Raw genomic sequence first — 139,849 nt, 5'->3', positions numbered from 1 at the left:
CCAGCTCCGGCAAGGCGCTCGGCAGGATCAGAGAGCAGGAATTCTTCTCGCCCCCTGGAGGGCTGGGGTCCGCCAGTCCTTGAGAGAGGCACTTCAGCGACACAAGATGCGATCGTCCGCCGGAACACATGCCGCCTGTGAAAGAGAGAGAGGAGCGGTGAGACAGGGGGGTCGGAGGGGACAAGGCTGCAAGCCCTTCCCCAGGGGACACTTTGAGAGCGCGCTTTTTCCGATCTCCTTGGGCATCCTTGCACAGCCAGGTGCCCGAAAAGATGGGACGGACGTAGAGCCAAATACCTACCACCCCCCGCCTCCCCCTGGGCCTTAGTTTACCCATCTGTAAAAAGAAAATGCTCTCGTGCTCCAGTTCGGATCTCACCTCGGCCGCCAGGGCGCTGATCTCGCCGTTGAGGGTGCTGAGCGGAGCCCGGGCAGGGAGCCCCCGGCCTCCGGGGGTCCCGACTTGGGATTCCGAGTTCAGCTCCAACTCCAGGTCCCAGATGTAGTCTATGACGTGCTGGAGGATCTCCACCCGGCTCACCTTGCGGTTTTGGGGCAGGGTGGGGACCAACTCCTTGAGGCGCGAGTAGCAGCCGTTCATGTCGTAGAGTAGCACGTTCACCTGCTGCTCGTCTAGCAGGGCCGGCAGGCGCGCCCCGGCGCCCCCCGCGCAGCGCGAGATGGCCACGCTCTGCTCCGACAGACAGCGCACCACTTCGCCCGCGCCGCCTGCCGTCTTGCCGGCCTTCAGCGCGCAGCTGGGGCCCGCGGCGGCCGCGGCACTGCCACTGGCGACCTTCATAATTCTGGCGTCGGAGTAAGAGGGGGGAGGCTTAGTGCACAGAAGAGGCGGACGCCACGCGAGAGCAAAAACCTCGGAACGGAGAAAAGACGGTTGTAGAATGCGAGGGCCGGACCCCGCAGCCGTTCTTATAGAGACGCCGCGGCTTCCCCCCGCCTCCCACTGCCTCCACCGCCGGAGGCGGGCTCAGAGGTTCAAAAGCAGCCAATGGGCGGTCTAGAGGCGTGGCCTCTAGTGCCTTTGGGTCCCGCCTCCTGCTCTACTAGTGTACCCTCGCGGCCTTGGAAGGGGAACCCGAGTCTCAAGAACAGAGAGTGGGAGGGCACGGGGCGGGGTGGCTAGTGGAGGCCAGTGGAGGCGAAGGCTACCTTGGGCTTCATGCAAAGGAGGCACTGCCGACAACGAAAAGACTTCAAGAATCACTTTTCTCAGGTTCATTTTCTCACCTCTCCAGCTCCATTTTACAGATGAGAGAAACTGAGGCCCGGATGGGGAAGCCGCTAGCTCTGGGTTATCTAGAGAGCCCAGGACTAGAGCCTGGGCTTCTGGGAGCCTGACCTCCCGGCTCTTTGGGCCGAAACTTAAAGGGGGCCCTCCTGTACACTCTGCTCCCTTACCCAATTCCCAGAGAAAGTTGCTGGTTAATGTTCCTGGAACCAGGGAGGCTTTACCCAGGCCCCTCGGGGTGGGAGCAACTAATTCGGGAAAGTCCTTCTCTGGGACTGGGGACGGATCCTCTGGGACATGAACTGGGTAGAAGGCGTCCAGAGAGGGGCTGCATCCCCTGATTCTAACCTAAATTTGCATCCCCTGCAAAAAATTCCCCAAATCTCCATCAACTAGTGATTTTAGAATTTTTCTCCCTTTTTTGGCTGTTTCCTGTCCCCTCCTCCCCCTCCTCCCCCCAAAGACCTCCGATCAGGGTCTCCCTCCCACGGCGCGGCAGCTGCGGAGCTCCAGTCTCCCCCCCCTCCCCACCTCCCGGGCGGGTCTGTGTCAGCGTCTGAACAAGCGGCTCAGACCGTTAGACGCCAGGCCCGTGACGTCACCCATTCATAAAACCGGGACGGGCTGTCAGGCTGGCGCCGCGCGGGCGGTCGCCATGGAGACGGCAAACCCGGCTAGAGCGCTCCCCCACTGCGCCGCGCTCGGCCAGTCACCTGCGGACCTCTGGCGGGAAGCTGGGAATGCGCTCCTCGCGGGCGCGGTCGCTGGGCAAGGGTCACCTTACCTCCCAGGCTCCACACCTGGGAATCGCCCCACCAGGCTCCCACCTCAGACGACTGGGACGTTTCTTCACCTCCTCCTCCGCACCCCTAGCTTCCGCCTCCCGCCGGGGGAGAGTTGTGATCCCAACTCTGCTGCTGGTTGAAGTTAGTTGTCTCCGGCCCTTTTTGATTCCCAGTGCAGTATTTGCCTGAAATTTTGATAATAATGACAGAGGTGGTTTCTTGAATTCTTAGTTCGTGCAAGGCACTGCGCAGCATACTTCACTGTGTGTGAAGCCTTCGCCTTTTTCATCTTCTGTAATCCTGGCCACAACTCTAGAGGGGAGCTCTTTGGTTTCTTTATGCAAAGGAGGAAACTGAGGCTCAAAAAGCCTCCCAAGAGCCATAGCTTTTGTAATGGCTGTATTATTATAACAGGGGAACTGAATTGTAATGCAATCCCTTCCTGCCAGGGTAGGCAGTCTGCCTCCAGAGCCCTAGATGGGCCAGAAGCAAGCGGGGGACACTTAAGTTTAGAATAGCCACCCAAGGGCACACAGCTTTAGCAGGACTAAAATACTGTGCCTACCGAGGAGAGAGTTGATACTCTGTTTATGGTCCCTCCTCCTCCTCTCCACCTCCCAGCAATTAATTCATGGGTATCAGCAGGTTTCCTTTTCCCACAGAAGTCTGGGGGATGGGCCAGTAAACCCGGGCTCTGCCTCCACATGGGGGAACCAGGAAAACTGATCAGTGAGACCAGCTTCAAAGGAGAGAGATGTTATTAATTAATTAACTGGACTCCTCATCCCATTTACCACACCCCCCAAACTCTCCAAACTCCCTAAGCCTTGTTTAGCAATCTTCTGATGACTGGAGAGAACATTTTGCTGTACAAAACAATTGCTAAAGAATTGGAAAGACAATGACCAGCCAGAAAAAATTAGAATATTAATTCATTACCCAGTGTTTATTAATTGACCCAGCAATTCTACTTGCTGGCAACAATTCCAGAGAAACCTACACACATGGACGCAAAGATGTCTGCCCAAGGATGTTCACTGAGGTGCTATTTTCAAGAGGGGAAGTTGAAGTAACCTAAATGTCCATCAACAGGGGCATTATCTGAACTATGAATGAAACATATACACTACGAATGAAACATCAATGCTGTGGAATGTCTACGCAGCTGGTGGGAAGTGGGGCCGAGAGAGATCTAGATTCTACTGTTGGTGGAGAGACCAAGTGTTAGACTGGGGGTCAAGGTAGGACCTCTTGCATGTAGAAAAGCCAACATACTGCTCCCAAGTACAAGTGTACCTGGAAGTGAATTTTTGAAAAGAGAGGCAATCAAGCTGTGGGGAAAAAATTCAAACACAGTACTGTGTAATGTCTCCAATATGAAGTTCTAGAATGAGCACAACTAATCTTTGGTGAAAGAAATCAGAATGGTGGCTGCTTCTGGGAGTGGAGGGTGGGAGTTTCCAGGGAAGGGGCATGAGGGAACTTTCTGGAATGATGGAAATGTTCTAGATGATGATGATGTGTGTGGTACACAGTGCATGAATTAGTCAAAACACACTGGATTGTATACTTTTGCACATTCCATTGTATTTAAATTGTATCTCAACAGGAGTGCCTGGCTGGCTTAGTTGGTGGGGCATGGGACTCTTGATCTGGGGGTTGTGAATTCAAGCCCCACATTGGGGGGAGAGAGTATTTTTAAACAAATTAAAATACATAAATAAATAAATTGCATTCAACAAAAAATATTAGAAAGCAAAAAAAAAAATAGGATAAACAAACATCAAATTCCTGATGTCACTCACCCCTGTGAAGACTGAGGGAAGGAGAACAATACGAAGTAGGACCTTTACTCTTATCTTCACATAGGTATTTCTTTCTTACAGTTTTTCCTGAAAGTGTTATTGACGTGTAATTGACACATGCTAACTGCATATATTTAAGATGTACAATTTGATAGCTTTTGACATGCGTACGTACTCATGAACCATCGCCACGATCAGGAACATGAACGTACACTTCCTTAGCTCTAAAAGTTTTCCTTTGCGCCTCCTAATCCTTCCCTCCCCCTCTTCCACCCAGTGCCCACGCAACCACTCATCCTTCTCTATAGATTAGCTTGCATTTCTAGAATTTTATATGGATCGCAGTATATACTGTATATATACTTTTTCCTACAAAAAAAAAAAAAAAAGGCTTTTCAGCCTCGTTTCTTTAACTCCACATAATTGAGATTCATCCGTGTTCATTCCTTCTTATTGCTGAACAGCGGTGGTATGTGGATATGCCACGATTTGCTTGTCCATTCACCTGTCTTGGACATTGGGTTGTTTGTGGTTTGGGGTTAGTACAAATGAAGCTGCTACCAACATTTGTGTACAAGTGTTTCTATGAATCTATGCTTTTGTTTCTCTTAGGCAAATACTTAGTAGTGAAATGACTGGGTCACAAAGTATTTATGTAACTTTATAAGAAATTGCTAACCTGTTTTCCCAAGTGGCTTTTCCATGTACATTCCTTTTTTTTTTCTTTTTTTAAGATTTTATTTATTTATTTGTCAGGAAGAAAGAGGGAAAGAGAGAGAGAGAGCACAAGCAAGGGGAGGGAAAAGCAGACTCCCCGCTGAGCAAGGAGCCGGATGTGGGACTCGATCCCAGGAATCATGACCCGAGCCGAAGGCAGATGCTGAACCGACTGAGCCACCCAGGGGTCCCTCCATGTCCATGCCTATCAGCAGCGCTGAGAGTCCAGTCCCTCCACATCCTAAGAGTTGGTGCGCTCAGTCTTTTTCAGCCATTCTAATAGATGGGTTGAGGTATCTCACTGTGGCTGTAACTTGCATTTTCCTAATGACTAGAGATGTTGAGCATCTTTTCCTGTGTTAACATGTCATCCATCTATCTTCTTAGGTGAGGGGTCATTTGCTTGCTCATTAAAAAACATTACTTTAGATAATTGTCGACTCACATGTAGTCGTAAGAAGTAATACGGAGAGATCCCTTATAGCCTTCCCTGTATCCCCGATGGTAGCATGACAGTACGACATCTCAACTGCATTTCACCCGCTATGCGCACTCGTGTGTGTGTGTGTGAGTGTAGTTCTACGTAGTTATCACACGTGCAGATCCACGTGAAGACACAGGCCAGTTCCAGCACAGAGGTCCCTCGTGCTACCTGCCAATCTTTTGCCCGTTTCTTTTCATTTGTTCGTCTGTTTTCTTATTGACTTGTAAGAGTTCTTTATATATTTTGAACACAAATCCCCAGACATATGATTTGCAACTATTTTCACCAGTCTGTGTCTGTTTTTTGCATCCTCTTAACAGTGTATTTTGAAGAACAGAAGTTTTATATTTGGTGAAATCCAGTGTATCCATTTTTTATTTATTTCATAGATCATGCTTTTCTTGTCATATCTAAGAAGTCGCTGCCTCGCTCGAGATCATGAAGATTTTCTCCTCCTATATTTTCCAGACATTTCATAGTGTTAGGTTTTACATTTCAGTCTATGATTCATTACACACGGGTATTTCTTGAATATACATATATATATTTTTTATTTTATTTATTTATTTGAGAGAGAAAGCAAGCATGAGCAGTGGGGAGGGTCAGAGGGAGAGGGAGAAACACACTCCCCACTGAGCAGGGAGCCCGATGCGGACTCGGGATCATGACCTGAGACAAAGGCAGACACTTAACCAACTGAGCCACCCAGGTGCCCCTCTTGAATATATTTTTAAACAAAAATGTATTAACTACTTGTGTAATAAAAAGCCAGCTACAAATGTTTAGTGTACCTCCCTCTGGCCTGACTGCTGGTCAGGATGAGATCGAATGTCAATGACACTTTGCAGACAAACAGGAGAGAAAGAAAGTTAAGGGACAATTAGGACCCCTGATCCTTAAGTGCACTTAACATTCATGAACACCCACCTCCTGCCAGGTCTTGTGCTGGCTGCGGGGTCTTAGAAACGAATTATCCTCACATCAAGACTATATTATGAAAATTTCCCGCTAGGTGCCTTAAAAACACAAAGAAAGGAAGAGTTCTATCTTGGAGGAAATCAGGGAGGCTCCCTAGAGGAGGTGACTTATCCTCTGGGCATTCTATGTAGGATAGTCACAAGGAGAAATGACCCGAATGAAGACAGGTACGGGCATTGGTGTCTGGACAAACTGACAATTTGAGGAGAAACAGCCGGCTGTGGGGAAGTGGAAAGGGCTGGCGCTCAGGGTCCAAAAGCTCAGGCTTCAAATCCTTATACTGTGTGACCTGGAGGAACAGCCTTCACCTCTCTGAGCCTCCGCTTCCCCACTGGCAAACTGATGGATGTTCCCAGTTCCCTAGGTTACTGTGAGGAGTCATTGAGATTAGGCTGGTAAAGTGCCTGCTGTGGTCTTGGTACAGAGGAGACGCTCACTGAACAGTGGGTGGGAATAGCAACTGGCCAATTCCAGGCCAGGCCACTGGGACCCATTTGGTTACTTCCAGGGGTTTTTCGGGAGCTCTATGAAATGGGCTTCCGGACCCCCTGAAACGTTCCTCTTCGCTGTGCTCCCTTCAGACTTTCCAACTGAAATAGTGACGCCCTGCTATACTCACACCCACCCCAGGCTCAGGGAGAAAGTTGGCTTCATTCCTTTCCAGAAAATGTTCACTACTCCCAGACATTGGTTATCATCTCTTAACATTTTTAAGGCCTGACAAGAAGTTTAAATAAAGACTGCCTGTTTATCTGGTTGCCAAATGGGCATTTTTCACACCCTCTCCCTGGGGGTGTGCCTCCTAGTCCTACGGACCAGGTCAGCTGAAGAAAACAGACTCCTCTTTTGGTGGCCAGGAAATTTGGAGGACTCATTAAAAGAACCCCCGTGGTCCCAACCCAGGGTTCGTGCCAGTGGTCTCTTTGGAAGCCCTTTGCATATCCCTGGCACCATCTAATTTCCCCAGCTCGTCCCTGGGGCAGGCAGCAGCCGTATTACCGTCACGTGCCATTTCACAGATGGGAATACTGGGGCCAGAGAGAGGTGGGACCCCCGGCCCTCTACACCTTCAAATCCTGGCTCCTCTACCGGGAGCAAGCTGTGCCTGTTTCCTCATCTGCGAAGTGGAGATAATGCTTAGCGCTTTTGGTACAGTGGCTGGGGGAGTGAATAAGCTATGCAAGAGGTGACATTATTTCTCTGTCCCCACATCTCCCTGTCTGCCTCCTGTGGCCTCCAGGGCTCAGGGACTCCTATTTTCTAGGCGCTCATTCCGCATCAGGCATGGTTACAAGTTTTAACCAGAGACACTGAGCTCAGGAGAGCAGGGACCACACTGTCCTCTTCCCCGCCGTACCCCAGGGTCTAGTGCAGTGCCTGGCACACAGGAGGCACCCAGGGGAATATCTGTCGAACGAAGAAAAAATGATCCATGACCTAAGTAGTAATGTTAATGCTCCCTTTACCACTGAGGCCACTGAGGCCCAGAGAAGTTGAGTGGTTTGCTTCAGATCACACAGCTGGGATGTGGCATTGAGTCTAGGGGGTCTGGCTCTGGAGGCAGTGGCTGTGTGGGGCTGAGGGACTTGTGTGCGTGCATGTCTACACTGCAGAGTACATCCTTTCTGACGCGGGTTCATGTCCGGCATGTTCACCACTGCCCCTCCTGGAGTCTTGGCCTTGTAGGCTCCAGGGCGGGCCTGCCTGTGCCACGTGACCTGCTCTGGCCCTGGCCCGGCAGCTGTTCCCCAGATGTGCCCACAGCATGGTCTTCCAGCCGCCACCATGCCTCCGCCAACACTGCCTCTCTGCCCATCACACCAAGAATACAATCCAAACCCCTCTCCAGCCTGCAGCCCCTGCCCACCGCTCAGCCCTCACTGCCTGCCCCGCCCTTTCTCTCCCGGGCCGCAGGCCTGCGCTACTACTGAGCAGGTCCTGCCTCAGGGCCTTTGCCCTTGCTGTTCCCTCTCCCTAGCACACTCACCCCGAACTTCACAAGACTTACCCTTCTTCAAGTCTCAGGTTAAATGTCACCTCCTCAGAGCCTTCCTAGAACCTGCCTTGGGTATTCACTTTCTTGCACATTCTCCTGGTCTTAATTATTCATAGAATTTATCTCCACGTGAAATGATTGTTGTTTTCTTGGATATTGTCCATCATCTTCCACCCCCTGCTCTCCCTGGCTTGTGAGCTCTAGGAGGGCAGGAACCGTGGCTCCTTTGGTCACTACTATGTCCCTAGAGCTAAGCACAGGGCCTGGCCCAGAGAGGGTAAGTGACTTGCTCAAAGTCACACAGCACCGGGGGCGCCTGGCTGGCTCCGTCGGTAGAGCATGCAATTCTTGATCTCAGGGTTGTGAGTTTGAGCCCTGTGTTGGGCAGAGAGACTACTTTAAAAAAAAAAACAAAAAACAGTTGTGAAATTGCACTAATTATCAGTGATGTCAAGGTCACACAGCATGGTACTTAGAGTAATATTTAGAGTAATATCTGTTTAATCAATGAATTGTTACCTGATGGCCTTCGGTTTCCTCATGTACAAAATGGAGACAAAATTTCGACTTAACCTACAGTCATGAAATATCAATCCTCAGCACATGGTAAGCACTCAGAAATGGGAACCAGAACACAGTTGTGTGTCCTTCCAGGGCTTTCATTTCTCTGTGCCCCAAACCCAGCAGGGGCCACGTATGGGCACACGAGGGTGCGGTGGCTTCAAGTTCTCTGTCCTTAACAGCTGTGAAACTTCTGCCAAGTCCCTTTCTCATGCTGGACCTCAGTTTCCCCATCAGCAGAGGGGACTGCTGCTGACCCTCCGCCCTGGGGGTTCTTTGCTGGACTCCCGGGCCATGTCAGGGAGGACAGGGGTCCAGGCTTAGGTCCACCTTTTGCCTCTCATCCTGTTTTCCAGAGAAGCCCCAGAACAATGGACAGGGAGGCTGGAGCCCGCCAGTCTGGGCCCCTCCCTGGGTCCCCTGCAGATGGAGGGAGGCGGGGCCTTCCTGTGGCCTGACAAAGGACCACTGCTGTCCTGGGGTCTCAGGGGCCAAGAGGAAGAGCAGTCAGGGCCCAGGGAGCTCCCATCTTAGGTCACTCAGCACAGGCCAAACTTGCAGGGCTGCACAAACACACGCTACCCACACCCACACGCACGGGGCGACAGAGAGGTGCCCATCTACACAACCTGCACAGCGTATGTGTGTCGACTGCCGTGTCCATCGGCAGCAACACCTCACTGCGCACAACCACCAGAGCAGCCTCCCAATGCACAAGCCCTAGCTACACCCCTGCGCACAACTGACGACGCAGCTGCACCCCTGCGCACAACCAACAACGCAGCTGCACCCCTGCACACAACCGACGCAGCTACACCCCTGCGCACAACCCCACGCTGACCTCGAAGTCAGCATCAAAATGTGCACACCCAACACACGGACGAACACATGGGGACCAAGGAGGTAACACATTAAAACGCCCGACGACCACACCTAACAGAGGCACACTAAAGCAACACACCACAATACCCCCAGCACACACAGCACACAGACGCACACACCCTGCCCTGCAACGTGCCTTGACCACACACACCGCCCGACACTCACCCTCCCCAGCTCAAGCCCCCACACTGCCTCCTCCCACCGCAGGCTTTTTAGGTGTAGACGTCACCCCCCCACACACACACACATACACATACACAATTCAGAATCCTGCAGAAATCCCCAGGACACACCCCATTCAAGCATACCCAGCCAGACCCCGGGAACTCGGGCCGGGAATGCAGGCCTGAGCCCTGCCCAGGCCATTGGTGTGGGACCGGGTCTGACCCCGGCAGCCAGAGGCTGACGCCACCAGCCAGAAGCGTCCCAAGTGGGGGCCTCTGCGGAGCCCCGCGGAGATCACTGCCCCTGCTGCAGGGCTGTGCAGGGCTAGGGGTGGAATGGGGGAAACTGGGCAAGAGGCCTGCAGGGGCTTTCAGTGGCTTCCCCCCGTATGCCCTCTGGGGATGGACAGGAGGCCCCCGAAGCCCCCCTCCCGGAAGCAGCGCCTCTCCTACCTCTCCTGCTTGGTGCCCAGCCAAGCCCTCTCCTGACTCACCTGCCTTCCAGGCCCCTGGCTCCTCCTCCTGCCTGGGGGCCCGGAACCTGGAACCCGCAGTGGGTGCGCCTCTCCCGACCGGCCCTGTTCCCTGCCTACCCAGAAGAGCCTGGAGCAGTCCCCACCCTCCCGGCTCACCCCAACCCTAAGTACCCTGTCACTAGGGGGTGGCACCTCCAGCTGCACCCTTGCCTCAGGTCGCAGGAGTGGCTATACTCCTCAAATACTATGACTCAGGACGATCTCGAAAGTCTTTAAAAAGGCTTATTAATTTTTGCTGATGCAAAAGCAGAACCGTCCGGTGAAAAGGAAGTGACATTTCAGAAACACTCAAGGAAGGAAGGGACCCTTTTCCTGGAAGACTGCAGTGTGAGGTCTCTCAGAGAGCCAGAGAGCCTGGGGTGACATCCTGCCCACCGCTGCTGAGCTGTGGGACCGCAAGTCATGCCCTTCTGTCTCAGTGTTCCTATCTGTGAACGTGAGGGTGCTATGCGCGCCCATATCTATGAGGCTTAAGTGAGTTAAGTCACGCAAAGAGCTTAAACAGTGCCTGGCAAAGTCCAGACTCATTAGATTCTAGTTGTTATTACTGCCCCCCCCCTTTTAAAGTAGGATCCTTGCCCAGCGTGGGGCTTGAACTCATGACCCTGAGGTTAAGAGTCACGTGCTCCACCGACTGCGCCCGCCAGGTGGCCCGACTCCGCTGTTATTAGTGCTGTGACGTTTCCACCTCTCCTCCGGGTAACCCCTGTTAAGCAATTGGGTATATGCTCCACGACGGAATTACAAAACTGGAGAATCATGAAGTGCCAGCCATTCATGCCATAAACCATTAGCGCACGCTACTCTGCGCGAGGCCCGGCAGTGAGAGAACAAGATGTGGGTTCGTGATTTCAGGGAGCTGTGTTCGGCCGGGAGTGACCCAGTGAAAATAAACAGCACTGGCCAGGTGGTTGGTTTCTGGCTGCTGTGTCCACATGCTGGGGACGCGGATGACGCCGGAACGTGGGGTGCTACCATCGCGAGGGGGCACTTTGTAGGAATTAGAAAGAGAAGCCCTTTATTTGGAGCGGATGAAGCCTTCCCGAGGGCGCTCTCTGTAGCCCCTTCGTGCTTCTCGCACGCAGCCTGTGCAGGGGCCCTGCAACCCTGGGCCTGCTGGGCGAGCGCTCAGTCTGGTGGGGGGACGGTCGCTTGCCAATCCCCAGTGCTGTGATGGGGATGCACAAGGGGCTGGGGATGCCTGGCCGGGGAGAGACCTCAGTTCGCCAGCCGAGGGGGGTCAGGGAGGACCTTCTTGGAGAAGGAGGCGGTATCCCTATCCTGGCTGAGAAGAAAAAAGGGGAGGAAGGTTCAGGCAGATGGCCCTGAGTCCCAGCGTTTGCACATCTGGGACGTGCAAGGGACACAGCTGCCACGTCCAACTGCAAAAGCTTCGAAGTCTGATCATATAAGATGTGGTGAGGATGTGGGAAAACTACTCTCGTCCCCATCTCATGAGTGTGTAAACTGGTATGATCACGTCAGAGCTCAGTTTGGCAATATTGAGTAAAAGTGAACACTGGAACACCCTATGACCCAGCAATTCACTCCCACGGACATTCCCCTCCAAGTCCTGCGCACAAGACACCAAAGACACGGGCAAGAACTTGGCGGCTGTGTCTAGAGCCGCAGCAAACGGAAAACTCCCTATGTGTCCCACCAAGAATGGGCAAATAAAAAGGCGGTGACACCGTCCGCACAGTGCGTGGGAATGAATGAGCCCCCAAATCTGATGTTGCTTAGGGAACACGCAGAATGATTCTTTAACGAGCGTAAACACGGAAACACACATGCAACGCTAACACATTTATGTGTAGTAGAAGTGTAAGGAAACATGCCCAGTCGTGGTGCTAGCTGGGGAGGAGGTGGCAAAAAGTCTCGGAGAGAAGGGTAGGGCCCCTGGTTACAGGGTCAGCACGATCTGTGAAGTTTTATTTTGTAAAGAAGATGAAAGGGGAACAAATACAGCGAAGGGCCCACAATCGCCAGCTCTGGGTGCTGGGAACATGGTGTCGGTAACACACACAAAACAAGTTAGACGAGCAATGAGAGACCCGGGCATCTCCAGGCAGCGGGGCCCCGCAGTTACGGGTCTGGGGGCTGGAGGCGGAGGGGCGCGCAGGGGCACCCGGGCGGTCAGGTGCGGGCGGGAGAGGTGGTGGCGACGGCCGGCGGGCAGGTTGGCAAATGGGCCGGGCGGGAAGGGCAGGAGGCGGGGAGGAGCGCCGGCCGCCCTTTGGCCGGGCAGCCCGGGGCGGGGACTGCGGGCCCAGCCGGGCAGGAGAGGCCCCGCACCCCGGGCTTTGTTCGGGGCGCGCACCCGCCTGAAAGGCATTCCTGGGCACGGCGCCCCGCCCCTTGGGGACGCCTGGCTGCTGGACCCGCCGCGCCGGGCAGATGGGCAGCCAGGCTTCCCGCGCTCGGCCCGTGGGAACCAAGCCTGGAGGGCGGGGGCGGGGGCGAGGGCGCCGGGAACCGCCCCGGGGGGGGGGGTGCGTGCAGATGGGGCGGGGGCCGCGGGCGCCGGCAGATGGGTGCTAGGCCGGCCTGGGGCCGGGCGACAAAGGCTCGGGGCAGATGTTCGGGTCCAGATGTTCGCGGGAGGGGGGAGCCTGGGAAAACCCAGCTTGCTCTCCCGCCGCCTTCCCCCTGCGGCGGCCGAGGGCGTGCCGCGAGCAAGGTGCGGCTGCGGTGTCCACCGCCCGGGGCGACCGGGAAGGGGGGAGACGAGGCGCGGTCTGAGGGCTTCTCTGGGGCAAGTAGTTTACTTCTAGCCCCGCCCCCCGCCGTCCCACTGTCCGGCTGTAAAGTGCCAGAGAGGAATCCGGGCTGAGCGCCCTGCCCCTCCGCCCTCCCCCCGCCAGCCTCCGGTATTCCTGCGGCAGCCTGCAGGTGGACAGGTGGAGGTGTCAGGGCGCACCCCCGGGGCTGCACCACCACCGCCGCCGCCGCCACCGTCATCATAACAGCAATGCTGGCGGACATTTATTCAGCATTTATCGGGCTTTAAATAATTTCCTTACTTAAGATGTCACAGCCTCCCCCCCCCCACCACCACCTGTGCAGAAGTTGCCTAACTATCGCTTCCAGCTGAGGGAGGATGAACATGGACTTGGGGAATAGGTGACTTGGGGAAGGGCACAGCAATTCTGTGGCAGGGCTAGGGTGGGAGTTCAGGATTCTCAGAGCATGTGGATTCCTGGATACCACACCTCTCTTCTCTTCTCCTGGGCTCAGTGCTTTAGGAACCTTCTTTCACTCAGTAGACCGGTATCTGCGGGGCACCTACTGCATGCCTGGCTCTAAGCCAGCGCAGGGACATTGTCGTGAACACAACAGACAGAACTCCCTGTCCTGTGGAGTTTGTATTAGGGAGAGGGAGGCACACAGTGGACAGGGTCAGTGCAATATATATGAGCTTATCTGGTGATAAATATTATGAAGAAAAATAAGTCAGGAAAGGAGGGGATCGGGAGGGCTGGGATTTGGGGGGTGGTGTCGGCAAAGTCCTCTCTGAGAAGGAGATATTTCAGTAAGGAACTTGTTCTCTCACATCCTTCAGCTATCAGAGGAAAAACGTTCCAGGCAGAAGCCACAACCAGTGCAAAGGTCCTGAGGCTAACAGTAAGAAGTGTGCCTGCTGTGCTCAAAAAACCAGTGTGACTTCAGCTGAACAAGCAAGGAAGTGGGTGCTAGGAAGTGAGGTCAGGGAGATGTGCGGGAGTGGGTGGAGGGCACAGCTGCATCTGTAGGCCGTGTGAGGACTCCGGCTTTTACGCTGGGTGAGGCAGGAGCCACGGGAAGGTTTTGAGCAGAGACGACTTTGACCTCACTCTGTGCTGAATCTCAGCTTCAGCAACTGCCCACCCGGGGCCTTGTGTTTCTCCATTTGAACGACGACAGCCCATGGTTTAGATCAGAGTTTCTTCACCCTGATGCTTCTGGGTAGGCTTCAAAGTTGGGTGAATTTAATGCCTTTTTTTTTTTTTTTTTCAGTAGCGGGGAAAGACCCACAGCTTCTAACACATTGCCAAAGGGGTCTGGGAGGGATGCATAAAGTGTTCATAGCAGATTTGTTCATAAGAGCAACCAACTGGAAACAGTCTAAGTGTTCATCAAAAGGAGAACGGTTAAATAAACTATGAATGCCATGTGGCCCTGGGAAATCATGAGACAGCACTTCCACTTTCAGGAATTTATACTAAGGACACTCTCCGATGTGGGAAATGATGTATGTACAGGAAGAACAGGCAACTGGAAAAAACCCATATGTTCATCGCTAGGGGACTGCTTAATTAAGGATGTTCTCTCCATATAATGGAATACAAGCAGCTGTAAAAGAGGAGGAGGACGCTGCCTGCTCTCCGGATCTGCTAAGATCTCCAAGGTTCATTATCACGTGGAAATCAACCCCAAATGAAATGAGTTGACAGTAGTATGCATAGACTGCCACCATTTATATTTTAAAAATAAAAAAAAAATTTAAATTAAAAGGGCACCTGGGTGGCCCAGTCGGTTAGTTAAGCGTCTGCCTTGGGCTCAGGTCATGATTCCAGGGGTGGGGGTGTGGTGGGGGGGCTGGGATCACATTGGGCTCCTTGCTCAGTGGGGAGCCTGCTTCTCCCTCTTCCTCTGCCCCTCCCCCTGCTCCTGTGCGCACTCTCTCTCTCAAATAAATAAATAAAATCTTTAAAAAAATAAATAAAAAAATTAAAAATTGAAAGAAGAAAAAGGAAAGAAACAAGATCACATACGTGTTTTGCACTTGCTTGTGTCTCCCTTCAAGACTGATCAGCTCTGCCTCTGAGGAGGAAAAGGGAGATGTTTACACTTTTAAAATGCTGTACTGTGACCATGTATTATCTATTCAAAACTGAAATGAAAATGTCAAGGGGAGAGGTCTAGACCCAGACAAGATGAAGGCAGAGTGCTGTAACCCAGGAGGGACTGTGTGGTTTGGAGACACCTGTGAACGCTGAGTCTGAGAAACACACTTGCTCTTGAGAATCAGAACCACCTGGAGGTGGGACCCAGAAGGGGGTGGCATTTGGAGGTGGTGAACGCCCCGCCCTGTCTCTAGGCTGGAGGCTCAGAGACAAGGGCCTCTCTGGAATTTCCTTTTTTTTTTCTTTAACAGCTTTATTGAGTTACAATTCACATATCATACAATGCACCCATTTAAAGTGTACAACTCGGGGCGCCTGGGTGCCTTAGTTGGTTAAGCGTCTGACTTCGGCCGGGGTCCTGATCTCAGGGTCCTGGGATCGAGCCCCATGTCAGGCTTAGTGGGGAGCCTGCTTCTCCCTCTCCCTCTGTCATCTCTCTCACTTTTGCTCTCTCAAATAAGTAAATAAAATCTTTGATAAATAGGGGCGCCTGGGTAGCGCAGTCGTTAAAGCGTCTGCCTTCGGCTCAGGGCGTGATCCCGGCGTTCTGGGATCGAGTCCCACATCGGGCTCCTCTGCTGGGAGCCTGCTTCTTCCTCTCTCACTCGCCTGCTGTGTTCCCTCTCTCACTGGCTGTCTCTCTGTCACCTAAATGAATAAAATCTTTAAAAAAAAAAAATCTTTGATAAATAAATAAAGTGGACAACTCGGTGGTTCTCAGTCCATCATGGACTTGTACAACCTTCACGACAATTAATTGTAGGACATTTTCATCAAAATGTTCTAAAGAAAAAGAAATACCACTTGTATTAACAATCACGCTCGCTCCGTTTGCCCCGACCTCTCAGCCCCTGGCAGCCACTAACCTACAGTATCTACTCTCTGTCTCTGGGTTTGCCTGGTCTGGATACTTCATACAAGCAGAGGACTTGGATTGAAGGTGGGCCTTCCCTTTTCATTGTATGTACTTCTGTACGGTCTCCTTTCTCATAACAATGTATTCTTTGTATAGAAGCTGGTTAAAATGATAACACATACTCCTTATAGAGAATTTGGAAATACAGATCAACTCGAAACAAAATTAGAATCATCCTTAATCCTATCCCTGCACCCATAAATGCAGAAAGAAAACCTCTGAATATTCAAATGTGTGCGTGGGCTGCCGGATTTGGGCAAGTTGTAGGAAGGCACTTTCTGCGCCAGGGAGCAGCAGGGGTGGTGGGGGCAGAATCTGGCGATTTCCAAGGCTCCGTTTATTTATTATTTATGTATTTGAATAGGTGATACCTTTATTTATTACTTTTTTTTTTTAAGTCAGCTCTACGCCCAGTGTGGGGCTTGAACTCAGGATCCGGAGATCAAGAGTCGCATGCCCTACGGACTGAGCCAGCCAGAGGCCCCCAAGACTCCATGTAAAGAGGCAGTGATTTTGATTTTCTGTTGCTTGCTGTAACTGGTAAACTGTCCCTCCTCCCCGAGACCTGCTGGGAATGCTCTCCCCCTGCACCGCCACCCTCGTCCCTGTTACTTGTTGCAAGGCCGAACTATGCATCCATTTGGGGAATCATTTATTCAGGAGCATTGGGGTTCCTGGGGGCTGTGAACCAAATAGGGACAACACTGCCAGCCTCGCTCAAAGAGCAAGCAAGGCCGAGAGAGTTGGGCAGCAGGCAGGGCGCAGGGCCCGCACTCGGGAGATGCTCGGCAGAGCGTTAGAGATGAGGAAGTGGACTCCGCTACGCAGAGAATAAAGACGTGCGCTTCATTTCTCAGTGACCTCCCCCATTCAGTCCTCAGTTATTAGGCACCTACTGTGTGCCAGGCTCTCTGGCCAAATCCCATGGAGACAGAGACGAGTAACAGGTAGGCCTGCTTCCCTGCCCAGCTTCTTTTAAGGACTTTCTGTGACCTTTTCCAAGATCATTATCTAACTCGGTAATCGTGATGGTAATAATGATGGTGGTGATCTCATGTGGTTAAGACTTCAGGCTCTGAGGTGAGGCAAAAGTGGATTCCAGTCGTGGCTCTGCTGCTTTGGGGGACTGTGGTGCTTGCGGCCCTCCATCCATCTTCCCCGGGCCTCTGTGTCTTCTTCTGCAAATGGGATCCTAATGGTGCCACTCCGTAGGGCTGTGGTGGGGACACACCGTGACAAGGGTGCCGTGATTACTGACAGTTTGTCATCCATTGGGCTCTCTGTTGTCCGCAGTCCATGCTTCCTGGAGCTTGGCGCTTAGCGCCATTCCCCAGAGAATCCTTCCAGCCACACTGGGACCCAGGTGTCATCACCTCCGTTTTGCAGATGAGGAAACAGAGGGTAGACTGCTGAGCGGGGTGGGCAGTCGAGGACACGGGCGCGCTCCCTATCTGACTCCCAGGACCAGGGGCAAATGGGGCTGGGAGCTGGGAAGAAGGGGCTCTTCTCCTCCATCCTCTCCCTCCCTTCCCTGGGAAAGTCCAACAGGTGGCAGGCCGAGGCGCTGGGGGCCATTGTGCAGGGGGCCTGGGAGGGTCGGAGGGCCCAGTGTGTGTCTGGGAGAAGATGGATGCCTTCATTACCATGTGAATCCTGGGAAACTGCCGCCAGGGGCTGGGTGGTGGGTGGGCGTGGGCCCCAGGGCGGGGGGCTTGGCGTTCTCAGGCCTGGACCACACAGCAGCTGGGAAGGGGGTCCCCGTGGAATCCTAAGGGACCCATTAAAAAAAACCTAGATAATGGGATTTCCTCTCGTTTAATATCTTATTTTAGGACATCTCCATCCTGTGGGGCTTGAGAGACACAGACCGAAAACAAAAAGATTTTTTTTTAAAGGACAAAAAGCCCCCTTTTTCCTCCTCTCAGTGGATTGCGTGCACATTTGGGCCTGAAGGGTTGAAGTCCAAGCCTTGCAAGGCCGCGCGGCATCGGTCAGCAGCTCTGTGGGGGCGGTTTCCAGGCTGTTCCCTGAATGGCTCTTTCATTCCAGTAAAGTCTGATCTAGGTAAATCCAGGGGCATCAGCCAATAGCCAGTGAGCAAACTGGGGAAAGCAGGTTTTAGGCGTAAGAAACAAAGATGTCATCAGTTTGGCCAGAGCAGAAAGGACTGGCCGGTGTTGGAAAGGAGGCAGGCGGTGGCCAGAGAAGGGGTGATCAGAACAAAACGATGTCCAGTGACCACGTATCCGCATCTCACGGATGAGAACCGAGGCTGCGGAGTGACCCGCGCAGACGGGAGCAGGGACAGGGAATGAGACCTGGAACACGGACACGCACACGCGTGGGCAGGGAGACGTTTGCAGCAGCTCATTGGCGCGGAGCCCTTCCCCAAACCCTTTTACAAGCCCACTGACCCAGTCACGCACGATCTTGCTCTCTCGCTCACACCAACGTAGTCATTTGCTCACAGATGTCCTCACAGACACACACTCTTAAACACACAAGTACACGTCCGCGCAGCCAGGCACAGGCACATCCACAACACTGTCCCACAGAAGATGTCAGCACTGTCACGCTTCCTGCACACTTGTCCAGAGCCGGGCACACATTCTCCCAAGAACACACCCTGCTTCTCCCTCGAGCGCACACACCCATAGAAGCACGGAGAAGCTCAGAGGAGCTCTCCGGCAGAAACGACCCAGGTCAAGCAGACAGGGGCTCGGCCCCTCCCCCAACTCCACACTTTGGCAGCTGGCTTCCCAGCCTTGGCCCCCGGGGTTTTCGCCTCTCCCCCGCCAACATCTGTGACGCGAGTGTCTCGTGTGCCTCCACCTCCCCTCCCCCATTCCAGGGCCCTCGCTGGACCCTGGGGGAGCCGGAGAAGCCGTGGACACCCAGCTCTTAGCAGCAAGGGTGGGCACCTTGCCTGCGAGGGACAGGCACGTGGAGGACTTGAATGCAGAGCCCAGGGGCTCATGCTTCTCTGGGTTCCCTCCCCCCACCCCCCTCCCCCCGCAGGTCTGCTCGCAGGCGGGCGCAGGGCCGGGCCCCCAACTCCACAGCTCCGGGCCGGCAGGGCGCGGAGGGGAGGAAGGGCTCGGCGCGGAGCGCAGCGGGCCTCATCCGCCGCGCGGGGCTCTGCCTTCACATGCAGATCGCCTGTTTGTCTCACCTGGTCCGCCTTTAAATGACAAAAAGGTGGGAGGCAGGCAGGGTATTAGATGAGAGGACCACTGACCAAAATGGGAAGGGGAAGGTTGTTAACTGTGGAAACAAAATAGATGTCAAAATAGATGCGCAGTAGATATAATTTGCGTTACAAAAAAGGACATAATAAGCATTAAAAAAAAATCTGAAATCCGTGTTCAAGTGTCAACAGCAATCATCTCTGGGTGGCGGGAAGATGCTGCTTTATTTTCCTTTCTTTCTTTCTTTCTTTCTTTCTTTCTTTCTTTCTTTCCTTTCTTTCTTTCTTTCCTTTCTTTCTTTCTTTTTCTTTCTTTTCTTTCTTTCTTTCTTTCTTTCTTTCTTTCTCTCTCTCTCTTTCTTTCTTTCTTTCTTTCTTTCTTTCTTTCTTTCTTTCTTTCTTTCTTTCTTTCTTTCTTTCTTTCTTTCTCCACATATTCTGATTTTCTCCAAGGCATGGATACAGCTTCTGGATAATAAAAGGTTTTTGCAAATGATTATTTAATGACATAAAAAACGACAAGGGGGTGGCGACCTCGTGTAAGTCCGGAGCTCGGGCAGGTTCTCGGCCGCTGTGTGAGCAGGTCCCTTCTCCTCTGGGCCTTTATTCCCTCATCCGCATAACGGGGAATTGCTCCGTGGAGGGTGACGTGAGCTTTAGGGGTGTAACGCACGTAAACACTTGGGGGTGCTTGGCACACAGTAAGAGCTCAACACACGTAGCTGCCTTTTTTTTTCCTTTTTTTTTTTTATTTAAAGATTTTATTTATTTATCTGAGAGAGCAAGAGCATGAGCAGCAGAGGGGCAGAGGGAGAGGGAGAAGCAGGCTCCTCGCTGAGCAGGGAGCCCAACTGGGGGCTTCATCCCAGGACTCCAGGATGGTGACCTGAGTCCAAGCAGACACTTAACCCACTGAGCCACCCAGGTGCGCCAGGGTAGCTGCTCTTCTTCCAGTGCAGGTTTCTGTTCCCACTGCCCAGTAGGGACTGGCCACCTCCTGGGTGCCTGCAGGGCAGGGTGTGCCCGGGTCCCCTAGGCTGACCACACGTGCAGGTTCACTGGCATAAAGCTCCCCCCAAAGCATGGAGCATCAGCTCCATGCACAGGCTCATGCAAACAGGGGCCAGGCCTTTGGCCCAGGGCCTCTTGGTGGGAGATGCTGACACCATCTCAGCTCTTCACCCCGCCCAGCACTCTGGTCCTGGGTCCCTTCAGCTCAAAGCTGCTGGAAATCTAGGCATTTTTTTTTAAATGATTTTATTTATTTATCATTTGAGAGCGAGGGACAGAGAGAGATTGAGAGAATGAGTGGGAGGAGGAGCAGAGGGAGAAGCAGACTCCTCGCTGAGGCCAATGTGGGCCTTGATCCCAGGACCCTGGGATCATGACCTGAGCTGAAGGTAGACACTTAACTGACTGCGCCACCCAGGTGCCTAGAAACCTAGGATTTTTCTGGCACCTCACCAGGCCCAGGGCTGCTTCAAGGGTCTTAGGACATTTTTAAGGGTGAGAGACTGGTGTGGTTTGAATAACCTCCAGGGAAAAGGACATTGATAAGGAGAGTTGGGACACCTGGGTTTGTGGCCATGCCATGCTGTAGAGGCATATCTGGATGGCCATGAGTCTGTCTCTGGCTGGCTCTGAGTTCCCAGTCTCTCTTGTCCATTCACGCCCACAGCCCTTGCCCTTTTATCACTCAGAACATCACTATCTAGGGCCTTGTAGCTCCACTCCCGGCTTCCTGACTTCCATTTCTAATGTTTAGAAAGGACTATGTCACCGTGCTTAGAATCCTTCCTTGGCTCCCCAACACCTCCAAGATAAAGCCTACACTCCTTGGCCTAGCCTATTGGACCTGCTCACCTTTCCTCTTCTCTCTCTCTTTCTCACTCTGCTGGCTTTTACCCTCTACTCAGCCTAGGAGCCCTCCTGGAAGCAGTGATCCCTCCTCCTCTGTGTTTTTAATTTGGAGTCCAACTAATTGCCATTCAATTTGCATCTTTGCCATTTCTTAGCTCTTTGTGACCCTGTGCAGTTTCAGACCCTCTCTGAGTTTTAGATGCCTCCTTTGCCACATGGAAGTAATAGTTAATACGTTTTTCTGCTAGGGCTAGATTTCTTTTTATTCTCAGTTGTATCTGCATTATTTCAATTGTATTTGTTTTTGAAAAATATGTTTACCTGGCTCAAAATTTTAAAAATACAAAACATACAGGGGTGCCTGGGTGGCTCAGTCCATTAAGTGTCTGCTTCTGGCTCAGGTCATGATCTCAGGGTCCTGGGATTGAGTCCTTTGCCGGGCTCCCTGCTCATCGGGGAGCCTGCTTCTCCCTTTCCCTCTCCCCCTGCTTATGCTCTCTCTGTCAAATAAATATGTAAAATATACAAAAGAATACATATACAACAGAAATTTCCTCCCAAGCTGATTCCTTTTTACCTTTCTTGCCCTCAAATTTACCCAAATAGTATCTCTTTTACATATCTGGTAGATGCTTCAGTAAATACCATCTATGGAGGCCCTGCTATGTGTGCTTCCCATGATTGGTTCACTTAGTCCTCACAGCCACCCACGAGGCAGACGGGAAACAGGCTCAGAGACAAGAAGACACTTGCTGGAAGCTATACCTCTCGTGAGCTGTAGACTCAAGATGATGTGTGTCCGTCTATGAAGTGCTTGTTATATGGCAGGTGCCAGGATTGTCCCAGACCTGGGGCAGTCAACAAATACTGAGTGCCCTCATCTTTTGGTCACTGGGCCAGATGCTGGGTTACAACAGTGGGGAGGACGGCTCAGCCCTCCCAGAGCTGGTATTTGCGTGGAGATGGCTCGTCACTGTCACCCCACTTGCTGGCTAAGGAAACCAAGGAACAGAAGGGCAAGAAACTGCTCAGAGTTACAGGGTGGTAAGAAAGTAGGAGGGGTGTCTGCTTGGCTCAGTAAGTTAGGCATGTGACTCTTAGTTTTGGCTCAGGTCATGATCTCAGAGTCCTGGGATGGAGCCCCATATGGGTTCCCTGCCCACTGGGGAGTCTGCTAGTCTCCCTCTGCCCCTCTCCCTGCTCACCCTAAAATAAATGTCTTAAAAAACAAAAAGAGCCAGGATAAGCACACCCGTTTCACTGGTGGGGAAACTGGGGCACAGAGAAGGGGAGGGCCTTGCCCAAGGGAACCCAGCTAGCGGGAGCGGATCTGGGAGTCAGGGCTCTCACAGGCTGGATGTCCCCGCAGGCTCCGCTTGGCCCCTCCCTTCAAGGGGCGGTCCCAGGGCGGTCCCCGCCCCCGGCGCTCGCGGCCGCGTCCCTGGCAGCCCCGGCGGCCGTTTCCTGCCTCCGTCGCTGGGCGGGCGGCCGGCCCATCTGGCGGCCCCCACGGGGCGGCGCGGGGAGGCGGCCCAGACTCGCTGGAGCCAGGCGCCGGCCCGCGCCCCCCGCCCGCCCGGAGAGCCCAGGTGTGGCCGCGGCGGGGGTGGGGGTGGTGCCTTCCTTCCCGCTCGGCCCTTCCTGACGCACCCGGGCAGGATGCAGCCTCCGCCTCCCAAGACCCGGCCTGGAGTCGCGGAGGGAATCCCAGCGGTGGGAAAGCCTGATGGGTCGGAGCAGCCCCGGGTATCCACTCCTTTTGCGACCCCGGGCAAGGTTCGCCCTTTTTTTGGGGGGTGGGGGGGTGCTCAGTCTTCCCATTTGTGCAAGGACAGATCTGGATCTCGCAAGCTTTCGCCTTGCCTCTCGGGGACCCCAGACAAGATTGTGGAAACCAGAGGCACCACTCCTGCCCCAAGTGTTGACATTTTTCACTTAGCCATTTCAAGTCTGTTTCCCCCTCACTGTTTCAGCTCGGGAGAGGGCAGTTGACCTGTGTTCCCTGCTGTGCCCAGCGACTTGACAGGTGCCCAACTCATTCCTGGTGTTGAGGCCTGAAAGGGTACCTCGAGGCTTTACCCCCAGAAGTTGGAGCCGCGCTGGGAGGGTCTTACCCATTTCACAGCTGAGGAAACAGGAGGACAGAGTGGGCAGGCCTCTCCAGTCAGTGTGGCAAGCCAGCCCTGCTCCGCCAGACGCTGACCCTCTTCTCCAGCGCTGCTCCCAAGAAAGGGAACCCGGAATCCAGCAGCCTGATTTATGTCAAACAGCACCTGCGGTGAACATCACGGTCTTGGAAGCCAGGCATCCTGGGTTCAAATCCCCCCCTGGGCACTTAATTCTCTCTGCTGCAGTTTCTTTTATCTGTAAAAACGATGGTACTACCTTATGGGGTGGTTACAACGACTAAATAAATATTTCTGAAATACATGACATATTGCTAGAAACATGTTAAATACCAATGAAATAGTATCAGGGCTCTCCGCAGGGCTGGTCTTCCCCCTTGGAGCCCCCTTCCACCTCCTGTAGTCAGGGGAGAGTGAGGCCAGAGAGAACACCTAACAAATCAGGGGCAGAACTTGGGAATTTTGGAGCAGTTTCCCAAGAATCCACCCCCACCCCGGGGTAAGGCTGGCACTAGGCCCACCCAGAGCCCTGCCCAGTCACCCACCCCCACCTCTCCGGCGTGCAGGCCCAATCCGTGCCCGGCCTGGTGCCATTTTTCCATGGGACTCTGGCGGTGGCGGTTCACATCTGGAGTCTAGACTCCGAGGCTCTGCGGGCCGGGCCTACCGCCCGGGCTGGGCCACCGCTGCCCGCTGTTTGCTCAGCTGAAGCTGGTTAATTGGAATTAGAGTGGCCTCTGCGGTGCCGGCTGGCCGGGCGGGCCCTGGATGGCCGCTGCCGAGGTCTGTGGAACATCTGGCCGGGCCAGGACGGTCATTAGGTGGCAGGCGCCCGGCGCCACTGCCACCTCAGCCTCCGCCGGGGGCCGGCGGTGACTCAATGAGGCCTTTGTGGGCCCTGGGCCGCAGAGCCAACCACGCTGTGTGCCTGGGCTGCCTGCCCCATCTGCTGCCCTCAGAGGGGCCTTGTTCCAGGACCACACGGCCTCCCCTCCGGAGGCGGCAGTCGGCGGAGATCCGAGAAGCCCCTGAAAGGGACCCCCAGGCTGGGAGAAACCTTTGAGATTTCCTACCCTTACTTTCCTTCTCTATAGGCCCAGAGAAGTTGGGTGGTTATATCAAAGGTGTCCAGAACACCAGCCAGTGACTCAGGCCCAGGGGTCTAGAAGGGAGCCGCACAGTCCTTCGGAACTTGGGAATTCAACGTGGATTGCTTGAGGTCAAATCCACACCTGTGGCAACCCACCTCAATTGTCTCATCTGCACAATGGGGCTCATACTAGCACCTGGAGCCGAAGACTGAAGTGAGGTGAAATCCTCTATCGAGGTGCTTGGGAACAATTTAATACCTAGCTTGATTATCACATGGATACTTCCCGTTCTCTGCTCATACTTGTCTTCTGGCCACCTCCAAACTGTCTGGAAACCACTGTTATTTTCAGCCTTTGAACCTGAAGCCTGGGTAGGAGAGAGCCCTGGGTTGGGAGTTGGAGGCCTGAGTCCCAGACTTGTGGTCACCCCCTCCCTCCTGTTTCTCCACCCAGTGGCCCCATACCAGGCAGGTGGATAAGTGCTGTGCCCATGCCTCGCCTGGTCCACTGGGGATTCTCTTGCAGGCCAGGGTTGCTTTCTGTCTTCAGCAAACTTGCACTGGGCCCCATCCCTTCCCACTCCAGCCTCTCAGGGGCCCTGGGCCTTGGGCTGACTGTGGGGAATGGGTGGTTTCTAGCATCAGTATCCTTCTGGCTTTGCATAGTCATTTTGGGAAGAACCCCAGGAATGAGCAGAATAGGAATGAGAGGGCCTTGATCTCCAGGGCAAACTAGAGTCCACATGCTCTCCAGCTGAAGGCATAAAGACCCGGTTCCTGCCAGCCTGGGAATAAAATCTAAACTCTTCCCTGGGATCCATGAGGCCCTGCCCATTTCTCTAGCTTTGCAGATACTGGTCTCCTTGCTGAATCAGGTTAGCTTTGGTACCCACCCCCCCTTATTGTCTCGCTGGCATACGTGGGTGATACATGGAGCACCTAACAGCCTCACTGCCCCCCAAGTGTTGGGAGCAATGTGGTGAAGAAAACGGAGTGGGGAGAAGGGGGAAATGAAGGAGGGCTCGTGGGCTCCCTCTGCTGGCTAGAGGGGTCCCTGAAGTGCTGAGCTAGCCAGGCACTAGGTGGGCATCCAAGAGGATGGAAGGACCTGGAGGTCAGGCCTTCTCCCCGAGGTTTTGAGTTCACAGTCCCCAGAAAGGGGCTTCCAGGGAAACTTCTGAGTGGGAGGGTGAGAGCTAGTAAAGGCAATGCATGATGCCGGGTGCAGAGAACCCCTCCAGGGGCACAGTGGCCTGCCTGAGCAATGGGATAACATTTTTTAAGTGGGCTCCATACTGGGCACAGAGTTCAAGCCCCAACCACGGGGCTTGAACTCACAACTCCGAGATCAAGAGTCGGACACTTAACCGACTGAGCCACCCAGGCGCCCTTGGGATGAATTTTTAATGTAAGGCAAAGTCAGTCCACAGTACAAAAATCTAAAAATCAGACCCACTTTTCCCACCTGGTATCTGGGAGGGTGGGGGAAACTGGGGCTTCTTTTGCCTGCAGGGGTTGGGAAGGGGCGGAGGAAGGCTAGAGAAGGGGGACAAGGGAACAGGCCATGGGAGGCCCTGCTGGAGGGATCCTGTCACCCCCACCCCTCTCCTGGAGCTGCCCAGCCTCCCACACCCTTGGCCTCCGGCGCCCGCTGCCCGCACAGGCCTGTGCTGGCCTGCCCCCGTCTGCCTGGCCTGGCCCTCAGAGGGTCAGGCCCCAGCCGTATCATTTCTCCTTCTTCTCCAGCCCCTTCGATGCCGAGGGCTCTGTTCCCTCTTTGGATCCCTCTGTCACTGCTGCTGCATCCTTAGGATTTGACTCCTCATAACTGACCAAAAAACAAAACAATAAGAACAACACCTTTAGAGGGGAAGAGCAGAACTTCCAGGCCCCGCCTCCCCACCATCCCAGGAAAATCCCTGGGCACACGAGGAACACCAGCCTGGCATTCACGGCCCAGCATCTTCCAGGACTTGGCCCCGGCCCCACAGTATGCCCTTCTCAGACAGGTTGCTCTCCTTTCTCTGTGCCTGGTGGTGCCAAGAGGTGGTAAAGGGCAGAGGCAGATGGAGGAAAGGATGGGCTTGGGTGGATTAACTTTAAGCTTCCTGGACCTTCCACTGGAGAGTGGGGAAAAAAATGGGGCAGCCAGGACGAGGCTATGGGAGAGGGTCTGCTTCCCAGGGCACATGGCAGGAGTCAAAACGATTCGGCCCCAGGGGTGCAGGGAGGCAGGGGGTTGCTCTACTGGCAAGTGGCAAGGTGCCACTCTCGAAGGCCGCCACCTGGCTTAGCTCTTGCTATTGGGCCCCATTTATCAAGCAACTGAGTTCACACCAAGGACAGTACCTATATCTCTTCCCCAGGTCAACTCCAGGAGGCAGGAATGTACCCACTTAGACGAACAGAGAGAGGCTCTGGAAGAGGAAAGTGATCTGCCCAGGGTTTATATGGAGGCCAGCAGTAAGAGAATCTACTCCTGGATGACAAGGGCTGTCGCTACGTGCTGTTTCACAGGAATCCCATACCACCGGTGAGGACAGTGACTTTCTAGAACCCTGCTCCCGGCCCTGAGGGACCGGGACCGCCTGGTGATTGTGGAGGTACCACTTGCTGCCTGCCCCTGGCAATGCTCCCTGCCCCGTCCACTGGAGCTGGGGTGTCTGCCCTACCTTGGGCCCCGGGGCAGTGGGGGGGAGCGGGCAGGTGGGCACCCGCCGGGCATTACATGGCGCTGGGATTCTGCGGGCGCCGGCGGCGAGGGCCAGCTAGCTTCTGCTGCATGGAGTCGGCCAGGCTGGCTGGGGAGCCCGAGACTGTGGGGAAGTGGGTGAGCCTCGGGGTGTGAGGCAGGATTTCCGCCGAGGACTCGTAGCTGTGTGAGAGACAGAGAGAGACAGAAAAGAAGAGATGGAGAGGAAAAGATGGGGTGGGGTGGGGTGGACACAGAGACTTCTCTTGCAAGGTAAGGGAGCAGAGCTGTGTCTTATTTTTACCTTCCTCTGCATTTTCAGACTCAGTGGGAAGCAGCCGGACTTACTAGGTGGATAAAAAAGATGTGCCTCGCCAAAGGGACACCGTACAGCTGTGCAAGAGCAGGACGCTCTAGACGTACGGGTGCTGCAGCAGAAACGTCTCTGAGATCTACCGTTTGTGCGGAAAATCCAGATGCAGACCGCTCTGCCAGCGCCTCCATCTGTGCAGGAACGTGCACGCGCACGGGTGCTGTTAGGAGCAACGCTGTCTCTGAAGGTCTGTGTGACAGGGTCCGGGGTGCGGCTGGGGCGTGAGGGGGTTTTCCCTCTCCTGGCTATGAAATTTTGAGCCATGTGAGTGTGTGAGCTAAGTGAATACAAAAAAGGAGAGCACTTCCCAAGGGAAAAGTAAAACAAAAGGTAAGGTGGAGAATTAGGGAGAGAGATGAAGAAAGAAAGAGACCAACCTGCTTTTTCATCTCGACCCAAGAACCTCCCGGGGGCAGGGGCAGAAAGGGGCGCCAAGTGCCCAAGTGGAAGAACATTTAGCCAAAGCAAGCACCAAGCAGGTGCCCTGGCTCTGGAGGCGCAGAGCGTGACCCAGTGTGGACACAGCAGGACTGGGACTGATGGGGGGCTGGTTACCCCAAGGCAGGGGGGTGGCTGAGAATGGATGAGCCAGAGGGTGAGGGGAGGTGCTGAGTTCCGGGATCAGATAGCACCCCGGTCCCGAGATCTGCCCCAAGTTCATCTTCCAGCCTGGCCTCAGAGTCCACAGGGCTTTGCCAGCCAGGAGATATGGGCAGGCAGCTTGGGAGCCTGGGGCTTCTAGGCAAGACAGGGAGGGCAGAGGCAGGTACGGGGGAGGGGTGAGTCACAGGTTCCCCTGCAGGCAGCCAGGTGCACAGATGGCCTGGCAGGCACTCGAGGGACAACCTGGAGGCCAGGCAGGTGGAGCTGGGTGGAAGGCCCCCGAGTGGGCAGCTTCGATCACAGCTGGCAGCTATTTCTGGGTCCCTGGCAGGCGGGGTCAGTGGTGCCAGGGAGCAGACACCTGTCGGAGTCACGCAGGCCTTGGGGTATGGGTGGGGCTGGGCACAGGGTGTGGCAGCTGTGCATATGGCCACAGGGAAGGGGTATGAGTGCAAGTGAGACACTCGCAGAGGCAGAGCTATGGGTTAGAGCCACTGAGGCGGCTCAACAGGGACTGACACTTGATTTCCAATCTGAGGCACCTCCCACCACACTAGGATCCTCCCTATTACTCACATGGGAAAGCTGAGGCTGGGAAAGGGAAAGACTTGCCTGAAGTCACACGGTGGCACAGTCAGGCTGGGAACCCAGGGCTCCTGACAGTAGGACTGGGGCGGCCTGGGGTGGGAGGGAATTATACCAGCCAGTCCCTTCCGAAGACCCAGAAATCATCTGGATGTGGGGGCTGCCCTCCCCTGGCTCCCAGCCCCGCAGAAAGGTTCCTGCTGGTGCCACAGGCCAGGCACCCACATGCTGGCAGAAAGGACAAGGGGTGGGGCCGGTGGCAGGAACAATGTTCCCCTGGAGACGTGTATAAGTAGCCCCGGCAGGCTCTGTGAGCTGCCCGCAGGTGCGCCTGTGCCTTGCAGATGTCCGCCCCCTGCCCTGCCTTACCTGAACATCTCCGTCACTTCCCCCTTGGCCAGTGCCACCAGGACAGGAAAGCCGATGCAGGCGGGGACCAGGTACAGAAGGGCAGGCTGTGAGAGAACAGAGCTACTGACCAACTGCTGGGCAGCGTACCCGCTCAGGGCCATGCCCATCACTCCAACCCCCTCCAGGGTGTGACTGATGGACAGTGACGGCCCAGGTTCCCAGAGCAAGTCAGTGGGTGCCTGGGCCCACCCCTGGGGCTCCTGACTCCCTGAGCAGGGCTGCTCCTCCCTGGGAGGGAAGGCAAGGAACCCAAAGAAAGTTAAGGGTACCCAGGAGTCTGGCGGGCAGGATCCTAATCACCTGGGACATCAGGTTCAAACAAGGAACCTCCTGGGTCGGTCCTATTCCCAGAGATTCTGCTTCCCTAGTCCAGGGACAGAAGTTTGCATCTTTAACAAACGCTCCAGGAGATGCTGTTAGTTGCCGTTACAAGAAGACGACCTAGGCAGTCTGGCTCTAGAGCCTGGGCGGAGACTCCTGGCGAAGCTGGGTCTGGAGGACAGGACAGCTGCACACGCCACCCTGCGCTCAGCCTGCCAAAGAGCATTTCAGTCCATCTCTCCATCCCCTACGACCATCCTCCTTGTTCACGTGAGGAAAGCTGATGCTCTGGGAGGACAGGGGACAGTGCAGGCCTCAGATATCTAAATGGCCAAGTGGGGACTGGACCTCAGGCATATCAGACTCTAAAGCTATTCCTTTCCCTGCAGCGTCTGAAAGTTGGACATTACTGTTCAACCCTCCATGACCTCCAATGCTCTCAGCAGCCTGCAGTCCTCATGAGATGTGACCCTGCTTCCTTCTCCGAGGTTGACCTGACTTGCCCTACTCTGGCCACAATGACCTTGTTGTGGTCCTCCTTGTCACCTCTAGCCACAGGACCTCTGCATGTGCAGTTTCTGCCGCTCGTGGTGCTCTTCCCACCTCTGCCTAGACGCCTCCTCCTTCGGACCTTCGTTACTGGTGGGGAGCCAGCCCTCCTGTCGCCTACTCTCAGGGCCCCTGCAGCATCTCCGGCAATCCGGAGCGGAACATCACTCCGCCGTTACAGACCTCGATCTCTCGGCTGCTAGGCTGTGAACTTCATGAGGGCAGGGTCCACGGCTGTCTTGGTCACTGTGCTATTCCTGGCATTCAGAAGAGGGCCTGGTAAATACTAAGCAAATGGCTTTCCCATGGGTGCTCACAAAGTTAAGAGGGTGTCTTGGAGACGACTGGGGTAAGGGCGAGGAGACCTCACTCCTAAGGTGAGTAAGGTCACAGAACAGGGCTCCAGAGGCTGCCAAGCCTGACATTCAGACCATTTGTTGGCACCTGCCATGCGTGGCCTGTGAACCATACCACTTCATACGTACTACCCTTGAAGCTAAAAACATAATCTGAGTTCTACTGATGATGCTACTGAGGTTTAGATAGCGGGAAAGGACTCGCCCAAGGTCACATGAGGTGTGTAAAAGGAGCTGAGCTTCTCCCACCGTATCACGTATTTGCTATGAGTTAGGCTTGGGTAAGTCAGGCTTTAGGCCTTTTGGGGGGTGAAAGAAATGACAACAACAAAAGTCTACACCAAAACATGTGAGAGGCAGCCAAGGGAGTACTCAGAGGCAAATTTATAACTAAGTCTAGGTGCATTTATCAGAAAACAAAGTGCATTTATTAGAAAACAAGACTTGAAATAATCTTAGCTTTCAAGTTAAGCAGCCAGAAAAAGAGGGGTGCCTGGGTGGCTCAGTCAGTTAAACATCTGCCTTCGGCTCAGGTCCTGATCCCAGAGTCCTGGGATCAAGCCTCCCATTGGGCTCGCTGCTCAGTGGGGAGCCTGCTTCTCCCTCTGCGTGTGCTCGCTCAAATAAATAAATAAATAAAATCTTAGGAGAAAAAAAGAAGAAGAAGAAGAAAAAAAAAAAAAAGCCAGAAAAGAATAAAACACCAAAAAGTAGAAAGAAAACAATGATGACAAAAGACCAAATTGATGAAACAGAAAATGCAACAAATACAAACTTATTAGAATTTAATTTCTCAACAGGCCTTCTCATACCCACTTTACAGATGAAGACACTGAGGATCAGAAGAGGGAAAGGAATGCCCTCCTCACGCGGTTGGCCAGGATGGGGCTCTAGGTGCCTCCGTCTCAGTCTTCATCAAGGCCAGGCCAGGCAAAGTACAGGGCTTCCCACTGGGGGTGGGGGTGGGGGTGGGGGTGGTGCGGGGAGGAGGGTGGTACAAATTTACCTTCCCTAAGGCCTGCCTTGAGAGCCAGGAGCCACTGAAGGGCTGCTGTGGGAGGTGGCAAGGCTGCTACTCTCAAGGCACCAGGGGACCTCTCCAAGGTCAGTGCTGAGGAGAGGCTGGGATGTCCAGCTCAGGACAGCAAGCTGGGCTTCAGAATCCTGGCTTTCCACCAGCCTCGACTCTGCTGTGTGACCCCAACTAAACTGCTTCCCACTCTGTTACAATGAGGACACCTGATCATCTTGAAGGCCCCTTCTAGGAGGCTGCCGGACCCCCGGCCTGGAGTCTTTTTTTTTTTTTTTTTAAGATTTTATTTATTTATTTGAGGAGAGATACAGCCAGCAAGAGAGGGAACACAAGCAGGGGAAGTGGGAGAGGAAGAAGCAGGCTCCCAGTGGAAGAGTCTGACATGGGGCTCAATCCCAGAACTCCAGGATCACGCCCTGAGCTGAAGGCAGACTCACCCAGGCACCCCATGGAGTCGTTTTTTTTTTTTTTTTTTTAATTTATTTGAGAGAGAGACAGAGAGTGAGAGAGTGCACACGAGCACAAGTGCATGGGAAGGGGCAGAAGAAGAGGGAGAGAGAGTCTTAAGCAGACTCCATGTTGAGCACAGAACCTGATGCAGGGCTCAATCTCACCACCCTAAGACCACGACCTGAGACAAAACCTAGAGCAGGACACTTAACTGACTGTGCCACCCAGTGCCTCTGGAGTTTCTGATAGAGGTTACATGGGTTGAAGACCACATAACCAGTGGTGACTCCCACCTAGGGAACTGCTGGCACTGGGACTGCCTGTGTCTTAGAAAGGAAGAGGGTCCTCAAGAAACAGGTTCCCCTTGTGTCCTGGATCCTCTTTCTAAGATTTCCAAGGAGATGCCGAGGTGGATGATGGACAATGGCTGGGCTGCTGCGAGGGAGGAGCACAGGCCTGGGGCCAGGGGCCGGAAGTCCAGGGCTCCAGCTGGGGCCTAGCTTGACTTGCTGTGTGTCCCAGGAAGGCTTCTTTTCCCTCTGGGCTACACTGTCCCCACAGAGAGGACCACCTTTCCAGCCAGTGTGAGAGCTCCCAATGGGATCCTTGGAGTCTAGCCCAGGCAGAAGGCAAGGCTGCCACCTGGTGGCCTCTGGGGGAATGGCTCTCCATTGGAACACAACGGGGCTGGGACCCCAGAGGCCTCTAAACTAGTCCCTTGGGCCAGGTTCAATCACTCTCGGGGACCTCCCTGTCAAGTGTCACTCTCAGCCAAAACAGCTCCCGAGGCCATCTGGAGTAGAAATGAATGAGAGGTGGTTCCTCCCTGGTTCTTGGTTTCTCCACCTATATGCTAGGGGACCCTGGACCGTGGACCTTCTGTAGAATGAGAAAATACTACTATCTACTTCGTAAGTATCATAGATACCATAGGGACTTAAGTGACTTAATGAGCAGAAGAATCTAGCATAGTGCCTGGCACACAGTAACTGCTCAACAAACAGCTATTGTGATTAATTCAAAGGTGGCTTCTCTGTGGCTGGTGACCGGGGGAGGCGGAAAGAGGGAGACCAGGGGAAGTGGAGGATGGAGGGGACAGTGACAACAATGACAGCTAATACTACCTGGGCCAGGCAAAATTCTGAGCACTCTCCTTATACTAACTCATTTCATCTTCAAAAAGCTCCAAGCTGGCTACTATTACTTATCCCAATTTTTTTTTAATTAATCACTGAGGGAAATCAAGCATAACTTCAGCAATCTGCCCAGAGCCCTGCAGCGAACAGATGGAGGAGCGTGGACTTCCTCCCACCTGCGTCCCCTTAGCCTTCATTCCACCCGGCCTTTCTCACTGCCAGGGGTTCAGAGCCTGGGCTTGGATGCCACGTGACACGGGTTTGGATCCTGGCTCTGCCACACGCTGGCTGTGTGGCACCTGACCTTCAGTCCCCTCAGCTGCTCATGAGGACCCTAATGAAGTCAGCAGAGCCTGGCACATTTGGGAAGTGCTTTGATTTCCAGTAGAGAGTAATCCTGTCTGCTGGCTGTCCCCTCCCAGTCTTACCCTCTTCAGGCCACAATGACATGCTCAGCCTTCATCCCACACCCTGATTCACTCTGGGGCATCTCGGTACCCATCTTAGTGGGAGGAAGAGGCAGAGGCTGGCCTGCTTGGGGAGTCAGAGAAGGCCCCTGACACCTTATCACTCATCTGGGAAGGTAGGCACTGGGCTGAAACACCCAACACCCACTCCAACACTGTTCCATCTGCCCCACTATGGAGGCTCAGAAGCCACAGCCCCTCTATCCTAGACTCCCTGCAGTGGGGGCCACGTGACACTGATACGGCCCATGAGATGTGAGCAGCAATCTGCCGGGAGGGTTCTGGGAAAGGTTTTGTCTTCCTGATGAAGGCCACAAGCACGGCTGGTATCCGTGCTACCCCCCTTGCCACTCCCGCACCTGTGCTACCTGCAACAGCTGCTGACATCCTGTGACGGCCGCAGGTGAAAGGCCAAGGGTCACAGACATGCCCACTCTGACCCTGCTGGGGAGCACCTACCTCTGGGCGGCTCGTGTATGTGACAAGCCCTACGCACGAAGTCCCTGCTACCTGCAGTGGGAGCATTCCCGATACAGGCCCACTCACCTGGGCGTGCTTGAAGATGTGCATGATGAAGATGGTGAGGCCCAGGCCGAAGATGTAGGCTGCGAAGCTGGTGTAGAAGTAGGTGTGGGTGTTCTTCTTTAAGCTTCAGGAAGGTGCGGGGAGAAAGAGGGGGAAGGTTAGCTGCAGCCATGGGAGCAGCACCATCACGGCTGAGGGGGCAGCTGGGGAAGACCCTGGAGGCTGAGAGGCTGGCATTGGGCACGCACTCTGGTACTGTCCCAGCTATAGGTCTTTGGAGAAGTCGCCTTCCTTCCTTATGCCTCAGTTTACTCATCTTGGGAAAACCACGATCCATCTGCTCACTGGTTGTGAATATCAAGTGCCGTCACCTAGAACGGTGGCTTTAGGGCTTTAGCCAGCATTCAGATCACCTAGAAACTTGCAAAAAAACTCCAACACAAAAAATAACAGACTTCCAGGTCCAATTAACCAGGGAGTCTGACTAAATAGTTCTGGGACAAAGTCCAGGAATCTGCATTTTTGAGAAACCACCCAGGGAAAGCTGATCTGGGGGTCAAGCTTTGGGAGACACTGACACGGAAGCTGCGCTCTTCAGCGCAGCGGACGAACAGTTCAGTGACCTGTCGCGCATGCTAACTAGCTGCTGACTACGTGGATAAAGTGCCAGTGGCTTTCTGGAGGCGAGCCATCCGAGAGCAGCCTCAGGACTCAATCACACCGTTACAGGGCTTCCCTTTAGGACCTCTGCACCATGACCTCTGGCTGTCCCCGGCACGCAGCACAGTGCCCAGCACCATCCGCGGACCGGAGTACTCACAGCTCCCTTTCCCCTTGCCCTGGCTGCCGCCGAGCCCAGAGCTGCGAGTGCACTGGGGGCTCTGCTGCCATGGGGCCTGGGGTGAAGCTGACTGCTGTGGGCATGCTGCACAGATTCTGGAACCAGCTCGGAAAGGCTGGCCGATCCTGCCCACCCAGGCTAGGAATGAGATTCTGCCTCTGAGGGTGCTGGCATCCGAATGTGAATCTGTGTCTCCAGCAAGTGGCCCAGGGACGCTCATGGGGTTCTCTCTGTGTCACCTCTGAACAGCCAGGAGTACAGCCTGCTGGCACAGATGTGCCTCTATTACAGACTGGCCAGGTCCCTCCCAAAGGCTGCCTGTAAGCCCATGGATGTGAGGTCTGAGTGGCACTATACAAATACCCCAGATGTGCGTGAGCGGGGGCAAGTTTCACAGGCAAACTCGATTTCAATGACACTGGTACAGTTTCTTGTTACCACTGTCAATACTATTACTGCTTTTGCAATTACTGGGCAGAAGGAGATTAAGAAAATTTCACAAACCATCTTGAAATTCAGTGTGCGTACTGCGAACCTTCCACTGGAAAGACATCGCCACCTGCTGGCAGCACACCCAGCTGCGTTCACAGTGCAACCTCTTCTGTTGGAAGTAGTGACTCAAGTTGGCCCCCTTCCCTCTCCCTGTGCTCACTTTCCACAACGGACTACACAAATCTGAGTGAGGGGAGCGCGGGGAGCAGCCAGAGCAGCTGGGACACAGTGACCTGAGCCTGGGCTGATAATGCACGATGACGACTGGACTGCAGCTGGGTCTCCCTGCGGCCCTGTGCTCAGCGCTCCCTCCAGGTTTTTTCTTGGTAATGCCGAGGTCGGAGCTCTTGTTTACCATGAAGTTAAGAATGAGAAACCTTAGCCCAGAAAGGTCAGATCACTTGCCAAGGTCACACAGTGAGAAAGCACTATGAGTACCACTAGGACCTTCTGGGTTTAAGTCTCTTGGGAGTGTGATCTTTTTTTTTTTTCTTTTTGGCCACAGGGTCTTTGAACACGCAACCTTCAAAGTGCAAATAAATCAGAATTGCACCGTCTACGCAGGTGGAGAGTGGGATGGCAGGTTACCTCCTCTGGGCTCCTGAAAGCCACTGAGAAGCCCCTGGGGTACCCCACCCAGGAAGTCCCCTCACTCATGGAGCTTGAGGGCTGGAGTTTCCAAGCGGCTTACCTGATGTCAAACCGTAGCAGCAAGGCAATGAAGATCCCTGTGGGCGGAGAGCCAGGGTTAGATGGTGGCAGGGAAGCCGGCACCTCAGGAAGGCTTGGGGATGGAGTCCCTGCCCGGGCCAGGGAGGAGCAGGCACCGAACTAACACGCAGGTGGGTCCCCAAGCTGGTGTTCTCAGTCGTGGAGCAGGCACTGGGGGCCAGCACTGCCATGTGCCGGCAGAAAGCCCGTCTCTCTACCGTCAGGCCTCCTTAGAACAATAAGAAGGTCCCAGGAGCTTGCTTTGGTCTGGGACCACGCTGACCTGGCACCTCACAGTACCATACTGTGTCACACTGGGCCCATCCACCCAAGTGTTTATTGAGGCCTTCTAAGTACCAGGCAACAGGAAGCAAAATCACCATACCCACAGAGCTCAACCAAGGTGACAGGAGGTAGACATGCTGATCAAACAGGAACAAAATTCAATACAAGATCCTGTGAAAGGGTGCTTTCTGTGTCATGGGAAGATATATCCGGGGACATGCCAGACTGGGGGGAGTGGAGGGGAAGAAAAAGAAGGGCTTCTGTGAGGAAGTGACACTTGCCAGGGAGAGGGAACAGCACATGCAAAGGTCCTGAGGGAAGAAGGGCTGTGGTGTGGCATGCGTCAAGGAGCCAGGAAGGCTGCAGCCCAGAGAAGGAGACACGGGGGATGGACGGCCACGCAGGGCTGTGGGGCACAAGGAGGAACTGGGTCTCTACTGTAAGGGAACACACAGAAGAATTCCAAGCAGGGGAACAACCTAAACAGATCTGGAAATCAACCCGTGTGGCAACTGTTTGGCTGGAGTGAGAGGCAGGAGCAGGCAGACCATCGGGAGGCTCTGCGGGAGCAGGAGAGGGTGATGAACTCCGTGCACCCGCCGCACTCCTCCTGGCACTGCAGGTCCCAGCCCAGACACGCCGAGAGCCTAAGACTCCCCGAGACCCAGCAGCCAGGCCGGCCTCTGGATGTTGCTCACATACCACAACCATCAGTGACTGTCTCCTTACTGGGCTCTGGGCTCAGGGCAAGGGCTGAATTGCACTGAGCTGATCAGAAGCACTGGCTGGCAGCGTAGGACTAATTTTATTATTTATTTATTTTTAAAGATTCCATCCTTAAGCAATCTCTACACCCAATGTGGAGCTCGAACCTATGACCCAGAGATCAAGAGTCATACGCTCCGCTGACTGAGCCAGCCAGGCGCCTCCACGTACGACTGATTCTAAACTGGGAAATGAGGGGCGCCTGCGTGGCGCAGTTGTTAAGCGTCTGCCTTCGGCTCAGGGTGTGATCCTGGAGTCCTGGTATCAAGCCCCACATCAGGCTCCTCTGTTAGGAGCCTGCTTCTTCCTCTCCCACTCCCCCTGCTTGTGTTCCCTCTCTCGCTGGCTGTCTCTCTCTCTGTCAAATAAATAAATAAAATCTTTAAAAAAAACAAAACAAAACTGGGAAATGAGTTAGTCCTCCCCGAAGACCTTGAGATTGTGTGTGAGTAGGGAGTGGGTGGGTGGAGAGAGAAGACAAACGCTGCCTTTCTGGAAACAAAGCTGGGAACTCAGCATCCCCCTGGCGGCCGAATTTACAACTGTTCTACTCATCCAGGGGTCAGAGCGCTTTCACCGCTAGTTACGCATCTGGGCTTCAAAACAATGGTCTGCAGCAGCCTATTCTTTGAAGAGTATCACTGGGGCACTGCGAGGGTGCGATCGACTTTCAGCTACTGAAATTGCTTAAAGACTTAGATACGTAGGTACATGCAGGGTTGTCCTGCGCATGCCCCAAGCCCAGAACTATGACCACCAAGGACACTGGGGAAGTCTGTGGGGGTGCTGGGGCACTTTCCGGGACTCAGTTTCTTCTCTCTGATGGAGCTGCGTCTCCCGGCCTCACAGCACTGCAAGTTATGGAAAGTCTTGGGTTCAAGACCATACTCCCATGGGCCCAGGAACGTGAGCAAGTCTCTTTGAGCCTCAGTTAACTCATCTGCAAAATGGAAATACCCTTTACCTCACTGGGTTGCTAGGAGCAGCAAAGAGACAACGCAGGAGAAGCAGCCAGCTTGGCGGCGGGCACCCAGCAGGGTCTGACCCATGCGGCTGTGGTCATCACCAGCCTATTACTATCATTGCTGTTACGGGCCATGCCTGCAGACGGACAACCCGGGCTGGGGCCCAGCCTTAGCCCTTATCAGTGCGTGAAGTTGTGAAAGTCCCTTTACTTCTGAGCCTCAGTTTCCTCGCTGGTAAAAGAGAAAACCTCTCCTTCACTGCCAAACAAAATCAAAGTGTCACAATGGAAGTGCCTGTACCATCTCAGATATTAGAACTGCCATCATTGGGGCGCCTGGGTGGCACAGCGGTTAAGCGTCTGCCTTCGGCTCAGGGCGTGATCCCGGCGTTATGGGATCGAGCCCCACATCGGGCTCCTCTGCTATGAGCCTGCTTCTTCCTCTCCCACTCCCCCTGCTTGTGTTCCCTCTCTCGCTGGCTGTCTCTGTCAAATAAATAAATAAAATCTTAAAAAAAAAAAAAAGAACTGCCATCATTTCTTAGAGTGAAAAACAGGCTGGCTTTTCATTTGTCCCACACTTTCTTCTTTTAAGCAAGCACCAGGGGCGCTCTGATCCTTGGACTCGGAGCCTCTGGACTACAGGAACAAGTGTGCCCTTTGGCTACCTGTCAGCAGGTCCGGATCTGCAGATGCACACATCCGGGCTCAGCCCCTGCAGCGACCTACAGAGCAGCAGCTCGGCTCTGCCCTGAGGCTTTGGACTGGTAGTTTAGGCTGCTGGCGCCCCAAGGCCGGGCAAGGCTGCAGGCGCCCAGGGCTGTGTGCCCGGAGCCCAGGTGCACTGACTCGCAGCCACATGTAGACGGTTCCGAGGTCCGCTCACGTGGACCAGCAAGTGCGTGCCACACACCCCTTTGCCAGAGTACAGGAGCACACGCTCATGGTGTCCTCCCCCCCACCCCGTGTCCACACACACAGGCGTGTTCTCGCTGGGACCGGGAGAGGAGGACCACGGGGACTTCGGCAGTTCTGGCACACCGGTACTACTCGTAAACACTGGCAAGGGGTGGGTGCGCGTGAGAAGCCTCAGGAGATGCGCTTGTCACAGAACGTATTTCAGTCTGTCACAGACACCTAACTTTTCCTGTTCTTGAGTAATGTCTGTTCAGTCAGACCAGAAGCTCCGTGAGGATGGTCATGCTCACCGCTGTTCCCCCGCTGCCTGGCTCAAGGCCTGGCACGTGACTGCTGCTTGACCCTGGGCTGATCCAGGGCTGGGTGTCCAGAATTGCCTGGCCTCTCCCTTCCCCATTCCCAGTGGCGAGGCTGCGTCACATGCTCGTCCCCTGCCTCCTCTCAGGCCCCTCCACCACTTGCACCTCGACCCCCATCCCGGCCTGCTCACCCGGAATGACGATATCTCCGAGTCCCAGCATGGCAAAGTTGTCTGCTTCGAGGCCCTTCTCCAGCAGGTCCTGGGGAAACACCACTGTGGGGGGAGGCAGGGATGCGAGGAATTGGTGAGAGGCTGGTTCAGACTGCCTCCCAGCCCCCCATCTCTGTTGCATGAAACTCACACACCTGCATTTAAGGGGGGGGGGGAGTGTGGAGGTGGTGATAGGTTGAAGGGCAAAGTCTCCATCTGGAACCACAGCGGGTTAGAGGGGGAAGAATCTAGGATCATCTAGATCGAAAGTTGCCTGCCTTTACTGAGCCAGAACTCACACAGCACACCATCAGTGCTCTTTGGTAGCCATGGAACCCTCCGGTGAAGTGGGATCGACCCCAAAGCCACATGGATGAAAGAGACCAAAGAGCCCACGCAGTGCTGACATCTAATAGGCTTTCCGTCTCATGACGGCACGGGTGGGGACAGGTGGTGGCCCTTGTCTGCAGCAGGGGGAGCCTGGGCTGGAAGCCCTTCCTGGATGTGTGGAAGGAGAAAAGGCCACACTCCTACAAACTCCTTACTTAAAGCCCCTCACTCAGAAATCCTGCTGACCCACTCGTTTAGATAAACACAGATGGAGAGAAATGCCTCCTCTGTGTCCAGTTATGGCAAGAGGGGGCTGTAACCGGATCTCATTCACAGCGCCTATTTTTCTTTTTAGTATTTTATTTGAGAGAGCAAGAGAGCACAAGCGGGGACGGGGGTGGGGGGAGAGGGGCAGAGGGAGAGGGAAAAACAGGCTCCCTGGGATCAGGACCTGAGCTGACGGTAGACGCCTAACCGACTGAGCCACCCAGGCGCCCCTCCATAGCACCGCGTAAGCAGAGAGCAGTTAGGTGTGGGCTTCAGGGCGAGACTGCATGGGTCTGAATCTTGGCTCTGGTCTGTGACTTTGCACAGGTTACTTAGCTGCTCTGTGCCTTAGCTTTCTCACCTGTGACAGGGTATAAGAGAACCGACCCCACAGAGTTGTGGTGAGAATCAGGTGATTTGCACACATTGTTAACGGTCACCCCATGCCTTCTTTACTAACCCAGTTCTGACTTTGGGTGGGGCAGCCTTCCCAGGGGATGGATCAAGTGGCACAAGGCTGGGGCAATCTGGACAACCCTGGTCCCTGAATTCCCCACTTCCCTTCCAGCTAGGGGTGGCCACGTGACCTGGCTCTGGCCAACACTATGTAAGCAGAGGTACACTGGGGGTTCTAGGTGAGCTTGTGCCTCCCTAATGAGCGCACAGATGCCCCCCCCACCTACTTCTTCCCCCCCTGAAAGCAGTCCCAGTGATTCACAGATCTCCGCATTCTATCTTCCCAATCCCGGTACCATTCAATTCTGAGAGGTGGAGGTGAAAACTAGGGCCCAGAGAGGTGAATGGTCTCTTGCCTAAGGCGGCCCAACCAGCTAGTGTCGGATCTGACACACCAGTCCAGGCAGCCCAACTTACCCACTCTGCCATCCTGCTTGAGCTCTACGGCTAGCAGTGGAGGGCAATGGGCCTTCTCCCCATGCCAGAACCCAAGTATGACAGTGTCACTACCCTCTTCAGAGCCTTCCAATGGCTCATTCACTGCCCACTGGGCAGTCCAGGCTTCCTGGCATGATACTCTTGGCTTCCCAAATCTGGCCTCTTTTCTGCTGCTCCCCTAAACTCAGCCACATTCCCTCCCTGATTCTCTGCTCCCAGGGCCCTCCGTGTATTTCCCTGCCTCTGCCCTTTGCTGAAGCCCTGCTCTCTCTTCCAAAGGCCCACCCTGCCCCTGCTTCCTTGGTAAACACATGATCATCCTTCATGAGAGCTTTCCTGGCACCCTGGCTGGCTTCCGCTATCATGGCACATGGGGAGGAGCTGCTGCTCTGGCTGGCCCAGCATCTGTTCTCCTGCTGCAGAACTGCCTTGCTTTACACCCTTGGTTCTGGGGGGGCTGCCAATTCAAACGCTCTGCTCCCAGACACTGGGGAGGGCAGCAACCCAGGCCTATCCGTCGTGATCCTTGCCTCCTCAGCAGGAGGGCCTGGCTCACGGGCCCACTGGTTTATTCAGACCAAAGCTGGCAGAAGCTTGTTTCCCTCGGGGTCCCTGAGCTGAGACCATAGCACCTGGGAGCAGTGTGTAGCCACGAACGTCTGTCCAGCTCATGGGGGCCTGTCTGCAGCAGCGGAGAGCAAGACTTTGCGGAGAACAGTTATTTCCTGCTTCTCGGAGGCCGGCCTCCCCCTGGCTGCCCAGTGCCCGTGGTGCACACTTCCCAAGACCAAGGCCTTCCCAACAGGACTCCCCCTTCTTCCTTGCTATCAGCCTGACTCATTCTATCCTCTTCTTTGGTACTCATGATCCCAAAACGGGGCTCTTCAGTGGTCTGAGCCTTAAACTCAAAGCTAATCACGCTTTTCCACCCCCGCTGCCGATGACCAGTTTGGATTTGGGCCTGTGGGGGGAACCTCCCTCTCTAATGAGAGAGACACAAAGTTCCCTCTCTCTGCCTCTGGACATGGCTGGGTGAGGAGTCAGTACTAGGAGCTGTGGCAGCCAGCTTGGGACCAAGAGGTAATGAGCTGAAGGGACAGGCAGATATGCTGAAGATGGTGGGGTGGACACTGAAGCCAGCCAGCTCTTGGTGACCGCACTGGGGGACGCTCAGGAATGCACTGCTGAGGCGCTCTGCCATGGGCCCGCTACAGAGACAACACTTCTGCGTTGCTTACTGATGCCTAGATGCCTGTCGCTGGATTTTCTCCTCTTTATCAACAACGGGTGGCTACCCGGAAGAACAAAACCTGAGCCATGTGAGGGGGGTGGGACAGACCACGCCAGCTAAAGCACCCGGTGAGAGGCTTCGGGCCCCAGTGTGGACTCTCCTTTCCTGGAGAGCCCCCGCGTGCCCCGCTGCAGGCTGTGTTAGACACCCCCTCTGTGCTTGCTCCCCTCTGGCTCATCCCCTATCACACTACACTGGGGCCAAGCGGCAGGACGTCAGGGCCTGGGCAGAGGGCAGCTGCGTGTGAACACAGCCGATGAATCAAAGAGGGGAAGGAAACCAGGCTGGAGACACGGGACAGCCTCGAGGAGGAAGAGATGTGTGGGGAAGAGCCAAGGGAGAGGTACTGACCAAAACAGGGACCACGAGGGGGAAGGGCCACGAGGTGGAAGTACAGGGGCTCCCCACGGTGGATGTGGTCACTTACATTTTATTGGTGCCTCAAAGGACTTGGCCACTGTCACCATCACATTGGTGCCAAATACCTAGGAGGAGAAGACAGGAGTCTGGAGGGAGGTGAGGGCCAGGTGGGAAAGGAACGCTGCCTAGGAACTCTTTTTTTTTTTTTTTTTTAAGACTTATTTAAAGGAGAGAGAGCACATGTAGGGATGGGCAGACGGAGAGAGACAGACAAACTCCAGGAGACTCCTGTCTGAGCTTGGAGCCTGATGCAGGGCTCGACCTCAAGGCCCTGAGATCATGACCTGAGCTGAAACCAAGAGTCAGACGCTTAACTGACTGAGCCACCCTGGTGCCCCCGTTCTAGGGACTCCTGATGCAATGTTGCCTGAGATCCACAGGGAGGGGCAGGGAGTGAGGAGCTGTTCCAGAGCAGATGGAAGCTGAGATTAGGTAGCTACTGATATTGGTCATAGGAACACCTCAGGGGGCTCCTGGTTCTGGGCAATAAGCAGGGCTATTTGAAGGAGCTGGAAAAGGGCCTGTGACGGCCCAGGCCAGGTCTCCTGTTTGTTCAGGGCTCTGCCCACCCCTAAGAGATAAAGTCCTCCAGCACCACCCACTAAAGGGGGAAAGAGGCTGCCTGAGGCCAGAGAAAGGTGCCTAAGTCAGGCTGGCCTTGATCCCTCAGCATGCCTGTGGGGAGTGGGCGCAGCAGGCCCCTCAGCCCAGGGCTGGTGTGTGCCAGAGCGTGCTGCCAACGGCGGCCTCTGTCCTCAGACTAGTGCCCTGGCTGCGCCCATTCATCAGCATTAACCGCCCCTGCCTGAATTTCTCTGAGTCTCAGCTTGCTTGCTAGGAAGACCCAGGAAAGGAATAGCTCTGCCAGGCCACCAGGAGGAAGTGAGGGTGGCTGCAAGGCCTGGGGCACAGGGTGGGCTCTCAGCCACCTGGGGAATCTGTTCTCTCATTCGTTTCACAGATGAGGGCAAGTGGGCCCAGAGAGGACCTGCTCTGGGGTCTCGACTTCCAGGCTGAGGCAGCTGCCTTCCATCAGATGACTGCTGCAAGACAGGGACGGAGGAGGCAAGGCCCACCCCAGCTCCCCGCCTTAAAAAAAATAGATTATTTTATTTATTTGAGAGGGAGAGAGAGCACAGAGGGAGAAGCAGACTCCCGCTGAGCAAGGAGCCCGATGCAGGGCTGGATCCCAGGACCCTGAGATCATGACTCGAGCCGAAGGCAGACGCTTTACCAACTGAGCCAGCCAGGCGCCTGGCAAGGGGCCTTTTGCGTCCCAGGCCGACTCACCCAGAAGACGTCATAGATGAAGAGTCCGCCCAGCAGGATGCAGCCGGTGCTGACGTTGTTCAGGTGCAGGAGCTCCACCCCATTAAGGGAGAAGGCCAGGCCAAAGAGATTGTTGGCAATCCAGTGCTGGGGAAAGGCGGGAGTGAGACGGGCTGTCTGCCTGCCCTGCTCCCGCGTCCCCTCATGCTGCCCCAGGCCCTGGCTCCTCACCTTCCTCAGCAGGTACCAGACGCCAACGATGCTGCTCAGGCCCAGGCATACCAGGTCCTTGGCGTCAAACTCATAATTGATGATCTCTGGGCAGAGAGGCCGGGTAAGTCCACTCCCCGGGGCGGGGCTGCCCCTCCCACCTGTCAGCCCCTGGACGGAGGAGGGCATGGCTGTGGGCACCGTCAGAGCCTCCCCAGCAACCCTCCCCCCCGACTTCCTACAGGAGGGACTGGAGGCCTGGCGCAGGGTCAGTGGGAGGTGGTCTGTGGTGTTGGAAGCACAGACTCTGCATTTGTAGCTGGGTGACCTTGGGGGAGGCAGTTCCCTCTCTGAGCTTCAGTCTCCTCCTGTGTATAAAGGGGACTGTAGCACCTCCCCGATAGGGCTGCTCTGGGGAGCAAGTGAGATGGGTCTCACAGAGCACTCAGCACAGTGCCTAGCACACAGTGGGTGCCCCATCAGTGCCAGCTGCTACTGAGCCCAGGTCTTTAGCTAGGTCCCGGTCCATTCAGCAGTCTTCCTATTTTGCCACCAAAGGAAATCAAGAAGATTGCTCGCAACCCTACATCACCAGCAAAGGAGGAAGAGGAAGAAGGTAAGAGCTGGAGGCCTGGAGAAAAAGCAGGAAGGAGTCCCTGCGTGCTCCTGTAGGGGGCCCTGTGGTAGACATTCCTCTTACAGCCATTCTCCATCACTTCCAAGTTTCCTAGTGAGGAAGCCCAGGAAGGTGGTGGGGCTCGCCCAGGGTTACAGAGCACAGCCATTTCTTTCAGATTCCAGAGTGGAACGGACTGTCGGTTGGCCCCAATTTTTGTTCTCTCCTCTGTGGTAACAGCACCCTGGGGAATTTTTTTTTGGTTTTAATTCAAGTTAGTTAACATAGAGTGTAGTATTGGTTTCAGGAAGCACCTTGGTGACTTTTAACTGGATGTGAAGCCAGTCAGCTCACAGCCACATCTTCTGGCTTGCGCTGTAGCTAAGTGGGCCTGTGACATGGTGATAGTACACCATCCTGGGCCTAAGGGCCACCCGCGTGTGACAGAGCATAAGACAGACGGAGCCTTGGCTCTCAAAGATTCCGTGGTGCAAGCTTAGCACTTTTTTTCCTTTTTTAAATTCAACAATCACCTCTTGGGCACAGACGCACTCGAAATGCAAAAAGGAATGACTTAAAGTCACCACTCTTTAGGAATAAGGCAGAATGTGGCAGGCACCCATAAGAGAGAGAGTGACGTTCACAAGCTCAGACTTTTATGCAAGAAATACTTTTCATCTGGTCAAGTCACTGCCAATACTGTTACAGCACTAGAACGCATACTCGAACAAACCCCCAAAGCCCAGGCATTCCCCAAGGTCCCAGAGTTTTCATTTTTTTTTTTTTTTAAATCAAAGAACCCCCTTTCCAAGTCTTAGGTGGGAGAGCCATCACATTAAAAACAGGTATAACACAAGGAGGTACGCCAGCCACCGTTATCGGGTGCTCCCTACCACGAGCCAGGCTGTGTGCTGAGTGCTCCCCTCATCACGGACTCCCATCCTAACAACATATCTATGAGGGAGGTACTAGATGGATCATTTTCATTCTACACATGAAATAAAAACGAAAACACCCAAGGCTCGGAGGAGTAAAGGCATTCACCCAGAGTCCCCCGTGTAGGCAGTGTAGGCAGTGGCAGAGCGGGGGTGGGAAGCCAGGCAATGTAATTGCAGAGCCCACCTTTTCCATCCCTTGCTTTGTTGAAGAGCCCCGATACTGGAGACAAAGGGGAAGGGGGTGAGAGATCCCCAAGGCAAGGGAAAGCGGGCAGCACTGACCTTCCTTGTTCTCCCCAGAGCCCTGCGTGAAGAGCAGCTGGTACTGTCGATTTGGAAAGTTGGCTGGAAAAAACTTATTCATGAAGGGGCTGGAAGGAAAGACAAAGCAGGTTGGCAAACAGGACCCCCACGGGCAACTGCAGCCCCAACCCATCCCAGAAGCACCCATTCACAGCTCTTTCCTCCCGGCACCCGCACAGCTGCCCTGACGGGGAGGACTTATCAGCCCTATTTCGCAGATGGAAACAGAGAGTAAGTGACTGCCCAGGGGTGACTCCCCATCTCAGCTGAGACTCAAACACAGGTCTCTGGAATCCTAGTGCTTCCACATTGCCTCTCGGTTATCATCCAAGAAACAAAGCAGGGCCAGACATCCACGTAAAATGCAGTTTTAGAACAGGAATGGATGCCAAAGCCTGGTCCGTGCACTGTCTCTGAGAGTCCATCGTCAAGAATGCGTATTCCTAGACTCTCTAGAATCCTAGACTTACCAAGTCAGATGACCTGATGGTTACTGCCTACCCCCCACGCCATGACTTGTTAGGCCTGAGATCTTTCATAAACTCAGCTGGACTCAATCACCTAGAAGAATCACAGCCCTAAGGTGCAGGTGGGAGGTGACCCTCTCATTCCTCCCTTCCACGAGGCCTCTGTTGCTCAGGATGGGCTTAGCCTCATCTCTGGAAAAATGGTCTCTGAATACCCAGCATACTCTATGCCTTGGCCAGGCAGGGAACAGAAACTTTCTTTTCTAGATCATCTTCAGAAAAAGATTAGCAAATCAGGGCCTCCTGGCCCAGCCTGGCCCTGGGGCAGCTCAGCCCAGAAGCCACACCGCTGGTGTGGCTTTGGGCAAGTCACTTTAGTGGCTCATCTCCTCAGCTGTATACGGGGATAACAATACCACCTGTCTCAAACGGCTGCCGTGAAGATAGGCGAGAAGGGAGGGGAGAGGCTTAGCCCAACTCTGGACCCACAACTGGGTGGGGTGTAAGAACTCTGGGCTTCCATCAGCACTGGCGCTTGTCCAAAGCCTGAGCTCAAAAGCATCTGGCAACAGCGGATCAGACTGACAATGACTGATGAGGTGGGCAAATCCAGAATGGTGCTCCCAACTGGTAGGTAAACGGAGGCAGGCCAAGAGGTACCCAGGGCACAGCAGTGAGGTACCCAAGGCAGGGAAAGGGAGCTCCCTTTCTAAGACCCTGGGGGCTGGAGAAAGGAGACGTGGAGTTAAGAACTATTTCAGGGCCTCCTTCCCCACTTGTCGAACAGCTTCCCTGTCTGCAGGGCTGCGGCACGAAGGAGAGCTTTGTGAACAGAAGTGCAGCGGGCACGAGGATGGCGCCGGGAGGGGCTTCCACAGGAGGGCTCTGAAGAAGTGGGGGCAGAAGCTGGGGCAGATGAGGCTGGAAGCTACTTTCAGCTCAGTTTGCTGAATCCCTTTTGGGAGAGCCTGAAGCCAGAGCGTGTGGGCAGAGGCAGAGAAAGGCCTGAGGAGCTAAGCCCTTCGCTGCAGGCTGGCCTCTTCCTTGGGAGCTTGATGCTTAGCTTCTGAACCAGCAGAGCACAGTGACTCGGGGCACGGACTCTGGAGCCAGACTTTCTGGATTCAAATCCTGACTCTACCACTGATAAGCTGCGTGATCTTGGGAAAATGACTTAACTGTTCTGTGCCACTGTTTCCTCTGGAACACTACAGTATATCTTCCTTTTAGTCATTAAGAGGATGAAATGAATGCTTGGCAGCCTGTAAGCTTAACTGTCGCTTTGACTTGAGGTAAGAAGTCTCCAGACTGATGACCTGTTACCCCGAGCAACGAAGAGCTGCTGGATAACACAGGGCAAGAGTCAAGCAAGCTGGCTGGTGAGCCTGAACTTGAGAGAGTAGGGGTCCTGTCTCACCACCTTCACCCCACCCACGCAGGCCTGGTGCCTGGGAGGCAGCCGTAAGCGCTTGCTGACCGCTCTGAATGCAGACTTCTGCAGCAGGCAGAGATTCTTTCCGGCCCTCAATGGCTCCCATCAAACCTAAAGGTCACTGCTTCCTGCTGGAAAACCACATCCTAGTGCCCTTCTCCCCTGGGAGTGGAAAGCAAGGGTTGATAAAACTGACCTTTTCTTCCTGGGGTGGCAGATTTTGGCCTTACGGGCCCTTATCCCTCTAAAGGTCAGCTGGATGGGGTGTGAGCTCAGAGATGATAAAAATAAGCTGAGGTTCCCTTGGCAGGACGGGTTCTGGCATGGGCTTGGAAGTCTTGGTGGCTGTACAAGGTGGAGGCAGGCAGCAGGGGGTGGCGGCAGGGGTGGAAGGGTCCAAAAGAATCCCCACTTGGGGCTGACGTGGCTCAGGGCCGGGCTCTTCCGGCCCTTCAGCAGGTCTGTCCCCCTAGTCCTCTGGGGACCGCAGGACTGCTGGGCGGGGCACCCTCTACAATCTGTTTCCCCTTCTTTCTCACCAAACTGGGAAGAACATGGGCCATGAAGTCAGACAGACCTGGGCTCAAAACCCCCTCTGCCCCCACCAGCTGTGAATCCTAGTGGTCACACGACCCCTCAGAGCCTCACCTTCCCCGAATCCCACCTTCAGACCCTCTGGTTTGGATCCTGATGGAGGTCTGACTCCAAGTTTGTGGCTATAAACAGCTCATGGAAATCCTAACTAAACTGTAGGCTTTTTTTGAGAAAGTATTTCAGAAAACTCACATTTGACTGAAGGAGAAAAATAAATTTAATTTTTGGCACAGCTTTCTAAATAACATGATTAAATTACGCCTTCCTCCCTTTTTGCTAAAATTATGTGCATCTGATTCAGTTCTTTTCCATGTAAAGTTTTCAAAGCCATTTCTCTCATCCCTCCCATTTTTGGTCCATAAGAAATTTTTTACAGGACAGCTCTGACGCTGTGTAGTGAGCGCCCCTTCTGCCCATGGTCATCCGTTGTGTTTATGAGGTCTGATTTTCCCAGGTCAAATACTGTGCTCTAAATTTTATCAAGAAAATGATTCTTCTGTTAAGTTTTAGTCACTAATATATTTCACCATGTGCCATTTCAGTTGATTTTGTTCTATTTCTGTCAATAATTTTTACCAGTTAAAATTATGAATTAGTTAAAAGACAGTGACAAAATACATCGGGTTCTCTGAGGTGGCGGTTGGGCCACAGGGAGGCCTGGAAATCTCAAGCCTCTCACAGATCCAGGGGTGGGATGGACGAGAATTGGGGGGGGGGGCGATTGTAATCTGCATGGGGAAGGAGGGGTCCCAGTGCCTGGAAGCGACTACCCCCACCCCACCCCACCCCACCCAGATCCATCAGATAGAGAGGTCTGCCCTTTGAGGCTGGGTCTGCCACCATCTTGCTACGTCCGAGTCACTCAGGTCGATTCTCCGGGCCTTCATTTTTTAGGATAGGGGGCTGGACTGAAATTCTTGTAAGACGGCCAGGACAAGATTTTATGGTAAAGGGCAGGTAGAGTTGAAGACAACACTGAACTCAGTCCCAGCTGTGGGACCTTGGACCAGAAGCACGTCACGGTGTGCTGGGCACTGTGCTCCGGGCATGCTATAGCCGTGGCTCACCAGATCCTTCCACGCCCCAGTGAGGAGGTGCTCGTAGTGTCTCCATTTTACAGAACTGATGCTCAGAGGGCTTGAGAAGCTTACACAAATTACAGAGCTGGCAGAGCCAGGCCTTGGTCCCAGGGCCAGCTGTCTCTTAAACCGACGCTCGAGCACCACGCGGCCCTGCCAGCGTGCCCAGAGCAACAAGGCCAAGCTCAACTGGCTTTCGATGTCTCTTGTGAGCAGGCCCGGCGCTTCCTCTCTTCCTCTCGCTCTGACTACTGCAGAAAGATCCCGACTGCGCCTTCACTGCACACAGACCTTCTAGCTCCTGGCTTCCCCCTCTCCTTCGTGCCTCTTCCAGGTTTCCCACCCTTCAAAGCTGACTTTAAGCTGTGTTCCTTCCTTCTGGGAACCTCCCTGGTCTGCTGGCTACCTCATGGTCAGCGGTTCTCAACCTGACACTGGACCACCTCAAGCGGCCAGATGGAAACACCGGGGACACTATTGCAGTCACAAGCTGGGGGGGACTGGGGACGCAACTCCCATTTAGTAAGCAGGGCCAGGGAATGCCAAATGTTTATAACGCATGGAGAACTGGCCTGTCCACGGCGCTAACAGCAACACCCCGAGGGTCCCCGGCTGCAGTCCTTTATCCCCACTGAACACACACAAGCATGTGGCCGTCCCAGCAGGGTGGCAGTGGGAAGATGGCTCTGGGGCCACTTCGACCTGGGTTTGAATCTTGGCTCTGCTGCTTATCCATTGTGCGATCCTAGCAAATTTCTTAATCTCTTTGAGCTTCAGTTTGCAAAGTTAACAGGATTAAAAGCAAAAGCTAACCTCCTGAAGTTACCTGGCAGGTTAGCACAGGAAGTAATAGTAACAATGACAGTTAACAGTTATTAGACACATTAGGTGCCAGATACTGGGCTAAAAGCTTTCCCCCATGACCCACAAGGAAGGTTTGATTATTTTCCTCCACGTTCTGCTGAGGAAATTGAGGCCAGAGATATTAAGTGACTTGCCCGAAGTCACTGGGCTATTAAGTAGCAGAGTCTGGATTCAAATTCAGGTCATCAAATTCCAGAGGCTGCACACCTAACTTCTCACTATACTCACTGCCTCGCTCTCATTAGGAAATAAGCTCATGCGCGAGAAGCCAGGCTGAGCGCTTGGTGCCCAGCAGCCTACGACACCTGGCAGGTGGCACTGGTACTCCCCATCTCAGCACCGCGACAAATAACTTTCCCAACAACCGTGGTGGAGGAACACCCACTGGATACTCTTATCAGTCCTTGTGAGGAAACTGCGTCCCACAGAGGCTACGGTTCTTGTTCTAGGTCGTCCACGGTGTACCACAGGGGAAAGATGCCCTCGTGTTTTACAGCCAGGATTCAAACCTGGCTCTGAATGACGCCAAAGGTCATGTTCTCATCCAAGACCCTGTACTGGCTCCTGAGAAAGCTGCTTCAAATGTTGCAGAGATGCCTTCTGACCTGATGGTGTGGGACAGGGCCAGGATCCCCAGCACGAAGAAATACATGGACAGCAAGAGGTTGATGTACTCCTGGGAGAATATCTGAGGCAGAAATAAAAAAAAAGAAACAGGAAGTCAGGGTTGCCAGTGGCTATGAGGAAACCAGAGTCCCCGCTTCTCTTCTGGAGGTTGGTCTCATCCCTCTGGAGCTAGGGAACGGTGGCAGGAAGACTCTCAGACAGCGCTAGGGGCCTTCTAGCTTCTGTGGCTACAGAAGAAAAGGGAGGGACCTCAGGCCCCCGGAAGCGCACCCAAAGGAGTCTGTGTATTTGTGCCTGGTGGCTCCACCATCTGCAGACACGCAATATGGCGTCTGTGCTCAGAGGCCTGGCATGGAATCATGGGGGAGGACAGTCCTGAGTGCGGCGTCCCAAGGGAGCCATCTGAACCTCAGAATGCACTCTTCCAAGGTTCCTTCTCCCTGCTCAAAAATCTAGGGAGCCCATTACACCAAGGCCCGAAGCATGCTACTTATAAGCCGATTGTGCCCTGCCCCATCGTCCACACGACGTTCTTCTGGAGGACTCTTCCCATGGTGATGGCTGGAAGCTGTAACAGCAGGCCCTGCCTTCTGCTTCTCGGTCTTACTGTCAAGTGAAACTGGGAAATGTTCTCTCTCGAGGTACTCTAAAGCCACCTGTCACTGCTGTGAATTCTGGACTCTGGGGAAGGCCCCGTCATCTCCCTCTGCATTCACCCTCTCCTGAGTTTGCTTTCCTGTGGGTCTCCGGCTGGGAGGGAACCACGTGCTGTGGTATGGGGCACAGGGCACTCTCAAGGAGGCTGTTACAGAATCTCTTTAAACGCCTGTCTGCCCACGTTGCTCTCACAAGCTCAAGGCCCACACCCTCATGTGGGCCTCAGGCCCTGCCATGGCCGCTGCAGACCTTCTCAGCTGTGGCTCACAACACGCTGGTCGTCCTTCTACATGCTGGGGCCACACTAGCCTTTCTGCAGGGCCGTGTCTGTGTCACAGCCCCGCCACAGGCAGCCGGCCTGTGCACACGCTCTTCTGCTGCCCGGGACATTCTTTCCTCAGCTAGGCCGCCCTTCTTTCTTCACCTCTCAGCTCGGAGCAGCTCTCCTTGATACAGCCACCCCTCGTTAATTCAGCTTACACATACTGACTGCCTACTACGTGCACGGCATTGTGGGAACCACTGGGGATACAGCAAGGAATACGGCATAAAAGTCCTTGCCCTCATGGAGTTTATGCGCCAGCGAGGAAGAAGGAATCTCAAAAGAAACAAATATGCAATATATTGTCAAGTGGTGATGGGTGCTCAGAAGAAAAGCAAAGCCGGGCAAGGAGACAGAGGAGAGGAGAGCTTCTCTTTTAGACGGGTGGCCAGTGAAAGCCTCCCAATGGGAAGATACTCACCTCGTTGAGGAATAGAACCTTAATGAAGTAAGGGAGCCGCTGTGAAAATATTTGAGGGCGAGAGCATTTGGGGCAGAGGGAAGGGTGAGTGCAAAGGTCCTGAGGTGGGTATGTTGCTTATGTGTGTGAGGAATAGTCAGGGCCTGTGAGCCTAGAGCTGAGAGTAAGGGGATGGTGTCAGGAGATGAGGCTGGGAAGGTTAAGAGGGAGAGAGAGATCCTACAGGGCCATGAGAAAAACTAGATTCCTCCGGGTGAGACAGGCGGTACTGGAGGCCAAGGGCAAGGGTGTGACGTGATTGGATGGCCTGAGGGGATCCCCGTGCTGCTGTGTGGAAGCAGACAGCCCAGTAAGGAGGGTAGTGCAGAGTCTGGAGGATAGAGGATGTTGCCCTCGGCTGGAAGATGGGAAGAGCAGGGAGGACGGAACGCAGGGTTTGCGGCTGGCCGAGCAGTGAGGTAGATGGAGGTGTTGCTGTCGGAGGTGGGGTAGGGCAGGAGCGGGGGTTCATGCTGGCTGGGGGCTCTTCTGTGCTTTCCTGGTGCTACACCTCGCCTCTCTGGCACTTTCCAGGACTGTAACTTCACATTTATCATGTGACTGACTGGTGTCCATCTCCACCAATTAACAAGAAACTCCTTGAGGGCAGGGGTGGTCAGTTGTTTTTCTCACTCTGGGCCTTGTACACAGCAGGCACTCAGTAAATGTTTGCAGAATGAATGGATGAGCAAAGCAGTGGCCTAGAATGTGACTACCGTAAGAAAAAGCCCTATGAACACATTTCGCAGGCATGGGGGCCACGTTTTACGAAGTGTGGTGGACCTCTCGGTAGCGTTCCTTCCACGTGGGCCCTTGGGAAGATCTCTCTGGCTGCAACTTAGAGCCAGCAGCTGGCTTGACTGTGTGGCCTATGAACTGTGCGCCAAGTCTCGCCAAGTCTGGCTTGCTTTGTGCTGTAGCTGCTAGAAACTCAGAGCCACACCGGTATTCGAGTCTCTCCGACAAGAGTACATGTCTTTCACTTTAGAGCCTGGGCTCAGGGTATGGTCCTCACCCAAGGCTTCGTTTTATCCTACTTTAATTTTCTCTTTCACTCCAATTTCTTCCTTTAATTCTTTTACTTATACTGCTGCGTATAATTTTTATAAGCTGTCTCAAAGCAATCAGTTTTGAATGAGGTGGGCTAAGGTAAATTTCAGGGTGTTGAGAAATGTCCCACCTGGGGGGAGAGGAGGAAAGGGGCTGAGGGATACCGCCGTTCGGCAAACCAATCAACAAGCCGCCCGCCTGGAGTCTGGGAGGAATCTGTCGGCTGTGTGGTCCAGGTAGCCTCTTCTCAGAAATCTCAGTGTGGACCCTCTAGAGACAGAGGCAAGAGGTATGCGGTGTCCTCTGGCGCAAGGCAGGCAGGGGCTTACCTGCCTGGAGAAGGGGACAGGCTGAGCATCCAGTGCCTTCAAGAAAAATGCTCATACCCTCCACTGCCAGAAACTTCTTTCTGAGGGAACCTAACTGAAGGAATGAATCCTAAGTACTGAAAATGTTGGAAGGCCTTGAGGCAAGGGCCTGGGTATGTATCCCTGGCAGTCAGCACAGCGCAGACCTGAGACATATCTGCCAAAAGCCAAGTTGGAGGCAATGGGCTAGATGTACAGACGGCCACAGATCTCAAAAGTACGGGGGGGAGAAAAAGCAGACAGATGTACTGCACAGCTCTATCTATGGAGGCTGGACTCTCAGCAGACACAGATATGCTCATACCATACGTTTTACAAGGAGACACACATCTGAAGACAAAGCCAACGCATCAGAGCAGGTGCTTCTCGTGGAGACGGAAATGAAGGTGGGAGATGAAGGCGGGCACTAGGGGTGAAGGGGCACCTGGCATGGACTGATGATGGTGTGCTATGAACCAGAGCATGGAATAAATTCAACTCTTCACCCAAGGTTCAGGGGAAAAAAAAATCAGTGCATACCTAACGTTATCTGACGCACTCTCATTTGTAAGAGTAAAAGTTGAGATGACTTCTGTTTAAAATGAGGGAGATGCTGGAGGTGAGCTGTGGTCAATCTGCCCTTGGGGGGATTCTGAAGCCACTAAGAAGTGTAGTTCTGATCCAACAATGAGGGAGTGATGGGACAGGAAACAGGTGTTATATTATGCTGTGACTCGCTCACAGACCGGTAAAAGTAAGGAATTCTGACGCTACTCAATGCCTGTGAGAGTGCAGGGCAGCCTGCCAACTCCCAACTATCAGGGCAAATGGAAACGGGTGCCACCTTTCGTGGGGATTTGGTACTATCTGTTCAAATTACAAACGGAGATGTTATGTGACCTGGTCCTCCTACTGCAGGTACACTTGAAGATACGGGCCCAGGCAAGACACCGTGCCCGGTGCTCGCGGCAGCACTGCTGTGATATTCCGGCACTAGGCAGCCCTCAGGGCACAGCCATGGAACAGGGCCACAGGCAGGTGTTAAGAAGAACGAGGCAGACGTGAGTGCGTCAATATAAAACATAGCTCTCCGGTAAAAATCCTGTATCTCATACATATATTTGTTTTTAAATATTAACATAAATGTAGATCTATGCATAAGACTCACAAGAAACTACACTGGGGAGAAGATTATGGCTCATTTACACCCTGCCTGAGATTGAAAACGTTTTTTTCTGCCATCTACCTGTGTTTTTAACATGTGAATTCAAGTCGTCCTTGAGGGCTTTTCAGTGCCCAGGGAAAAAGCGCTTGTGAGGCACGAGTGCAAAACGAAAGACACAACACTATAGCTAGAATAAGACTATAATTATGTGAAAAGCATGCTTATTAAAACCCTGAAAGGAGACATGCCCAAACGTTAATAGTGATTGTTACCTTTGTATTATTTTTCCCCACTTTGAGATCTTCCCCTCCCTTTAATTTTTTTGCATATCTTACTTTCATAATCAGAAAATAGTACGTGTTATATTAAAAAAAAAAAGAAAAGCTTCAGAAGAGTTTGCAGTAACATGAGAGAATGCTTATGATGTTATTAATGGGGAGTGAAAGCAGCAGCTACAAAACTGAGTACGCCACGTGGCCACAGCTACAGAGAAACCATGCACCGGGAGAGCAGCGCAAGGACACACCTCCAAAGGGAACCTGTGATTGTCTCTGGTAGTGGGGTTTTGGATCACTGCTGTTTTCCCCTTTTTACTTTTCTGTGCTTTCCACGTTTTCAACACTGAGCCTGTGTAACTTTTATTGGGAAAATAAACCTCGGTAAATTAAAAAAAAAAAGGCAATTAGTATGGTAGAGGCGTACTGGAGACACAAGCTAGACCCCATCCCAGCATAAACAGTACAACGCAACCAAAACTGTATCATGAAAACGAAACAAAAAAGCCAGGTGGAAAGAGTCCCGAATGCCATCGGTGGTTATCTCTGTGTAGTCGGTCTAGAGGTGAATTATTAGGACTTTTTTCCCCCCCTTGCTCTTTATTTTCTACAAATGAACATGCATATCTCCTGTGATGGGAAAAATAAAACAAAACAAAATAAAGTTACTGAAACCAAATGACACAACAGGTGGCAAAGGACTTACTTTGAAAAAGAGATAGAGCCCCAAGAGCGTGCAGCTGGCGATGATGGGGAACCGGGCAGCGTCCCGGCTGGTGATCGTCTCAGGCATGTCCGAGGCGTTCTAGAGCAGATAAAAAAGGGGACTGTGATTAGGGGTGCGGTTCTGGCCTCTAGGCGCTGGAGCTCACTCATCTGCCCCTCCACATCCTCCTGACCCCAGGCTTTGGCAGCGTGGTCCCCTCTGCCCATCCCGGGGGAGATGCTCCATCTGCCGTTCTGCCACTGGGGCCATGTGGACCCCGAGAGCGCACATGGGGCAGATCTGGAGAGAAGAGCGAGGGCAGAGGCAGTTACAGCATGTAATAACTGAGAGAAAACCCTGGAAACTGTGCAACAGGGTAGCCCTAGACCTCACGAGAACCATTCCCAGTTTCCTTATGGATTAGCTACCAGGTAAGCATGATGAATTTGTTATCCAGTAAGTATGAGTAGACACAAACCACCAACGGATAAAACTGACAGCAACGTAAACTACATGGGAAGACACCGACCGCAAGGAGAAGCAAATCCTGACAAAACGTACACGTAAGAAATCCGACTGGGAAAACCGAATCTGGTAAGAGTAAAAGCCACAATTACATCCACAATGGCAGATGCTATAGTTGGCGACAATGTGCTTTGGGTGAAGACATGACAGAGGATAAATATTTACATGAAAAAACCTGAATGTAGTCAAAATAATTTCAGCACTTTAAAAAAGGAAAAAACTGGGAGTGGAGCGACAGCACAGCATAGGGATTTCATCAACTTCATAGAATTCCTGCCAGAGAACTTTCTAATGAGAACCCATCCATGGTAGTATAATTCTGGTTTGAATTTATATTAAAAAACACAGAGATGAAAGCTTTCGAGATCATCACGCTCTCGCCATGCTTTCTCTGCTACGCAGAATCCTTAGTCATCAAGGACCTGGTCAATGCCACTGCCATGAAGCATTCCCAGATTTCCCACTGGGCTAAGCCTACTCTCCCACTGCAATTCCCCCTGTGTTTTATAGGTCTATTCTATTTATATCCTAGCTACCAGAGGTCCTGGTAATGACAGATGAGACTTCTGCTCCAGTCAAAGTGAAGCTCTCTCCACAGGCTCATCACAATGCCTGAGGGTCCACCATCACGACGTCTGTCCTGTGAATAAGGCACCAGCATCCCTGCCCATGTTCAGCGGCAGAGCCTCATTAATTTTTTTGGCTCACAGCTGCCTCTTGAAAACCAACAGGACAAGACATGCTAAAGGGGAAGCTGCCGGGAGAGGGCAGATTTCGGGTCAGGCAGACCTTCTGCCCAAGGATGGAAGGAAAATTGCAGAACGGGAAGGAGATGGGGGCAGAGAGCAGTAAGCCCATGAAGTGGCCACGAAATGGAGCTGGGGCGGGGAGCTGGGATGGGCACACACTGTTGGCTTTAGTACAAACTGGTCCAGCCTTTTGGGGAGGGCAACTCAGCAGGTGCATCAAACTGTAATTTGCACATGCCCAAGGACACAGAGAAGGTTCACAGAGCAGGCACCACAGAGAGCTCTTAGTCACAGGCAAAAATGTTCATCCTCACTCTTGATAAGAGAAGTTCAAGTTGAAGTACACTGAGATTTCAGTTCTTGTCTATCAGAAGAGCAAAAGTCCCCACACCGGGTAACAGACTGAGCTGGTCAGGCTACGGGGAAACAGGTGCTGACCCTTGGTACCTTCAGGAAGGTAAACTGGTCTTCCTGCAGAGAGCATGTTGACAATATTTGTCAAAATCACAAGTGCATATACCTTTGACCAAGAGATTCCACTTCAGGGAATTTTTCCTAAGATAAAATTCACACATGTGCAAATGATACACGTAAAGTATAAACAAGGTCCTCGGTGCTCTATTAATGGCTTGCTGGGTGACCGAGGCAAATGCTTTGCTCTCGGAGTCTCGGTTTACTCATCTGTCAAACAAGATTACAATCTCTAGCTTTATTTACCTCTAAAAGGGCCAAGAGACTTCAACCAAAGGAGATATGGGATGCGAAACAGCCTGGCAGATAATAAAGTACCGTGGCGAACCCCAACATATGCCTGACTGAGGTGGCTGGGAGGGAGCCCCTCCTTGCTGGAGTACCCAGGGTGACTCTGCTGGGAGGAAGGGGTGGGGCAGGTGAGCAGTACTGACGCACAGAGGCAGGGTTCTCTCCCTCCTTCTCCTCCAGCCCTGGGTTTTTGCTTTCGGCAGCAGTGTGCTGTGGGGCTTGGGAAAATTTCTCCACCCCTCTGTGTACCTCCACAAATTCAATGTATGTCCCGTGTAGCAGGAACAGAGGCACAAATGCTAAGTTAGACAGCTGTTAATCTCAAAGAGTCCACAGGGAGGCCGGCCAAGACCCTGACATGTAAACCGAAGCTCACGATACAGCGTGACAAGTGACCAAATAAGACATATGCTGCTGTGATACCCAGTATGTGCGCCCAGTGGGTGGGAGAGGGCCGTGATGTCGGAAAGCCCAGCCCGACCTCCAGCTCTGCCTCTTCCCGGCCGTGGGGCCCAGGAATGTTATTCTCTCTCTCTGAGCCTCAATCTCAACTGTATGACGAGTTTCAGCATTCTACTAATTTTTTTTTTAAAAGATTTTATTTATTTGAGAGAGAGAGAGTGCACGCACACAGGGGGCGGGAGAGACAGCGGGAGAGGGAGAAGCAGACTCACCACTGATCGGGGAGCCCGCTGTGGGGCTTGATCCTAGGATGCTGAGATCATGACCTGAGTTGAAGGCAGACGCTTAACCAACTGAGCCACCCAGGCGCCCCAGGATTCTATGACTTTTGCATTGGAAATACTAGTGTTGTGCCTTGAGCTGTCACACAAGCTGTCTAGACTCTGTATTATTGTTAGTAGTAGTAGTAGGAATAGTATGTATATGGGAATCAGAAGCAAGCAGGTGGCACTTCGGCAAAGCCTTGAAGGCCAAGCACAGGTTCTGGTAGGGGTAGGGGGCAGGTACACACGGAGTTGAGGAATTTGCTCCGTGTACAAGGAAGGGAAACCCGAGGCAGAGGGACCTGCAGGTTCAGAGCACATGGAACTCTGGCCTCACCTACAAATCAGTGTTATGGCTCATTTCCACATATTCCTTTCAACTCAGCCCTGTATCCTGGGTGGGAAGAGGCTTAAAATTACTTGATGACAAGCTAAGGTTGGACACACGTCCCACTATACAAAAGACTCTGGTCTCCTCTGTGGATGACTGTGTAAATATCCATGCTGCAATGCTGAGTCAGAATGGGAGACTGGAAATCCGACAGGAACAGTAATATGGGTAACATTTACGGAGGGCGTTCTATGTGCCAACCCCTGTCCTACGTGCTATACATGATTTCATCCTCACAAAAACTCTACAAAGCAGATATTTTAAGACCTCCACTTTACAGACAGGAAACTGAGGCTCAGGGAGGTGAAGTAACTTGCTTAAGGTCACAGAGCTGGTGAATGACGGAACTAGGATTCAAATGGAGGCAGTCTGGTTCCAGTGTCCCAACTCTTAGCCACTACTTCCTAGATGACCTCTACCTTTCCTACCTGGAAAGTTCTGCTGGCAAGTTGTGGCAAGATGCTCAGGGAACCTGTGACAATGAAACAATTAACCTTTGGGGCACCTCGGTGGCTCAGTCAGTTAAGAATCCGACGCTTGGTTTTGGCTCAGGTCATAACTTCAAGGTTGTGAGATAGAGCCCCACGTCGGGCTCTGCACTGGGCATGGAGCTGGCTTGGGATTCTCTCTCTCACTCTGCTCCTCCCCCCACAAACAAACAACTCCAAACAGTTAATCTTTGTCGTTACAAAAATACAAAAAATTGTTTGGATTCTAAATGCAGTAGCTCCCAAAACGCAAAACATAATTGTATGTGTGTGTGTGTGTGTGTGTGTGTGTGTGTGTGGAGCTGACACAAAGAGCAGAAATAAATTTAGCTTCCAGTGACATTCTGGATGTTCAGTTATCAGGGCGGAAGCAAAAGCAGCAAGGGAAGACAGATGCCCAGCCTCAAGTCACTGGCTCGGCCCGAGCTCTGGGAGTACTGCTTCCAGGCCGTGCCCTAGAAATGACCTGGGACTTGTGGACCATTCTGTTACTCTGTCACCCCAGCTGGAGACCCCAGGGTCTCCTCTTCTTTCCACCACATTCACTCACTCACCTCACCATGACTCTGCTTCCTAAGCATTTCTAGAACTAACCCCCCACTCCAATCCTGTGCCCCACTGCAGTCTTCATCATGACCCCCTCACCAGCCTCCTTCCTGTTCTCCCTCCCGCCCATCACTGACTCTACCAGGAGCTCTTTCTGAAGCCCAGACCTGACTGTATCACACACCTGGCTCAGAAAGCCCTGGAGACTGGGCTACTGCGCAGCCATTACACAGGAATTGAGGTCACTGCTGGTGGGGGTATAAACTTATACAACCGTGAGGGTGCATAATTTGGTAAGTGCCATCTACACCAAACATGCACATAGCCTTTGACCCAGCAAATTAATTTCAAAACAAACACCTACAAATACAGACAAATGTGAAGTAACAAACATATAAGGAGATTAATTTCAGCACGGTTTGTAATAGCAAAAGACTGACACTCGTCTAAACACCCCGTGGAGGACTCTAAATCAGAGGTTCGCACACGAGCACACAGAAGAATTGTCAGGAGGACTTGTGAAAACAGACTGCCAGGCCCACCTGGAGTTTCTAATTCCGACCCCTGCCGCTGCAGGCCCAGCGACCACACTTTGAGAGCCAGTGCTCTAAACAAACCGTGGGACACAGGTAGGGTACCACAGAGCTGTTCAAGAACGCGGCCGCTCCGTACGTACTGGTGTGTCTGGTCTCTACCATATATTTGATGGAAAAAGCAAGATGCAAAAAAGAGAGTATTTGTAACAAAATGTAAGTTACACTGAAAAAATGGGAAAGCATATGCTTATTTATTTGTGAAGGCACAGAATTTCTTGGCTGGGTATCCAGAAACAGGTAACAGGTGCTGCTTCTTGGGAGGGAAATCGGGTAGCTGGGTGGGATGGAGGCTTTCACAATGCCCTCTGCACCTCTGGAACTCTATACCATAGGCATGCATTACCTCCTCTCCCCGTCATAAAATAATGAGGCAGATCTGCAGGTACTGACAGGAAAATGACCAAGACAGTGTTAAAGAAAAAAAAAAAAGGGGCGCCTGGGTGGCACAGCGGTTAAGCGCCTGCCTTCGGCTCAGGGCGTGATCCCGGCGTTCCGGGATCGAGTCCCACATCAGGCTCCTCCGCTACGAGCCTGCTTCTTCCTCTCCCGCTCCCCCTGCTTGTGTTCCCTCTCTCGCTGGCTGTCTCTCTCTCTCTGTCGAATAAATAAATAAAAAATCTTTAAAAAAAAAAAAAAAAGAAAAAAAAATCAAATTGCAGAGCGGTATGTACTGTAAAATCCCAGTTACAAAAATAAATCTATATTTGTGTATACACACAGGCACACACACGTTCATATATACACAGAAAAAGCTCTGGAAGGTTCCACACCAAAGAGCTAACTGGGTTCCTTCAAGGAGTGGTGCTGAGGAGGCTTTTCCTTTATACTTCTGCATGGCTTGGATTTTTTTTTCCCTACAGGTGCAAGCGTGTGGTCATTTTCTAACTATGAAGATGAACTATTGTGTTGTCTTCAGGATTCTGTCCTGCAGAAAGGCTGCAGGCTGCCTGAATACCTTCCTGTTATGGCCTCCAAGGCCCTGCCCCGGGGCTCCCATCATACTGCTCGCTGCCTCCCTGAATGCACCCTGCGATGCCATGCCTCCCTCTCTCCTGTTTCGCCTGCAGAACTTTCGCCCATCCGTGCAAAGGCAGCTGTGGCCTCCTCTGGAAGGCATATCAGGATTCGGTTTAGTCGGCTGCTCACACATCTGTTTCTCCGTGGGGCACTGAGCTCTGGGAGGGCAGGGCCTGGCTTTCTTCGTCCCAGCACCCCTGGTACCCAGCCCAGGGCCTGGCACAGAGCAGAAGCCCAGTCCAGTTGGCTGAGGGGCTCCTCTGATTTACAGGCCAAGGGCCTTTGAAGTAATCTGATCCCCAGCTATTGCTTGGGCTGGGATTTGCTCCCTTCTGGGAACACAGGTCTCTGACAGGTATGGGCACACCTCTAAGACTGCTCCTCCCATGGCTACTTCTTCCCAACACACTCCTGGATGCTCCACCTTCTTCTCCCCATGATTTCATAATTTGCCCTGCCTGTTATGGACAACTTGGCTCCTGGGAGAATTCTGTCCTCACGTGCCCTCTCAGCTGGCTTTACGGTCTAACACTGGTGGGAAATCAAAACTCCTGGGCCCCCACACTAACTTTTCTCTCCTTGCCACGTGACCAGGGAAACATGACTCAGGGTAGAAAAAGGGAGTCGTTTGGTTTGTTTTTTTTCCCGAGGCCCAAATGCCACTTGTGTGGGTCTATAGAGGTACCTGTATCAAGGACAGCCCTGGACGAGGCCTAGAAACACCTAGTTCCGCCCCTTATTGGCAGAGAGATCATGAGTAGTCATTTCTTTGACTCTCAGTTTCTTTCTCCGTGTGACACGGAAAATAAAACTGGATCCATCTGTAACACTCAGTTGCTGGGAGAATCAAAGACGGGGAAGGCTTTGTAAATTTCAGAACATCCTGGTTACTGGTGGTGGGGCCGGCCGCCTGCAGTTTCACGCAGCTTGCAGGAGATGGTGGGGCAGGGATTTAGAGGCTACAGTGGATTGAAGGCTCCCTTCTGTGCACACCCGCTCCCGCCACACCAGATCTTCCACCAACTCCAAAACTGTCTTTTTTTTTTTTTTTTTTTAAGGATTTATTTGACAGAGAGAAGGAGAAAGAGAAAGAAAGTGCATGAGCAGGAAGGGCAGAGAGGGAGAGAGACTCCCAAGCAGACTCCAAACTCAGCACAAAACCAGATGCAGGGCTCGATCTCAAAACCCCGCGATCACGACCTCAACAGAAACCAAAAGTCAGATGTTTAACCGACTGTGCCATCCAGGCGCCCCTCTCCTAAACTGTCTTGTACCGCGGCTTACCTGGTTTCTTCTGCCTGGAATGTCTTCTGGCTGAAATTCTACCTCTGCATCAAGGCTCAAGCCCATCTCCAGCACAAAGCCTCTCTGCCCTGCCTCAGCTGTGCTCAAACTTTCTCCCTAAACCCCACAACACTACTACACTGCAATCACACAGCTAGTTATTCCTCTCTGCCCAGGCACCTAAAAGTCCTAGGTGACAGGGCTCTGACCCACTCATTTTTGCAGCCGCCCCCCCCTCCCCGAAAACAGTGGAGGTTCAGGAAATTCTGTTGTTGGTAAAATGTTTTCTTAAGAGACTAGTGATCCTTGCGTAGAAGACACCAAGGAGAATCACTCAGTTTTGGGAGCCCCTCAGAACAAGCTGCGCAGTTTATGCCATGCTGTCTTGACTTCCTTTGTCCTCGTCTATTTCAGAACCTCCCCCTGCATCAAGTGTTTGCCAAAAAGTCATGCAGGCAGGTTGACGGCCACCTGAACTCTTCTCAGAAGAGGCAGAATGGGAAGGCAAACAGGGCCATCTAAGCCTTACCTGACTATTCTTTGTGTCTGCCCATAAAAGGAGCCAACAGAGAGTTCTCTGATCTTGGGTAAGGAAGGTGGCAGATTTCAAGTTGGGTAATCTTTTGAAAACCTGCACTTGAGCAGTTTCAAAAGTGGCAGCTGCTTTGTGGACCTGCCCTCTTCGGGTGAGACAGCTTCCGCTTAGGTTCAGCTTCAGGTTTGGGTGGGGGAGGAGCTACAGATTAGGAAGGGAGAGGGTGCCAGGAAGTGAGAAGCCATTGGTGCAAGGGGCTGGAGAGGGCTTAATATAGGGAAGAAGATGGAGGAAGAAGATGATGGGGTCCTCTTTGGTGTCCAATGGGACATATGTTGAGAAAGGTCAGGAATGGGTCTGCTAGTCTCCAAAGACAGGCCAACAGCAGCTCAGTTGCTCGGCAGGTGAGCCCAATCTGGTGGCGGGACTGTCTTAGGAAGCACAGGGAGAAAAGCTACTTTGAGGTAGGGTCGGGGTCTGGGGTAGAAACAGGGTGAGGAGTTGGGAAGAGGCAGGGTCTGGGCTCAGGCTAGGACAGGTCCAAGACTGGGACTGTCTACCAATGAGGGAGAGAGAACCAGCCAAAGAAGGGGTCTAAGCTTGGTTAAAAAGAGAGGCACTATGGTGCCGGGTTCTGAGGGGCTGGCTGAGTGAAACTGGTCTGAGAAGTGAAGCAAAAAACTGGGGCCTGAGCTGCGGTTATATCCTTGGGTTAATTTTTTCGAAGTGGTGCAAGGGCCTGATTTGAGATTCTAGAAGAGCACACTACAGGTCACAGATTCCAGTCAGACAGGTGTCACAGTTTCAGGATGGGTCTGGATGCTAGAATTTGCCCTAGGGTGGATGAGGCAGGATTCCCAATGGAGGAATGACAGGGGATTGTACCATTCAGTTGTCAGAGCCAGCGCCCCATCAGGTACAGATGGGGTTGACCTGGAGCCCAGGAGGAGGTGTCCCATATGGGACGAGCAGCCAGAGCAGAGGGTGGGGCCGGCCTGGCTGGGTCCAGTAGAATCAGAACAATACACTGCCCGAATCGTAATGTGAGGCTGACAGTGTTTGCAGCATGATGGACAGAGGGAGGGATGTGTGGAAGCCAACGGGGGTGGAAGCCGGTCCCTATCAGAGAAGGTGTCAGATCCCGGAGCACGTAAGGCCAGCTCCCGGATGTGGGCTCGGGGTGGGGAAGTGGTGGTGATCCATGCCGGGAAGGGTCAGCGTCTGGGGAGAGGAGGTGTCTGTCCCGCCTACGGCCGGCGGGAGGAGGGTCCGCGTCAGTCGTGGTCCGGGTGGGAGATGGAAAGCGCGCGCGGTTTTGTCTCCGAGCCTACCTTGCCGCGGGCGCAGCGCACGGAGCGCAGGGCCCCGAAGAAGATGGGCAGCAGCGCCATGAGCAGGAGGCTGCCGTAGGCCAGCGCGATGCCCTCGGGCGTGGAAGGCGGCCGGGTCGTGCCGTTGGCTGCGCCGCCTGCCTCGGCGCTGCCGTTGTGCGGGTCGCTGAGGGCCGAGTCCATGGCGACGCTGCGCTCGGGGTCCAACTCCAGCTCCGGCCGCCGCAGCAGAGTCGCAGACGGGAGGACGGGCGCTGCGGGAAAAGCCACGTTCCCTTAAAGAAACAGGAAGTGACGTGCCTCCCTCGCCGGTCCGCGCCGCGCACGCGTGCGCGTTCACGTCTCCCCGCCCGCGCGCCCTCTAATGGTAGCGGAGGGCCGGGCGACCAGTTGCTAAGCAACTCGCGATTGGTCGGGAAAGGAACTCTGAACCACTGTGCTGCGCATCCACCCCGAGGGAGACCCGAGGATCCCACGCCCCAGTCCTAGCCTACTTCCTCAATTCCAGGCTGTTCCGCTCCCCACAAGTCTTCACCCTAATAACTAAGAATTTGTTCATTCATGCATGATCCATCCAATATTTAATTGTTCCTTCGCTCCTTAAATAGTTGACTATCCCATCACATGCCGGACGCTCCCCTAGGCTCTGGGAACACGGGGAAGAACAATACAGGCAAAAGTCCGTCCCTATACTCGTGAAGCTTGCATTTTTAGTGCGGTGGTAGGGGAAGGTGTTGGGAAGACAATAAAATGATAATAAATAAAATATGAAGTCTGTAGGATATTCGTGTGTACTTATGTATTACACAGTATGTTAATGGACATAAATAATTCAGAGAGAACTCCCTCTCTAGGAATCTAGTTCACTTCTGCATTTGGCTTGGGCCAGGGTGGTTCCTGTCAGTTCCACAGGACGAAAATCAGGTGGTTGGCTCTGCAGATGAACAGTACTGTTGGCACTTCCAGTGTATGTGTGTCTAGGGCTGAGGAGAAGGTGTGGGTAGGAGTAACCTGAACTTGGGTGCAGACCACGCTGTCTGGGGCTCCTGGCTATGCAACTGCTACCCAAGTTAAAAGCTGCAGAAAGTATGTGGCAGGCAAACTGAGAAATTTGCACAAGTGCAGACATGTAGCACTGGAGAAACTTTGGGCCAAGGAGTGGGGAAAAACGCATGCTCTCCAGGAACCCAGGAAGTAAGTCAACCTGAAACCAGGAAAGGAAGATCCATTCCCTTCTGATGTCCCTTTAATACACTGTAGTGAAAAAAGCTTAACTATGTCGGTTGGAAAAGGAGAAATACTTAGAAGGCCCAGCTCCATTAGTACAGAGCAGGTACAAAGAGTGGATTTAGAGCTGAGAAGCAGTAAGTTGCTAAATGACACAGATGGTATAAAATCACATGGTCTGGTCCAAGCTTGACAGGTGGTGAGGTGGGGTTGGAGCATGGGGCTCATGGTGAGGGCAGACAAAGGGAAGGAGTCAGACTACAAGAGTTTTGTTTTGTTTTTGTTTTTAGAAGGTGGGGATGGAGGGAGAGGGAGAGAGAATCTTAAGCAGGTTGCACACCCAGCAAGGAGCCCAAGACAGTCCTCCATGCAGGGCTTGATCTCACAACCCTGAGATCATGACCTGAGCCAAAATCAAGAGTCGAGATGCTTAACTGACTGAGCCACCCAGGTGCCCCCAAACAAACCTATTATTCAAACTCTTATAGTCTGAGGCAACCGGGTGGCTCAGTTGGTTAAGCGTCTGACTCTTGATCTCAGCTCAGTTCTCAGTCTCAGGGTCATGAGTTCAAGCCCTCCATGGTGGGCATGGAGCTTACATTAAAAAAAAAAAAAGTTGTTTGTCTAGTATGTGCCAGGCACTGAGCTAGCAACTTCATGTGTGTGTAGGTGTGTGTGTGTGTCTCTGTGTGTGATTTATCTCTGTAATGCTAGTAAGAGATGATTGGTCCCATTTTACAGATAAGGAAACTGAGCCTTGCAGAGGTAGGCTAAACTAGCCAGCCCAGGTTACTCAGCCAGAAGTGGAACGGAGACTCTTGAACTCCGGTCTGTGGGACTCCGCAGCCTTTGCTCTTTGCAACATTCCGGATACACAGGAGGGTCTGGAGTTTGCACCAGAATAACTGAGTTCTGAGCAGATGGCGTACAGTTTCAGGCTGTGTTTTTCAATAAGCCAGGCATGACCTGAATGGATGGATGAAGGCAGTGTGCCTGATGAATTCATCCATCAATAATTCAGGCCACAGAATTTGCCCAGCAACCAGGCCTCCTCATCTGAGAGTACATGACTGGAAATTGGATACACCCCTGCTTCCCCCTAGGCTGAGCATTTGATTTAGTTTGTTCTAGGGCAGATCTGGCCATCTCTCTTTACTCTCCAGAGTGGGAGATTGTGAGTATGACCCAGGGGACTAGGGGGGGACCCAAGTTCAGAAAGCTCCTATCAAGGCTTCTGGAGGGTTGGATTTCCGGCTTGGAGCAGACCTGTCTTGATATTGTCTGAAGACAGGGGTGAGAGTCTGCAGGTGGGTGTCCTGAGGCTGTATCTGCTGAAACCTCCTCTATGGGGTTACTTTCCCAGAGGATATCTGAACTGGAGGTCAAGAACAGAGCTTGTTCAGAGCCTGGGATAGTTAAATTACCAAATACTTGTTCCAGAGAAGGCTGCGGCCCCATTCTCCTGTTCACTCGTTCCTGTATCTAGTCACTGTGAATGGATTTCAGATAGTCCAACTTTTTTCTCATATATGCTCACACACGTACTCACCCACACTTACGCATACTATTAAACGTTTAGTTGTTTCCAAAATAACAAGCAAAGATCACGAATGGATGCTGAAACTGTTGTAAGGGTGAGGAACAGGTTAGCCATACAGTCTTAGAGCGGCCCTCTACAGGTTACCTACTAACTACAAAAGGAAGAAGTTTCCTTCGTGATGGAGTGACAAAATGGGATGGGATGGGATGGGATAAAATGACCAGATGTGCTGTGATGTGTGGGACACATCGTCTGTGCGGTCCTCATGCCAAACATGTTTGACCCACATCTACTCAGGAAGGAACATCAGAAAAAGTCAGAAAAATTATAGACTGGAATATTCTACAAGACAACTAGCCTGGCGTCTTCAAAAATGTCTGCGCCGCCGTGAAGAAAAACTCCATGGGGGTGTTGCGGTTGAAAGGAGACAAGCGAGAAGTACCATCTGTGATTGGATTCTGGGTCATAACCTTTTTAAATAGGCTGTAAAGAAAATTTTCAGATAAATGAGGACATTTGGATATGGATTGTTTGGGTGTGACTGTATTGTGATTGTAGGACCTTGCTCATCAACATAGGTGCCCAGGTTAGCCCCATCAGTATCACCTGGGTGCCCGGAAGCTAGGCAGAATCTCTGCCCCACCCCAGACCTACTGGATCTCCCACTGACCCACAGGCACACGGCCCGAGAAATGCTGGTGTGGGAGACTCTCCTTATTTGTGGGTGGCACATGTCTGCCTAGGGCCCAGGTGGTCCCACATTCTTGATCCTTGTGAGAGAATGGGCAGGAAAGCAGGAAAACTGTATAAATATTCACTGTTCTCATTATCTGCCGAGGACACAGGGCCCTCACACGTATGTGCTCGATAAATGTTTGTATATGAGTAGGTGAACATATTGGTCTCTCCATCTAACCTTCACTTTCTCACCCCACAATCCCCCAGAGCTTGAGTCGAACGTCAGCTCCATGTTAGGTTCCAATGTCGGGGAACCCCAAGGAACCCCTGTATTTCTAGCAGGGCGGAGCTGGCATGAGTGCCTGGGGGGTTTTACTAAGATCAAAACAAAACAGGGAGAAACACTTTTGGTGCCTCCATACCTCCTTGCCTTAGGGCTGGAATCCTCATTTGGGGAAATCTTTCTGGAGGCCCAAATTGCTCATGGGAATTATTTTCAGCTTCACGATCTTAGAGAAATTCTCACACAGGTCTCTTAGGGGACATATCCAAGGATTTCCAGCAGTGCTTGTTATTTTTCTTGGTAGCAGTAAGTTAGGGCAAACTTAGGTGTGTGTCACTGGGGAAAGGATGGACAAGACGTGCTGGAGGTAGACTGTGGGATGCTGGACAGCGGCGGAAGCAACAATCTGAGCATGCTCAGCGGGGGTGATGCTGCCTCCTGGTTTGGGGAGGACAGTCGTGCTCTACGCCTTTTGCCCTGGCTGGATTAAGAGAACCCCTTGCACTCTCAAAAGGGTACTGGTTGGGATGATAATGTATGGTCACTTTCATGGGCCAAGTGGAAGCAGAGCCTGAGATAAGGATTCTTGTTTAAGTGATTCCGAGGGGGAGTGTTCTTGGGAGGAAGGGTCTGAGGGAATGCGGGAGATAAAAGGCTAAGTGAGGAGCTGGTCCCCGTTCACTATGACCCCAAGGACAGCTCTGGGGCACAGACCTCACCACAGAATTGTTCCTGCTTTGAGGCCAGACCTCGTGTACCCTGTACCTGTCAGTCACTGGCCACAGTCTAGGAGTCCAGGGGCGAGGTGCCCTGGCTCGTTGGCTCCCGTGTGACCAAGGGCAATTCTCCAGAGAAGGTGGTCATCGTGAATGGCTTTCAGGCAACACTCTCAGTAGCTGGGGGCTGGGCCACTATGTCTGGTAAAGGGCATGTGGGTGAGGCACCAAATGCCTTCCTTATAATCCCCCTAACCTTCAACAACATGTATAGAACTTTAAAATGTGGAGCTGAGCATTAAGAAATGTGTGATATGATTTGCATAAGTTAAAAGTACATGTCACATAACAACATTGAAAACCTAATAAGAATATTTACATATTAAAGAATATACATTAAGCACATTAGAATGGTTCTATAGAGGGATGGGAATGAGAGTGGGAACTGGGGATTAAAACAACAACAACAGGGGCTGGCTCTGTTGAAAGAGAATGGGACTCTTGATCTCGGGGGCATGAGTTCGAGCCCCACATTGGGTGCGGAGATTACTAAAAATAAATAAACTTTGAACAACAACAACAAAATCTATGTAAGTAAAATAAAACAGGGGCTTTGCAGAAAATGGTGAAGATAGTCTGCCATGAAGGAATGAGCACAATGAACTCATCCCTCTGCTTCTGAGATTTAAAAAAAGAAAATACACGGGGTGCATGGCTACCTCGGTGGAGCATGTGACTCTTGATCTCTGGGTCGTGAGTTCAAGCCCCACGTTGGGCATGGAGCCTACTGAAAAGAGAGAAAAAAAAAAGAAAATACAAGATCTTCGAAGACTTTGAGAAACAACTGTCATTTCAGAGTTCCCTTTGTTCTTTGTTCGGCTGGGGGCAGAGGCTGGATTTGCAAAAGGAATGACAAGCGCCCTTCTGACAGTGGGTTGGGTTCTTTGGTTGGCAAGGGCTGAAAGCCCGGCTGGAAGCACTTTAGGTAAAGGTGGGACTGCTTGGCCCTTGAACTCCAAGGAAATCGTAAATAACTGAATCACTGGGCAACTGGCAGGACCCACAGGGACAGAGCTGAGCCTGTTACCCCGAGCAACCAGGGCATCTATGCTGCCGGATTCTCTCTGTGCTCATCTCTGTGTACTGTCTTTATTCTCTTCCACAGCAAACCCGTGTGCTACAAATGGCACCCTCCTGAGCTGACTTACCATGTAATGATTTGCCTCAGGAACCCGGAGGCTCTTGGGTTCATGAACCCTCTTGGTTCAGGGTGGTTATGGTGTCTAGCTCCACTGTCCAAAGGCCTCTGGGGTGGGTGAGACTTCCATTACACAGTCTGAGTCGGGGGTCAGTGAGGATTTCCGTAATCACCAGCCAAGCCCAAGCCCTAGGATGTTGGAATGATGAAATGTTGAGTCACAGGCTGTTAACATCCCAACGTGCTCAGGGTGAAAGTGTTATCGGCTTGGCATTGGTACTTTTCCTAGGGAAGGCATGATGCGTGTGTCGAATATGGAAAGATACCATTACAATCTGCATGAGCTGAATGGGAGACCCTAAGAGCCCTGGCTGGCAAGTGCGGAAGAAACAGAAATGGCAAATCTGCTTTGCATTAGAAATGAAAGGAGGGAGAGAACGAGATAAACAGAGACGAAGGGAAGGGGCGGGTGGAGGAAGGAGAGGAACCAGCGAAATGGCCTGAGTCCAAGACACCATGTGGCGAGAGAGGAAAATTCCCAAAGGTGGCACGGAGTGTCTATCAGGGATTTCCCTGTTGGGCTCAATACTGAACAGAGCGAGGGGCTACCAACCGAGGAGAAAGACTTTGGAATCAGAGGATAGCATGAGAGCTCCGGCTGCTGAGTGGGAAATGGCTAGAATGGCTAGAACAAGAGAAATAGACCGAAGAAGAGATGGTGTGGCTTTGGCCAGGCTGGGCTGGTGGACATGGAGACACGTGGGTGTGATTAAGATATACTCAGGAAATCTCTTGAGTTAGGATTTTATTTAGAAAATAGAATCAACAAGACTCCTGGATGGGGTATAAGGGAGGAGGAGAAACGGAGTCTTGCATTTCTGAACTGAGCTACTGGATGGATAATGTGGCCATTAACGGAGAGAAGGAAGATTTTGGGGGGCCAAGTGTCCTCTTTCAATCTGGTATTCTGTTCTTTGGGAGGCAGCTGCTTCCCTTGTGCTAGTGTCGTCTTCTGCCAGCAGAGGGCAGCCTAGGCCAATAAACAGACTCTGTACTGGGCTCTCCCAGCCGGTCCTAGGGAAAGCCGTTGCCTGGCTTACGGAAAAGCAGTAGGTCTGCTCTGAGGCTTAAATCCAGCCTTTGACTTCGAGGGCAATCCAGACACAGAAATCTGGGCTGTCCATGTCCAAGGCTGCTGGACAATCCAGGCTGCGTCATTGCTTCCAAGCTATTTCAATAGCTTTCTAATTCATCTCCTGGAGACCCCTCTGCGTCTTATCTCTTTGCTTGAAACCCTTCAATGGTCCCCCTGCTCTCATGGTAATCTCATTCTCCTCACCGTGGCCTTCAAGGCCCCACATGCACTGCCCCAGCCAAGATGTTTAGCTCGTCCATTATTACTTCCCTCTTTCACATCTAGCTCTTTTCTGCCTCAGGTCCTTTGCATAGGCTGTTCCTTCCTTCCTGGTCTTCTCTCTTCCCAATTTTCTTTTTCTTTTCTTTTCTTTTCTTTTCTTTTCTTTTCTTTTCTTTTTTTTCTTTTCTTCTTTTCTTTTCTTTTCTCTCTCTCTTTTTTTTAACGTAGGCTCCACGCCCAGCACAGAGCCCAACACGCAGCTTGAAGTCACGATCTGAGCTGAGATCACAAGTTGGACGCTTAACCGACTGAGCCACCCATGTGCCCCTCTCTCCTGGATTTTTTAGCTCCTTCTCACTAGTCTTAGCTTAAACTTTACCTTACATTCTTTATCTCAGCATCTTAAAAAAAATCCTCATAGCACATAACACTGCAGTGGGTAATGTGCTAGGTACCAGGATAATTTGATAAATCAATTTGTGTTTTTTTTTTGTCTCTATTTTCTCCTTCCCTTTCTGTATTTCTTGCTTAGGGAAGGTTTGCCTCGGGAAGGTTTGCTCATAGAGTTCAAAGCAGAAGTTGCCTCCAAGGCTCTTCCCTTTCTGGCTTCCATTTTCTATACGTTTAAACATGGGGGAACAGATATGGAACCTGTCAGCTCCCTAGGTCCAGTCCTGCTCACAGATGTGTTTTGTATGACCCTTACCTTCCCAGGTTCAACAACTGTTTTCACTTTGTTGCCAAAGTTAAAACATAGAGCAATTTTAACAATTTGGATATTTGACTTCTCTTGGACATGTAGAGGGTCTGGCCATCTCGGGCTTGCATTTCCAGGTGATGGGCACTAATATTTATTGACTATCTACTGACGGCAGGCCCTGTTCAACGTGCTTCTCCCGTGAGCTTGTGATCCAGGTGGGGACAAGTACTATTCTTTTCCGTGGCTACAGAAGCAGGCACAGGTGGTTAAGTGGCTAAACAGCAGCACCGGAATTGAGCCCAGGCAGCCAAGCTCTAGAATGTGGGCCCCTACCCATTGGACCATGCTGCTTGATGGCAGGTGTGGGCTGAGCTGTGTTCTCTAGTTTCCAAGCTCACACTTTTTTTGTTGTTGAGTTTGTAAATTCTTGTTGTAGAGAGAGTAGCTCATTTCTTCTGAGGGCAAGGACAGCAGGAGCCACAGAGGACCTCTAGGAGCTCTAGGAGGAAAGGAAGGTCGATGGGGTCTGGGGTAAGGGGATCCTCCTGCCTCCTTCTTGACGGTGCCCGAAGAGGTGGACAGACTCTGTGGGGACGGATCCAGGCCTGGTGATCCCAGCCTCCAGCAAGACTTTGAGGCCCCAGGCTTGGAAACAGGGGCTGCAGGACTTCAGGGCTTGCTGACGGCTTGGACGCAGCAGCCAGAGGCCTCCTGTGGCCCAGTGCTGGGGAGAGCCCCCTGGCTTCCCTTGTTGTCCCCCGGCAGGGAATAGCCTTCAGAAGGGCAGAGACTGAATTTCTCTCTAGTCCAGAAGGATGAGGGTAGTAGGGGTAGAAATTAATTTTTTGTTTGTTTGTTTTTTAAGATGTTATGTATTTATTTGACAGAGAGAGGGGGGAGAGAGGGAGAGAGAGAGACGAGAAGCAGGGGGAAGAGCAAGCAGAGGGAGAGGGAGAAGCAGGGTCTCCATTGGGCAAGGAGCCCGACATGAGGCTCGATCCCAGGACCCTAGGATCATGACCTGAGCTAAAGGCAGACACTTAACGATCTGAGCTACCCAGGCACCCTTGTTTGTTTGTTTTTTAAAGATTTTATTTATTTATTTGAGAGAGCAAGAGAGCACAAGCAGGGAGAGTGGCAGAGGGAGAGGGAGCTGAGCAGGGAGCCTGATACAGGGCTCGATCCCAGGACCCCGGGATCATGCCCCGAGCTGAAGGCAGATGCCAACTGGCTGAGCCACCAATTCGCGCCCCTTCTTTCTCCCTCCCTCTCTCCCTCTCTTTCTTTTTTATTTTTTATTTAAAAAAATTTTTTTAAAGATTTTATTTATTTATTTATTTGACAGAGAGAGACATCCAGCGAGAGGGGAACACAAGCAGGGGGAGTGGGAGAGGAAGAAGTAGGCTCCTAGAGGAGAAGCCGGATGTGGGGCTCGATCCCAGAACGCTGGGATCATGCCCTGAGCCGAAGGCAGACGCTTAATGACTGTGCCACCCAGGTGCCCCTCTTTCTTTCTTTTTACAGTAATCTCTACCCCCAACGTGGGGCTCAAACTCAAGACCCTGAGATCAAGAGTCACACATTTTTCCAACTCAACCAGCCAGGTGCCCCGAAAATAATTTGGTTTTGAGAAAATAAAGAAATGAGTATTTCTTGCACACCTGAGTTTGGGGGTTATGATGATCTGATGCAACAATCTAATTTTTTTTTTTAATTTCTGCTTTTATGCCGTTTTCTTTTTTGGTTTGTCTCTTGCATTTGTCTCCTCCCCTTGACGGCAGGATGCGGTACGACGCTCACCAGGGTTCACCTGCACATCTACCGTCTAGAGAGCGCCAAGCATACAGTAGATGCTCCATCATCCTCCTGGTACTGATGACACACACCCAGGGGGTACTTTCTTCGCATGCGCCGCGCTTGACATTTATACACAATAACTAACCCGGTTCATCCTCCCACCACCCCACGGGCAGGCATCTTCATTGTCGCGTTTACATGTGAGGAATCCGAGGTACAGAAAGGCTAGATCATTTGCCCTCGGTCACACAGCCTGGGTCGCGCCTAGTAAGTATTCATGAGTGAATACTTAGGGACTGACTCCTGGTGTATTCTCGTTGGCCCCCGGGCTGTCCCTCATCAGACACGCTGTGTCCCACCGTGTCAGCAGTACGTGGGTCAGACCCAGGCAGGAGACCGTGTCAGGGAGTCCCTGAGGCAATGTTCTCACCTTACAACTGGTGATTGATTGTTTTTAGTCACGTCCGGCCTCTCCTTCTAGCCTCTTCTCCCTTCGTCCCCAGCATTATACCTACACTTCAATACACCAACGACTCTTAGGCCCCTAGATTCTTTCAGCCTCCCTGCTTTGGCTGAGCTCTTCCCTGTGCTGGGACCGTCTTTCCAATCCTGAGATTCCATTCTTCTAAAAGGAGAAACCGGGAAGGGAGGTTGGTGAGAGCCAAGTGGGGATCAGAGTCAGAGCTGTGCTGGAATCTGGGCTGCTGGCCTCCCAGCCCAGAGCCCTTTCCACAGTGGGCAGCAACTCTGTTTGGCGTTACCCAGAGCACAGGGCCTGAGCGCCCCCAAAGAGCTCTTCAATTCTAATAGTGCCTGACATTCTGTCATTGGAGATCACTTCCTTTAGGGGAGCAAGGGGTGTTGAAGGCTCTTTGGTCTCTAGGGAGCCCCAGCTAATGATGAAAACCCCTGTGATGAGTCCTACCCCGAGCTCATGTCAGCCCATTCCCAGGAGGGTGATCTGGCTGACAGGCAGCCAAGGGTGAGATGCCGTGGGAAGGAGATCCTGCCTGAGGCCTGGAGGAATGTGGGAAGCACCAAGGCAGGCAGAAAAATGGGTCAGGGGTGGGGGTGTCGGCCAAAGGGCGGGGCAGCTGTGAGAGCCTTGGCCTGGGGACTCGGGAAGCTTGGCTTCGCCATCAACTTGCCGTGTGATGTTGGGCAAGTCTCTTTCCTACTTGGAGCTCTGATCTGGGTCAGTGCCGTGGAACAGAGTGGCTTCTGGTTTATTGTAAGTCTCTTGGTGTCAGGAAGTTGGGGCGCCAGGTGGTGGTTGCTATGACAACTATCTCTCTGAAGCTAGTGACCCGGGACTCCGTTGCCATGACTATGATCACAAGGTCCAAGAGCCAACTGGCTGGCTGTCAGGTCTGCCTCGAGACAGTTTCCTCCCTGTCACCTCCTTCCATTGCCCCTAAAATTCAGTGTGTGTGGGGCCAGGGAGGTGTCAGGAGTCAGGGACTTGCATGGCAATTCTTTCTCTTCTACTGACGGGCCTGTCACCTTGGCTGAGTCTTTGCTTCTCTCTGGGCCTTTTTCCACATCTGGTAAATGAAGAGGTTGCCCCAGGCCCTTTTCACTCTTGATTCCTACAACTTGCCTCACATAAGAGACAAAGTTTTAAGCCAAAAGGTTGTTTCCAGGAATGATATGAAAAGTATTAACAACTGTTATGAACGTCACTCCCTGACCTACCCACACAGGCCTGGGCTGCCCTGCCAGGCAGGGGTCATCCCTTTAGTAGCTAGAAGTGGGGAGGCCTGGCTCGTCCCAGAGGAGGGTCCAGAGCGGCCAGTATGCTTGAGGGGTACGTGGAGGGCACCCAGGGCAGGGGCTATGAAGAACGAGTAGGCAAATACCGAATATTCTGACGACTGGTATGGCCATAACTTTGCACACTGGCTGGACACGAGCCCCTGCTGTATCGGGGATGGCGGAATGGCAGGCACCGTGAGGAGCGAAGGGAGATTGCCTGAGCGGAGGGCCACACTGATGTCCTAGAGATCAGGCCACCGAGGAAGCCGACGGCCCTCAAGCCCTGCCCCGGTCTGCGAGGAGGATCGATCCTGTCTCCTGCTCACTGCACCTTCTCTAGCCGTGCTCTCCCTGGACAGTCGGAGCTGCCAGCGTCTCAGTTCCACGATGGCTGCTGCCCAGACCCGCAGGGAGGGCCCAGCAGGAGCTGGCAGAGCCGGGCAGTGAAGGAGGAAGCGGAGAGCTCGGGGGACGCCTGCTCCACGTCTCCCAGGAGACCAGGCCCTGGGCAGATGCCAGAGCCTTGGCCTCTGGGATCTGTCCCTCTCCACGCACCCCCAGCCCGCTTGTCTCTCTCAGCAGGACTTTGCAAACAGCATCTCCGGATGGACGGATGGACGCGTCTGCTGCCTCCTCCCTGTACACTTTCTATTCCCAGCCCTGAGCCTCAGCCAGGGTTCCTCAGGAAAATTGGCTGAAAGAGACATTTTCCATACTCTTGACTCCTCTGCTGGGGTAGCTGTCCCTGCCCCCACTCTCTCCAACCGCTCCTCCAGCTGGTCACCAGGACCCAGAAGGGGGGGGGGGAATACTTGGTCAACTGGTTGCTGCTTCCTGACCCCTTAATTTTGTATGTCATTTTATCTTCCTGGGCCTCAGTTTCTTAATCTATGAAATGAGCCAGCTACCCTGAGAAGCAGGCTTGGGAGTCGGACTTTTTTTTTTTTAAGATTTTATTTTTAAGTAATCTCTACACCCAACATGGGGCTTGAACCCACAACCCCGAAATCAAGAGTCACATGCTTTACCAATGGAGCCAGCCAGGCACCCCAGGAGTCAGACTTTCTTGATTTAATCCTTAGCTCAGCTGGTTACTAACTGTGCGACTTTGGACAAGACATTCAACATCTTGGAGCCTCAGTTTTCCCCATCTGTAAATGGGGTTGTCTCTTACTGTTGTGAGGATTAATGAAATAAGCCGAGGAAAGGGTTTCGCTCCGCGCTCTGCACATGGCAAGTGTTCAATGAATACCTATTTTTTATTAATTGTTATCAGAGCTTACGTGGTGCCAGATGCCATGTTAGGGGCTTTATGTGCCCAGTTTCTAGTCCGTACAACACCTATGCAAAGGGCTTATCATCCCCTTTGTAAAGCTGAGGGTCCAAAAGGTCAGAGAAGCTAAGTAACATGTCCAAGGGCACATACACCAAATGGCTGAGCCATAGGGATTCAAACTCAGATCTGGCTGATTCCAGATTTCCTATTCTAACCAAGGATCTGGTACCTGAAAGAAAGAACACCCCTCTGCTTCAGGAAGATAATGAAGAGCAGAATGGCATTGGCTGAGATTTTAATCCAGCCCTTGCAAGCTGTCATTTCAAAGCTTCAGCTGGGGTTTTGGGCAGCTAAGGGGCTCAGTCCTTGAGACGAATATTGTTTAACTTTGTTACAATTAGCAAAGTAAGCAATGAGGCACCTTCATTCCCAACCTTCCCTCATCCCGTGCCCAAGAAAATGTCAAATGAGAAAAAACTAGTAATATCTAATATGGGTCATGGTGTGGGGAATTGGGCACTGTTGGTCTGAATATAAACAGAAGCAGTCTTTTGGAGGGCAATTTGGCAGTATCTGACAAAACGTAAAATGTGCTTGGTCTTTGACCTAGTAAATTTGCATTTGGTAATTTTCCCTCTTCGTCCAAAAATATTCAGTGCCGCACTGCTTGTAAGGGCACAACATTTACGGTAACATAATGTCCTTCAAAGGGCAGAATATATACCTCCATATTGTGGAATATTTTATACCCATGAAAAAGAATGAGGTAAAAACAGAACAAAACACACTGACCGAACCAGAATAGACACAACACAATTATAATCAGAGATTTCAACGTGCCTTTCTCAGCAATTGATGAAAGATTGAGGATAAAATCACTAAGCACATCGAATACTTAAACAGCATTGGTAATTACGTTGACCTAATGGACATTTTAGAACACTACACCCAGTAATGGCAGAATGAATGTTATTTTCAAGTGTGCAATGGAACACGGATCATGATAGACCAGATGCTGGACTGTAAAATAAGTCTCAAATTTGCAGCCAAATTAAATTAGAAATCAATGACCAAGAAGATACGTAGAGCCCCCCTAAATATTTGGAAATTAAACAACATACTTTTCAATAACCTATGGGAAGAAGAAATCACAGAAGAAATTAGAAAATATTTTGAACTGAATGATCGTGGAAACACCACACACCAAAATCTCTGGGTTGCATCTAGAGCAGTGCCTAGAGGGAAATTTATAGCTTTAAATAAATTATATGGTTTTTTTTCTAAGATAGCTTTAAATGCTCATATTAGAAAAGAAGAAAGTTATCAAATAAATGATGTAATTTCCTATCTTCAGAAGCTTGAAAAAGTGGACATGTGGGCGGCTCAGTTGGTTAAACGTTGGCCTGTGGCTCAGGTGATGATCCTAGGGTCCTGGGATTAAGCCCCATGTCGGGCTCCCTGCTCAGCGGGGAGCCTGCTTCTCCCTCTCCAGCTCCCCCTGCTTGTGCTCTCTTCTCTGCCTGACAAATAAATAAATAAAATCTTTAAAAAAAAAGAAGCTAGAAAAACAAAATAAACCTCAAAATTGCAAGGTAAATTATATGTACTTGCATAGATAGAAAGCTTGATGAGTGAATGAAAAAAGCAAATTATATCTAACATATACATATCATGGCAGAAATTGCTTGTTGCCCCTCAATGCCCATTCTCCCCTTTTTTAGACGAAGAATCCCTGATTTTGAGCTGACACATGACTCTTCAGGATAAGATACTATCGTAGACCCCTTAGCAATCAGATGGTGATATGACTAAGCACTGGCCAGTGAGATGTAATCAGAAGTCATGCGTGTATTTTCTGAGAAGCTGTGCCTCCCCCCCCACGCCGGCTTTTTTTTTGCTCCCTCCCACTTCCTGCTGGCTGGACTGGGGATGTGACTGTGACAGCTTGGGCAGCGTACTGTACTGAGAACAGTGGAACCACAAGATAGAAGGTGTCACGTCCCTGCCATGCCAGCCTTGGGCTCCCTGCCCCTGGACTCCCTTTACAACGAAGGAGAAATATACTTCTGTCTTATTTCCATCACTGCTATTTTGGGTTTCATTCCTTGCAAACCGACTCAGTGCCAACGCATATAACTCTGATTCCATTTATGTGAAAAATAGCAAACAAACATACATATGTAGATTAAATGGATGATTTTGACTTGGGTACAGAAATCCCCGAGATGATTTGCTTCTTCACTGAAGACATATTACCTTACATAACAATAAGTCCAGAGGTGGACCAGCTGAATTCAGTGGTGGCTAATTGAGTGACTTGACTGCATCATCAAGGACTTGGGTACTTCCCATCTTTCTAGCTTGCCAGCTTCTGATTAGATCCTGTTGCAACTGGGAAATGTGGCTACGGTTCCAGGCATCGCTTTCATACACTTCAATGACCGGTAGAAGGAAAAGCTTTGTTTATTCTCCAGCTCTTTTTTAAGAGAAAATAAACTTTTTTCTAGAACCTTGCGGCGAAACTTCCTTCACGTCTTATTGGCCATAGCTGGGTTGTAGGTCCATCTTTAAACCAATCTCTGGTATAGAGCAATTGGGATTTACTTTTGATCCCTTCAAAAAGAGAACAACCAAGCAAAATCATGGCACTGACAGTGTGTAAGAAAAGAAAAATGGCTATATATATGCTGAAAGCAAGGATACACCCCAAACTGCTCATGATGGGAACCCCCGGGGGGAGAGGAGTGGAACTGGGGGAGAAAGGAGTTCTGTGGCAAATCCTAAAGTTGCCTCTCCAACAACCTTCCCCACTTCTCCTTTGCTCACAAAAACCATCTTGTTAGGGCAGCAAAGGGATGAATTGTGACTGGCCCAAGCCAGCTGTGGCAACCTCTCTCCACATAGTTGCTTTCTCAGCTCCCCCTACAGCTAGTGGTGGTCATGAGATGCAGTTTGGCCAGTGAGATATGAAGGGAAACTGCTGGGAGGATGCTTTCCCCTTCGATAAAAAGAAACCCTCTTTCTGAACTCTCCCCTTCCATTCTGGCTTGGGATACTGGTGTGAAGATGTGATGCTTGGAGTTGTTGCAGCCATATGGCAACCATGAAGGAAATGCCGAGAGAATTATGGAGATGCAGACCCAGTGTCCTGTGTTTTTAAGGCCTCTGGACATCTTTTAGAAAATATCCTTATAAGGATTTCTGTCATGTGTAGCAGAGGGCAGCTTAACAGATAAACGCATCTTTACTTTTTACCATATATTTTCTGTTGTTTTGATTTATTCTTATAATTAAGATGCTTTGTTGTTGTTGTTGTTACTCAAAGTTCAATTTAAAAAATATACTACTTGACATTGGGCACCTTTGGTATCCCAATAGGCTTGAAGAGGCACTCTTGAAAAGGAGGAGGGGGGAGTTAAAGGGAACAGGCTGTTCCTTATAATTAAGTACTAGCTTCACGATCTGAGGGTTGACCTTGCAGATGGGGGGAATGGCTGAGAATACATTTCTCTATCACTCTTTGGGTTTAGACCAGACGTTACAAACTGTGGGCCTCTGGTCAGAATCTGGTTGGTGGACGTGTTTTGTTTATCCTGTCCAGGGTTTTTAAAAATTAAAATTAGCAATTAGTACTTGAGAACTGAAATACTTTCACATAAATATCTGGCTTGCTGGCTTTCTTGGAAAAAATTGAAATATCAGGCAATGCTGGGTTCATTTCCAAATAGCAGTGATCGGCGGCTTCGATCTGTCTCTCCCTTTATGCGAGGCAGGTACTTCTGGGGGGCCGCAGACCTTGGTGCTCCCTAATGTCTGCTTTTCCAGTCTATTTCACTGATGTCTATTACTTATATGACTCCGTGAGCATTTGCGCTAGTGACCCCTGGGTTTGGGGTTTAGAATTAATGCACACGTGCATGTGCCCATATGTAAAGTTCAACAACTGCTTTCTAGGCAACCGGCCATGTACACGGCATCTATCCTCATTCACTTAGGTGGGCAGATCTTGAAGAAGGCTGGATTTGGAGCGGGCTGTTCTCTAGGCTGTTCTGTAAGACCAGAAGAGCTAAGAGTACCCTTGACCGCCCTGCTGCATCACTTGGGGTCTCAACCCAGACTTCTGAGGATGCACTGCTAGGGAAGAGGGGTAATTCTGAAGCAAGACCTCCATCTGTGGCTAAGGAGTAAGGCTTTCTGAAAGGTGGATGGAGATTTGCCCAGTGGAGGTCGGAAGAAGCTGGTGCTCCTAGAGAGAAGCATGAACCTGAGGAAGGCAGGCAAGGCCAGATTCTAGAACAGCGTTCTACTGCCCCCAACATCCCACTTAGGAGGGAAGCTCTTCATTTAGGGTTTTCTGTATTTATTCAGTAGAACAAGACTGAGTGTGTATGTGTGTGTTGAGGGAGACTGCAAACCCAGCCACCACCTCGCCACACCCTCCATTCTATCCTGCTGTGATAGGCAGAAAACCAGTTCCCCAAAACATCCATGTCTTAATACCTGGAACCTGTGACTATGTTGTGTTATATGGCAAGAGGGAATTAAGGCCACAGATGGAATTGTTTGCTAATATGCTGACTTTAAAATCGGGAAGTTGTCCTGGTAAGGTCGCAGATGGAATTGTTTGCCAATCTGCTGACTTTAAACCGGGGACGTTATCCTGGATTATCCTGGGGGGGCTGAATGTGATCACAAGGGTGGGGAGGGAGGCAGATGAGGGAGAACCAGAGAGATGGAAGCAAGAGATGGGCTTGGCCTCACAGTTGTTGGCTTTGACGATGGAGGGAGGGTCATGAGCCAAGGAAAGTGGTTGGCCTCTAGAAGCTAAGAAAGGCAAGGAAACAAGATTCTCCTCTAGAGCTTCCAGAAAAGAATGCAGCCTTGCTGACACCTTGATTTTAGCCCAGTGAGACCCCCAGTGGACTTCTACTATACGGAGCTGCAAGATGACAGATTTGTGCTGTGTTAAGCCTCTACATTTGTGGCGATTTATTACAGTGACAGCAGGAAGTAAGGACACCTGGCCACTTGGAGGGGCCACGTGTAGGTGAGATCCCAGCTCCCTGTCAGCATCAACCTCCAGACTTGTGAGGTGATTCCAGTCACTCCCATCTTCAAGTTTCCCAGCTGAGGCCCCAGAGGAGCTGTACCCGCTCTGCTCTGCCCTAATTCCTGACTCACGACATCCAGAAGCATAATAAAATGATCCTTTTTATGCCACTAAGCTTTGGGGTGGTTCGTTAGGCAGCATAGTAACTGGAACGGCGACCTATCCTAGCCTTGAACTTGAACCAGATGCAACTGGGGAAAATTGCACACATTGCTGAACCCAGAGCTCCCATGCCATCATTAGTATTATTTTTAACTGAACCCTGATCCGAACAGAAGGGAACACTGCTGAAATTGAAACTGAACTTGTATATTTTTTCAAGCTGTTGAACTAGAATATTAAAATATTCTTGAGACAGAGACAGTCGCGTAGAGGATTCTACCCAAACGCCTTCACTCTGTCTGTTCTGATTTGCCTACAGCCACATGGTCATGGCAGAACTGAGAGATTCTGAGTCTTTGTAAAGCAGCCGGCTGTGACGCCCTTGGCCCTCTTTACCCTCCTTCAGAGCACACACCCTTGTCAAAGTTTGCTAAATAAAGGAGCTTGAGTTTTCCCACCATCCAAGGACAGGCAGTGTCAGCCTGAACCTGATTACTAGGCGGGGGGGTCCCCCGAGTGGAAGCTTCGTGCCCTTTGGCCGAGAAACTGGAACTTTCCATCCAGGCCAGTGATGCTCAGTATTCAAGCAGCCTGGCTGGGGTGTGTCGAGTTCCAGGTGGCCTTCATCTCCTCTGGATCAGGCCGACACAGTTTGTGGCCCTCTCCCCCTGCAAGGAGAGGAGGGACTCTGAAGAGACTGGGGGCCCCTCGGGAGACATTCATCTTTCCAGAGCTTTATCATTTTTTCCATAACAGTACTCTCGCTTCAAGGTGGAAAGTCCCAGCTGGCGGCTGAGGATACTCTCAATGTGCTTTTGTTTCCCGCCCTGCCCCCAGTCCAGGCAGCGGGGTGCTGGGCAAAGCTACCTCCTCTTTTACACCAGCCTGCTCCAGACTTGCTGTACTGACAGATGGTGTAATGTAGGCAAGCCCTTAACAAACCACAGGACTAGACGTCCCTGGTTCGAATCCTGCCTCTGCTATTTGCTAACTGTGCAACCTTGGTGGGGTACAGAGTCTTTCCGTATTACAGTTCTCCATCTGAAAACTGACATGGTGATAATGCGACCAGTTTTGAGGATTGAATATACAAAGAGCACTTAGAACAGGAGCCAATACATAGTGAGAGCGATGTAATTGCTTGCTGTTATTACATGCCTTTGGACAATTCATCTCCTTTCTCTGGGCCTCAGTTTCCCCAACTGTACAATGAGGACAGTAGTTGCTACCTGACCTGAGTGCAAATCCTGAGAACCCTTTCTAGGACAAATTTCTTGGGTTTTCTTAGCCTCAATCTGTTAATCTGCTCATCAGTTAAATGACATTTATTCTTAATAGATGGGTGTGCTGACAATTAGATGAGAAAATGTGTACCAAGCATGTAGCATGGGGCCTAGCACATAGAAAAAGCTAAAACAGTTAGTAGTTTTTTTTTTTTTTTTTTTTTTTTTTTAATGGATGAGAAAGAACTTTCTAAACTATAATGGGCCATGTTCCTGGGAGGAGTATTGTGGTTTTGTCACGTGCTTTCCCAGCTATGCCTTATTCACAGACTCCTAGAATCAGAGAAGTCAGGATTGGAAGGGCCATTTTGCAGATCTGCTCATCGATCCATTCAACATATATTTTCTGATCACCTATTATGAGCCAGGCACTGTTGTAGGTGCTGGGGAGAGAGCAGCAGCGAGGGTCCTCCCCTCATGGGGCTTTCATTCCTGTGGGGGAGATAGACAGTAAATGGGTGAGTCCATGAATATATGCTACAAGTTCACATTGAATCCCTTTATTTTACAGATGGGAAAACTGAGGCCTAAGAGGGGAAGAGATTTTCCTAAAGTCCTCCAGTGTCATAGCAGGGCAAAAACTTCCAAGCAAGTCTTCACAGTCTCAGAATATCCTACCCTTAACAAGGCCTGGTTTCCCCAAGGTCTTAAGATGTGCTAGTGGGAACCAACATTTACTGAATCGTCAGCTACAGGAACTGTTTGAAGTACTTTACACATCTTAAGTCATTTTTTTAAATTTATATATATATATTTTAAGACTTTACTTATTAGAGAGAGAGAGAGAGAGCAAGCGAGCACGGGGAGGAGGGTGGGGCGGATGAGAGGGAGAGGGAGAAGCGGACTCCCTGCTGAGCAGGGAGCCCAACTCGGGGTTAGATCTCAGGACCCTGAGATTATGACCCGAGCTGAAGGCAGACACCTAACCGACACCTTAAGTCACATTTAATCCTCACAACAACCCTGAGGGAGGGAATTGCCAAGAAGCCTATGCTATAGATAGGGGAGCTAAGAAACAGAGAGATGGAGGATTAAACACAGAGCCTCTGGTTCAGGGCGCATGACCTGCCTCAACCACTGGCAGTCCTGCCGTCCTGGCTGCACAGTCTTCCTTCCCCTTGACCCTGGTCTGCGCTCTTTCCTTCTTCCTTTCCTCCCCTTCCATCCCCAGTCCTGGTCTCAAGGACTTCTTCCACACTCTGAGTAGCCTGGGCTAAGCCCCCCCTTCTCTCTGGTTCTCAGTTTCTCCATTTGTGGATTTTGAGGATTGCGTTGGATTGTCCTCAGGGCCTTCCATGACCGCCCTGATTTTCAGCCCCTTATCAGTTTGTAACCATTTTACGCACTTGTTTTCTAGTCTGCTTTCCCTACCAGATGGGGGGGCTCCAGGGAGCAGCACCCTACTGCCTCTGTTCACTTCTATCTCCCTAGAGCCTGGCTCTGTGCCTTGCACTTAGTAGGCCCTCAATAAATATTTGTGGGTGAAGAAAGGAAGGAATGACAGCGGTTACCTGCAGTTTTCTCAAAACCAGCTCCTGTGCTCTCTCCCTGGCTCCTCTTCCTTTCTCAGCCTGTGGGGCCCCCTCCCTCCCTCCCTCTCACCTCCCAGGGCCGACTCAGGCCCTCCATCCGGCCTGCATTTTTCCGGGTTTGATATCATTTTTTCCACTCTCCGGCTGCTGCCGGAGGCCTCTGCCAACTTTCCACAACTACAGCCCCTCCCCCACGACCGCAGGCCAGAGACAACTTGGGGTGGGGAAGACCCTCCCCCTCCTCCCTCCCCCAGGCTGGAGTTAGGATGGGGAAATAAGTGCCATCAGTGCCCTGCTGGCAAGACTGGGGGCTTGAAGACGCAGGATATGGCCTATCTGTCCAAGCTCCGGTCTTCCTTGCCTCTGTGTTCCTGGTGGCCGAGGCTTGTGGGCAGGCAGCTGGTTGGGGGCAGGGGTGTCAGGCCTCAGGAACATGATGGTCCAAACCATTTGCATCTTGTTCTCCTCTCAAAGCAGTGACACCCCTTTCCCCTTCAGCTGGAAACTCCTGACCTGACCCCTAAGGCCCAGCCCTAGCCCCACAGCCTCAGCCAGGCCGCATGCCTCACTACCTCCTCCTTCTTGCGCAGACAGAGGAGGCTGGGCCCTGGGGTCTAGTCCTCACCCTCCCTGTCTGGGTGACCCTGGGATGCTCCCTTCCCCTCTATGGGCTTCAGTGTCCACATTCAGAAAAATGAATGAGGTGGATTAAATCGGTGTCCATCTTGGGGATTAGTGGATTGACTTTCATGGAGACAAGCATCCCCCTCCACTTTAAATTGTAAGCAAACTTGTGTTTGAAAGTCCCTTTCTCTGGGACTCTATAGTTTTTGTCACATTCTCCAAGAAGATTGTGGATAGGACACAGACTGTAGCCTGACAAGTCGGGGTTGGAATCCTGACAACTTCACTTAAAGTAGTTATATGATCTTGAGTATGAACCTTCACCATCCCGTGCCTCTATTTTTCTAATTAGTACACAGGGTTTGTGAAGATTAATTATTAGTTGTGACAGCTTAAACCACAGCTCCTAACAAACAAGAGCTATTATATTGTGAGGATGAATGCTGAGATTCCTTCCAGATAAGATTTTCTGAATCTATAATCTAAAAAATGGGTTTATGAGAAAATAGGAGGTCATCACACTACTAAATTGTGGTTGTCTGTGCACCACGGGGTCTCCCTCAAAGACCGGCGCCAGGGGCCATGCCCAGTGGTTGGGAGAAGGGCCTGAACACACAACTGGTCCAGTGATTTTATTGACTGACCTTGACCCAGGTCAGCGGGCTAACCCCGTCTGCAGCCAGTGTAGATGGGACAGTGGGAGGTGGAGATGCTTGGAAGAGCCCAAAAGAAGAGGTCTGGGCATTCAGACTGGTCACCCTTCTGGTCTGGTTTATTGTGGGGAGTTGGCCAGAGCCCAGGGACAAGGAAGATTTTTACAAAAAGGCTCGCACTGCGTAAAAAACAACAACAACAACAAACCACACACCCACCCACCCACCCACCCCCACACCCACACCCCCACACACACCCCTACTCTGTGTCCAGGGTGAGCCTTCGGCCCCATAGTCTGTCCACTGCTTCCCGGGGCGGAGAGGTCCCTGAAGCTGCGGCTCCGGGAGATGCTCCGGCCCTGGGGGCAGCAGGCAGGCGCAGCCCGCTGTGCTGACTCCAGGCAACTACGTCGTGGCCCCTCGGTGGCATCGGCGGAGCTCAAATGCAGCCCAGTGTTCCGCCAGCCCCAGGGCGCAGGCGGCTTCAGAGCACGGCCAGGTTGTGGCAAGACTTGGAGCGGGCCTTGAGTGCCCGACGGCGGGTGCTGCGGGGCGTCAGGCGGGCCAGGAGGCGACGAGCCCGCTGGCCGAGGCTCGCCCGCCTTCGCGGCGCGGACGGCTCCCTGGCCGCGCTGTCCCGGCGGCGCAAGCGCAGTTGGCGGACCACGCCCTCGAAGAGCTCGGCCACGTTGTGCTGCAGCGTGGCCGACGTCTCGATGAACTTGCAGTCGAACACCACCGCGCAGGCGCGGCCCTCTGAGGGGCGGGGTCAGGCGGGCCGGGTTGGGGGGAACATAAAGGTGGGAAGAGGTGTGTTGAGTCTCAAGCTAAGCACTTTTTCTTTTGGCCCTACGTTGTGCCGGGCGCCAGGGAACTCCGTGGTAAATGAGACCCGGCCCTGAGGAGTTAGTTCACAGGCTAGGAACTGATACTGGTAGCAGAACGAGGCTGGGAAGACAGAGAGGCTGGAAAGCGGCTTGAATGCCAAGTAAGGGGTCTGAGCTGTGCATCAGGGTTATCTGGGGGAGCTTGTTAAAATGCGGATTCCTGAGCCCACCAATAAAGAATCTGATTGGGTAGGTTTGGGACGAGGTCTGTGAAGCAGCATTTTAACAAAATCTCCTGGGGATTATGTTGGGGAGTTTGGGGCTGTCTGCTCACGAAGCACATGGTCTTCCATCTTTAGGAAGCCACTTGGGCTGGGAGAAAGGGGCCTGAGTTCCTGTCCTTGGTGGCTGGTGACCCCGTGGAACTGGCTCACCCTCTCTGGCTCTCAGTTTCCATAATTTTTAGCTTTTGCCCTGTGAGAAGGGCCATTTTGAGATCTTTACGGGTCCCACACGATATTACCAAACATATTGAAATTTTCTCTATACCACTTTACATGCAAATTATATATAACTAAACGTTTTGGTTTGCAGTTGTCAGCTGCCACAATATTGTGTTTGTAGATGATTAAAGCTTTGTGAAATTTTAATTTGCAATTTTCTCACTGTGTTTTGGAGCTAATAATTGTTTCAGATCCCAAATGCAAGCCCTTGGAAAGCTTGTGGGCCTATCATGTCCATTGGATAAAGTGTCTCTGACTGAGGGCATGGGAGAGCCATACGGGAATTTTTAAGCAAAGTAGTGACAAGGTCAGATCTGGTTTTGGAAAACTCTGACAGCTGGCAAGGAGAACTGGTTCAATGGGGAGAGAGAAGTACAGGGGCTGGCCCAGGTTAAGGTGGAGATGCCAGGATGGGGCAGAGGTTGTGGGTATAGTGGAAAGGGAACGTGGGGTTAAGGGAGGTGGACCTGACAGGATTTGGGGACTGGTTTGGGGGAGTGGGATTGGGGGGAGTGGGAGAGGAAGCAAGAACAGTTCCTAGCTTTCAGGCTTAGGCGTGTACATGTGCGATGGGGGCGGTGGTGGGGTGACAGTCCCTGAGATGGAGAGCACTGGAGGAGGAGCAGTGATAGCAGGCTGAGAGGAAGCTGGAGGAGGAGGGTGGAGTAGAGGGCTCACCTTCCACGGAGACTTCCCGGCAGCGTGCCAGGTCGGCCTTGTTACCCACCAGGATGATGGGCACGTGGTCCGCCTGATGCGTGCGCCGCAGCTGAATGCGGAGCTCAGAGGCACTCTCGAAGCTGCCTCTGTCTGCGATGGAGTACACAATGACATAGGCACTGCCCGCCTGCAGGCACGAATCCTGGCTCCAGCCTCCATCCTGCAACAGAGTGGCCCCAGGCCCATTCTGCAAGGGTACCGACCTCTCAGCCAGAGGGCCCTGGCTGAGAAAGCTGGGGCTGGGATGGTCTGATTGGGAGTGCTGGGGCTGAGGCTTACACTTTGGACAGGTTTGGGGGACAAATTCTGCCATTATTCTCTGTGTCGCCTTGGGTAAACCACCAATCCTCTCTGAGCCTTAGTTTCTCTGTGTGGAAAACTGGGCTAATAACACCTCACTACGTTTTCTCATTTGTCGATTGCTTCCGTAGGCCAGGCACTGAGACAAAGATTTCTTTGGTTCCCCTTCCTGCTAAGGAGGGTTCAGCTCTTTGGTTTCTGATCAGTCAGTCTTGCTAGAGAGTCCTTGTGGCCTTCTGCAGTCCAATTAAGAGACAAAAGGGGGGCTTCTGGGTGGCTCGGTTGGTTAAGCATCTGACTGTGGGTTTTGGCTCAGGTCATGGTCTCAGGGTTATGGGATCAAGCCCGGCATCCGGCTCCGCGCTCAGGGTGGAGTCCGCTTGAGATTCACTCTCTCCCTTCCCCTCTGCCCCTCCCCCACTCACTACGTCTCTAAATAAGCAGACAAACAAACAAAAAAACAAACAAAAAAAGTCTTTCAAAAAGAGAGACGAAGGGAAGGGAGAGAAGTGAGAAGGGAGGCTGACTTCAAGGGGAGGCATTTTCCAGGCCAGCGGTGAAGAGAGAAGTAAAAAGGAGCAACTGTGGAGTGTAAGGGAATGGGTGGGAGAGGCAGGGGCATTTTAAGAAGCAGAGTCCTTGCAAGTTGTTTGACAAGGAAGGGAAGGACTGGAGAACTTTTGATATGCCATTCTGGGTGGTGATCTCTTGTCAGGGATAACACTCTGAGACTGGACCATCTGGGTAATAACTTTGTAAGTGTTTAGTAAGACACCGTTCCTATCTTCCAAAAGCTCATGGTCTGGAAGGGACGCTGTGAAAGTCAAGAGTTCTGATGCCCTGTGATAAGTACCATGAAGAGGCAGGAGCACGTGGCTGGAGGAGCCATGGGGGAAGAGGAGAGGAGGTCAGAAGAATTCAACCTGGCAGAGTGTCGGGAGGGCTTAAGAGTGGACTGGCGAGTGGGGTTTGAGAGGATGAACGGGAGAGGAGAGAAGGCCAGGGGTAGGAAATACTGAGTGCGGTGGAGGCATTGGTTTTGAGGGGGGAAGAAGCCAGAAGAATTTTCTGATAACCCAATAGGACAGATGAATAGGAAGGCCTCAGATCCATGGTCAACACACTGTCAAAGGAATTAAGTTCTCAACAGCCATACTGATCCTTCCCCAGGCTGAATAACCATGGGCTGAGTCAGACGGATGTGAGTTCTTAACCTTACCATGAACAGGTTCCTTCCTCCCTCTGGGTCTCAGTTTCCCCATCTGTAGAATGAAAGTGTGGGGCTTGAGCATTCAGTCATTTATTGCACAAATGTTTATGAAGGATTTGCTATGTGTTAGGATCACAGAAACCAGTTGGAACATGGATTGGTGGGTAAGACCCCTTGGGGGTGCGACTAGAAATATAGGTTACAGGACCCCATTTTTGTAGGTTCTCATTCATTAGGTCTGGGGTGAGACCTGAGAATTTAATTTTTTAAAAGATTATTTATTTATGTGGAAGACAGAGAGAGAAAGGGAGAGCATGCAAGTAGGGGGAGGGGCAGAGGGAGAGAGAGAGAAAGAATCTCCAGCAGACTCCCCGCTGAGCATGGAGCCCTATGTGGGGTTCCATCTCACGACCCATGAGATCATGATCTGAGCCAAAATTAAGAGTCTGGTGCCTAACTGACTGAGCCACCCAGGTGCCCCAGAGATTTGACTTTTTATACTCTCTAGGTGACCCTGATGGTCAGGCCAGCTAGGGAGCTATGGCGTGAGCCAAAGGGCCACCCAATTCTGGCAGGTCCTGCCTCTCTGACATCAGAGGGCACCATCTATTGAAAGGATGGATGTTTATTCCGGATGCAGCTACTGTGTGGACCCTCTGTGGAAACTGCCTCCACCATCACTAGCCAGCGAAACTGGTTCAGTCTCCCCATTTTACTTGTAGGAAAACCAAGGGCCAAAGGAGAAGAGAAAACATTCTCAAGGCCATACAGCCAGCTGGGCACAGAATTCCAGTTCCAGTGCTCTTCTTCCTGGTCTCCCAAATGGGACACCCAGGCTGATCACTTTTCTTAATTCACTAGACTTTGCCCCACAGGACTTTCAACTGCATTCAAAAAGTGCTCCCTCCTCCCCCCCCAGCCTGTGAGCTTCATGAGGCCAAGGGACACGTCTGTCTTACTCACTGCTGGGTCCTCAGTGTCCTTGCCCATGATACATACCCAGCCTGTGTTTCTTAGTGAATGCATGAGCGAAGGAGTGAAACCCCAGCTGAAGGCTTGGAAGGTGATGTTCCCAGCGGGGCTGGAGAGGGACAGTCCTAGTGCATAAGAGTACAGGCTCGGGGGCTTATAGATCTGTGTTTGAATCCCACTTGCTCTCTGAGAACTTTGGACGCATTACTGAACCTCTCTGAGCTTCGATTTCCTCATCAGTAGGATGGGAATCAGAATACTCACCTAGGGTATTTGTTTTGACTGAACGTCATAATGTATATCCAGTGCTTAGCACGGGGGCTGACCCTTGGGAAGAGGGTGCTCCGCAAATGCCAGCTGCTGCTAGGAAGGCCACCATCATCATCATCATGCTCATTTGGAGCTGGGTGCGTTTCATCCTTGCGGAAAGGAATTGGCCACTTAGCTCCTTCGTCCCTATCCTTTCCTCCTATCACTGGGGCTGTCAGCCATTCTTGCCAATCACCCGACGGTACCCTCCTAAGCCCCACCCTGTGGGCGGGGCCTCCCTGCAAGTTAGGGGCGGGGCCTACCCCTTCTTGAGATAGGCTCCCAGGTGATTTTTACATCCTTCTCTCTGCTTGGTTGTATTTCTTCAAAGTTCTACAATGGGCATGTATTATCTGTATAGCAAGAAAAAATAAAACTCAAACAAGGTAAGAAAAGCATATCCCTGTCTGTTGCTTTTTTCCTGCTCTGGAACGGGGTAGGAAAGGACATCCTTTGGTTTCCTTCTTTACTAGCTACCAAGTTATGAGGAATGAGAATGATCGTTATTTACATTTCTTCACCTCTGTCCAGCATTGTTTCATGCTCCAAACTGTACTCACCACTGTGAAATTGTGTAAGAACTTTAAAAAACCAGCTGGTAAGGAAGGCAGGAATGAATAACTCATTTATCAGGTGAGAAAACTGAGGTCAGCTCAGGGCACAAAGCCATGCAACTGGTAAAGAAGAGAAAGGGGAGTTTACCCTCAGGCATTCTGGTGCTAAATGCAGTGTTCCTTCCTCTGCACAGTGTGCGTGGGGAGCGGGCAGTGGGATGAGGGTGCTGAGGACGAGGTGGAAGTTTACAGGGGGAGAAGCACGCCCTGGGGTGGCTGCAGAGGGGATCAGTGGAGTGGGAAAAGGACTCGGGGTCATGAAGTTCTTCTGCCTTCACTTGCAAAGGCTTCTTGGGAGCTGTGGGTTTTAGGGGCTGCTGAGGATGGCCTCTGCCATGTCCCTGCTGTGTCATGTCCTAGGAGGGGACAGGGGTCTGGTACCAGGCTCAGCACCCCTTCCCCCAGTCCTGGGTGCTGTGCCATACCCGTTTCTCAGCCTCCCAGGTGTCCATGACCACCAGCGTGGTATCCTCACCATCCACCGTGAGGGTCCTCTCGTACACATCTTCTGCAACCAAGGAAAGAGCCAGATCTCAGGGAAGGGGGGTAGGCATGGGGAGGGCATGGCCCCCCTAGTCTCCTTTCTGGTCACAGCACTCCCTCCACTTGTGCGGGAAGTGCTCGCCACACTTGTTTGATGTCTGTCTCTCCTGATAGGTCAAGAGCTCCATGAGGAGCCCATGTCTCCCCAGCTGCCAGCATCGTATCTGGCACATAGCAGGTGCTGAGAAAGCTTTTGCTAGTTTGGTTGATCAATGAGTGTGGGATGGTGGGGTTAAAGCTGGGCTGGGAATTCTCCCAGTCCCGCTCTGGCCCTGACTTAGTGTATGCTTTGGGCAGGTCATATTACCCTCTTCAGGCCTCAGTCCCCCACCTGTCATACCTACAGGTGCACACATGTACACGTCTCATCTAGGGTTCTCACACCCAAGGCTAGAGAAGGGGCCTGGCCAGAGTGTCCCCATTTTCTCTTTGCTTTTAAACAACCTCCCTCTGCACTCATCCTGTGTCCTCTCAGCTGGTCCTGTAGGAACCCATCTTCATTTCCTCTGTCCTGTCCCTGTCTCCCCTCCTCCTGGGGCCCACCGACCCTCTTGGCTCACTGCATCTCTCGGGAATAAGGGAACCTGGGGAATCTCCATTTGGGGCAGGATCTTACTTTTGCTGCAGGTCGTGGTGGCCATGGATGGTTGTCTGTGGAGCTAGGAATATCTGAGAGTCAGGGGAAGTTGGGGCTGGGAGTTTCTGAGCGGGGTGGGAGCCTACCATTTTTTTTCCATTTGAGACTCATAGAACTCAGAATTGCTTCCCTTATGACATGGAAATTAATCATACACCTCTCACCCATGAGAAATTGGCAACCTTCTCACTATTTAAGTCATCTCCATCCTGTAGACCATTGTGCGGGCTGTGCCCTGCACCACTCTCGGGGTGGGGGGGAGGCATCGTTCACTTCATAGTCTATGTGAATGATGCCCTTTAGAGTTGAGCAGTGTGTGAGTTGCACAACTCTTCTTAGCAGCCTTGTGCCCCTGATGACAAGGCTTTCCCTCCTTTGGCCACATCCCACCCCAGCTCACAGGGTCCCTACCTCCCAGCTGTTCATGGAGGTCCCGCTCTTGCTTCCCTGCAAAGAGGCTGGCCAGGCTGGTCTTCCCTACGCCAGGATCTCCCAGCAGTACCACGCGGTAGAGGGCCTCCCAGGAGCCTTCAGAGTCACTGGATTCAGAGGACCAGCCACTGGGGGCAGGCGAAGGTTGCCGAGTGGGAGGATTGAGTGAGGCAGACTGGCCCAGCCGGGGATGCTGGGGTTTTGCAGAAGGTGTTGTACACAGGAGGCCAGGCTGGTGGCCCCGGGGGGACAGGGGCAGTGGAGTGCTGGCTCGCCGGCGCAGGGGGGTCTTTGCTTCTTGCTGGGTGTTTAGTGTCATCCTTGGGGGGGAGGGGCTTTGCTCCTTCCTTCCTTCTGTAAGCATGAAGCCAGGGTGGGCAGTGAGCCAGGCACTGTGAGCCCCTTCTGCAGGGTCCAGATGAGTTTCTGAGAGGACTTCCTCCAAAGCCTTCTCTTGTTCAAATGACGGGAGGAGGCGCCTCAGCTCCTTGGGATGGGGGCTTCCTGGCGTCGGGGCCAGAGTAAACCTGGGTCAGGCTGGGAGGGGTGAGTAGGCAAGCTGTGAGCACACGCGTGCACACCCACAGGTCGCTTCCTCTGCCTCGAGGATGACCCAATACCCCAGGACACAGAGACAAGAGACAGACAGAGGGGCCGCGGCAAGGGGGCATGTCCATGCAAGCACGCGCCCACCCGCGTACACAGACGTGCCCCTCCCATTTGGAACAAGGGACCCGCGTTCTGAAAGGAGCCTAATTCCCGGGTTCCCCCCCCTTCCCCACAGCTCTCTTCCCCAAGGTTCAGATCGGGGCTGGAGGGTTGAGGGCCCCTGGGGGGTTCACTTCCGCTGCCCCATCTCCTTGAGGGCTGAGGAAGAGGCAGGACGGAGTGGGTTGGTATTCCGAAGGCCGAGGGGAGTCTGGGGGTTCCCTCGGCTGTAACCCGAGCGCCCTGGTGCCTTGGGAACGGCGTGTCCGGCCCGCCCCCTACGTGAAAAATTCAGGAGAGGCTGGCGCGACGGCCTCCAGCGGCTGTTGGGGGGCTGGGGTTTCGAGGCAGAGAGCCCCAGTTTTGGTGACAGGACAGGGTCCCGGCGGGGGGGGGGGCGGGGAAGGGACCTACAGGACCCGGGGGCGCATGTCCCATTCCGAGTCTGAGTCCGAGCTTTCCCCCGCCCCGGGTCCTGAGTGTGAGTCCCCCGATCCCGGGAGGGCTCCTCGTCCGAGGCTATCCAACCCACCAGGCCCCAGGCCGGAGGACCCTCACCCGGGACGCGGGTTCGAGGCCTCTCCCGCCCCTCCCTGCACCGCAGATCCCCCCGTGCAGGCGCCTGGCGAACTCCGCTCCAACTTCACTAAGTTGGCGGCGGGCTGCGCGGGCCTTTACCTCGCGTGGGGAGGGGTCCAGGGTCCCCGGCGGCCGCTGCAGCTGCCGGGTGCTCCAGGCTGCACCACCGCCTCCGCGCGCAGCCCCTCGGGCCAGTCCCGCCCAGCCGCCCGGGCAGGGGGAGGAGCCGCGACCCCGCCCCGTCCAGCCCCGCCCCATCAGGGCAGCCCCGGGGTCCCCGCCCCGAGGCCTCAGCCGCCCAACGACTTTCCGCAGAGCTCAGTTGACCCACTGTCGCAAGGCCTTCGCCTGGGGTGGTGGTGGCAGTGTCGGGGTCGGGGCGGGGGGGGGGCGGGGAGAGGAAAGAAGGGATTCCTGAATTCCTGGGTCTGGATCCCCTCTGCATCCACGCAGGCAACGGGGCGCACCAATTTCAGCCCTCGCAGAATCCACCTGGGGAGCTGGTTGAATGTTGATTCCCAGGGGCCACCCTCCAAGAGAGGCGGATTCTGCCGTTCTGGGGGAGGGCTTCAGGAATCTGCATTTTAAACAAATGCCCATTGATCTTGCAGAGTCCATGGACCCCACTTTGAGAAGCTCAGGTCTGGATGGAGAATTAATTTTGGGACGTGGCTCCACCTAGGAGGGAGCCTAGGAAGTCTGCACCGAAGACTTCTTAATATTTGATATTGGCATTCCATTCGTTCATTCACCAAATTCTTGGTTAAGCGCTCTTTATGCAGGGGGCCGTCCTGTGCGGGGAGAATGGCTGTGCCCTCTCTGATGAATATTTACTAGGTGTTTGGGCTGTGGCTGGTTTGATTTGAGCACTTCGCCTGGATTATTAGCTCATTTAATCCCGTCACCACACTGACGCTTATCTGGGTCTGCGACTCAGGATTCTGCCTCTCAGCCAACTGTCCCTTTCCATCACTGACCATGGCTTAAAAAAAAAAAATCTTCCTAGGCCCTTGGAGGAGAGACACACTGTGATCCTGGTGGAGTAGGGCAGTTGGCTGTAGGGAACCGGCGATTTTGGCCATCCAAGGGGCCAGGATCCAGGGTCTTTGAGCAGGGTGCTTCCTTTGAGGTCTTGAGGGACTGGGGCGGGTTTGTATGTGGGCTCTTGCAGACCAGGCTGTACCTGTGGGTGGGGTTTATGGTCATGGCTGAGGGGGTCCAGGTGTCCAGCTCAGACCAACTCCCACAGCAGTTTGTAGATTAGCTCAGCCCCCGCAGCGCTCGGGACAGACGCTGAACCCCCTCACGCCTGGCCTCCTTCTGTGGTTTGGCCTTTTGGGCATCTCTTTCCTACCCACAAGACAGGCTGTGACTGGGGTCTGTCGCACATTGTCTGGGAGTGAGGCAACTTAGCTTCCAGTCCCAGCTCTGCGGCTCAGTGGCTGTATGGTTGACCAGTTCCCCACACAGCTGGCGGGGATCCAGCTACATCCTTGAGATCACAGAGCCTCAGCCTCCCACTCAGGTCTCCCGCTGCCCACACTCCAGCCTTGATCTGCAGCCTGATAAAGCCTGGGCCGCAGGCAGCAGCGCTCAGTATGCCTGGCTCCTCTGGTGTTCTCGCCAGTGACCTCCGCAGAAGCCCTGTGGCCATGACCCAACTGCTTCTGCTCATTGTGGCTCTCCTGGCCCTGGGTCATTTGCCTCCAGGTAACTGACTTGCTGGGCCCCTTAGGGCAACTTCCTAAATCAGTCTGTTCCTCAGTTTCTTAATCTTTAAAATGGGGTTCACTCAACACATATTTTTTGAAAAATATTTACTGTGAGCCGGCACCATGACCACTGCTGGGGATCCAGCAGGGAAAGAAAACCAGGCCCATCCTTTCATGGTGCTGATGTTTTAGACAGAAAGAACCAAATAAACACATAATATGTCAGGTGGTGATAAGTGCTTAGAAGAATAGAAGCAGGACCAGGGGTCGGTGTGGTATGTGCATGTGGGGGGTGGGTGGGGAGCTGATGGGGATGGTCAGGGGAGGCCCTGTGTGAGTTGTTTTTGAAGTTATTATTTTGAACAACTTGAAATTTACATGAAAGTAGAGAGAATAATATAAGGAACAAGGTGAGTTTTTTTTTAAACATTTTATTGTAGAAAAATGTAAATTTATGCAAGCATAGAGAATAATGTAATGAAAGTTTTTTAAAAAGACCTTTTTAATTTAAGAAAACGCCAAATGTAAATTAAAAAATAGTATGAAAAACCCCCGTGTACCTTCACCCAATCTCAACAATCGTCGACTTGAACCAGTCTTGTTTTAGGGAACTATCGCGAAGTCGGTCTCGGGTATCTTAACCATTTTGTGTAAGGTCGGTTTGAGCAGAGATATGCCTACAGCGAGAATACTAAGACCTTCACAAGCACCAGGAGGCAGGAGGATGACCGATGTGTCTGAGGAGCAGTGGGGAGGCCAGTGCGGCTGGGGTGGGGGTGCACCAGGAGAGAAGATGAAGTCGAAGAGATGAGGGCAGTGGGGATACAGATCACGTAGGAGACAATAGCAACTCTGGGTCTCAGGGTCATTGGAAGGTCGAAATGTGATGCTGTGTTAGGAGTAGTCGTAGGAACTGCCCTCACCTGGGAGTCAGGGTCTTGGGTTCTGGTTCCAGAACTCACCACTTCCTCACTAGGGGAAGTGGGATAAGTCGCTTCCTTTCTCAATCTATAAAAGGAGAGGTTTGGCCATGACTGAGCCCTCGTTGCTCCACGTTCTACGCTGTCATTCCAATAATCTCACTTTCCTTTTACTGAGTATTTACTATGTGCCAGGCACTGTGCTAGAATGATTAAGGCCTGCATGATTGCCCCCTGAAAGGGAGTTATAATGAGGAATCTGAGGCCAAGGTCACTCAGCTGGGAAATGGCAGAGCTGGGATTTGGACAAAGGGGGTCTGAGCTGGGTTCACACCATGCTGCCTTCTTCCGAGTGTGGATCCTTCGCCGTGTAGAGATTTTGAGCCTAGTCTGTCTCATTCTAAGATTCCCTACCTTGGCGGGATGGAAGGTTGGCTGGTTGACAGGGCAGAATAACACCCATGGGTTGGTCCATGTGAGGGTTCCATGGGATCTCTCTCTCTCTGTCTTTTTTTTTAAAGGAATTATTTATTTATTTTAGAGAGAGAGCAAGAGAGCATGGGGGGCAGAGGGAGAGGCAGAGAGAGAACCCCAAGCAGACTTCCCTCTGAGCCCGGAGCCAGATGCAGGGATCATGACCTGAGCCAAAAATCAAGAGTCGGATGCCCAACTGATGGAGTCACCCAGGCGTCCCCACGGGATCTCTTTTAATCCAGGGAGAGGGGGGGAAGCCTTTCCCCTCAACCTCCCACTCAGCCCCAGCTGCTCTCTGCCTATCTGGGTCACCTGTCTAGAAAGAATGCTATAGCAGACAGGCCTGCCTGAGTGGCCTCTCTCCTCACGTTTGCACACCTGCCCTAATTGGCCATCACCACATCCTGATGGTTTCCTTCCGGGCGCTTACCACAACTCTACTAATTGTATTTATTTCCTAGGGTTGTAAGTGCCTTTCCTTCTGGAAGCTCCTTGAGGGCATGGACCTTGGCCCATCTTGTTCATTGTGGTATTCCCAATGTCCCGTGTTTGTTGAATGAATGAACGAAGGAGATGCCTCATGCTGTGACCGAAGACCCTTAGAGGGGGTACAGGACCTGTTCCTCCAAAGCCCTACTTTTCCATGGCCCCTGGCTAGAAATTCCTGCACTTACATCAGACAGGTCCCTGTGGGTGCCATGCAGTTTATGTCATGGTTATGAGTGTGGACTTTAAAGCCCAATTACCTGGGTTTGAATCCTGGTTATGCTCCTTAATGACTCTGTAATCTTGGGCAAGCTTGTTAACCTTTCCGTGCCTCAGTTTCCTTATCTTGTATTATGGGGATCATAATAAGACCAACTATAATTGTACAGTGTTGTGATGAAAAGTGCTTAGAGTGTACCTGAGCAGGGGGTGAGCTAACCTGGACAAGAAATTAGTTTCTAGGGGCGCCTGGGTGTCTCAGTCGGTTAAGCATCTAACTCTTGATTCTGGCTCAGGTCGTGATCTCTGGGTTGTAACATCGAGCCCCATGTCGGGCTGCAAGCTCAGTGGGGAGTCTGCTTGAGAGTCTCTCTCCGTCTCCCTCTGCCCCTCCCCTCACTTGCTCTCTAAATAAATTAAAAAAAAATCAAAAAAAGGAAATTAATTTTTAATTTATAACCAGTGGTCTAACCTGTGACCTGTGGGCTAACCTGGACTGGAATCTGTGGGCTCATTTGTAACTAGATGTCTCACCTGTGACTAGGGGTCTAGTCTGTTCCATGTAGTCTAACCCCTTGACCTGTGGTCAGAGTTCATGTCCTGTGGCCTAAGTTATCACCTGTGGGCTGTTGTATGACCAGTCATCCAACCAATGACCAGAATGCTAACAAAAGACCAGACCTGGGCTCTGATGTGGGTCCTGTGGCCTAACTTGGGGTCAGTGGTTTTATCTGTGACCCGTGGCCTGTGCCTTGATGTACGGTCAGAGCTGGGAACAGCGGTCTAACCTGCAACCCATGGGCTGCTCTGTGACCTGTGGTCTTCCTCTGCGTAGGGAGAAGTGAATTTAAGCGGTGCTGGAAGGGCCAGGGGGCCTGCCGGACTTACTGTTCGAGGCAAGAGACCTACATGCACATGTGCCCAGATGCCTCCCTGTGTTGCCTCGCCTACGGAGCCAGACCTCTGGCCTCTAAGCCTGAATAAATATGTGTAGCGGGTCCTGGGGCTGGCACGCCTGCTCTCCAATAAACACCTGCCGCCACCTGTCTCCTCTTGCTGTTTGCTCAGCCCCGGGCGGGGTGTGGGGGTGGACCAGGTCCTGGTATGGGAGGGATGGAAGGATGGCTGGTGAAGGGAGGTGAGGTGCCCGGGCCGAGTGGGTATTAATGACCTCAGTAAATGGCTCCAGCCTGCCTATAATATCCTGTCTGCTCTCTCCAACTCCAGAAAAATTACTCGATCTCCGTAAGCATCCTGGGTCTTCTCATCCATAAAACGGGGATAAATTATAATATTAGGAGATTTGGACTTTATAGAAGGGATGCAAAAAGGAGGTTAGAGTTAATCGTAACAATATGAGTTAATAATAATAATGAGTTAATTATAGTGAGGATTAATAATGGTAGAGGTAATATACTTTGGCATTTTGAAAGGCAGGCCCTCGAGAGTGGCAGGATTTCTCTAGGTTCCTTTATCTCCTATTTTAGCATTGCAAGGGCCTGCCCAGGTGGAAATGACCACAGGATTTCATGAAAGCAGTTTTCACGTACACAGGGAAAGCAGAGAGAGGAGAAGTGGGCCTCGGCCAGGCTCAGGGAACTGTGGGCAAGGGAAGGCAGGGAGAAAACGTGAGCCGAGTCAGGGAGGTAGGCGGACAGACTGACATTGCAATCACGGGGCATCAGGACTGGTCTGGCTGAACACAGAGGTGGCTCAATCTGCAGGGGATTATCTGGGGTTAGGCGGCAACCACATCAGGGCGGACATCTTGGGATCCTGTTGGGTCCCATATGGCTACCAAAACTTCAGGCACCATGTCATTGTTTAAAGCAGGAAGCAGGGGGAGGGTTGGATTGAGCTAGACTTTCACTTTTACCAGGAAAGCAAACACTGTCCCTGGAAAACCCCTCCGCAGACTTCTGCCTCCTTCTCACGCGCCAGAGCTGTGTCCCATGGCTACGGCTGCTCCCGGTGGTGTCTCGGGGAGGCTGGGGAGAAGGTATTTGCCTGGATAGTAGACGGACCTGGGGCTGGGGGAAGGGGGGGGGAGACCCCTACTGTTGACCCGCCTTGTCCTGGGGCAGAGCCCAGAAAGGGGCAGGCACGGTCAACAAGTACAGAGGGGCTCTTATCCACTGTCCTTTGAGACTTTTCAGAGAAGTTCAGGGTGGTCTTGGAGTAAGAGAAAGGACCCTGCTTGGCCGGGCTAAGAAGAGTGGTGTTATTCAAAATACTTAACAGGCCGATGAGCCTCAGGGCTGGGGCAGAGACTAGCTGCTGTGTTAACCCTTTAGTTTCTGCTACAAGAGGGACCTGGGAACGTGCCAGAGGCAGCTAGAGTGGAGGAGGCCGTACCGAAGGGTCTTGGGCAACAGCTTTTTACCAACCAGGAGGGAAGCACTGAATTATTTAATAACAAAGCATACCCCCCGGAGTATCAGCCCTGCCTCTGTACCCCCCTTAGTTTCTGGGTGATCTAGACGTTGAACTGATGGCCAGTGGGACTGTTTTAGGACCCAGTGTGGTGGGGATGAGGTGGGCTTGGTGTTGGGAGCCTAGACAGAGGACAAGATAAGAACCCCAGAGCCACCATTGTGCGGTGCGGTGCTGTTAGCCAGTATCTCCACTAGGCCTTGATGAGTCAGGAAGAGGCCTGACCGGTTCACCAGCAACCAGCTGCGGCTAGAAAGCCAGTGGATGTTTCCAGTGACATCCAGATCCCAGCAGACGCCAGCCGGCAGCTGACCATTGAATCTCCTCACTCCTAGCACAGCCGTCATATTGGGGAGGAGCCGGGGAGGAGAGAAGGAATCTGGAAGCCTGAGCAATTATACCAGAGAGACTGAGTCTCTCCGAATTCAAGAAACCTCAAGAGAATATTTAAGTTGTTGAATTAGACCAAATTTTAAACTGGAGGCAACTAAGTTTAGCTCTGCCCTCTGACCCCTGCCCTCCGCGGTGTTCTGCAAAGAGCGAAGAAGCTGTTTTCTCGGCTCCGCCCCAGACACCGTGCGAGGGAGTCTGCGACCTTGTTGCCGCGAAGGAAGAGGGCGATGAGCTCGAGGAGTGAGGCGTCGGGTTCAAGTTCATACGCAGCTCCGCCACGTCCAGGCCGCAGGCTGTGCGAACAGGGCAAGTCACCACCTCCTCCGTGAAACGGGGGTGCTGGCTCTGAATGCGGGGGGCCGCGGGGTCCGATGCGATCCTGGGGGGCTTTGTAAGCGCTCGGTAAAGCTGTCCCTGAGCAAGGGGCGCGCCGCTGGCCGCCTTCTTCACACATTTCAGGCTTCAGAAAATCTGCAAGAACAATGCAAAGAATTCCCACAGATCCTTCACCCAGTTTCCCCACATATTAACGTTTTACCACTTCTCCCTCATCATTTCTTCTATGTGTGTGTGTCTATAAAAAATATAAATATACGTGTGTGTATTTGTCTGTATATCAGACATGAACCCCTTTATGCCTAAATACTTCAGTGGTTTTTTCCTAAAAACAAAGGCATTTCTTACATGACCACAGTGTAATGATAAAACTCAGGATATTCGCATGACAAAATTCTATTGTCTAATCTTCAGATCTTGTTCACCTTTTACCAGCTCTTCCAAATAGGTCCTTTCTAGTAAAACAAAACCTCGGGATCACATAGTCCGCTCAGCTGTCGAGTTCCCTTGATCTCCTTTAACCCGGAGCAGTCCTTCCGCGGTCGTGACGTTGACGTCTTTGAGGAGCCCAGGCCAGTTATTTTGTGGAACTGCCCTCAGTTTGGGTTTGTCTCATGTTTCCTCATGACTGAATGTATTCAGTCATGCATTTTTGGCAGGAATACTCCAAAAGCAATGCCATGTTGCTCTCAGAGCGTCGTGCTGGAGGCAGCCATCACCCTTCTGGGGGCTAAACCAAGACCCAACAGTCTGGACAGTTTTTTTGAAGCTCACACCTCACATGTGCAGGGCTGTTTCCCACCCCGCACCCTAACAGACCATCGTCTAAGCCTACATCTCATCTCCTAAGTCATATGAATACACCTAACAGGCCAAGGAGATGAGACAATTCTAGGTGGAAGGTTTCTCAAGGTACTTCACAGATGAGGCTCCCAAGCTCAGAGAGGGAAAGTGACTTGTCCAAAGCCACACAGGTCCTGAGACACAGAGCTGAGACTTGAACTTAAATCTTTGGACTTCAGGTCAAGGCTTCTTCCGAGACAGAACGATAGCCACATATTGGTATTTTGGATGGTGGATGATGGACAGGCCATCATGAAGGGGAAGGTTTGGGAGGAAGAGAGCTCCCTGGTCCTGGAGGTATGCAATGTGAGCTAGGGGGCTGGGCAATGCTAGAGAAGGGATTTTTGCTGGGTGTTGGCATTCAGAAGTACTACTCCAGAGCACAAACATTCATTCCCCAGAGTCACTGAATGGCTGAGCTAGTGATAACAATACTACCAGTTGGTCATTAGTAAGGACCAACTGCTTTACACACTTCATCTCATTTAATTCTCATAGTCATGGTACTATTATCCCCGCCTTTTCTAGAAGGCAGCTGATGCTTTTAGTGAAGCGAGTTGTCCAGGTCATACATCCAGTAAATGGTGGCGCTGGGACTCCACTCTGGTCCTCTGACACTTGATTTTATCTTCCAGACTCACCCTGACTTGTGTTTTTAAAATAACATTTTTTTTTCTAATTGTAAAAGTAATATATGTTCACTGGAGAGAACTTGGAAAACAGAACCACAGATAAGAAAGCAAACATCATCAGCATTTTCACTACACATAAATACCCACAAATAAAATATATGTCAGATGTGATTTGCAAATAAGAAGGAATAAAACTGCACATACTTTTTGGTGTCCTGGTTTTTTTGGTCTTTGTTTTGTTTTGTTTTTTACTTACCAATGTATCATGAGCATTTCCATATGTGCTTAGCTAGTCTTCCAAAACAAGATTTTTAGCACTAAAATGCCTCCCAAAACTTCTTTAAAATTTTCCAATTTTTATTACTTGAGTAGAATGGTTAGAACAGATTGTAGGAAAATAAAGCATGGATGAGCTTCAAAATATTTACCGCTCTCATAAACTCTGTTAGCTTTTTAAAAAAAGATTTTATTTTTATTTTATGTTTTAAAGATTTATTTATTTATTTAAGAGAGAGAGAGCATGAGCAGGGGAAAGGAGCAGAGAGAGAGAGAGAGAGGGAGAATCTTAATCCCTGAGATCATGACCTGAACCAAAATCAGGAGTCAGATGCTTCCCCGACTGAGCCACCTAGGCGCCCTTAAAGATTTTATTTTTAAGTAATCTCTACACCCAATGTGGGGTTTGAACTCACAACCCTGAGATCAAGGGTCACATGTCCCCCTAACTGAGCCAGCCAGGCGCCTCCCCCCATTAGCTTTTGTTACATATTTTCTCAAGATAGAGATACCTGTATATTTTTTAAAAGTTACAAACCTGTGTGTGTGTATACGATTATATACGTGTATATACTATTCATATATATAATATTAATGTATAATATATAATATGTATTATATTCATATATATACACTTTAAAAAAGATTTTATTTATCCATTTTATTTTTATTTTTTAAAGATTTTATTTATTTATTTGACAGAGAGAGAAACAGCCAGTGAGAGAGGGAACACAAGCAGGGGGAGTGGGAGAGGAAGAAGCAGGCTCCCAGTGGAGCAGGGAGCCTGATGCGGGACTTGATCCCAGGACGCTGGGATCACGCCCTGAGCCGAAGGCAGACGCTTAACGACTAAGCCATCCAGGCGCCCCTTATTTATCCATTTTAGATAGAGAGAAAGAGAGGCAGAGTGGGTGCCCGAGCTGGGGGGAGGGCCAGAGGGAGAGGGAGAAGCAGGCTCCCGAGCAGGGAGCCCGACACTGGGCAAAAAATAGGGCACACTTCACAAATTTGTACATCACTCTTGTGCAGGGGCCATGCCAATCTCCTCTGTATCGTTCCAATTCTAGTATATGTGCTACCAAAGCGAACACTATATACATTTTCATAGAAATTCTTCTGTTAGAGATTAGAGGAGTTTTTGTTCCACTGGAGGGTGGATCCCTTCGGGCTTACAAGAAAGGAAGAGAACAAGGGGGTGATGAAGACAGGTAGTGTAGGGGGTTCGGGGTAGGATTTGGTGGCTCCCTGCTCCCTTCCCCACCTGGCTTTTCCATGGCAGAGTGTTGAGTGGAATTGCTTATTGTACCAGGGCTACCTCGAAGTCTGAGAGCCGGGCAACAACCACGTGTGGCCCAAATGATCCTTGACAAGGGCTCAGGAAGGCACCTTTCTGGAGACTGACGTACAGAGTGAGCTTTCTTCCATCAGTGGAACACATCAGGCTTCTCTGGTGATACAAAGGAAGTTATCGGTTATGTGTATGGGCTATTTCTTTTCTTCTCTTTTTTAAATTGAAAAATAGACTTATTTTTTAAAAATGTATTTTATTTATTTATAAAAGATTTTATTTTTTTAAGTAATCTCTACCCCTATGTGGGACTCAAACCCACAATCCTGCTTCACGGACTGAACCAGCCAGACACCTCTTATTATTTGTATTTTCATTGGGGTATAGTTGATACACAATGTTACATTAGTTTCAGGTGTACAACAAGTGTAACTTTCATCTGTTACCATGCAGTGCTATTACGATACCGTGGACTATATTTTCTATGTAGTACCTTTTAATGATGGGCCATTTCTATGAAAAAGAAGTATCTCTCCAGAGTGGAATCCCATAACACAGTGGGATGCGTTCATTGCTGTGTGCTTTTCCTGCAGGGGAATCGAGGCAGTCCCCATCTCTCATGCACACAGCCACTGGCTCCAAGAGGGATTCTTCCGGTTTATTTGGACTACTATTGCTCATATTTGCAATACATATATTAGACAAAGGACTCATTTCCAGAGTATGTGAAGAGCTCCTATAAACCAGCAAGCAAAAGACAATCTAATAATATAGTGGGCAAGTATTTTAGACATTTTCCAAAAGTAGGTATACAAATGGCCAATAAGCCCATGAAAAGATGTTCAAAATCATTAGACATTAGGGAAATGCAAATTAAAACCATAGTGGGATACCATTGCACACCCACCAGAATGATTAAAATAAAGAAAATGGACCAAAGTGAGTGTTGGTGAAGCTATGGAGCAACCGGAATGCTAATTCCTTGCTGATGGGAATGTAACATGGACAACCCCTTTGGAAGAACAGTTGATAAGTAACTTTTATGAGTTACTTATAAAATTAAATAGAAATACGTGTATATATAGAGACTTCTCTATTAATGTTTATAGCAGCTTTATTTCTAATATCCCATAACTGGAAACAACCCAAATGTCCAGCAAGGGACTGGATAGATTGAATTCCATCCATGCTGTACAATACTAACAACAATAAATAGTAAACAACAATAACAATATGCTGATACGCACAACATGAGTTAATCTCAAAAACATTATGTTAGGCAAAGAAGCCATATACAAAGCTGTACACACGGAATGACTCTATACCACGTTCAGAAAGGCAAAGCTTTGATTTAAAAAGTAAGAAGGGGGGCGCCTGGGTGGTTCAGTTGGTTAACAATGTCCGACTCTTGGCTGTGGCTCAGGTCATGATCTCAGGGTCACGATCTCGGGGTCTTGAAATGCGCCCGTGTCAAGCTCTGCGCTCAGCAGGGACTCAGCTTGAAGATTATCTCCCTCTGCCCCTCCCCCTACATGCAAGGGGACGAGCTCTCTTTCTCTCAAATAAATAAAAATTCAAAAAAAAAAGTAAGAAAAAAATTGAAAAAAAAACCCCAAACCCTGAAACAACCCGTTTCTCCCTTTGCCTCTTCTGAGCACACTTAGTTAAACTTGGGTAAGTTATCTGTGCTTCTGATGCAGCTCCATTGGTCCCACAGAGACACACGGGAAAGGACTCTTAACGGCAGATGGATGATTCTCAACGGGAAGACACTGCCCTCTAGGGGTGATATTTGGAATTTGCTGGAGGCCTTTTTCTTTCTCTTTTGATAGTCAAAATTAATGGAGTCTTTACTGAATTTTAGTAGGCTGGGGACACGGGATGCAAGATGGCATGCAATGTGTGTGACTGACCTGAAAAATGAAGTATCGATCCATTTCCCAAACAAAATTCAAATATCCTGCTAGACATTCATGCAGGTGAGAAACCCATTTATAATTCTCTGAGCCCAGACTGTAAGGCTGTTTTGCAGGGTTTTTTTTTTTTTTTTCATATTGAATTTTCCTGGAATGAAACTACTGTGTAAATCAAGAAATGATTATACTTTGTTTTGGTTAGAACTTTACCCAAGCTGTCTACCATTTTGGAAAGTCGGGATACAGAGAGCAAACTCTTGGGGTGGTATTTGAACAGTGCATATGGCGCATGCGTCTGAGTCCGCACTTGTAGCCCTTGCGCTCGTGCTATGTATAGGTAACAGATCTGACGTTTTTCATTATGTCTTTGAGTGTATTTACACACCAAAATGCATATTATTCTAAAATAGTCTCTTTTCTCCTTTATATTATAGTTAGGGCTTAATTAGATTTTTTTTCTTGCAATTATGTGAGTAGATAGGTTGCGATATTTATGAATTTTATTTTAGGGCAGAAAGGGGGCACTGCAAAGTATTTATTATAAAAAGGAGCATTGCGTCTAATAGGACCCTGGGAATATCGAGCCCTCACCAATAGATTAGTGGGACCTCATGAGGGGATAGAGAGAGGGGCCTAGGTTCCCTTCCTCAGAATTCCACCAGAAAGATCCACGTTTCATTGATGCCTATTTCTCCCTAAACATAGGGGCTGGTGTTTCACAAAGCAAGAACAGACCTATTGCTCCCTACAGAAGTTTAGAGCAGGGATACACGGAAATGTGAATACAGGGAACACTGCCTGACCCAGCCATATCCACTCTTGCAGCCCTGCTCACAGCCTTGACTTCGTGACAGTCATATGCAGACCAGGAGACCACTCTCCCCCATGCCGCAGACACAGTTGATTGGACAAGAGGGGGGCACCTCCCCAAGCCAACCTAATCCTATAGGCTTGGCGGTGACCTACGAGGTGGGTGGGGACAATATGAACTGCATCAGTCAGATTCTGTTTCAAGAAATTGGGAACAGAATTGGGAAATACAGAGAATAAGCAGTTTATAATTGGAGTGGAAGCTGAAAAGATGCCTTAGTAAAGGCAAGTTGGGGGTGCCTGGGTGGCTCAGTCATTTAAGCTCTGCAGTCAGCTCAGGTCATGATCTCAGGGTCCTGGGATCGAGTCCCATGTTGGACTCCCTGCTCAGTGGGGGGTCTGCTTCTCTCTCCTCCCCTGTCCTTCCCCCCACTTGTGCACGTGCTCTCTCTTTCTCAAATAAACAAATAAAATCTTAAAAAGAAAGTCAAGTTGGAAGGGGGGGTGGGTGGTGAGAGGCAGGGTAGAGTAAAGCATAGTTTGAGGAAGCAGAAGCTATGAATAAGTAAAAGAGATTGGAGGAAAAGCAGACAGTCCTCCACTTAAATACATAAATTGTATTTATGGAATATTGTGTATATACACAATGGAATTTACTCAGCCATCAAAAACAATGAAAACTTGCCATTTGCAATGACGTGGATGGAGTTAGAGTATTATGCTAAGTGAAATAAGTCAGAGAAAGACAAATACTTTATGATCTTACTCATGTGGAATTAAAAAAGAAAACAGAGAACATATGGGAAGGGGGAAGGAAAAAAAGGAGAGAGGGAAACAAACCATAAGAGACTCTTAATGAGAGAGAACAAACTGAGGGTTGATGGAGGGGAGGTTGGGGGGGATGGGCTACATGGGGTTGGGCATTAAGGAGGGCACTTGTGATGAGTACCGGGTATTATATGTAGGTGCTGAATCACTGAATTCTACTCCTGAAACCAATATTGTGCTGTATATTAACTAACTAAAATTTAAATTAAAAAGCAAATATTGCTTTGGCCAATGGGATTTAAGAAAGCATGATAAAAGAAGTTTGAAAACCCTGCATATTGGGACTTACCCTCTTAGACCGAGCTATCTATGTAAGAAGCCAAGGTTAACTTCCTTGAAACCGAAAGGTCACATGGACAGAGATGCAGTCATATGGGTGACCCCAGGTGAGAATATGAGAAGAACCGCTCAATTCACATACAGAAATCTGAGAATGAATGAATAGCTATTTTAATCCATTAAGTTTGGAGTGATTTGTTATGCAGCAATAGAAAAACTGTATTTTCTTGGGGCGCCTGGGTGGCACAGTCGTTAGGGGTCTGCCCTCGGCTCAGGGCGTGATTCCGGCGTTCCGGGATCGAGCTCCGCTTCGGGCTCCTCTGCTGGGAGCCTGCTTCTTCCTCTCCCACTCCCCCTGCTTGTGTTCCCTCTCTCGCTGGCTGTCTCTATCTCTGTCAAATAAATAAATAAAATCTTTAAAAAAAAAAAAGAAGAAAAACCTGTATTTTCCTGTGTATTAGATTAAATTACTCATCCTTTCAATCTTTCCCTCTAATTTCTTTAACATATTTATAATAGTTATTTTAAAGTTGTCTGTGAATTCTTTTTTTTTTTTTAAAAGATTTTATTTATTTATTTGACAGAGATAGAGACAGCCAGTGAGAGAGGGAACACAAGCAGGGGGAGTGGGAGAGGAAGAAGCAGGCTCCCAGCAGAGGAGCCTGACGTGGGGCTCGATCCCATAACGCCGGGATCACGCCCTGAGCCGAAGGCAGACGCTTAACCGCTGTGCCACCCAGGCACCCCTTAAAGTTGTCTGTGAATTCTGACACCTGTGCCATGTTTGGATTTGCTGCTGTTGACAATTTTCATTCTTGGTTATGGATCCTATTTTCCTTCCTCTGTGAATGTCTTCTAATATTTTTCAATTGTGTGCTAGAAATTGTATTTAAAAGAACTACAGAGTGTAGAGTAAGTGTTGCCTTCACTCAGGGAGAGCATAGCCTTTTCTCTGTTGGCCAGTCGGTACTGGCTGTTAATAAAACTTTGCAAACCAAGATGACAGAGTGTTCTCGGTTCTCCGTGGGCTCGCACGCAGGTACAAAGGAAAATTGGAGAATTTCAAAGTAGTGATTTATTATTAGATGATCACGAGGTTACAGAGATTAATAATGTAACTAATGATGGCTACTAAGAGCACAATAGAATTACTGAGAACAACCTGAGTTAATCTCTGAAAATGAACCCCCTCATGCTGTAAGTCTGCTACCTTAAAGAATTCTAGAAACATAAGGATACATAATCATACTTTTCATTAGCTGATGGAACAATGATATCATCATATCCCACATAGATTCCAGAAGATTCCACAGCACACTTGTGAGACAGTGAGACTGAAAAAGGCAAATACTGTCTTATTATTATTATGAAAATATTTTGGCGTCTCCTGAAAGGGGATTTCCTGAGAACTGCTGGGGTAGGCTCAGAGGCGCACACAGAGATCAGCCACGCGTGTTTATTGATAGAATTTAGGAATCCCCTGGACTCAGACTCAGGGCAGCTCCGTCTGCATTTTCATGGCTTCAGGCTTCAAAGAACTTAAAATGGCCATAGCTGTTCTCTTGGCTGGAACTTGGGCTTCACACAGCACAGTTTATTATTTGTGCAGTAAATATAGACCCTTTCTCTCCTGGAGCATTTCTGGCGGCATCTGCCGTGAAGATTCCAGCATTTTTGGGTGCCTCCTGACGCAAAAAAAGAAAGAAGAATGGAGTCTCAGTGTCAGCCCTGAGAAGACGTATTAAAGCAGGTGTGAGAGAGAGGGCCCTCAGTCTCCCTTGCCTTTGACTGTTGGGTTCCTTTTTCTATCCTTCCCTTTTTAAAAACCGTGGTAAAATACGAAGAACATAAAACTTACTAGTTCAAGCATTTTAGTTTTTTAAAGTTTATTTATTTACGTAATCTCCACACCCAATGTGGGGCTCAAACCCACGACCCTGAGATCAAGATAGCATGCTCCTCCAACTGAGCCAGCCGGGCACCCCTCAAGCATTTTAAAGTGCAGAGTTCAGGGGTATTAAGTACACTCACCATGTTGTGCAACCATCAACGCCATCTAGTTCCAGAACTTTCTAATCGTCCCAAAAAGAAATCCTGCACTTGTCTCCCCAGCCCTGGGCGATCACCAATTTGCCCTCCTCTCTATAGATTTGCCTACTGTGGATATTTTATGCCAATGGAATGATATAATATGTGGCCTTTTGTGTCTGGCTTCTTTCATTTACCGTGTTTTCAAGGTTCATCCATACTGGTTCCTTTTTGTTTTTGTTTTTGGTTAATGTTCCATCACTTTCTTCATAATTTTATTTTTGTTTTGTTTTGTTTTCGCCAAGGCCTATCATTAAGAAGGTGGCTGTACTTAGTTATTTTCATTAATTGTAGTGAAATACACGTAACGTAAAATTTACCATCTTAACCATTTTTAAGTGCGCAGCTCGGGGGTGTTAAATGCGTTCGGCTTGTGTGTAGACAGCCATCAGCAGCAGCCACCCGCCTAACTCTTTTCATCTTGTAAGACTGGGACTCTTAGACTCATCAAAGAGTAACCCCTATTCTCCCCTCCCCTGGAGCCCTTCGGCAACAACCCATCCGTATTGTTTTTGGTGCCTTTCCTGTCCTGGAATCTTGGCCAATCAACAAATTGCAAGGTCTGCAAACACAGCTCCCTAAAGAAGTGTTCTGACAGTTTTGGGGGTGGGATGGCACCCGCGGCCTCAACCCAGAGGCACACGAATCCGGGACAGCTGTGGTATTCCAACCACAAGTTTTGGAGCAGTTAAAGACGAAGTTCTCTACTGAGCCAAACAAGGACCTGTACCCTTCTCTGTTCTGAAAAGGCCCAAGCCTGCTCTGACTCAGGTCCTCAGGGGCTCGGGCAGCCGAATGAAGCCTGGAACCTCTAGTTGCGTGTGTTAAACCATTTCAAGCCATGACTATTCTCTATTTCATTAATTTGCAGGTTAATTGTAAGTTTCATGAATTTGTAATCTTTATTATTTCCTTCTTTCTGCTGTAGGTTTTGACCAGGTTTATTTTATGATCAGGAGTAAGCTTTCTTTGAGATGATCTTTTGACCAACACAGGGGAGACTCTCAGGGGAAATTCGTGCTTCAGTGGAAAACGGCATCTTCTGGAGCTGGGGTTCTCAATGGGGGTGATTTCGCTCCTGAGAGGATGTTTGGCAATGAAATGTGTGAAGACATTTTTAGTTACTGCAACTGGGGAGAGGTGCTATTGTCAATGAGTCGGCAGAGGCCAAGGGTTCCGCTAAATACCCTACAATGCATAGGACAGCCGCGACGAAGATCGACTAACCCCAAACAAACGCCCAAACTCTGTCCCTCTCCTTATAGCGCCGGAAGGTCTATAATCGCCGGTAGTATCAATAGTCCTTGGTCCGGGGAGATCGCAGTCTTCAGAGTTACCTGATTTTGGTTAGACAACAACTCAATGAGCTGTTGAGAAATAACAGTAGGGCAAAAATGATTATTTCTCTGCATTCGCAAGTGTATTCTGTTGTATACTCCTTCTCCTCCCCTGCACTGGGGGGGGGAACAAAGCCAGTTTCTATTTATGCTTTGATCCAGTTATAAAATCTGCCTTGCTCTCTCATTATGAGTTAAATAAAGTCTTTAACACATGTTCATATGTATATATATATATATACATATATATACGGGCCAGGAGTTTGTTTTTTTTTTAATTATCCTTTAAAACTTCTTTTGAACCTTGAGCAAACTGCCATCACAAGAACTAGGTTCTGGAAAAATATACTGAGAGAAATCTGATGTGTTATGGAGACACTAAGATGGCTAACTGGTGTTTCTGGACCGTCGGAAATGGAGCTTGGTAGAAAATTCGACCCATCACAGTAAAGAAAAACTATAAACTCTCCTTCTTCCTTTTTTAAAGAAATCTCTACACCCAACGTGGGACTTGAACTCACAGTCCCATTGAGAATCACGTGCTCCACTGACTAAGCCCAGAAACTGGTGCCCGGAAAACTTATAACCTATTCTTTTTTTTTTTTTTAAGAGTTTTAATTAATTTATTTGACAGAGGGAGAGATGGCCAGCGAGAGAGGGAACACAGGCAGGGGGAGTGGGAGGGGAAGAAGCAGGGTCCCAGCGGAGGAGCCTGATGTGGGGCTCGATCCCAGGACTCCGGGATCACGCCCTGAGCCAAAGGCAGACGCTTACCGACTGAGCCACCCAGGCGCCCCGACTTATAACCTGTTCTAAGACAACACTGGTGGAGAAGTTTTAACCAATCAGTGAGGGTAGCTCCAGCGTATGTCCCACTTGCCAGCCTTGTAACCCTTGGAAAAACAGTAAAAGTGGGACACGAAAAGGACCCACTGTCTCAGGGACTCTATCCAGCTCGCTAAATCTCAAGGATTGGAATCTGTACTCACTACCATCTGTCTTTTCTGTGGAGGGCTAGATGCTTCTCCTTGCCAGAAAGCAACTGTGTTTCTTGTGACTAAAAACAATTGTCGTTTGTCTTTCCTATTTGGGAAAGCCTATCTGCCTTTGTCATGACTGAGGTGCTCTTTTTACTGGGGCTTTAATTAAGGAATGGCAATTTTGCAAAAAATCATGCCATCCTTATCATTCTCAACCCTCAGAAAGCACAGAACTCACCGTAAGTTAAAATTAAAACTTGCTAAACTGACAGAAGGCCCTGAAGAGCCCAAGTGACTCATCATTTGTTTGTGGGTCCAAAGTTTACTGTTTTCTCCCCCCTCAGCAAATTGTGGAAGGCCACGATATCTTGCCTCTTTTTCCTCTTCTTTCTGTACAATTGGATTAAGTTGGAACAATTTATTCCCTTTTCGGGAGTCGAATGCTCCCTCTGGAACTCAGTGGTCTCACGTGGTGATGAAAAGAATTGCGTGAAGAAGCTGAAAAACTTGGAATCAAGCTAGATGGGCTTACTAGCCCTGGGAGTAGCTTTTATGCTATGGCAATTTCTAGAGAAACAGTCCTGAGGGCACTGGAGAAGTTCAGTGCAGCTCCTGAGTTTTCCACGTGATCATTCGTGAAGTCATCGGAGCTGCTGACAATGTCACTAAAAATACTACCATAGTCTTTTGCCAATTCTAGGAGTTCCAGAAAACCATTGTCCATCACCAACTGGCATTGGACATCATCCTGCCGTCTGAAGGAGCCACATGTGGCATTGCTGGTAATGCCTCTGCCACATTTGCATTTCTCAGAAACCTTCCTGGTGTGTGTGTGTGTGTGTGTGTGAATATATCCGCGTAAGCAACCAAAGCAAACCAAAGTATTTGTTGAGTGATCAATATAGTCTGACCTCTGGGACCCATGAGTTTGCTTCTGGTGGCTTTTCCTGGATATTCCCATGTCCTATCATGTCTAATCAAGGTCACTTTGAATAGGAAGTATTCATATGAATTCATGAGGTATTTTATATGTATTCAATGTGTTCATTTTCCCACCCAGCTCGGTCTACTAAAATGATGTGGAATGGAGGACTAATCTGTAGGACTATCTCTAGCACCTAGATCACGGTTGTGAAATACCATTTTCCTACTTAAAAAAAAAAATCAGCGTTTCTCGAAGAAATGGGGATCTCAAGATCTGGGGCAGGAATTGTACAAGATGAGCCTTGAATATCTTGTCACACCAGATAACCACTTATGAACCAGTGAACCTCCTTTTGTCACTTCACAAAAGGACAAAATCTTAAGTCACATCTTTCTGAAACTTTGTATTAAAATCATATGGGCAGGACTGGAACATTACATCCTTTTCTGAGGAGCCAGTCTTTCAATACAGAAAAGTATCCTTGATTTCAGAGCCAAGGACGGAGTGTCAGAGAAGGGGTTTGAGATACGAAGTTCCACATCGCTCTTAATTTTGTACTTTCCATGGAAATGGGACCCTGAATCCATTTCTCAGCCTTGGCCTGGTGTTAATCCCTTTACGCATGAAGTCTATCCAGCATTGCTTCACAGAGAAAGACACACACCATATGATTTCGCTCCTATGTGGAATTTAGGAAGCAAAACAGATGAACACAGGGATGGAAAAAAAGAGAGAGAGAGAGGGAAACAAACCATAAGAGACTTTTAACTATAGAGAACAAAGTGAGGGTTGCTGGAGGGTTGGTGGGGGAGACGGGCTAACTGGGTAATGGGCGTTACGGAGGGCACTTGTGATGAGCACTGGGTGTTGTAAGTAAGTGATGAATCACTAAATTCTACTCCTGAAACTAATATTACACTGTAAGTTAACTACAGTTTAAATAAAAACTTGAAACAAAACACATAACTTCATTTACATTTTACCTAAACTCTGTCCCTCTCCTTAAGCCTATAAAACCTTATCTGTTCCTTCTTTTGCCCCACGGTTCCCTCCTTTGCTGTGCCAAGCTGACATGTCTAACTCCGTCAGACCGCAAGTGCGTCTCTTGCGGTGTCTGTAAGCTGGACCTTATCGCAAGGAAATGATCCCGACTAGCAGGGATATATGTAAAATAAGGCTACCACAAGCCAAAGATGGGACAATTTGAATTTCCGCACGAATAAAGATTGCAATGAATGAAAATTCATCAAATATATTAAAAACTATTTTGTCACATTTGGGGGATGATAGAAAAAGAAATCGTTATCTTGCAGGTTCATACATACAGGAAAATCACCGAGCATTCATTCTGTCTTTCTTATATAAACTGTCCCACTGAGTAACCACACAGATGATGAGTGTTTTTATTATTTTAGTATAATAAATTTCCAGGGAACTAGTGAAAATCATATAAAATAAAGATGTGTGGTTTTGCACACCCCCATTTCCGTGTTCCTTGTCTTCTCTCCATCGGATACCACTACAAACGCTATTGTTGTAGCAGGTCGAGACGAGGAAACTGACACGCTGAGCCTCAGAGCCCCTTGCTGGAGGTCACGCAGTTAGCAAGTGGGGGGGCGTTCTGACCCGGGTTCTACCCTGTGGTGAGTGGTGGGTCAGGCATCTGCCCCAGGCAGATACAAGGGCTGAGGTCAGCTTGGTGGAGGAAATTCACGCATTCTGACCCTGCGGGAATGTTAGGTGAAAGCCCTGGTGTGGGCAGAAGCTTCAGCCAGTCGAGCAGGAGGAACGGAGAGCGAGGCTGCGGGCGGTGGGATGGGCAAGTCTGACCACGGCCCGAAGCCGGTTAGCCTTCCCATGGCTCCCTCACCTGGTAGTCAAGGCCCAGCAAGACCTGGACCTTGAATGCTTCCTCAGTTTCCCCTTCGCCATGCCCCTAACTCACTCAATTGTGCGCCAGTTTTCTGAAGGCGCCACGCTCTCTCCCACAGCTGGACCTTTCTTTGCATGAGCTGATTTCTGCCTGGGACACCCTTCCTACTTCCTTCTCTTCTCCTTCCCCTTCTAACCTCCACGTACTTTTCAGGACTCAGGGTATCCCGGTCAGGAGGACTCTCCTGGCTCTCAGGGTGGGATGGTCCCTTCCATGGGCAGCTCAGATCCCTAGACTCCCTGTGTCACAGCTCATGTCACTCTGGGTTGTACATGCCTTTATTGTGTCCCCCAGTGCCATTGTCATTCGTCTCTGTGGTCCTGGCCTCCCACTCAGCGTCTGGCACTGAGGCAGCAACGGTGTATGTGATCTTTACAAAGCCTAGATCATTCCGGGGACTATTTTGTAAAAGGTCGACGCCTGCCCTCTTCTTCCTGCTTCCCCTTCCGTTCTTTCTCCCGCGCAAGGCCACCTGCATCTGCTTCCCGAGAGAGCAGAGATGGACCGGGTGGCTGAGCCAGAAGCTCTGATGTCGTGGGGGGCAGCTCAGCTCTGGCACCTGCTGCGGGCGAGGCCGCCTCTTCTACGTGCTTCCAAAAGGCGAGCTCCCGAGGCCCGGCAGCCCACCCTCCCGGCCTGGATTCCGGGACCAGGCCTCGGTTTCCACACCCTGCCCCTCCCGGAAGAGGTCCAGGTTACCTGGTGTGAGCTGGGACAAGAGCAGCAGTGCAGCCAGAGTCAGCAAAAGGAGCTTCATGGCTGGAAGTGGCCCAAGGTGAGGCTGCAAGTCCGAGGCGACGGCAAAGCGAATGGGGCAGGGCTCCGGCCTCCCCGGCTGGAGGTCCCTTTGTTCAGCCGGAACGATGTCAGCCTCACGTGCCCTCAGCCGCCCACGGCTTTGGCCCCCACGCTGCCGGAGCCCAGGGTCTGCAGCCACCCACTCCGAGCTGGCCCGCCTCCTGTGGTCATTTGGGCAGCCGTGGTGGGGTGGGGTGGGAGGTGGGGGCAGGCACCCCGGTCCAAGGTCCTTCCACCCACTCTAAGCTGCCTGCACCGAGGGACCGCCAGGGGGCGCCACGCACGTGGAACGCAGAAGGGCCGGGGAGACTTCACCCAGAAGGTGCCAGCACCTGCGGGTGAGCCCAACCTGGCGTCCCAGGCAGAGGAAGTCCGCCCTGAGGCTTACGTTGGGGTTGAAAGTGAGAAAAATGATGTGACTGGAGGGAAACCGGGAAAACGGTGGTGAGATGAAGCTCCCAGCACCAGCCTGTCCGCGCCCCCGCCCCGCGCGGTCCCAGTGCCAACGGCGCCATGCACCTGACCCCCGGGGGCACGTCTTCGGGACCCCGCGCTGAGCCCCTCCCCAGAGATCCAGGAACCAGCTGTTGAGGTCCCTCCTCTGAACGCCCAGGCCTGGAAAGCCCCTTGTCTCCCTTTCGTTCCTGTAGTAACTATTCTGTTTTCAGGGTCCTCTTGCTCTTTCAGTCTTCCAACAACGTGTGACCAATTCCCTGAATTAAATATCCTGTGTGGGGGCACCGGGATAGCGCAGTCGTTAGGCGGCTGCCTCCGGCTGGGGGCGTGATCCCGGCCTTCCAGGATCGAGTCCCACATCAGGCTCTTCCGCTATAAGCCTGCTTCTTCCTCTCCCACTCCCCTGCTGTGTTCCCTCTCTTGCTGGCTGTCTCTGTCAAATAAATAAAAAAATCTTAAAAAAAATTAATATCCTGTGTGGCTTCCATTTCCTGACTGGACGCTACTTGTACAGACGTCAAGGGTGTAAAAGCATATATAGGATTTAAAGACAAAACGACTCCAAAACTATTTCTGTAGGGGCAACAGAATGAGGAGGTTGAAGACTGAAAAATAGGAGAAATAAGGAGGTCAGGATGTATAAACAACTTTGTTTTAAAAAAAGATTATTTATTTGAGAGAGAGAGAGATCGAGCGATCGTGGTGGGGAGATGCAGAGGGAGAGAGGGAGACAGTCCCAAGCAGACTCCCTGCTGAGTTTGGAGTCCATTGTGGGGTTCAATGACATGGGGCGGGATCCCAGGACTCCCAGATCAGGACCAGAAATGACCACTTGAGCGGAAACCAAGAGTTGGTGGCCCAGTCAACGGCGCCACCCAGAGCCCCCTAAACAACTCCTTCTAAAACCTTGATGTTGAAGAGGAGACAGTGGGGAGGAAGGACTCAGTGCCTAAAGCCTAGAAATCCCCCATTGTCGTGTTCGCTTCCATTAAGGAGGCTCATCTCTTTTAACGATGTGTTCCTTGAGGTTCGGTCTGGGCAACAGCAGAACTGTCATCGGTATTACGGGCCAAGGAATTTCTTATAAGAATTAAACTCAGTCGGTTAAGTGTCTGCCTTAGGCTCAGGTCATGATCCTGAGGTCCTGGGATCAAGCCCCGTGTTGGGCTCCCTGCTCAGCAGGGAGTCTGCTTCTCCCTCTCCTGCCACTCACCTGCCTTGTGCTCTCTCTATCTCTCAAACATATACATTACAAATCTTAGGGAAAAAAAAAGAAAATTTCTGTTATTTTAAGTCACCCAGGTTGTGGTCCTTTGTCATGGCAGTTCTAGGAAATGGCTACATCATCATATCAAGTTTATTATTGCTAAGACACTAATGTATCTTTAGGTGTTTATGACCATGAACAAGGAACATTGTTGTTTCTGCCCCAATGGAAACATCTGTGCCCTTGTTCCTTCTCCTTTTCTAAAGAAAAACAAAATCTGCTACAGGCCATTTAGGTACGCAAACTTTTTTTTTTTTTTTAAAGCAAGAAGTTTATCTAAACAAGACGTTTGACTTGAAGGGGAGACTATCTAGGATTCATTTTTTTTTAGAGTAATTTATCCCTACTTAAAGACATTGCCTTACATGTTACAACTACGTACAAAAACTTTATAACATTGTCCTTGGTTTTACAATGATGAAGGAAAAACATTAAAATTCCCCAATCAGACAAGGGATGCAAGGATTTTTATGTTGTTCTTTTATTGTTAAACAGTGAGAGAAAAATAACTTACTGAAATAAAAAGATAAGAGCTGAATGAACACGCCACGAATGGAGAGAGGGGTATTTTCATGGACGCAGTATTTTCCCCATCCCATCTCCACTTGGTGTCGACCAAAACGTACCGTTGGCCATTTAGTTAATGAAAATGCAATAGGCACGCACATGGTTACTGTATGTACCATAAGGAGTGGGGAAGGGGCAAATGAAAGAATCGAGAAAACTGTATCGCAGTAGTCAGGATGTGGTGGAACCAAGTTGCGGTTTTCTCGTTGAGAATGTCTTCTCGGTCTGTAGAAACAAAGTTCTGGAGTAAAGTAACGGGTTCCCTTCTTAGTAGACACCTGTCTGCTGCTGGAACACATCAGGGGTATCTTCATCCTCCATTTCCAGCTGTGCAGGTGTGTCTGTTTCGTGGATTGGCTGCCCATGAAATCGGAATCTGATCTGCCCCATTGACAAGCCCCGCCGTGGACAACCGGCTTTCATGAGTTTACTAAGTGGCGTGTTGCCTTCTGCACCGCAGAACCATCCTGCCCCACCACCTTCAAGTTCACAGGATCGTTGTTCTCAGTCTTGACTCCTTCCTTGGGCTTTTCCTCAGCCATAGCGGGCGCCGGAGTCAACTCAAGGGTCGCTTCCCCAAAGAGGCCCCAGGTCCTCACCGATCGAGCACCCAAGCCGCACCGGGAGCCGCAGAAGGACAAGGCGGCGGCGGCGGTGGAGGCAGAGGGCGCGTGCGCGTGGCAGGCACGCCAACTTGTAATGTATGCACTCGCTTTCTTTTGGACACTGAAGACATGAAAAAGAAAAAAAAAGTATTGCATGCCTTAGCCCATCTGCCCCCATCTCGCACTCCAGCCAAAGAAGTTGTCAAAAAAGAGAACATTTCTGCTGCATCTTTAAAAGCTTGAATAGGTATTGCAAGAAGACGTACTAAGCGTTAATGCTGAGCAAGCTGAAAGTGGGAGCCTGGCGTGCTGTGGACGACACAGAAACCTCTAAGGCTGAGTGAATGTCATTGCGGCTGGACACAGCATCGAGAGTCTTCGAAGCCAACTGTGAGAAGAGACTGTGGGCTGCTGTTGGTAGTGGTAACGAGTGGCTGTGTATAGCTTTTCCAGAAAGATACTCAGGCAGGGGTGCCATCCTTAAAACGTTTACCTGGGTCTCCAACACCACCTTGGTGGGGGGTGCTGGTGTTGTCAGAGGCAGCATCTGCCAGCCACCACAGGTGCACTGGGGGAAGGCCTGGAAGCCCATGTGGCACCTAAAGATGACGATGAGACCACTAAGAGTCACGGGCAGGCAGCCTGGTCTTTACCACAGACATGGGAGTGCCAGCCTCCTGGGACTCCTCAAAATACGGCCACTCTCTCCAATCAGGTTACCAGAGATGACACGTATGGTTTGTTCCAGACATTGCATTCCAGACAAAAGTGAAAGGACAGGATCAGGTATTTGTTGAGAAACCAGATAGATGGTTCCCTGGGACAACTCTGGCGGCGGAGATTTCCTTTCCGAGCGGCGGGGGGCTGCTGAAGCTGTTGCCGAGCGGGGCGCCGAGGCTGCGGTAGGAGGGTGTCTCCCGTCCCCAGCCGGGTGGGGGGCACTGGCCCGGGCCCTCCGTCGAGGGCAGTGGAGAGTTGAGGCCGGTCAGCTGCTGTTCCGTCCATTCCCACCTGTGAGGTTGTCCCAGGACTTCCAAGTTCCTCAAGGACAGATGAGCAATCCCTTCTCAGTCACGGTGGGCATCCAGTGCTGGCTTCTTCGTGGGGCTCCTTTGTGGGTGTTTCGGAGGCATAGTCTATATTGTTCCCCAAAGTGATGGTGAGCTCCCTGGCTGACTTCTTATGATTCTTCCAACTCCTGCTTCTGGGGACTTTTTGCCTTGGCAGGAAGCCCTCTTCTGTAGAGGGTGTCCCATCAGGATGGTTTGAGCGTGAACGAAGCCCTTCATACGAACAATAGTAACTAGACTCAGTGAAGGTGCGTTGGACCCACTTTCCTCGGGAAACGTCATGGACTCCTCTTTCGGCCCATCCGGTACCACACGCTGCACACAATTTACTTCCCCAGCCCTCTGTGGGGACGTCTAGTTTGCTTCTAATTGTTGGCATTGTAAGCAGTGCTGTGATAAACACTGTTGTTGTTCTAACCCCGTTATTATTTACAGTAGTCAACTTCATTCAGGGAAGCGGAAACTGCCAGATATTTCAACCAAGAGGACTGGATAGAAAGAATTGGCTAAACAGGTATTTGAGAACTGACAAAGGGAGAGAGGATGTTGAAGTGACACAAAAATAGTAATTGCTGGAAGCAGCTCCAGTCCCAAGGGTTGAGGGACTACAAGGAGGAGGTTGGGAGTATTAGCTTGGACAAGAGCCCCACAGGGTCGGGACCTAGACCTTGAGGGAAAGGAACTTTCTAGCTCCTACAGGTACATCTGAGATCTGAGGAGATGCTTTGCAGATGGGGGACTCTGACCTACGAGGAGGGGCACCAGACAGTGGATGCTGTGCCCCTAAGAGAACATACAGAGGCCTGTGTTGGGGTGCCTGGGTGGCTCCATTGTTTAAGCACCCGACTCTTTTTTTAAAGATTTTATTTATTTATGTGACAGAGAGACAGCCAGCGAGAGAGGGAACACAGCAGGCGAGTGAGAGAGGAAGAAGCAGGCTCCCAGCAGAGGAGCCCGATGTGGGACTCGATTCCGGAACGCCGGGATCACGCCCTGAGCCGAAGGCAGACGCTTTAACAACTGCGCTACCCAGGCGCCCCAAGCACCGGACTCTTGATTTCGGCTCAGGTCATGATCTCAGGTCGTGTTGGGCTCCACACTCAGCAGGGAGTCTGTTTGCGATTCTCTCTCCTTCTCCCTCTCCCCCCCCACACCCCACGTGCATGCTTTCTCTCTCAAATAAATAAAATCTTTAAAAAAAAAAAAAGACCTGTGTTAGGAGTGCGATTCACAAAATGTGGAAAACTCAGTAGCAAGAAAGCAAACAGCCTGATTGAAAAAGAGGCCAAAGATCTTAACGGACGCCTCACCAAAGGACACTTACAGATGGCAACTAATCATATGAAAAAATGCTCCACGTGTCAGCGAGGAAATACAAGTTAAAACAACGTTGAGATCGCATTAGATGCCTATTAGAATGCCTCAAGTCTGGAACACCGACACCGCCAGATGCCGGCAAGGGCGTGCAGCACGTTGCTCGTGGGAGTGCAACACGGTACAGCCACTTTGGAAAACAGTTTGGTGGTCTCTTACAAAACGAAATCCACTTTTTTCAGAAGATCCAGCAAACACGCTGTGTGGTATTTACCCAAAGGAGTTGAACACTTATGTTCACACAGAAACCTGCACGTGACGCTCAGAGCAGCTCGAGCCGTAATTGCGCAAACTGGGGAGCAACCAAGATGTCCTCCCGTAGGTGGATGGATAACTGAAGGGGTGCACCAAACAGCGGATGTTATTCAGGGCTAAAAGGAAAGGAGTTCGCATAGACATGGAGGAATCTAAATGCGTGTTACTGAGTGAAAGAAGCCAACCTGGGAAGGCTGCGTTCTGTATGATTCCAACTACAGGGCACAGGCAGAACTATGGGGACTATAAAAAAAGTCAGGGATTGCCGGGGATGGAGGGAGGAGAAGAGAGATGAGTAGGCGGAGCCCAGGGGACATTTTATGGCACTGAAAATACCCTATATGATATTATAATGATGGATATGTCATGTATTTGTCCAAACCCATAGAATGTACAACACCAAGAGGGAACCCTAATGTAAACTATGCACTTTGGCTGATTATGACGTGTCGGTGTAGGCTCAGCGATTGTCACAAATGCTAGGGGTTGTTGATAATGGGGAGGCTATTTATGAGTGTGAGCAGGGGACCGCTGGGAAATCTCTGTAGTTTCCTCTTAATTTTATTGTAAGACTGCTCTACAAAAATAAAGCCTTTAAAAAAATCTCAAGGAGCCTAAAACTAGCTGTTGCACACAGGTGAAAGGCCGCTGCTGAATGCGCACGGAGAGGACAGGGAGAAAGGGGAAGGAGCAAGTCCTTTCTTCTCCTTCAGCCTGCAGTCTCCCTCTATCGCCCCCTGTTGGTAGGAGCCCATCAGGAACTGGCAGGGAATCGAGAGAGGCGGTTTGCAGTCACAACCCCTGCATCACAGAGCGGAGGATAGAAGGGTTGGTTTGCATCTGATACACAGTAACTTAATAACTGGCACGTTATTCCTTTAATAGTGGAAGGAAAGGATGATTTTTTTTTTTAGCTTTTGCTGTGCAACAAAGCATTTCAAAACTCAGTGGTTTTATACATTAAAAATTCATTATTTCTCAGGGCTCCTGGCTGGCTTAGCAGGTGGAGCGTGCAACTCTTGATCTCAAGGTTGTGAGTTCGAGCCCCGTGCTGGGCGTTACAGATGACTTAAAAATAAGATCTTAGGGGTGCCTGGGTGGGGCAGTTAGTTAAGGGTCTGACTCTTAGTTTTGGCTCAGGTCATGATCTCAGGGTCATGAGATTGAGCCTGGAGTTTCAGTTTTAGGTATTACCCATTGAATTCCTGCTCTGAAAAATGAGAATTTAGCTGTCTGTCATCTCCTTTGAGTATGTCCAGAATCATTAGGTCTCTTATCAATTTTACCTGCCTGAAGACCTTGCCCCCAGGCCCTTGCCCCCGCTCCACACTGAGCCGGGTGCCTCCATGCCTGCTGATCTGCTGCCCCCGGGGTCACCATTTACATCATCCTGGAAGATTCTCTTTGATTTCCTCCTGAGATGAATACCTGCTTTCTGGATCCGAGGACTTTCCTGATCTACTCCTTTATTTTGGCAGAGAATCTCCTGATGGCTCTGGAAAAGTCTGACCTCCATGGACTAACCTCACACTTGGTTAATTTAGCGTGGTCACTCATTCCGTATTGGAAATGATTTCCTCTCAAAATTTTGAAGGCATCGCTCCATGGCCTTTCAACATCTAGGGTCACCATGGAGAAATCTGAAGCCCTTCTGAAGCTCGTCTCTTTGCATATAAACTGTGCTTTCTCTCTGACAGCTTTTACGATGTTCTCTTCACTACAGATGTTGAAGTTTCATGATGATGTGCCTACATTTTTGTAGGATTATTCTAATCAGTTCCGCTGAGCTCTCCAGGGCCCCATCAGTCTGGAAATGCCACATCCTTCAATTCTAGGACTTTTTTTCTTGACTTACGTCTTTGATGATTTCCTGCCCCTTGTGTTTCCTGATCCCGATTTCTGGAATTCTTATTTTTCCAATGTGGGATTCCCTGACTAATTCTCTCATTTTCTTCTATTTTCCCTACTGCTTGGATCTCTTTCACTAAATCCGATTTCTAGGAATTTTATCTTTGTACTTTTATTCACTAAAGTTTTTTTTTCTCTCTCTCTTTTTTCTTTTTAAAAACAGTATCCTGTTCTAATGTCATGGTCTTAATAGCTTCTTTTATTTTGATGATTTTTCTGATGACGTTGTCCCCTGGATAATCTGTTTTTTTTTTTTTTTAAGTTGTTTTTTCTCTTTGTCACCCACCCCTCTTCTCTTTTTTTTGTATGTTAGAAGCTTTCCTCATCTGGCTAGTGGTTGTTGGTTATATGTTTCTGTTTTGGGTGGGCCACCACTAACTGGCTTATTTTCGTGAAGAACACACAGTGCATGTGTCTTCAGGCATTTGCTCTTGGACTGGTCAAATTTTCCTGGGAAGAATGCTCTGCGATCTTTATGACCTGAACGTTTGTGTTCCTCTCAAATTCGTATGTTGAAATCCCAACCGCCAATGTGATGGTGAAAGGGGGCCTTTGGGACGTGCTTAGGGCCCTCGTGAAGGGGATTAGTGTCTTCATAAGAAGAGACCCCCCAGAGCTCTCTCTGCCTATCTGCCATGTGAAGACGCAGTGAGAAGATTCCATTTATCAACCAGGAAGCAGAGCCTCACCAGATGCTGAATCTGCTCCGGAACTGGGAGCAGTGAGCGCTTGCCGTGTAAGCCCCCCGGTCAACGGTAGTTTGCTACAGCGGCCTGAACAGTGTCTGCGTCCTCAGGGGTTTTTTCCTCTGGGTTTGCTCAGATTTCTCCAAATTCCTGCTCAAAATGTATAAATCTGCCTGTCACAGTCCTCAAAGCCGAGGTGGAAAAGAAGGCTGTGTGTGAACATTAAATGTGTACAACTTCACTCGACTCTCCCATGTTCAGTATGATATCCCTGCTCTCAAATGGCATCGTGTCCCCTCTCCCCTGTCCAGAGACCACGTGTCAGCCTCTGCAGATAAGAAAGCTCTAGTTGTCTGCTCAGAAAGGAGAAGGAAAGTCAGTTGTGACACGGGAGAGGAGATCTGGGCTGTGCAGATTTTCATGGAGCCTTGCGTTGGAGACCCCATTTACTCTACTCCCAGAAAGAGCTGACCACGGCCAAGCCCGTGACCCCTGGGAGCTTGGTGGCCCAGATCCCGCCTCCTCTGAGCTGCTGGCTTAGCGGTTTCTCTTCTCAGCTCTCTTAAGAACCACTTCTGCTTCCGGGGTTCACAACGGTTTGTTACTGTTTCTTTTACTGTTTCCTTTCGTCCCTGTGGTTTTAATACCACAAGTAACACCCCTTTGCTGTTGTCTCCGTGGTGTTTCAGGAACAAGCAAGTGTGGATTTAGGTCACCATATCTGAGCAGAAGTACCTCCTCTCCCTCTTTACCCTCACTGCAAAGAGCTACGTGTCCCCTTTCTCTCTCTCCGTCTGTAGTAGTGCAGTGGGCTGTGTTCCCCTGGAAGGGCACTGCCTGGCCTCAACTCTTTCTGCTCCCCTCAGTGAAAAGCTTGGCTCTGCCCTGGCCCTGGAACCAGAACTAGTCAGGAAGAGCAAGGGTTTCCCCAGCTTTAGCCCCACAGTGTCGGACTTGGCACCAAGACGCCCCCCCAAACTTGGTTGCTCTTCTGGCTCTGATTCCAAACCTGGGTGTCGCTGTGGGGCTGAGTACTTACTTGATTCCTTTATCAGCTACAGAGTCCTTTCTGTCTCCCCCCTACATACCTGCCCCCTGCCTCCTCTCTAGCCTTCCCTCAGCCCTGGACAGTTCTTTCTCTGTGTGTGCAGGAAGTACAACTTTGTTTTTTATGACACGGTCTGTATTCCGTACAAACCTTCATACCTCCAGAGACTGGAAATGTGGTTTCCATCCAATCAGGGTCCCCTGATTTCCTAAGTTCCTCAAGGAACTAAGTGGGGGGGGGAGTGATATCATTAAGATGGTGACATAGGTCATTCTCAACTTCGGTCCCCTTCACAAAAAGACCAACTAGCAACTCTCCGTAGACAAGACAGCACTGTGGCAATTCAAGAACCTGGGGGTGAGATGGAAACACCCCCTGGACCTCAGAAATGGGGAAAAACCGTACACTTTGATGGTACCACCCCTCCCCCAGGCCAGCACAGTGCTCCACCAGGAGGGAACCCCCCCCCCCCCAGGTCTATGGTTTCTCCAGGGGGAGAAAGAGAACCTAAGATGGACATTCAGCTGCGCTCTTGTGAGATGCTTTCAGAGGGGCTCACTGGGGTCCTGCTTCATGAGCATCATTGGGAGAATCTGCAGGGTTTGACTGCTGGGAATCAGATAGAGATGGAGAAGGGAGCAGGGCTTACACCAGCCAGTACTCAGTTCCTGGACTGCATTCCTGCCTGCAGTGGACCTGAGCAGAGATCCCAGCCAGCATTTCTGTCCCTCTGCAGAGCCAAGCCTGTGACTCCAAATGGCCAGGGAGCTCAGTGGGCAGTTCCACGTGCTTTATGTCCCCAGCCAAAGAGCCGCACCAGCCATGGTGCACATTCTATGGCCTGCCCAGGCAGGGAAGCAAATTTGCAGCCCTGCCCATGCGAAGTACAGCCTCCGGTCCTGCTGACCAGGAGCCTGGCGGGAGAACCTGGACAGCCCCAGAGCCTATCCTACAGCCATGCTTGGGCAGGAAGCCAAGCCAGCAGCTCTGCCCGACGTTAAGCACGTAGCCTCTGGCTCCACATAACCAGGGAGCCTGAACAGTGACTCTGGGCAGCTTTGGAACCCAGCCTATGGTACTTCCAGAGGAGGAGCCAACAGCCTACATCCTTGTCCCGCAGCCCAGCCTAGCCTACAGCCTGTCCTAATTGTTGAAGACAGCCTGTGGCCTCACCCAGGCTGGGAACCCAGCCAGTGACTCCACCCAACTGTCACACATAGGCTGTAGCCCCGTGTGATAAGGGGGTCTGAACAGCAACCCCACTGACCACGGAGCGCAGCCTCCAGTGCCGCCCGACGGTGGAATACAGCCGGAGGCAACTCCTGACCTGAGTACGGCCGGGAACTTTGCCCAACAGCAGAGCACAGCCACTGGCCTTGCTCAACTTCAAGACACAGGCTACAGCCCCACCGGACAGCGGAGCACAGCCCAAGGTCTCATTGGACCACACCACGAAGCCCTGCTGTGGCCCTACCTGAACATGAGACTCAGCTGGTTGCGCCAGCTGGTCTGGGAGCACAGCCTGAGATCCCACTTGACCAGGGGTGATTACGGAGCCCAGCGTCAGCTGGGTCCAGTGGCAGATAACACCCAGTGGTACCAGCATGTCACCAGCCTGAGAGCTCATCCAACCAAAGGTGACTGCAGAGCCCTTGCAGTGGTCCCCTCTGACCGTGGAGCCCAGCCAGCAGCTCTGCCTGAATGCACAGCCCAGCCAGCAGGCCCACCCAACTGTGGAGTCCAGCCAGACACAACATCCCCTGCCCCCAGACCTCAGAGCACGTCATACTCAGCTGTGAAAGGTTGAAAGCTTTCCCTCTAAGATCAGGAGCAAGACAAAAGGGGCCACTCTCGCCACTTATATTTATATAGTACTAGGAGACTTAGCCAGAGCAATCTGGCAAGAAAAAGAAATGAAAGGCATCCAAATTGGAAAGGAGGAAATAAAATTTTCTCTGTGGATGACATGATCTTATATATAACACATCTTAAAGGCCCCACCAAAAAACTTAGTACTAATAAGCAAATTTATCAAAGTTGCAGAATACAAAGCCAACATACAAAAATCAATTGTGTTTCTGTACACTAACAATGAATTATTTGAAAAAGAAATAAATAAAACAATCCCATTTACAATAGCATCATAAGTAATAAAGTACTTCAGAATAAATTTAACCAAGAAAGTGAAAGATCTCTATACTGAAAACTACAAGACTTTGATAAAAGAAATTGAAAAAGATACAAATAAATGGAAAGGAATCTCACTTTCATGGATCAGAAAACCTAGTATTGTGAACACGTCCACACACCCAAAGACATTTATGGACTCAGTGCAATTCCTATCAAGACTCCAAGGACCTTTTTTTTTTTTTACAGAAATAGAAAAAAAAAATCCTAAAATTTGCATGGAACCACGAAAGATCTTGAATATCCAGAGCAATCCTGAGAAAGAAGAGCAAAGCTGTAAGCATCATGATTTCAAACTATATTACAAAGCTATCTATGGTAATAAAAACAGTATGAAACTGATGTAAAAATGACACACAGACCAATGGAGCAGAATTGCGAGTCAAGAAATAAACCCACACGTACATGGTCACCTAATATTTGACAAGGGAGCCAAGAGTATTCAACAGAGAAAAGATAGTCTTTTCATAAATGGTGATGGGAAAACTGGATACTCACGCTCAAAGGAATGAAAATATCTTTCACCATTTACAAAAATTAACTCAAAATGGATTAAAGACTTAAATGTAAGACTTGTACCATTAAACTCCTAGAAGAAAACGTAGGGAGCTCCTTGACATTGGTCTTGGCATTGATTTCATGGATAGGATACCAAAAGCACAAGGGACAAAACCAAAAATAAACATCAAACTAAAAAGGTTCTGCACAGCAGAAGAAATGATCAACAAACTGAAAAGGCAACCTACGGAATGGGAGAGAAGACTGAAGGAAATGGTGCTTCTCTTAGTATCAACAGCAGTGCTGTGACGAGAAGGACTCTGTGTTCCTTCTGTGTATAACTCACACCATTTCACTGCTGGTCACCAAATGTGCGGGCTTCCCCCCCCCCCACTGACCAATTCTCCAACCCCAGCTTGTGTCCTACAATTCATTTCATTGCTGACACTATTTACTGGAGTTAGACTCTACAAGGTAAGGACTCAGACCCACAGGACTGCCCCCACCTCAGATACTAACTCCAAGTCCCAGCTTGTCACCTGTACTTTTGACCAACCAGCTATAAATTGAGGTCCCCACGACACCCTCCTTGGGATTGATAATTTGCTAGAACAGCTCACAGAACTCAGGGAAACAATTACACGTATCAGTTTATTATATAATAAAGGATATGATAAAGGATATGGATCAACAGCCAGATGGAAGAGATATATAGGGAGAGATGGAGAAGGATCTTGAGTGCAGAGCTTTTGTCCCAATGGAGTTGGGGTGAGCTACCCTCCTGGCACATAGGTATGTTTACCAACCTGGAAGCTCTCTAAACCCCGTAATTTAGGGATTTTTATGAAGGCTTCCTCATAAAGGCTTTATCATGTAGATCAATCATTAACTCAATTTCTAGCCCTTCTTCTCTCCTGGGGGTCAGGCTGAAAGTTCTAAGCTTCTAATCTTTCCTTGGTTTTTCAAGTGACCAGCCACCATCCTGAAGGATACAGGTGCTCACCGAGAGTTGCCTCATTGGAAAAAAAAGATGTTCTTATCACCCAGGAAATTCAAAGAGATTTAGAAACTCTGTATCAGGAACTGGGGCCCATAACCAAATCTTAGAACAAAAGATGTGGGGCGCCTGGGTGGCTCAGTTGGTTTTAGCTCAGGTCATGATCTCAGGATTGTGGGATCGAGCCCACGTCAGGCTCCGTGCTCAGTGCTGAGTCTGCTTCAGATTCTCTCTCTCCTTCTCCCTGTGCCCCTCCCCACTCAGGCTCTCTCTGTCTCTAAAATAAATAAATAAAATCTTTAGAACAGAGGATGCTCCTAGGACATTTACTGCTTAGGAAATTACAAAGGAGGAGGGAGCCAGGGACAAAAACCAAAAAATACATTTCTTTTCTTCAACAAATGCGAACATTTGTTAAGTAATTTCTATGTATCAGACATTCAAGTACTTCATCTGTATCATTTTAAAACAATTTTAACATTTTTTGAGTGTATCATTTTGTCAAAGAAAAAACAGACTTGAACAGTAGTTAAAAATGATGAAAACAGGGGCGCCTGGGTGGTGCAGTCGTTAAGCGTCTGCCTTCGGCTCAGGGCGTGACCCCAGCGTTCTGGGATCGAGACCCACATCGGGCTCCTCTGCTGGGAGCCTGCTTCTTCCTCTCCCACTCCCCCTGCCTGTGTTCCCTCTCTCGCTGGCTGTCTCTCTCTGTCAAGTAAATAAATAAAATCTTTAAAAAAAATGATGAAAACAGATTTTATTCAGGACTGTTGCAATAGGGAAAAAGAAATCTCATGGTGGAATGGGACTCAATCCTGAATATGGCGTGGACAGGTGGGAATTTACACCCAGGGAGGGGTGAGGGTCAGCGGACGGAAAATTACCAAGAGTAAATGTCTTAGTCCATTCAGGTTGCTACCACAAAAATACCATAAACTGGGCAGCTTATAAACAGCAAACACTAATTTCTCACAGTTCTGTAGGCTGAGAAGTCCAAGACCGTGGTGCTGGCAGGTTCAGTATTTGGTGAGGGCCTGTTTCCTCGTAGATGGTTGTCTTTTCTCTATAACCTCACACAGCGGAAAGATTGAGGAAACTCTGGGGAGTCTCTTTTTATAAGGGCACTGATCCCATTCATGAGGGTCCCCCCCCATGACCTAATTACCTCCCAAAGACCCCTCCTCCTAATACCATCACAGTGGGCATTAGGATCTCAATTTACGAATTTGGGAGGCGGGGGATACAAACATTCAGACCACAGCAGAAAGCATCAGGGGTGTGTGTGTGTGTGTGTGGGGGGGGATTCTGGCTAAAATCACCGAGCAGGATTCTTGCTGGCAGTAGGGTGAATAGACATCACCTGGGGGGACCGTGAAGGATCAGGAACCTGATCAGATATCAAGGGTGATCAAATATGGAGGATGGGGGGATTCCACTTAGACCAAGTTGGCAGAATTCTAGCTAAAGTTGAGCAATGCAGAGACAACCCGGGGAGCCTACAAGTTGAGACCCAGTTGAAAAAGAGTCCAGGGGAGGCTGAGCGGAGTTTAGTCGAGGAGAGAGTGTTTGTCACTTTCTGTAACTGACACTGATAATTTTTTGCAAAATATGCTATTGTTTTACTATCGACATTATTATCAGCAATGGTGGATGCTGGTGATGCTTTGACCAGACTCCTTCGTGACCCAGGGCGCCCATCCCCAGCTGCCGTGGGTGTTGCTGTGAGGGTCACAGATGCCCCCTTTTCAGAAGAATTGCCCTTGGCCAGATGGCATGGACGCTGCCTTGCCCCGAGGCTTTTATCACCTTCCCTTCAGAGGCAGTCTGTCACCAAGACTGACTGACACAGAAATACACAAGGAGGGTCTTCTTGCCTCCAGGCAGGATGGGCTCTGGTACAATTCATGCTGCAGGTTCCCCGTAGCTCAGGCCGAAGACGCTCTCCAGCTGGGAGCGCACCCTTGCTTAGCCCCCCCGCCCTGTCCTGCTCCCCCGTGCTCCTTTTCGTAAGAATACCCCTTAAGAAATCATGTGCACCAAATCCCTGTTTCAGACTCTGCCTCCAGGGAAACCAGACCTAAAACAACCTATTTTATTGATCAGAAAAATTTCAAGGAAGCTAAGTGATGTATGTATCACCCACTTAATAAGGGTTGGACCTAGGATATCACCCAGATATGTCTATTCCCAGGGCCTCCACTCTTAACCACGACAAGATCCTACCTGAGGTGCCTTGGTTTTCTTAAGTCCCTGGTTATTAATGGGGTTCAAATCGAAGGACCACATAAGTTTTCTCCCAGACCCAGAATATATTCTAATTTGGAGGGAGGCCTTGTATAGACAAGCTACTGGGCCTTCTTCTTCTTTAAACATCTCCTTTGGGGTGTCTGCCACTTTAATAAAGGAAGAGAAGTATGTTGAGAGATCTCATGAGAAGAAGAGAGCATGTAGCCCTACTTTCAGTGTAGAGAGAAGAAATTTGGGATGATGAGCCGGAAGAGAAAAGACCAAAGGGACCCACGGTAGCTGTCTTCCAGTATTTGACTTGGACTTTTTTTTTTTTTTTTTTTTTTTTTTTTTTTTTTTTTTTTTTTGTCTTCTTCTCTGTAGCTGTTCGAGGGCAGAAATCTGGATGATGGGGAAATGTTGTGGAAGGTACATCCTGGTTCAGTAGAAATAATAACCTCCAAAATGACAGGACTCCAGGGATGGAATGTGCTATCTTGACATGTACTAATTTTTCCATCACTGCAAGTGTTTTAAGAGAAAAGGTGAGGGTTGTTTAGAGTGAATTTTTGTTTTCAATACATCACAGATGAGACAGCCTCTTAGTTCTGAATTCCAAGAATCTAGGAAGAAGCAGGCTCATAGCGGAGGAGCCTGATGTGGGGCTCGATCCCATAACGCCGGGATCACGCCCTGAGCCGAAGGCAGATGCTTAACCACTGTGCCACCCAGGCGCCCCTCAATCTTTTTTTTAAAGCAGTAGAAAACTTTTTAAAAACAAAAACTTGAATGGAACTGCAGGTATCAAACAGATCAAAGGAAAGATGCTCAGGTTACAGCTGGAAGGGAGAAGGGAGGGGGGACCAGAGCCCAACCTTCTTAGCCTCTCTCGATTTTTTGATTTTGACCCCAGAACCAAGTCTAGTTTCTAATATTTGCATTCAAGACTTTGACAGTCTTACGGCTGTGCAATTCTGTAACATCGTAGCGTGCATGAACTCCCAGCTACAGCCATGCAGTATTTTTCATTGTTTCCAAGCAGCTCGCAAGCATGCCAGCTGCCACTGCTCTGTTCACACCGCTCCCCTACCTGCAATATGTCCTCACACCCTCCCCTCTGCCATTTCTCTGAAACCTGTCTTCCCGCAAGACTCTGAGAAGCTCCTCCATGAAGCTTCCCTGACCACTCTGGCCTTCGCTGATTGTCCCATGTCCTGTTCTACTGGAATATGGTGTTTTTTTTTTATTTTAATTTTTTTATTTTGATGCAGCACAGACAACTTTGTATTGCTTTTACTCATGTGGCCATTCCACCCAACCACTGTGATCATGTATGTCCTGCTTTCTGCTTTCTGGGTCTGTGGGAGCATCGCACTTCCTGGCCCTCTTGTGGCTGGATGGGGCCACGCCGCCGTTGTAGCCAGGGAGTTACACCCTGCCTATTACTTCCAAGGTCGGGCCATGCGAGGGGCGGTTCAAGACCCCCAGAGCTCTGTTTCCCCGCTGCCGTGGCACTCAGCAACAATCGAGTGGCTCTCCATCAGTGCATCAGTTGGGCTCCTGAGTAAGAAGATGTGGAGCAGCGTCTCCAGCCAGCCTGCGGCGGACACGCAGCGCGAGGGAAAAATAAACCTCTGTTCTTATAAGCCACCAAGAGTCTTCTCCCTGCCCCCCGACCCCCCGCGGCATCACAACGTAGTTTGTCCTGATACAGTTGGCTACTAGGGGACAGTGTCCTACAGTGTTTTGTACTTCTGAGGCTCAACAGAGTACCTTGTTCATCGTAGATGCTTAATCAAGATCTGATTTATTTAGCAAACATTTTTGAAGTGTTTTTGGAAGCTCATCTAAAAATGGTTGCTTTCCATTTTCCTAAAGAAGCTGTAAGCATTTTAGGGACCGGAACCCCCTTAGATAGTTCCTCTGTCACTATGTCCCGAGCACTAGTCCACAGGAAACTTAACGTGGTCTGCATACGGGCGCCAGGTTGTGGGGTGGGGGCAGTTAGAGAAAGATATTCTAGGAGGGATGAAAACAAGTCCTGACCTGGAGACAGCAGTGGTTGATTCCTGGGAAAGAAGACAAATGAAATGATGCATTGAGAGAAAGAGCAGCTTCTAGAAAGGTCTGGGCCACTGTAAAGAAGCCAGTGAAGTCATCCTGGGAGGCGCGAAAGAGCTAGAAACGGATACACTTTGAAACATGCTCTGATAGCTCTTTCCCCGGAGCTCGAAAAGAGATACATTGTATAGGCTTCGGACACAGAGGACAGATCTGTCCTTGAGCCTGGATTCTGGGTAAACACTCTGGATCTTAGGCTTGAAATTAGTTTAGTTAGTTTTGATATTTTCAACCTTGACTTGAAAAAGCACAGGGAGCAGAGAGGTCTCTGAATCCCTGACAATCCTTGCCCCCTTAATGGAATACTGACTGTGTTGACAAGAGAGCAGAGCCAGGAGAGCTGCAGGGAGGAGAGAGACCGACGGTCAAACACTCCAAGAAGTCAAGGCAGACGAGAATCCATGGTAGATACCGACAGCGACCGGTCACCTGGGCTTTCCTGTATGCCAGACACTGTTCCACACCGTTCTATGTGCTTTACAACTATTACCTTCTTCATCTTCACAGCGAACCTCTGAGGTCAGCGGTGCTGTCTCCGTATTAGGAATGGCAAACTGAGGTTCAAGGGCATTAACTGGTTTGTTCAAAGTCAAAGGCATTAACTGATTTGTTCATATATCATATATATACACATATATTACTCGGCCATAAAGAAGAGTGAAATCTTGCCATTTGCAACGACATGGACCGAGCTAGAGAGGGTAATGCTAAGTGAAATAAGTCAGTCAGAGAAAGACAAATACCGTATGATTTCACTCATATGTGGGATTTAAGAAACAAAGCAAGCGAGCAAAGGGGAAAAAAAGAGAGAGAGAGGCAAACCAAGAAACAGACTTAACTACAGAGAACAGACTGAGGGTTACCAGAGGGGAGGTGGGGGGAAGGATGGGTGAAACAGGGGCTAGGGATTAAGAGCACACTTACCAGGATGAGTGCAGGCTGTTGTACAGAAGTGTTGAATCACTATATTGCACACCTGAAACTAATATTGCACTGTATGTTCACTAACTAGAATTTAAATAAAAGCTTAAAAAAAAAAGCCACATGGCTGATCAGCGGTAGAGTGAGGATTTGAACCCAGATTTGTTTGGTTTCAAACAATTTTTTTTTTTTTAATTCCCCCGCACTGGCCCTGGTGATAGATTGTCATACAACATTTCAAGAAACTTGAGGGAAACATGCCGGCATATCCACTGCCATTGCTAATTACACATAACCCAGGAGCCAGAGGGCCGACATGTCATAGAAATAAAGAGAAAGCCACACAATCTCCGAGCCTCGCGTGGGCCAGTAGCCTCATCCTCTTTCCCCACCACCCTCCAGTGTCCCCACCCTCAAAGACGGCAATGAAGCAGGATGTAGACGGGAAGTGGTCTTTTATGAGAGTCTCCTTTACTGCTGAAAACCAGTGTTGCTGGTGCTAGATGACGTACGTGTTGGATTCAGGTCATTTCCTCATTAGGCCACCTGTCCTCTAATCAGCATAACAAACACGCAGGGTTATGACGACGTCCTTTACTGGAGGGGAAGTGGATCTCGAAACAGTTTAGTGTGGGACAAATTCTGTGCCTTAAAGCGTTCTTTGGACGTACAAAGGAGGTCCCGTCAAGACTAAGCTTCTGCACGAATGGGGTTCCCATGAGTTACTCTCCTCTCTCTCTCTCCAGTCCTTCACGACTCTAGAAACAATCTTCTTCCTCAAAATGGAGGAAGCTGTGCCTTTGGTTTTGCCCTGGGCCTTGTGAACTCAAAGCACCCTGGGCTTCTCTTCAGCCACCCTTTCTGGCACGAAAGGAAATGAGTTCCAGTTCACAGCGCTGATTTCCTCACTCGTAATCCTTAGAAGAAAGCCCCTGTCGAAGAGCACTTTTTTCTTTCTTTCAGTTGTCTGTTGCAAGGATTGAGTTAATTATTTACAGCAAATTTGTCATTGTTGGTCTTATGAGAAGCCTTTCTTTTGTTTTATTTTTACTGATTTATTGATTTTTTTATCCCCACGATCAGCTCCCATCCATGTCCTTCATAGGCAGCTCTTCCAATGTTTTAATATGAACCTTTTCAGAGTATTTTTATTTATTTATTTATTTATTTATTTATTTATTATTTTTTTTTTTTTAAAAGATTTTATTTATTTATTCGACAGAGATAGAGACAGCCAGCGAGAGAGGGAACACAAGCAGGGGGAGTGGGAGAGGAAGAAGCAGGCTCATAGCAGAAGAGCCTGATATGGGGCTCGATCCCATAACGCCAGGATCACGCCCTGAGCTGAAGGCAGGCGCTTAACCGCTGTGCCACCCAGGCGCCCCAGAGTATTTTTATTTTATGTAAGTGATTTTAGGTCATGTATTTCATTCTGTTGCTTATCTTTTAAAATGAGCACTAGTTTTTGGAGAAGTCAACTTCACTCAGCTATAATTTCCGTAAAATAAAACACACCCATTTTAAGTGGGTAAATTTTGATGTTTTGACACCTGTGTATAGAACATTTTCATCATCTTAATAAAGCTCTCTTGTGTCCCATCTTAGTCAACGCCCGCCTCCTCCCACCAGCCCCAGGTAACCACTGATGTGTCTTTTGTTTTTTGGTTTTTGTCACAGTAGACTCGATTTGTCCTTCCTAGAGTTTCATACAAATAGATTTACTCAGTATATTCTCTTTTGGCCTGGCTTCTTTCACTCAGTCCAATGCTTTTTAGATTCCCGCAAACTGCAAAGTTAAAGCGTCTTTATTGCTGAGCAGTATTCCATTATATGGATAAACTGCCATTTATTTCTTTGCTACTTGATGAATATTTAAGTTGCTTCTATTTATGATAAATAAAGCTGCTGTGAAAATTTACGTACACTTTTTGGTGTCTACATAACTCTTTTTTTATCTTGGATAAATACCTAGGAATGGAATTGCTGGATTGTATGGTAAGTGTGTTTAACTTTATAAGAAACCATCAAACTAAAACAAAACAAAACAACACCAGGGCTCCTGGGTGGCTCAGTGGGTTAAGTGTCCGACTCTGAATTTCAGCTCAGGTCATGATCTCAGGGTCTTGGGACTGAGCTCCGCGTTGGGACCTGTGCTGAGTGTGGAGCCTGCTTGAGATTCTCTCTCTCTCCCTCTGCCTCTTCCCCCCACGTCTTTCTCTAAAATAAATGAATAAATCTTAAAAACAAAACAAAACAAAACCCCCATCAAACTGGCTTCCAAAGTGGTGATTCCATTACAGTGAGCCAGCACGTTCTTCTCGTGGGGATGGCGGAGGCACAGAAAGGCGAGTGAAGACATTCATCACCTCTTAAAGCCTAGGCTCAAGACTGGCGCATTGTCGCTTCTGCCCATGCGACACTGGCTAAAGCAAGTCACATAGCCAAGACAACAGTGAGGGAGAGCGAAGTGTATTCCTCCTGGGGTGAGACCTTACAAATGCGTGGGTTCAAATAAGGGTGTAAAATTGGGGTCGATAATGCAATCTACCGTACATTATAGGAAACACCACGATGGGAGAAACTGGCCTTTCCTTTGGCCCCTAGGAAGATGCTCCTTGTTCTTCTCAAACACACACTGTTGAAAGAAAGCTCTGTGGCCTTCCCGCTCATTCCACTCCACAAATGCTGATGTGTGCGTTGCCGGGAATGATGGCCATGGGGCCATTAGGTATTCCCTCTGCTTCTGCCCTTCCCTTACTATCCTTTAAATGAACCGCCAACATATGGGACATCATAGGGTGTCCTCATTGCTGGAAGGAACCCAAGGAACACAGAGTATCACTCCTTTTCTGTCTCATTGCTCTCTCTCTTTTCTTTTACCAGACATGAATCAACAGTAAAAACATTTCCCCCCTTCTGGGCTCCCCAGTTGTGTTAGAAACCTCCTCAAAGGCAAGGCTGTGTCCTCTCTTTGTTAAGGTCTCTTCCCCCTGTCCCGGCCCCCTGGAAGTGCAGACAAGCTGGTGGATTCGGTAGCCAATCAGCCAGTGTGGTTGACTACTTGCCTGTCTGTCCAATCTTAAATGACTGTTCCCTTTCTGGTTCACTGATCATGGGTCCGCCATGCTTCTCAGGGCAATAAATACCAGTCTCGACTGCCCCGAATGGGGACCTCTGCCTGTCTTGCCAGCCCAGAAGGCTCCAAGCCTCTTAATCTCTCCCTGAGCCCCCAGCATTCATGAAGCTCATGCTCCTGGTTTTGGCTGTTATCCTGCTCCTGGTCCGAGTCACCCAAGGTAAACAGGATCTCTCCCAAGGGGCAGGGGGTCATGTTCAGGGAATTCCGGGGGCTCTCGCAGCCTGGGCGAGGAGAACCGCAGGGTCCACGGAGGCCTTTGGATGATCTCTGTGGCCAAGGGAAAATTTGAGTTGTCTGATAGCAGCTGATCCTGCCAGCGCCATTACTTGACGACTCTGATCTCTGGTTTGCTCTGGAAAAGTGGAGCATGGTGACCCGGGCAGAGGGTACATGCGAGAGAGAGACTTGGGTGTGGAGTACAGTAAAACGGGGTACTTTTCCAAAAACACTGGGGGGGGGGGAGATTTGAATTTTGATCTATTGTTGCCTCTGTGAAAATGGTTCCTGAATTTCTGATTGAGGATTCTTTTAAAAAAACTATTTTATTTGTTTATTTGTCAGAGAGAGAGGGAGAGAGGGAAAGGGAAGCACAAGCAGGGGAGCAGCAGGCTCCCTGCTGAGCAAGGAGCCCCATGCAGGACTCGATCCCAGGACCCTGGGATCATGACCTGAGCCAAAAGCAGATGCTGAGCCACCCAGGTGCCCCTCTGATTGAGGATTCTGATTCCATTCTTAGGCAACCTCAATTTATCTGGGCTACTTTAGCTTGTGGGTTCTGCAGAGCAGCTGTTCCTAATTATCTTGGCTGGTTAAGACCAGCGAAACGGCCCAGGATGTCATGGAGAAGGGAGTATGACATTCTTGGGAATTTTACCGGTGCCCTAAAAGACCTGCGGGTAGGTGTCCAGATGGGTGTATTTCCGATTCCTGTACCGTTCATTGATACGGTCAGAGAGGGAACTGAGGGCAAAGGGGAAAGCGAGCTGATACGAGCTACCCTATACTATGGGGGAGATGAAACCTTGGAGAGACGGGGACCGCCTGTCTTCCCCAAAGGAGCTGGCCAGGGAGGGGAAGCTGCCTCATAGGTCCTAGGCCACCAAGTGGACTTTGGGATTGTGACTGAGGACACAAATGGGAGAAGAAAGGATAATGGCCCATCATCTCTCCTAAATCTTGTAAGGCTGTCTTGTAAGGGCTTTTCCCCCACATAGGTCCTATTTCCCTCACTATTGTCTTCTCTGCTGGGCTTTGACCTCCCCCTTTCTCAGCCCCCTGCTTTATTTCAAGACTGACCCTGCCTTCTCCTTTTTTTGTTTTGTTTTGTTCTCTCCTTCCCTTTTAATTTCAGCCATGCGTTGCTGGGGCAAGTTGGGAAGGTGCAGAACAACGTGTGAACAGAATGAAGTCTTCCATATATTATGCACGGATGAAGCTAAGTGTTGTGTCAACCCCAAGCACATACCTGTCAAAACTTGATCCTTACGCGCACCTGGAAGCCTGGGGTAACCCCTGTAGTCTGACCACTCTCGCCCAACGTTGAGTCCAATGTCGTTAGAGCCCACAGTTCTATTAAATCATTCTTGGCTGTACCATTGTGTCTGCAGCTCGGCCTCATTATACTTACGAGTCAGTAACAAAGGAAGGTGTGTGTGCGGATTAGGGAGAACGGGGTGGACCAGTAGGTAGTA

The 139,849-nt window shown here is 50.7% G+C and overlaps 6 protein-coding genes, 1 non-coding gene and 1 pseudogene across 13 annotated transcripts in view; 2 read left to right on the top strand and 6 right to left on the bottom strand.

The window, feature by feature from the left end:
* The window catches only part of ID1 (inhibitor of DNA binding 1, HLH protein), a 1,238-nt gene extending 329 nt beyond the window's left edge, over positions 1–909 (bottom strand). Inside the window, exons 1-2 of the mRNA XM_008703393.2 lie at positions 380–909; positions 1–135 (exon numbers count right to left, since the gene is read on the bottom strand). The exon at positions 1–135 is cut by the window's left edge and continues 329 nt beyond it. Coding sequence (XP_008701615.2) covers positions 94–135; positions 380–802 — 465 coding nt within the window. The 5' untranslated portion in view covers positions 803–909 and the 3' untranslated portion in view covers positions 1–93. The remainder of the gene's footprint in view (positions 136–379) is intronic.
* A 24,700-nt stretch (positions 910–25,609) lies between these two features.
* HM13 (histocompatibility minor 13) lies at positions 25,610–65,052 on the bottom strand. 7 transcript variants are annotated; one of them, XR_005836911.1, is made up of 13 exons: positions 64,743–65,052; positions 55,794–55,892; positions 50,790–50,872; positions 45,728–45,816; positions 43,913–44,052; positions 43,703–43,828; positions 42,420–42,477; positions 39,190–39,273; positions 35,748–35,784; positions 33,745–33,847; positions 28,845–28,930; positions 26,895–27,097; positions 25,610–26,050 (listed from the first exon to the last, which is right to left on the bottom strand). XR_005836911.1 is itself a non-coding variant. In XM_040638119.1 (13 exons), exons 1-13 carry the CDS (start codon positions 64,923–64,925, stop codon positions 25,948–25,950), a joined length of 1,338 nt encoding a protein of 445 aa, XP_040494053.1. In that variant the 5' UTR covers positions 64,926–65,052; the 3' UTR covers positions 25,610–25,947. The 7 variants fall into 7 exon arrangements, 5 of the variants coding, with proteins under 5 accessions (XP_040494053.1, XP_008701616.2, XP_040494055.1 ...); XR_005836912.1 differs by having other exon boundaries at positions 43,913–43,998; positions 64,743–65,050; XM_040638119.1 differs by having other exon boundaries at positions 26,951–27,097.
* Positions 65,053–83,601: 18,549 nt separating this feature from the next.
* On the bottom strand, positions 83,602–95,126 carry REM1 (RRAD and GEM like GTPase 1). Its single transcript, XM_040638118.1, has 6 exons — positions 95,027–95,126; positions 93,620–94,177; positions 92,454–92,536; positions 88,582–88,783; positions 86,831–87,329; positions 83,602–84,196 (listed from the first exon to the last, which is right to left on the bottom strand). Exons 2-5 carry the CDS (start codon positions 94,002–94,004, stop codon positions 87,058–87,060), a joined length of 942 nt encoding a protein of 313 aa, XP_040494052.1. The 5' UTR covers positions 94,005–94,177; positions 95,027–95,126; the 3' UTR covers positions 83,602–84,196; positions 86,831–87,057.
* A 1,453-nt stretch (positions 95,127–96,579) lies between these two features.
* Positions 96,580–99,733, top strand: DEFB124 (defensin beta 124). The gene is made up of 2 exons (XM_040637835.1): positions 96,580–96,637; positions 99,574–99,733. The coding sequence occupies exons 1-2, from the start codon at positions 96,580–96,582 to the stop codon at positions 99,720–99,722; spliced, it is 207 nt and encodes a 68-aa protein (XP_040493769.1). The 3' UTR covers positions 99,723–99,733.
* A 4,902-nt stretch (positions 99,734–104,635) lies between these two features.
* Positions 104,636–104,742, bottom strand: LOC121104655. The gene has a single exon (XR_005837005.1). It is a non-coding gene; the product is annotated as a U6 spliceosomal RNA (small nuclear RNA).
* Positions 104,743–109,898: 5,156 nt separating this feature from the next.
* On the bottom strand, positions 109,899–117,664 carry DEFB123 (defensin beta 123). Its single transcript, XM_008703246.2, has 2 exons — positions 116,735–117,664; positions 109,899–110,457 (listed from the first exon to the last, which is right to left on the bottom strand). Exons 1-2 carry the CDS (start codon positions 116,790–116,792, stop codon positions 110,312–110,314), a joined length of 204 nt encoding a protein of 67 aa, XP_008701468.1. The 5' UTR covers positions 116,793–117,664; the 3' UTR covers positions 109,899–110,311.
* A 1,542-nt stretch (positions 117,665–119,206) lies between these two features.
* On the bottom strand, positions 119,207–119,786 carry LOC103674351 (annotated as a pseudogene).
* An 18,364-nt stretch (positions 119,787–138,150) lies between these two features.
* Positions 138,151–139,637, top strand: DEFB121 (defensin beta 121). The gene is made up of 2 exons (XM_008703395.1): positions 138,151–138,315; positions 139,510–139,637. Exons 1-2 carry the CDS (start codon positions 138,258–138,260, stop codon positions 139,635–139,637), a joined length of 186 nt encoding a protein of 61 aa, XP_008701617.1. The 5' UTR covers positions 138,151–138,257.
* Positions 139,638–139,849: the final 212 nt, after the last annotated feature.

The sequence above is a fragment of the Ursus maritimus genome, unplaced genomic scaffold (genome assembly GCF_017311325.1).
Source record: "Ursus maritimus isolate PB19 unplaced genomic scaffold, ASM1731132v1 scaffold_22, whole genome shotgun sequence".
NCBI lineage: Eukaryota > Metazoa > Chordata > Mammalia > Carnivora > Ursidae > Ursus > Ursus maritimus.
The sequence above is the reverse complement of the archived record's forward strand: the minus strand, read 5'-3'. Positions and strand labels throughout refer to the sequence as shown.

Coding starts and splice junctions, on each gene's coding strand:
- HM13 (XM_040638119.1), bottom strand. CDS start 64,925: ATGGACTCGGCCCTCAGCGACCCGCACAACGGCAGCGCCGAGGCAGGC. Junction 43,829..43,912: donor TCTGGTACCTGCTGAGGAAG/GTGAGGAGCCAG, acceptor GCCTTTCCCCAG/CACTGGATTGCCAACAATCT. Junction 26,051..26,950: donor CCGCAGAATCCCAGCGCCAT/GTAATGCCCGGC, acceptor TTTTTTGGTCAG/TTATGAGGAGTCAAATCCTA.
- REM1 (XM_040638118.1), bottom strand. CDS start 94,004: ATGCTTACAGAAGGAAGGAAGGAGCAAAGCCCCTCCCCCCCAAGGATG. Junction 92,537..93,619: donor CCTCCATGAACAGCTGGGAG/GTAGGGACCCTG, acceptor CCTTGGTTGCAG/AAGATGTGTACGAGAGGACC. Junction 87,330..88,581: donor CCGGGAAGTCTCCGTGGAAG/GTGAGCCCTCTA, acceptor CCCGCCCCTCAG/AGGGCCGCGCCTGCGCGGTG.
- DEFB124 (XM_040637835.1), top strand. CDS start 96,580: ATGACCCAACTGCTTCTGCTCATTGTGGCTCTCCTGGCCCTGGGTCAT. Junction 96,638..99,573: donor CCTGGGTCATTTGCCTCCAG/GTAACTGACTTG, acceptor TCCTCTGCGTAG/GGAGAAGTGAATTTAAGCGG.
- DEFB123 (XM_008703246.2), bottom strand. CDS start 116,792: ATGAAGCTCCTTTTGCTGACTCTGGCTGCACTGCTGCTCTTGTCCCAG. Junction 110,458..116,734: donor CTTGTCCCAGCTCACACCAG/GTAACCTGGACC, acceptor TTTTTGCGTCAG/GAGGCACCCAAAAATGCTGG.
- DEFB121 (XM_008703395.1), top strand. CDS start 138,258: ATGAAGCTCATGCTCCTGGTTTTGGCTGTTATCCTGCTCCTGGTCCGA. Junction 138,316..139,509: donor CCTGGTCCGAGTCACCCAAG/GTAAACAGGATC, acceptor TTTTAATTTCAG/CCATGCGTTGCTGGGGCAAG.